The sequence below is a fragment of the Nymphaea colorata genome, chromosome 10 (assembly GCF_008831285.2).
Source record: "Nymphaea colorata isolate Beijing-Zhang1983 chromosome 10, ASM883128v2, whole genome shotgun sequence".
NCBI classification, from domain to species: domain Eukaryota; kingdom Viridiplantae; phylum Streptophyta; class Magnoliopsida; order Nymphaeales; family Nymphaeaceae; genus Nymphaea; species Nymphaea colorata.
The window spans coordinates 23646074-23786224 of NC_045147.1; the positions used below are offsets into that span (position 1 = coordinate 23646074).

General features: G+C 41.1%; 14 protein-coding genes and 1 long non-coding RNA gene across 24 annotated transcripts in view; 6 read left to right on the forward strand and 9 right to left on the reverse strand.

Moving 5' to 3' along the window:
- Positions 1-8296: 8296 nt before the first annotated feature.
- On the reverse strand, positions 8297-9442 carry LOC116263043 (ethylene-responsive transcription factor ERF110-like). Its single transcript, XM_031642622.1, has 2 exons — positions 9236-9442; positions 8297-9101 (listed from the first exon to the last, which is right to left on the reverse strand). The coding sequence occupies exons 1-2, from the start codon at positions 9438-9440 to the stop codon at positions 8509-8511; spliced, it is 798 nt and encodes a 265-aa protein (XP_031498482.1). The 5' UTR covers positions 9441-9442; the 3' UTR covers positions 8297-8508.
- Positions 9443-17649: 8207 nt separating this feature from the next.
- LOC116262424 (uncharacterized) lies at positions 17650-20975 on the forward strand. Of its 3 annotated transcripts, XM_031641777.2 has the most exons (4): positions 17680-17750; positions 19354-19430; positions 20393-20510; positions 20591-20975. In XM_031641777.2, the coding sequence occupies exons 3-4, from the start codon at positions 20417-20419 to the stop codon at positions 20737-20739; spliced, it is 243 nt and encodes an 80-aa protein (XP_031497637.1). In that variant the 5' UTR covers positions 17680-17750; positions 19354-19430; positions 20393-20416; the 3' UTR covers positions 20740-20975. The 3 variants fall into 3 exon arrangements, with proteins under 3 accessions (XP_031497636.1, XP_031497637.1, XP_031497638.1); XM_031641776.2 differs by lacking the exon at positions 19354-19430 and having other exon boundaries at positions 17650-17750; XM_031641778.2 differs by lacking the exons at positions 17680-17750; positions 19354-19430 and adding an exon at positions 17762-17868.
- Positions 20976-21116: 141 nt separating this feature from the next.
- Positions 21117-25572, reverse strand: LOC116262423 (F-box/LRR-repeat protein 3-like). 4 transcript variants are annotated; one of them, XM_031641772.2, is made up of 6 exons: positions 24188-25571; positions 23953-24078; positions 23670-23771; positions 22674-23200; positions 22276-22570; positions 21117-22062 (listed from the first exon to the last, which is right to left on the reverse strand). In XM_031641772.2, exons 1-6 carry the CDS (start codon positions 24806-24808, stop codon positions 21799-21801), a joined length of 1935 nt encoding a protein of 644 aa, XP_031497632.1. In that variant the 5' UTR covers positions 24809-25571; the 3' UTR covers positions 21117-21798. The 4 variants fall into 4 exon arrangements, with proteins under 4 accessions (XP_031497632.1, XP_031497631.1, XP_031497633.1 ...); XM_031641771.2 differs by having other exon boundaries at positions 23670-23774; positions 24188-25570; XM_031641774.2 differs by having other exon boundaries at positions 21878-22042; positions 23670-23774; positions 24188-25572.
- Positions 25573-32473: 6901 nt separating this feature from the next.
- LOC116262590 (multiple organellar RNA editing factor 3, mitochondrial) lies at positions 32474-34226 on the reverse strand. The gene is made up of 4 exons (XM_031642079.2): positions 33730-34226; positions 33523-33620; positions 33132-33197; positions 32474-33042 (listed from the first exon to the last, which is right to left on the reverse strand). Exons 1-4 carry the CDS (start codon positions 34095-34097, stop codon positions 32738-32740), a joined length of 837 nt encoding a protein of 278 aa, XP_031497939.1. The 5' UTR covers positions 34098-34226; the 3' UTR covers positions 32474-32737.
- A 1376-nt stretch (positions 34227-35602) lies between these two features.
- Positions 35603-60657, reverse strand: LOC116262924 (probable acyl-CoA dehydrogenase IBR3). Its single transcript, XM_031642461.2, has 18 exons — positions 60444-60657; positions 60162-60300; positions 58525-58659; positions 56074-56211; positions 55852-55983; positions 54947-55132; positions 53977-54054; positions 47988-48101; positions 47779-47877; positions 47506-47623; positions 40938-41206; positions 40635-40817; positions 39157-39299; positions 37346-37430; positions 36738-36947; positions 36516-36668; positions 36245-36349; positions 35603-36182 (listed from the first exon to the last, which is right to left on the reverse strand). Exons 2-18 carry the CDS (start codon positions 60294-60296, stop codon positions 35991-35993), a joined length of 2475 nt encoding a protein of 824 aa, XP_031498321.1. The 5' UTR covers positions 60297-60300; positions 60444-60657; the 3' UTR covers positions 35603-35990.
- A 1602-nt stretch (positions 60658-62259) lies between these two features.
- LOC116263220 (sucrose synthase 2-like) lies at positions 62260-71315 on the reverse strand. Of its 3 annotated transcripts, none has more exons than XR_007574548.1 (15): positions 71061-71315; positions 69925-70057; positions 69647-69798; positions 69234-69426; positions 68416-68534; positions 68047-68263; positions 67720-67815; positions 67354-67527; positions 67119-67235; positions 66873-67039; positions 64967-65191; positions 64308-64629; positions 63986-64115; positions 63552-63690; positions 62260-62595 (listed from the first exon to the last, which is right to left on the reverse strand). XR_007574548.1 is itself a non-coding variant. In XM_031642871.2 (15 exons), exons 1-15 carry the CDS (start codon positions 71174-71176, stop codon positions 62563-62565), a joined length of 2448 nt encoding a protein of 815 aa, XP_031498731.1. In that variant the 5' UTR covers positions 71177-71312; the 3' UTR covers positions 62263-62562. The 3 variants fall into 3 exon arrangements, 2 of the variants coding, with proteins under 2 accessions (XP_031498731.1, XP_031498732.1); XM_031642871.2 differs by having other exon boundaries at positions 62263-62595; positions 63986-64230; positions 71061-71312; XM_031642872.2 differs by lacking the exons at positions 62260-62595; positions 63552-63690 and having other exon boundaries at positions 64086-64240.
- Positions 71316-75276: 3961 nt separating this feature from the next.
- On the forward strand, positions 75277-78645 carry LOC126410473 (auxin transporter-like protein 1). Its single transcript, XM_050080244.1, has 6 exons — positions 75277-75483; positions 75585-75800; positions 75910-76095; positions 76932-77044; positions 77141-77320; positions 77440-78645. The coding sequence occupies exons 2-5, from the start codon at positions 75744-75746 to the stop codon at positions 77151-77153; spliced, it is 369 nt and encodes a 122-aa protein (XP_049936201.1). The 5' UTR covers positions 75277-75483; positions 75585-75743; the 3' UTR covers positions 77154-77320; positions 77440-78645.
- Positions 77725-78596, forward strand: LOC126410459 (auxin transporter-like protein 4). The gene is made up of 3 exons (XM_050080177.1): positions 77725-77925; positions 78016-78129; positions 78405-78596. The coding sequence occupies exons 1-3, from the start codon at positions 77725-77727 to the stop codon at positions 78594-78596; spliced, it is 507 nt and encodes a 168-aa protein (XP_049936134.1).
- Positions 78646-78975: 330 nt separating the features above from the next.
- On the reverse strand, positions 78976-84202 carry LOC116261856 (pectinesterase 2-like). 3 transcript variants are annotated; one of them, XM_031640759.2, is made up of 3 exons: positions 82048-84202; positions 79635-79705; positions 78976-79490 (listed from the first exon to the last, which is right to left on the reverse strand). In XM_031640759.2, the coding sequence occupies exon 1, from the start codon at positions 83025-83027 to the stop codon at positions 82206-82208; it is 822 nt and encodes a 273-aa protein (XP_031496619.1). In that variant the 5' UTR covers positions 83028-84202; the 3' UTR covers positions 78976-79490; positions 79635-79705; positions 82048-82205. The 3 variants fall into 3 exon arrangements, with proteins under 3 accessions (XP_031496619.1, XP_031496618.1, XP_031496617.1); XM_031640758.2 differs by adding an exon at positions 81061-81147 and having other exon boundaries at positions 78976-79705; XM_031640757.2 differs by having other exon boundaries at positions 78976-79705.
- Positions 84203-85994: 1792 nt separating this feature from the next.
- Positions 85995-90604, reverse strand: LOC116262421 (pectinesterase-like). The gene is made up of 2 exons (XM_031641770.2): positions 89486-90604; positions 85995-86940 (listed from the first exon to the last, which is right to left on the reverse strand). Exons 1-2 carry the CDS (start codon positions 90465-90467, stop codon positions 86243-86245), a joined length of 1680 nt encoding a protein of 559 aa, XP_031497630.1. The 5' UTR covers positions 90468-90604; the 3' UTR covers positions 85995-86242.
- A 5376-nt stretch (positions 90605-95980) lies between these two features.
- On the reverse strand, positions 95981-100625 carry LOC116262147 (pectinesterase-like). Its single transcript, XM_031641261.2, has 2 exons — positions 99610-100625; positions 95981-96959 (listed from the first exon to the last, which is right to left on the reverse strand). Exons 1-2 carry the CDS (start codon positions 100526-100528, stop codon positions 96271-96273), a joined length of 1608 nt encoding a protein of 535 aa, XP_031497121.1. The 5' UTR covers positions 100529-100625; the 3' UTR covers positions 95981-96270.
- A 15644-nt stretch (positions 100626-116269) lies between these two features.
- Positions 116270-118560, forward strand: LOC116261864 (pectinesterase-like). The gene is made up of 2 exons (XM_031640773.2): positions 116270-117193; positions 117717-118560. The coding sequence occupies exons 1-2, from the start codon at positions 116305-116307 to the stop codon at positions 118412-118414; spliced, it is 1587 nt and encodes a 528-aa protein (XP_031496633.1). The 5' UTR covers positions 116270-116304; the 3' UTR covers positions 118415-118560.
- Positions 118561-124225: 5665 nt separating this feature from the next.
- LOC116263441 (endoglucanase 17-like) lies at positions 124226-126777 on the forward strand. The gene is made up of 7 exons (XM_031643212.2): positions 124226-124582; positions 124673-124879; positions 124970-125263; positions 125371-125532; positions 125696-125807; positions 125914-126077; positions 126172-126777. The coding sequence occupies exons 1-7, from the start codon at positions 124334-124336 to the stop codon at positions 126502-126504; spliced, it is 1521 nt and encodes a 506-aa protein (XP_031499072.1). The 5' UTR covers positions 124226-124333; the 3' UTR covers positions 126505-126777.
- Positions 126778-134887: 8110 nt separating this feature from the next.
- LOC116262698 (pectinesterase-like) lies at positions 134888-137195 on the reverse strand. The gene is made up of 2 exons (XM_031642179.1): positions 136223-137195; positions 134888-135582 (listed from the first exon to the last, which is right to left on the reverse strand). The coding sequence occupies exons 1-2, from the start codon at positions 137193-137195 to the stop codon at positions 134888-134890; spliced, it is 1668 nt and encodes a 555-aa protein (XP_031498039.1).
- Positions 137196-138888: 1693 nt separating this feature from the next.
- The window catches only part of LOC116263236 (uncharacterized), a 3845-nt gene continuing 2582 nt past the window's right edge, over positions 138889-140151 (forward strand). Inside the window, exon 1 of the long non-coding RNA XR_004174615.2 lies at positions 138889-139281. This is a non-coding gene — a long non-coding RNA (uncharacterized LOC116263236). The remainder of the gene's footprint in view (positions 139282-140151) is intronic.

A 140151-nucleotide genomic window follows, 5' to 3' on the forward strand; every position in this document is an offset into this window, starting at 1 on the left:
CGGCAGTATTATATTATTATAGAAATGTTGATACCTTATCGTGCGTTTTGGCCACGATCTGCCTCCCATCTTCAAGGTCCACAACTAAGGACAAGTGGGTCATTTTTCTCGTCCAACGAGAACATAGATTCTCGAACAAATTTGTGGATCAAAAACATGTTGACTTGCCCTGTTAGACCCGTCAGTCCTGACATTTTCAAGTTTGACAAACACAATTATAAGGCAAAAAAGTCTAGAAATGATACCCGGAAGGCGGGGAGGCAATTTGCATCCTCCTTCTTAGGACCAAGTTCCCAAGACCCAAATTTCCCTTCATGTTTGCTGTAATGCTCAATTATAGCAGGAACAAAGAAGGATTAGATGTATTGAACGAGAGAAGGAGATGAGGTGAATGTGGAGTTGTGAAGGTGAATTAAATAAGGGCAAGTGGGGTTGGGAGGGGGAATATAAATAACGAAAAGGAAAAGCACGTCCATTGAAGGTGGTCAAGCAGGACGGCCATTGAAGGTCGGGTCAAGCGGGAGCCTGTTCCACCGTCAGCACGGATTTTAATGCATGCAAGGGGTCCGCTTTTCCCCAAAGACGCCAAGTAAGCCGACCTCGTTCGGTCAAACTCATTTTTTCTGCGGGTGCGGGTTCAAGGACAGTCGCCGTGTGGAGGCCAGGCGCCTTCCTGTTATTTTATTTGGTTTGACTCGCCATACCTACCAATTTCCGGCGACTTTTTCTTTCTATTTTTTCAGGTTCGTCCCTCATATATTGGCACTTTTATCTTTAGAAGTTTTAACTATGGCCTAGCAGCAGGTTGGTACATCTACAAAATAATAATAATAATAAAAAAACTTGGTGTGCATAAGGGCCATGGCGTATCTGGTTGGGTTATACAGAGCTGTCCGCTGGTACATTTTTTAAACACACTTCATGCAGTTCTCTTCTCTTTCATCTTCGGTTGTTTGTTCACTGTTCGAAATTGTGGGATGCATTCACCGACAAATATGACCAAAGGTTTGGGTGTGAGGGGTTCCTGATTGATTTCGACGTCTGACCGAATCCAGAAGCTGTTCACTTAATTTGTTTTGTTTTGAGAAGTCGTCAACCGTAGCTCTGCAGCCATCGCATAATTTTTTTAACAATGCAAGCTGGAAAAGCAGTTGTCCTTCTTTCTACATCTTGCCCTCCTTCTCTTTACGTTAATGTACTAGTTTTAAATTCATTTGCTTCTTTTCTACTTCTTCTCACACCACAGCTCTTGTTATTTATCCTCTCCATTTCTTGGTACGATAATCGGCTTTCACACGGTAAAAACCAGAGTTGAAAAAGAAAAGCTGATTACTGATCTACCAAAATATTAATGTGAAGATCCACGCCTTCGGCTTTAGGGATTCACAGCCACCATAGCTGTTAAAGTCAAACTTCATCAGTCATTCTAGTACCGGGAAATGTATGGGATCCACGGGCAGCTGTCAGTGATGATGAAGGAACGGTAGGGCGGTGCGCCGACATGGTTCGGAATATCAAATCGATCCATGTTCAATGCACAACAATAATTAAATGCAACAGTTAGGAACCATATTGAGATATGTACAACCCTGCGGGGAGATGCGGCGCTTAGGCTTCAGATTAGAACACCTACATATATGCGTGATAAATCTTCCAAAAACTGCAGTTTGTCATTGGCGGCAATCTGAAAGTTTATGAACTTAATTTGAAATGCATGTTGCAAACAGTGGCTGATGCAGTAGGCGAAGATTTTTTATATCATTTGCTTTTGATTAGGATTTGCTACATACCTACTTAATTAACACGTATCCGGTTAATTTTCATCTCAAGAAATATCTAGCAGTGCACAGCATGAACAATTATAAATAAAATGCTATGCGCATTTGTATGTAGCAATTAGCATAAGAGTAGACAAACAAGTTGGGAATATTAGCGTTATCTGCAGCAGTTCTCGTCCCACAGATCACAGTCAGTGTTTGATTCCTGTTGTTAGTGTTCCAATGAATGGCAAGAGGTTGTTTGCAGGGATTTTGCTGCATCACGATCATGTTTTCTTGTACATAGTGTTCCTTTGCAATAAAGGCGGGGAGTCTATCTCCCAGTACTCCTTCATTAGAAGGTGGGAATATTAGTGGTCAACGTTTTGTTGGAATATGGCTCGGTCTTGTCCTACTCTACTACTACATACTTGCGTTGTACACCACCATCTCGTTGTTATCATTATCATCATGAGCCATATCTAGCCGTTCGATCGAGATCATGAACCATATCCAGCCGTTCGTCGTCGATCTCGTCGATAAGAATTTGTGGAGTTCATGCCGGTAAGTTGTGCAATTTTTTTTTTGTAGTGAGTTAAGGTTGGCCTGACTTACCTTTGACTCGTTTCATAACTCGACTTGACATGTGCTTGACTTTGGCACTAACTTGGCTCGGCTTGCTCTATTTAGGTTATTTTAAAACTCGATCAAAATGACAAGTCAACTCATTGAATCGACAAGTCAAATCGCTGATCGATAACTCGGTCATATGCCGACTAGAATCCAAGTCACAAGTTTGCCAACCACGGTATCTACTGTCTCGACTACTTACCGTTCCATCTTGACGATGAATGGCATCCGAAGCTCCATTAATCTCATCCTCTGCATATGGTGGGCTTAAGTATATCCAAGAGTCAACCGAACATAACCACAGTTGAGTGGGTCAAGTTGGTTCCACCTATTTCACAAAATAGGTTTGACTAACCGAGGTTCTTCCGGACAAATTAAGCACCAAACAGCTCCATCTAGTTCTTCTCGTTCTTGAGACATTTTAATTCTGAAATTATATGCAAAATCTTTCTTTCTTTCAAAATATTTGGAATAGATAATGTTTATTGAAAGACAAGAAACACGTGATATATATCTAAAAATTACTTGAAGATAAACGGATTTGAATTTTGGGAAACGCGTTAAGGCATAGTTGTCATGGTTTTGTCCCTTGTTGGCAGTACCATATATGAACTCTTCATGAAACATGCGAGGAAACGTAACTTGTCATAAAAGAATCCTCGAAAGTCAAATTATTAAAAAAATTGGATCCGTAATTTAAAATTCATTCGCCCAACTGTGCACCTTCAAATAAGCATATATACATACGGTATTAAGATATTTTAGCATTATCTTTGCGTCTAATTAAGTATCAATACTTTTCCCATTTTCAAGTCAGACTTGTGGCATGAGTTCATATAGATATATATATATATAAAAGTTAAAAAACCGAAGCCATTAATCAAGCTACCAACGACAATTTGGTTGATGGCTGATTAATTTATAAATTTTAAGGCCAACTTGTCAATTTTCAAGTCAGATAGGTAAGCCTGCACTTCTGAGGTAGGAAACAATGCCCCATCGTCAACCATAAGCTTTTGAGTAATGACACTTTTGAACAATGACATGTAGAAGCTTCGACTTCCATCTGTGGTTAGCTAACCATACATGCTTAGTTGCGTGCTATATGTCGGAAAGTTAACCATAGTTAGCAACAGAACACAGCCCAAATGAATACAAAAAGAAAATCAACACACGGAGATGCATGATCAGAGATATGGAAAAGGTCCGCTCAACAATCAGAATACATTTCCTTTTAGCGAAATATTTCACGCCATTATTGTGATCTCAAAAGCTCTGTATAACTCATTAATCGGCTAATGGTATCCAAGATCTTAAGTAAGAAGGCATTTGTTCTTTCTTCCAAACAATTCTTCTCAACCATCTATCACAGTGGATAGGATGATTTTTATGGGTGAGTTGAGCGACTCTCGATAACCAGAATCACCATTTACTCGTTATATATGCATATGAGGTCCTTGTTAGATGGAGAAATCCTTCAGAATCTCACAATATTATGCAATGCAAATCATTAGACTGCCATGATTGAACTCTCTCTCTCTCTCTCTCTCTCTCTCTATATATATATATATATATATATATATATATATATAGAGAGAGAGAGAGAGAGAGAGAGAGAGAGAGAGAGAGAGAGAGAGAGAGAGAATAAATGTTGACAGCTCACTCATGAGAGTATGTCTATCCATTGAAGGAAAAATAAAGCAAAAGACCGTGTGAACTATTATTATATGAGGAAATTGCTCATCACTTTTTTTAATATGATAAAGCAAAATAATAGTCAAAACCATAGCAAAAAGACAAGCTGTAATCATCAAATCGAATGCACATGATCTTGGTAAAGATTCGGATTTGGTAAGACCCAGATGGCCTTGAACACGCCAGTTTGAGTTTGTAGGTTCGAGTGCAACTCTCCTGGGAGAGGGGCTCCATTTGGGTAGAAATCAAAACTCATGTCAATTTTCACTGCCCGCAGCTTGCGAGAGGACACCTTTTCCTCCAAGCTTTTTTCTGCTTTATAGTTGGTAATTTCCGTGTCTGACGGCGAAAGCTTTAAACGTTTAGTAGTCTATTGAGCATCTTTTTTTAGTATAATAAATTAAGTCACCTCGTTCTTGAAGAAAAGCGTAGAACATTTCGAATGAGCACTTCTTTCGCCAGCAAATTGCAAGCTCGCGCATTAAAATGACCACGAAGAAAAAAAAAAAACGAAAGATCTTCCGTAGTTGTTTGATTGAAAAATTGCTCGCTGCAGTAAAGAAATTCGTTCTTTTAACTTATTCGTGCATTTGACGACATCACAATCTGGTTATGTTTTATTATTTGATTTAATACAAATTAGTCTTTTTTGTTATTATTTTTCTTGTTATTCTTATTAATTATTATTGGCAGTGGTGGATGCAATGGCCATACAAAGCTTTCTGCTTGAGAGAGAGAATTAGGGTTTTAACACTGTGGTCGTGAAGAGTTTCTTGTTGGCGTATTCACACCTGCTGTTCATGAATAATTAAACTAACCGACATAATAATTCATCGTTGCTGTTGGGCATCTCAGTGGGGATTTTAGGTTCCAAGACTCGAAAGAAATCATGGCTTTGGTGGGTTTTGCTTGGAATTGAGCTATCATGCCTACAGAAGGAAAATTAAATAGCACGATTGTTTCTTTGACCGCTTTTTATTGAAGTAGATGTTTTTAATTGCATTGAGATATTATAATATTTGTTTGTGGGTGTTCATCATGCAGAAACGCTTTATATTTGGGCCGCCTTACTGGACTTTTGCGTTGGATGATCTAGCCCTCATCCATGGCCAGATCCGGGGTCACGATGCACCAATTAGGAAAATCTAACTTAAGAGTTCCAAAGTGGTTGCGATTGGACCCTGGGGTTGCATTGGCAACAACTTTTGTAAACTATGTTTTGATATCTCGCATTGAAAATCTACCTTTAGCAAAGCCCAAAAAGCACTTGCAACTTGAAGTGGTGTGCAAAGCTCTAGCTTAGATTTGATGAGTGTTTTGCTTATGACGTACAAAGCACTCGCAAAGCGTAAGGTAAGTTCATGACTTCGAAAAGCGAGTGCGTTGAGAAAAAAAACGCACTTGCAAAGTGCAGTGATTGCATAAAGAAGTCGCAAAGCTTGCTTTACTTTGATAAGAAAAGTGATGCTATTAAGAAGTGAAAAGATATTATATATATATATATATATAAAGAGAGAGAGATATTCGCTCAGTCATTTGCTGTCATTTTCATGCAGCAATCCCAAAGCAAATTTAAAGGAAGTTGGCTGCAAATCGGAACCATTTGGGATCCTTTATCTGCTACTAAACGGTCATGATGTAATCTGCTGTGACAAAGAATGTGCTGTGATCTGTCAATTCTATGTGCTGCACTAATGAAGTTATAGCGCCGGAAATGGAACATTTCTTGAGCCAAGTTGATCCGGCATGGAAGGAAACGCAAGAGATGATGGCTAACAACCAAATCCAAGGCGTTCTTCTGGGTCTGCAAAGGCGCCACCATCTTTTATTCACAACGGAAGAGCCAGATCGAATCTGTTGCCTGGTTCTATTTGGATAAAGTAGGTTCCTAATGCAGGCAACACGAACAAGAATGAAATAGAAAAAAATAAGTCAGATTGATCATTGACTGTGTATTATAGGCCGTCTAAAGAAATCAAACCAAAGAGCAAGAATATCGAGATCAGTTTTCAGATGGTCATTGACTAGGAACCACCTCGTCTTTGCAATTCAGGATCTCTAGCGAATGGTGGATTTTTCATCTGAATTCCTGTCGTTCATCAGATGGTAGCGCCTACGAGAGAATCAAACAAGGGATGCAACCCCTATACCCCTTTTCATGAGAGAAAGATTATTATAGCCATGAGTATTAGCTGTGCCTTTTGGTAACAGAAATTGAGAGCTTGTTATAGCCATGAATACTTGTTGTGGCTTTCATGACCTCCGTTCCATTTCCCTGACAGAAGAAGGCACTACTTCTTCATGGTCTACAAAAATGAAAAAGAAAGAGCTCTACTCTACATTGGTGGCTTCCCTTTTGGATGCGAAGACGAGGAAGGATTTGTTACCAGCTACTTTTTTCCGGGTGCAGCGGTACTCGGGTTTGACAACTTGAGCGGAGTTAACTACTGCACCGAAGCAGAGAGAAACAGTGAAGCATCCGTCCTAAAAGTAATAAGTTCGCGACAGTAACTAAAGCAAACAATTAATCAGCTACGCGTATACTGGTGCGGCAGACTGACAATGCAACAAGACCACAGGATTGAATCCCTTCACCGACTCTGACAAGTGACAACCGACTGTAGATTAAAAACATGTACACTCATGCATCATCTTCAATCTTCTTCACCGTCAGGCACAGCCTGAACGCGCAGATGATCATGGCCTTTACCACGGCGGGTTTGGGACCTGTGCATAACCTTACAAAGATTTTTTTCACTTTCACACACAGGTTTTCACGAATGAGCAAACCAGAACCAGGCAGTTGATAGAAAAGCCATTAGTAGATCTATGGCAGATCAACTATGCAAGCTTCTAGTTGTCTCCTCATATAATCTGATCATGTCGCGAACTTACCGACGATAAAATATCTCAGCTACAAGTTACATAGTTCAAAGCTTCGGATGGATCAGATTTTCAAAAATTTTAAGGACCAATCAAATTGTAAGCCTAAGAACTGATTGAAATATCATAAAACCTATTTTCATGTTGGGAAAAGAAAAATCATTGAAGTGTCCACTTCTATGGTTTCTACCTTTTGAAAGACAATCTATACAGTCGGCTTTACTGAAAGACGCATGCTTCCAAAAATAACTCCCACGAGAAATAAAAAATCAGACCTAAGAGACTCGGGGACAGGATTTGAGAGAAATAGCTATTGTACTAGATTTCCAAAAAATTACAGGAATTTCTTAAATTTCAGCATATGTATATCTGGACATGTTCCGAAAAATATCAAAGCCAAGATATATATATATACAGGAAACTGCCACACGGAATATGAAAGCGATTGAACAGAAACCAAGTGGCAGTTCATTGTTTCTCTATCTGACACACTAATTGTGATGGGCACACTAATTGTCGCGAAACGAAGGATAATTCGGGCCATTAATTAGTGCAACCTTAGGCTAAATTAGAAAGGGGAAACGTTAGATTCATTATTTACTGGAGATTTTATGATAAAACGTTGGGAATGGGCGCTGCCTCTCTCCTAGGTAGTCGATGCAAAATATTTTGACCAAAGAATGTATTATAATCTGTTCGATCTTTGAACTTGACAATATATCGCTCCATGTATTTTTAAAATTTTCAGACGCAGCTCTCAAGGAGTGAGTTTACATCCGTTTCTATCCCATCCTCATAAACCTTGAAGTTCATCCTACAAGGTGTATTTTGATCATCATCCAATAAGATTCTCAAATTCCAATATTCAATGAAAGAGATCCTGAAGTCTAGAATTTTGGTGTTATCCACACACGCCTTATAGAGATGGGCCTTCATGAATCGCACAAAGAGCAAGGCTTACCTGGGAGCGCCATAAACGGCTTCTTCCTTTCCCACAATGATGTTGGCATCAGCGCCGGTGGTGATGTAGCTAACCATTGATTGAATAGGCCGATAAACCCGTAAATAGCTTTGATCCATAGCAACAATATGTACTAGATTTGTACTGCCGCTTGATAATGGTGATGGTCATCATCGTTATCCCAATTTTTCTTTTGATAGATTACATCTCTCGAACGCCCTGAGAATTAATAACATCACAAGTCCCCTTATCGAATTGGCATCTTTACAACACATCTACAACCTACTGAACGGTAGGATGAGGAATTTCGATCTTATAAATGAGAAGATAAAATAACTGCGTTTAATTGTAAAGCTCTATGCAAGGGGAAAAGGGAAGAAATAATTAACTACATATGTCCATATGAAGGGAGAGAGCGTTATACAAGTAAGAAGGGAGCAGGGAGGAAAAAATTGTATATGTACGTGGTATGATTAAACGGAAAAGGAAAAAAGAAGTCGATCAGAAAGCAAAGAATCCGAGACGGGGGGACAGTGAAGGATGAGGATGAAGCAAAAGGGAGACTTGACTGAGGGGGGGTCATCAGTCGAAGCACCAGAGAGGATCGTTCATCATCAATCCGTCGTCTCCCTCCTCCTTGACCGCACTGGATGCTTCCCAACTCTGCCCCGGATCTCCCCAGCCGTACAAGAACGCTAGCTCCATCTCCTCCGGCAACGCGTCCCCCATCATCCCGGTCGACGCGGCGGCCGATGTGCCCTCTGACTCAGACGACGCCGTCTCCTCCTTCACCGCCGCGGCCTCTCCCTGAGACGCCTCGACCTCCGTCTTCTTCCGCGTCGCAGACGATACCTTCCCCGCCTTGGCTGGCGTTTCTCTCGACTTGGCAAGCCGGCGGAGGACGGACTCCCCCTTCCTCGCGGGCATGACGACCCCGGGGAAGTTCACCTTCGCCTTGCTGCCGCGGATCTCCCTGGCGGCCTCGTCGTAGGCCATGGCTGCCTCCTCCGCGGTGTCGTACGTGCCGAGCCATACTCGCGCGCCCTTCCTCGGGTCGCGGATCTCGGCAGCCCATTTCCCCCATGGCCTCTGCCGGATCCCTCTGTACGCGTTTTTCCTCACCCTCCGGCCTCCTCCGGCCGATGTCACTGCCTTTCCGATCGCCCTCCGATCGCCTAACAAAATGGCAAACCGCGATCAGCTAAACCAAACAACTTTGGAACAGGAAATTTCGAAAACTTAATAGCTAGATTTTGGACAAACAGATTGTCGTCTAGACAGAGAGAGAGAGAGAGAGAGAGAGACTCACCGTTTGCTACAGAGATGTGCGAGGGAAGCAGCTGGGCAGGGGGGCCGAAGTCGAAGTCGATCCCTTCACAGCTGCTGGTGTCGTAAAGCATGAACCCTGAGGTCGACTCGTTCTCGGAAAAGAGGAGGAACTCCTCCGCGGAAGTCATATTCCGGCAAGCGTACTCTTCTTTCACGTAGTCGGTGACGACAGGCCCTTCCCGCATTCTCCGTCTCACCCTCCCCCTGCAACCTCACTGGAACATCATTTGTAGGCGAAGGCTTTACAACGATGGTCCTCGTCCTGTCGCTATTTTTCAGATTCCCGGTAACTTTTTCAACCTTCTCAGAATCATCATCCCTGTTCACTTTTCCATACACAAAATCCATGTTTGATGGTTAAATTTGAAGAACAAAAATTCTCGAATTTTACACCACTTCATCTATTAGGACATAGGTCAGTTAAGAGTGGAAATGCCTGGATACAGTTAGGGGTGTTAATAAACGATAATCAAAATAAAATATGTTTAAAAGAAACTATTTCGCTCCGTTTGTCACGTTAACTTTCAGGTTATCATTAGTAATAAATGTGTGCAAAACTTAGGTCCTCTTTTAGCAATACAAGAAGCGTTCGGAGCCTTTTTTTCCTTCATTTTCAGATAAAAAGGAGGAGGGGGAGGTTTGGGGCCCGCAGTGAGTGGAAGGAACTTGAGCCTGTCCACGTCATTGCTGACGGATGCCCAGTAAGCCCTCCGGACACGTGGAGCGAAAAGGCAGCGTCGGGGCGTGTGGACTTGGCAAGCTCAAAAACTCGTAAGTAATTAATAGGGGTACAATTTTCGCGGTCTCTTTTGCCCCTCCACCGTCCCAAAATTGACCCCCCCGCGCCTCTTCCATCCCCATGTTTTTGTGGGACAAAATGTCCCGTTCCGCATCCAATGACACATGCCGGGATCATTGGAGCGAGCGGAAGTAATGCAGGTTTTGCGTCCGGAGCAAGTGAATTCGAGATAGTTAGTCTTCCCAAGTGAAATTGGAAAAAAAAAAAAACTCGTTTCGTTGGTGGCATAGTCACAAGTAACACCCACCAAGTTGGCTTGCTTCTTCAACATCGTTATGTGATTATAGAAATGTTGGTAACTTATCGTTTTGGTCACGGTAAAAGCAAATCTGTCTCCCATTTTCAAGGTTCACAGTTGACGACAACAACCAACTTGGTCATTTTTTCTTTCAACAACAAGTGAGTGTCTCTTGAATTTGCTTAAATTAAAGTAGATTTATGAAACAATAATCTTGAAGATTCTTTAGAACATAGTGAAGTAACCGTTAAGTGTCCCTACTCCCAAAAGAATCCCTTAAGAGGTACCGATATATGTAAAACAACAAGAAAAGTTTATAGAGTTGGTGTAAGCAACTGTTTCCACGAGCCCACATATAGCTCAGCTCCACTAACAAGTGGACCTGCCTCTGCCTCTTTGATATTTTTTTTAGGTCGCTTGCCTTTTTAGGACCAAATTTTCGCTTATGTTTACTACAATGTCCAATTATACAAGAACAAAGAAGGACTAGGAAGAGAGAGATGAGGTGAGTTAAATAAAGGCAAGTGGGGAATATAATAACAAGGGAAAGCACGTCCATTGATTGAAGAGAAGGAAGGTGGAAAGAGGGTGCTGAATTCCGGCGACCATGTAGGTGTCGCTTTGCTTACAAAACAGGCGGGGCCCGGATTCGTCGTCGTCAGCGCTGATTTTACTTATTAAGGGAAGGCATGTGGCCGGCACGAGGGAAGGGTCCCGCACCGCAAAAAACGCCAAGCAGCCGATCATCTCTCGGTCAAACGGAAACTCATTTCTTCTGCCGGTTCAGTTCAACGATGGTGGGCGTGTGGAAGGCACGCGCCTCCCCATTATTTTATTTGGCTTGATGTGGCCCGTGCCCTCCACGCGACTTTCCGCACCTACCGATGCCACCCTTCAATCGATGCTGCAGACTTTTTTTTCCTACTTTTTTCAGATTCGCCCACGATGTTTTTGGCAATTTCATCTACATTTTGCTTCGTAAGCAGCTCCGGAATGCTTGCCCTATCACTCAAAAATGAAAGTACGATTGCATGTATTAATGTTTATTTTATTAGGGACATTGTTCTTATTCTTTTCTAAGGATCAGTTTTGGCAATGTTAGTTTAAGTTGAGTTTGGACGAGAGAACTTAGGGAGAGGCTTTTTTTTTTTTTGTCTTTGGAGTTCAGAACTATTTCAAAAGGAATTGAAACACCCATCAACTACAATGTCGTGCCTCTATTGTTTGTAATCTTAAAAAACAATCGCTAGACAATTAAAATGACAATTAGATTTCCATCGATCCACTTGTACCACAAACTACACTACACCCTTGGAAACTGTGCCTTTTGGTATTAAACCCAACTTGTGGGCTGATATCCGGAATGGGACACGAGGTGACTGAGATTTTTTGTCATTGGGGAAGATAGCAAGCACCTACCTTTAAATGGATCGTATTATCTTTTTGTTCACTCCCTTTTGCTTTGCCCACCACCGACTAATATGACGGAGGCGCCTTTTGATTCCGACGTCTGACCAAATCCCGAAGAAACTGTTCACTTTTTGTTGTCACTCAGACACTCACAGGTTGAGAAGTCGAACAGAAAGTAGGAAGCTCTGCAGTGCAGCTGTCATCCTTGAGCGCTTTACGACTAATCAGTCATTAGGCCACGCATTTACTTTAATTGTCACAAATTGGAAGCGTAGTTACCAGGAAACTCACTTAAGTTCTAGAACTTACGTTGATGTAATATTTTTTGAGACCATTTGCTTCCCATCTATGTCTTCACATACCACCACTCTTGTTATATATCCTTTTCATTAATGGTAAAGTATTATTCTATTCACTTGGTAAAAGCAAATGTTTAAAAGGAAAGAACTGATACCAAAATATTGTGAAGACCCACATCTTCGACTTTGGTGATTCACAGCTACCATATCCCATAGTTGTTACAAGGCATATATTATAGTGAGAAAAGTATGGGATCCATAGGACTATGTCAATGATATAGGGATGGTAGAGGCCCCGTCGGCCGACATGATTTGGCACATAGCTTGGTCCATGCTCAATTCAACAAAAATAACTAAATACAAAAGTTAGGACCCATATCGATTACAGCTACATATAACATACATACTAAATCTTTCAAAAACAGCAGTTCGTAGTTAGTAGGAATGTTCAAGTCCATGATTTGACATTTTTCAAACAGTCTCCGATGCAGTAGGCGAAGATTTTTATATCATTTGCAGTCGACTGAGAATTGCTTCACAACAAATCAAGCGCTCTATATATATATATACAAAAACATATGGCAGTAGACAGCATTGACAATTCTAAAGCAAATGCTAAGCATATGCATAAACGGAGGCAAACATGCGAAGTTTGGTGCTGAAATCATGGAGGGCCATTTCGCTGCCTTCAATTGATAAACATGACCTATTTTCAGTTCACGATTTCAATTATTAAAGGATTCGGATTAACTATATATTCAGTTCATGACACAGTGGGTTTTCCTCTGTTCTACGAAGAACAAAGGTGTGTGTGTATATATATATATATATATATATTATATGAACTCGTCTAAGAGCATATACTTGAGTTGTACAGCACTATCTTCTTCTTTTTATTGTTGTTGTTATCGTTAACCATCCGGGATATCCTTTATCTTGAAGACGAAGGGCATCCAGAGCAAACATCAATTGCTACATTATGGAAACAAATCGCAGCTGTTCATCTTTGATACTGCCGATATACATGTTATTATGGAGTACTTCATGAAGGTAATTTATGTGATTTCCTATGTCGCTAGACCAATGACTGTTCATCTTAAGGATTATCCAAATTGCAAAGGTTTGGATCTCGTTCTGAATCATTTGATTGGTCGGTCAAATGTAGCCAACAGTCAACCGGCATTGGACCTACCCCGATTGAGTAGGTCAAGTTGGTTCCATCTATTTTACAGAGTTTAGTTTTCTTGGACAAGCACGAAACTTGGTGAAACTTAATCTAATTAGTCTCCTGCTTGAGACATTCTTGGCCATTATGGATAAAATGTTTGTTCCTTCGGCGGAAATCTTATTTAGAGAAAAAAAAAAATGTAATAAAGGTATACAAAAAATTATTTGAAGGTAAAAACATTTGAATTTGGAGAAACGCGTTATGCCATAATTATGAGGACTTTGTCCATCCCTTGGTACCACCTCGCGAATAACACCATATTTGAACCCTTCAAAATATCATGAAACGAGTGAGGAAATGTAGCCTTTCATAAAAGAATTGTTCAAAGTCAAACTATTAAGAAATTGAATGCGAATTTAAAATGATTCTCCGATCACTGTGTCCGGGCAGTAAGTTATTTTTTTTAGCATTATCATTGCGTCTAAGAACCACTACTTTTCCAGTCTTCAACTCAGACTTATCACATCATGATTGAATAAACAAACAAACAAATAAATAGACACACACACACACATATATACATGCATATGTAATATAGTGAAGTTCAATTAATAGAATCCAAGCCATTAATCAACCTACTAATTAATTAGTGACATCGTCAAATTTATAAGTTTTTAGGCCAAAAGCATAAGTACGACTAGACTTGTTCAGGACGGGCGATTGACAGGCCGGCGAAACCAATCGGATCTAAGCGTTTGAAATTGCAGGAACTAAATTTTAATAAAATAGGAAAAGAGTTCTAGAATATCAAATTGTCAAGGGGAGAGGTGAGCTTGCATTGCTTAGGTAGGAAGGAGATCATCACCAGGGTCAACTACGATTGTTTGAATAAATACATATAAAAGCTTCAACTTTCCATCTGCAGTAAAACCATTCCCATTGTTATGGTTGCATCCTTTTAAGTCTGCAGCCAGTTAACATCAGAACCCTTACCCAAAAGAATAGAGGAAAAGAAAATTAAGTCTTGGAGATGCAGGGAAACGAGTTCAACAATCTTCATGCATTTCCTTTTAGTGCACAACTTGACGCCATTATTGTGATCCCCAAAGCTCTGTCTAACTACATCGTGAACGGCTTATTGTTAAAGGTTAACTCTCAGGATGTTAAGGGTAAACATATATATTTGAACAATTTCTTTTCTAAACTATGAATTTTCAAAAAAGCGACTTTAACTAAGCATATTTAATTCCTTTATTTAGAAAAAAAAAAAAGATTTAGTTGCAGCTGGGAAATAAAATATGAGAGGGAGAGAGAAGAGAAGAAAGAGGTAGTCCTATTTTATACTGGAGAAATCGACTAAAGTATTCGGATTATTCGGATTTTCGATTCGCATCCCGATCTCCCTTCCTTTTTCAATTCACGCGAAAAGATGAACTTTCACCCTTCTTATGATGTCCATCATGTGCAGTAGCCAATTATCAAGTGTTCTGTTTTCATCTAAGGAAACCATTGAATCCTTCTACTATTATGTGTCTACATACAGCGCTACGTGTATGCGCGTGCGTGCACACACACACACACATATATATATATATATATATATACACACACACTTTCTCTCTCTCTCTCCATATATATATGTATATATGGAGAGAGAGAGAGAGAGAGAGGTTTGATTATATATGCCATTAGGATGTCAACTATAAGTATATATATAAAAAATATGTACAAATAGGATGCTGCAGAAAAAGTATTAATAACCTGTTCATGATCGCAAGATGTGAAAATCCCGAGCAACATTCTCAAGCTTGAATCGCCTACTTTCTGCATCCTAAATTTTTAACTTTAGACACGTTCTAAAAATTATATACATATAACGACTTTAATCTATCCCTACCAAATAAGATCATGGCAATTCCATGACTTTATGTGCGTTTTCTCCCTCTATTAAATGTGATTTATATGTATTTAGTGGATGTCAGGTAGAAAGATGAACAAGGAAGTGAGATTGATTAGAATTGCTTTGTGCAACACTTATACTCATGCACTCACACAAAGCTTATTTTTTCATAATGATATAAATTTTTATTCAACCAACTTTGTTTATAGGAACTGTAATTTAAGTTTAGTGCACATATGAATCTAAAATGGTGTTCAACGCATGTTTAGGTTAAGGTTGAATTAGGTATGCGAAAAACTGAGTTTGAGAAAAATGTGTAGTGAATCAATCACGTTTCCCCAATTAGTTGTTTGCATAAACAGTGCTTTTTGTCTTGTTGACCAAACACACAAACAAATACAAGGTATGACTTGAAAAGTCATGCTTCTATTTTCAAATGACATGATTTAGAATCTCATTTCGATCATGTTTAAGAGTGCCATCCAAACACAGTGTCTAGCATATTGGAACGACTAATTCTTTAAATACGTCGCATCGCATTCTCATTTTGATATCAAGATCAAGACAATGGTTTTTTTTCTTTTGTCTCACTCTCCTATTTAGCTCCCGCCGGGAAGTTGCAAGAACCAATGAGAGATTTGGAAGCGCAAATTCATAACGTAAAAGTCATTCACATGCTTAGACGAAACGACCAAAACCTTGCAATTAAATACTCAAAACGGGAAACTTTCTCCAAGCAATTGAAGTAAAATCTTGCGCTTAGAAAGCGATCGAGTGAGTTCTTCTACCTTTTGTTTCAATCTTTTATATTTTGTCCTTTGAATGGGAGGTCCGACCGGGCTCACTAGCTATTGGCAATACAGAACAAAAAATACAAGGTATGAGGAAAGCCCACAATTTCATTCATTCAAAGTGAGCTTCCAACGTCCATATTTCCCGTTGCTGGGTAGTTGGACGGCGAGGTTTGAGCATCGGCCTGGGCCCTTGGTCTGGCCCCTTAATTAATGTGATGGGTCAGGTCAGGTCAGGTCAGGCCGCCCGAGTCTTGCTTGCCCTTCTAGAAGAACATACTGTCCAATGCATTGCATCGGGTTTATTTAAATTGAATCAAGCTCGAGAATATTTTTGTTTGCCCAGCACTAACTTATGGCAGGGCTGAGAAGGACATTTTTTTTTTATTTGCATTTTTAAAATATTACTCTTAAATAAGAAAAATGGAGAATTTCTGTCGAAACATGTAGTCTAGGAAACAGTAGCCACGACAGAGCGACCATACTGCTCGCTCGGTGGTGCCTCTTCATCCTGTTGCACCGTATTCAAATGATCAAGGGAAGCAAACTCATGTTCAGACGCTTTCATTTCTCAAATAAACAACCGTTTCTTGTACGATTCAATTTGAAATATATTTCGGCAAGCAATCGTGTGATCACGCTTTTTAGCTTTGTATTCATAAAGACATGACCTAACTTGTTAGGTATATGCATTAAAGAATGAACAAAATTTCCAGATATTTCTAGACACATACTTGAGTGAACCAAATCCATATCTGTCTTATGTAGTACAAGCCAATCCAAGAGTGCTCGCGTTTTACACTATCAGTTTCAGATCACTGATCTGGTAGCGGAGCGAAATTAATCTATTTTGGGCCACCTATTGAGTAATTTATAGAGAACAAGCTGATTCTGTGGTTTGGTGAAACGGATACGGACCAAATCCAAATAGGAGGACACTCTGATCGCCTACATGATCCAAATCTCGATTTAATCTGGTAAAGCAACACAGCAGTGAAAGCCAATATAAGAACAAAAGCTGGTACTTATTATAAAATCCGGTTCTTATCAATTCTGGACTTGGTAGGATGCAGACCACGCGACTACTGCGTGTACTTTAATTTGTAGGCTTCGGTCCAGTAGAAATCAAGAGTGCAAAGTTTCTTCTACCCGGTTTTGGTTTTCGAGACGATTCTTTTTCTCCTCAGCGTTTTCTGTTTTAAAACATTTGTTATTTCAATGTCAACAACGACAGCTTTAAATTTTTTATTGTCGATTTAGGCATCAATATTTTTTTTTATACAATAATTAGGTCACCTCATTCATGAAAATAAGCGTAGAACATGTCAACGATGCGCTTCTTTCCCCCACTAAATTGCCGCCGTGCTTAGAAGTAGCAATGAAACACAAAAATATTTGGTAATTGAGGAGCTAGAAATTTTTTTTTTTTTTTTATCGAAGGGTTTGAATATATTTTTCATGGGAGTCGAACAATATTTTTTCTATGTTAACTGGGCCTAAATTAAAATTTTTTCAAAAAATTATACAGTAAATTTTTGTTTTTTCAAAAATAAGAAGGAATCCATGGCACCTCCCCTCAGCTCTGCCTCTGATTAACAGCTTCTTTGAAATGGGCACAACATTTTTTAAAATGATTCTCAAAAACTAAAGTTTTCACCAAAAAGAACATTTTCTATTCTCTTCGTTAAACGTAAGCTTTTTAAGAGCTAAATGAGAAATAATGAGGCGTGAATAATATATTATAGAAAACAGTTTAATTTTAATTTCCATCTAAAGAAATGAGAAGTGATTCGAAGCTTTTAGAACCTACAAAGTTCGTGTGGCTCTAACTCACACGCACACACTCCCACTCTCGCTCTCTGTCTCCCCCTTCTTGTGAAGAACCCTCAGGTAAGCGAAACTCCTTGCTCCTTCTTCCTTGTTTCTTTATTATTTCTTCTTTAGCGCGAATTTTTTATTATTGTTTCTGCGCGCTAAGATTTCCGACTCAGACTCAGAGCTGCGTGAGGTTTGCTCATTCCTCTCTCTCTCTCTCTCTCTCTCCGAGCCCTAATATCTCGGATGGTTCACACGCTTTCTCATCAGAAACGCTCACCCACCAACCATGCCCACGGGGCCCTTTCTGGCTTCCACTATTCTCCCCGTCTCTCTCTCTGGGAAGAGTGTCCTAGACGTTTGCTTGATTAGAGATCTGTGACCGAACAAGGCTTAGTATTGACGTCGGCTTGCTGGATGGTTAAGTTAATTGTCTGCATCTTCTCTGTTCTGAGTTTGTTCTTGCAAAAGTTTCTGCTCGAGAGAGAAAATTGGGGTCTTCCGTAGAGGATTCATAAGCATAAGAAGCAGACTGGGACTTTTTAACACTATGGTCGTGAAGGGTTCTTGTTGGCGTATACATACCTACGGTTCATTATTAAGTTAACCGACATGCAGTTCGTCTCCTGTCTTGGGCAGCCTTTAGCGGGATTTTTAGGTGTAAACACTCGAAAGTGAGATAATGGATTGGTCGGTTTCTTATGAATTGAGCCATTATGCCTAGAACGGAAAATTAAATTGCAAGTTTGTTTCTTTGATCGCTTTTCGTCGTAGCAGATGTTTTTAATTATATTAAGATGTTACGTATTTGCTTGTGGGTATTTATTATGCAGAATTGCTTCAGATTTGGGCCCCCTTACTGGACCATATCAGCACCCTGCTGGATGGATGGCCAGACGGGGGCGATGTAACGTAAAAACATCTGTTAATTGCACCGCATCTGCGCTCATTTGTTTGTTTACGGGTCCACCTTGTCAGTATTCTATATTCACCTTCCTTGATCAGTCTTATGGAGATATCGATCTCCTAAAGTTTAATAAGTTTTATCAAATCTGGTTGAGCCATTTTACGAATATGTCGTACTCTCTTCAAAATTGTCCGAATCTATAGAATCTATACTTCCATAGGTTTCTTTACACTACCATGATCGCGGATTAACTTTGATTAAACTCTTAGATAATCTTTTAATGATGGTATATTACTATGTTGCCTCCAGTTTAAGTGCGCCGAATGAATTTCTACCATCATGGTATGTGGATATCTGCAGCCTCTTCTCAATGATTATCAGAAGTCCGGATGAGGCTAAACGAATTTGCCAATACGACCCATAAGTCAGGAACCTTTTTTGGAAAAAACCTCTTGCATAGTTCCTGATGCGGTGTACGTTGAACGTTCTCCCTATGCGGGGACTATCTCAATTCTTAAGAACTATTGTAATTTCAGCCGAATGATTTTATAATATGCCTTGTATGAAGGTAGATGCTGTTGAACCAATTATCACAAGCATCTGAAGTATGCTTGGATGTTTGCTTATTTGAAATGGCTATTCTCCTTCAGGCAACGTCCCATGGATATTGTGAACACGAACTGCAGTTGCTTTTCTGACTTTTTATATAAGTTCTGAAAAAAAGGGATATGGTAAGCCATAAATGGAGTATCCCTGTTTTGTGGGCTTCAGGTTGGCTGACAATTCTAAAGGATGTCAAACTTCTTCAACATTTACGTATACTCCTTGCCAAGTGCAATATATCTAAGGTTGTTACTTTATCAGTTTATCTTCAATGGATGTGAGCTTTGAATGTCCTTGATGTGTTCATGTGGTGCAATAACTGAATAGAACTTGCTTCTGGCTGTAGCAGTGTGTCTTGTGGAATTTAATGGTGTATGCTCGCTTGTACAATATTGAAAAGCATTGAAGATATAGCTACTTATTTTGCTCATACGCAGGATTATACAACTGTTATCTTCTTCCCTTGCCAATAGTTTTGTTCATTTTCCTATTGTGACAAATTATACTTGGAATGTAACGTCCTACAGAGTAAATGCTACTGATCAATATCTGCTACAGCATCTAGCGTGTCCTAGTACAATGTTTAGAATGTGTTGCTTGTATCCAATTTTGGATAAAAGATGCTTCTCTGGGTCGTCTTGTCTACCTTTTAATCCTGCTGAACTTTGATGGAAGTTGAGATATGTGTCGCTTGATGCTACTGTTGCATTTATGATTTGCTAATTGTATTCAACTTTGAACAAAAGCAATACATCTCTGGGTCGACTTCTTTACTTGATAATCCTTTTGAACTGTGATGGATGTTGAGGTATGCGGGGCCTGACTTCAGTAGTCCCTTTTTTCCCCATCTGTCAGAATCTGATCCACTTCATAATTCTTGTTTTAACTGGAAAACTAGGAGAGTCCCGACCTTTGTGTGCGAGCATCAAAGAAGTCTTCTAAATTGGCTGTTTATGTGCTTAGGGTCTTAATCTTCCTGACAATTGCTGGCTTATGCAAAGGCACAAGCCTTGGAGTAGTCTAGATGTTATTTTACTCGTCATTCAGGAAGTAAAGGTGTTCGAGTGTATTATTATCTTCATGAATATGTTTTGGCAATGTCTGCCTGATGTGAAAACCATGCAAGATGACCGACAAATGTGCCAAAGACTCCTACTTTTACTTTTTTATTTCTTTGTCTAAACACTTTTGTCTCTCTGATTTACAGGATACCAGTTCTTGCAGTTTGGACATGTCTACCAAACATATGGTGGGAGCTCTTGTGGCGACTGGTGTGGTTGCCTATGCGTTTGATACTTTGGTTTCGGACAAGAAAATATTTGGAGGTGAGCTTGTTTTTCAGTTACCCTTGTGACGGCTTTATGCTTTTCTTGTGGTTTGATACTCCGAGTGTACGTCCAATCAGGGACCACTCCAACAACTGTGAGGGATAAAGAATGGTGGGAGGAGACAGACAAGAAATTTCAGGCATGGCCACGCACAGCTGGTCCTCCGGTGGTCATGAACCCTATCAGCCGACAAAATTTCATTGTGAAGACAAAGGTTGATGACTGAAGGTTACAATGTTTGTCTGTGGATATGGATATCTGGTTTAGTTGGAAAGCCTGGTAACAAAAACTGAACTTTCCTAAGTCCCTTTAACGAACTTGATCATCTGTCTCTTTTCGTGTAAATCTTGGATGATGGTATTCACTGGAAGAATGCTACTTCTGTATGCACGGATGTTATGAGTTTGAAGGCTAGCAAGTCGTTGTTAAATGCTGATAAACTAGGAAACGATCTTCTTCTTCCCTTCTTTCAAATTATGTATGTGCAAACACTTTTCATCGTTTGACTTGAAATCTTTAGTCTAAAAACGTAGCCTGACGTATGGGGCTCTTATTGGCAGCGCAGCCCACCCACATCAACTTCAGCTAGGGAACCCTCAGCTTGTTCTTTGGTCTTCAAGGCATCTTTTTTCCTTTAAATGCGTCTGATATAGTTGTCTGGTTTGGTGGGTGCTTGTTAGGGGAAATCAAAACCACTTGCATGAGTAATTTAATCAGGACTTGTAACAGTGCTGCCATGGAAAAAAATTTTCTTGTGAAGGGTATCTCCTTCTCGCTTGAGTTGATGACTCCAACCCACAAGGAGGAAAGCTACTTTTTAGTTCATTGATTGGGCTTTGGCGATTAAGCAGTCAGTGTTTAAATCCCATGCCCGTCAGGATGTAACATGCAAGAAGATGGAGGGGACGAAAAGTGAGCTAACTTTGACCATAGCAGGACCACCATATGTAGAGGCTGAATAACCACGTCGGCGAGCGATAGTATCCTCTCTTAACAACTCCGCATTCGCAGAGCAAAGTTGGACGGCTGTGAGTTTAAATGGCAAGATGCACGGGCATGATTCTAAGAGAAGATAGGCACCACTGTGAAGACACAAACAGTAAATTTACATAAGCTTTAAAAAGTTTTGACTCCCTTATGACATCAAATACGTGGATTGTCTTTTCAGACTTAAAACCGTCCATCATCCATCATCTTTAGACTACTATGTATTTGTTTTTACACAATTGTCAGGCATTTTCAGTCGATATATCAAAGATACAACAGGAAAAGAGAGGAAGATATCTTAGAACAGTACAAGAGGCTTGTTCAACCAGCGGATTTTGCATCCCCGTGATTGAAGCTTGTGGATGAGGTCCAGAGGGAGCAAGTACTTCAAACCTTCCAACAACTTAACCTTCTGCACACTGTCAGAGGCTCGTAATGCAAGTCTAAAGCCGTCTAGAGAAACATGGGTCAGGTGCACCATCTTCACATCTTGTAAGCATTTGAGTCTACTAAATAGTGCATACAGCGCGCCATCCGATATTCTACAGTAGGATATATTTATCTGAATTAGCAGAGAAACAGACACGGATCAGAAACTACTATTGTCATATATAGATAGCAGCTGCATTGCTTCAGGCAATGTAAACATTAAAACACCACTGCAATTAGATAATAACGTGAAATATTGCACTTGAGAAGTTCTTCGTCCTAGTTCAGTCTAAGTGCTCAAGTGTACGTGGAGCTTTAACAGAAAGGAAATGAACTCTAAGCAGACCTGTCTGAGGTTTAGAGAGTTCTGAACTAAGGCCCAGATGGCCCGATCAGTGATGGCATAGCATCGCTTTATATCCAACTGGGCAAGGCTGGTGAACCCATGCGCCATTTCGGTCATACCCAAGCACGTTACTCTTATCAGTCCCCTCATTTCAAGCTCCGATAGTTTGCTTAAATTGGCGATGTGCTTCAATCCTATGTCGGTAATCTCAATACAATAGCAGATGTTGATTCTCTCGAGTTTCTTGCACCCTGTGGCTAATGCTGCTAGACCATCATCGCTAATTCCCACACATCTGACAAAAATCCGAAGATGACAACCACCATGAGGTTTCTAATATCCACCATATATGGGGCAAATGACATATAACAAAATGCATATTTTCGTTGAAGATTTACCTGTAGAGATCGAGTTCTTGTAGGTGCTTGCAGCTTGAAGCAATAGAGGCAATTCCTTTATCAGATATATCGATGCAGAGACCTAATTTTAGAATCTGCAACTCTCGGCACTTAGAGATATGCTTGAGACTAACATCATCTATGCTGCAGTCCGTCAGGTCAAGTTCATGGAGGAAGGAGCGATCTGCTCCAATTTTCTCAAGACCCTTCTCTGTGAACAAACCGCAGGATTCCATCTTGAGGCACCTGAGGTTCTTACAGGAGCGGGCGATGGCAGCAAGAGCAGCATCAGTGAGTTCATGGCAGCAAGTGATGTCCAGCACTCTCAAGTCCTTACAGTGTTCTGTAAGATTGTTGATCCCCTCATCTGTTACACCAGCACATTTGCTCAACCCTATTTCACTCAGACACTGGCAGTTCCTGCTGATGTTTCCCAAGAATTCTGGGTATAATTCACAGGCGTCCAATCTGATTGCCGTCAGGTACTTGAGATCAGTCATCTTTGACAACAGTTGACATGTGAAATCCTGCACCATACATTAGTCACGATCCTTAATAATTTCCTTCCTTTCGGATGCTTCAAACATCAATTCTGCATGCACAGTTGCCTACTGAAGACATACTTGAACACTAATGAATTACTAGACTCTGAGCAACGAGAAAGGAGTATATCCACATCTCCCTCTGTTAAGGTAGATCTCCCCACACATTTCACATACGGAAATTTACCTGAGCAGTTTTTACAAACGAATTATTACATCGATATAAAGTTCCCACTTTCAACTAGAGACAAGGGAAAAGCACATTCTTCTGTAACACCTAAGAACGCAGTTTTGTTCGGTTCAAGACTTCAAGGAATATGGATTTCCTTTCCTTCAAGGAGCATGCTATATACTTGAACTTAGGGACATGTTATACAAGCAAGGTTACTCGGATCGCTTATGCAGAGCAGATATGGCCAACAAAATAAGGTTTAATCTGGCAGAAAATCCTTACGTTTAGACAATATCCAGCACCAAGTTCCTGAACTCTCTTATTCCCTTTCAGAAAAGAAATCACGCCTAAAGTACTGATGTTTCTGCACCTCGATACGTCAATCTTCTGGTTGGCATAAAAGTAAAAAAAAATGAATACATTAACCAAAAACATTCTCCTAAACTTTCCATCTTCAACAAGGGAACAACGCAATCAAATTTTATATACACAAACACTACCATGTTACATATAAACGTACCATCGTAGAACATTGACGAGATCATCCTTTTTATTGGTTATTTACCTGAAGAGAAGAACCGCGGTTCCTTAGGCAGTTTAGGCCATTGTCGTCCACCATCATACAACCTACCATGGTTAACACCTCTAACTTGTTCGCGCATGCAATCGAACGAAGACACTTGTTCGTTACCTTCGTACCACCAAGAGATCAAAATCAATTATTATTGGTCTCCTGGTCAAACTGATGAAGTGATTCGATTAAACGGCATTGCTAGAAGGAAACCGAGATGGGTACCCACCGAAAGATAGGAAATGTCGAGGAATGTGAGATCCTTGCACTTAGTGACTACGAATTCAACACCCAGATCAGTGATCAACCTGCACCATTTCAGATTCAGCAAGCACAATTTGCTGCATCCTACTGCAATTCTGACCAGTCCGATGTCCGTAATCTTTAGGCATTTCACCAGAGTCACGCGTCTGAGATTGGGGGCAAAAGAGAGGGCAGCTGCCTCCGAATCACTAAATCTGCAGCAATAAGAGAGATCAATCTCTTCCAAATTCGGGCATCTATTCGCAAGAGCTTCCAGACCCCTGCAATCGATTCTCGTCGCCCTGCTGAGATTGACCGACCTAAGGAGATCGCTGCGAACACGGTAAATGACCTGATTCGTTAGCCGTGGGCAGACAGAGAGATCCAGATGCTCCAAGCCAGAGAAGATCCCGAGAACTCTAGGCAATACCTCTGGCCTTAAGATCTTGATGCTCTTCCTCGACACTGCCTCGATTTTTAGGAAATCCCTGCAGACTAATCTCCATGTTTTTTTGTCTTCGACCTTCTCAAGTATTTTGACGAGAATGTCGTCCAACAAGAAGGAGAGAACCTTAGGTGAGTTGGAAAACTCTGTCTTCTTGATCATCGAAAAGAAGATGATTGCAGAAACCAAACCTTAGAGGGGAGCTAGTTCTGAGATTGGCAACACAGATCAGTCGAGATAAAAGCCCCACAAAACTCCTTGTCAAAAAAGAACCCTGACAGGTACGGACTTTTTCATGAGGAGGGTGGGCACCATTCAAAAGAAGCTGAAACCCCACGTTCGCGAACTGCAGAGAGAAAGCAAGCGTGGTTCTTCAATTCGTCGGAAGACGAAAGAACAAGACAGAGGGAGCTCAGATGTGTGGGATAGGAAGGCAGGAAATCGCGGAGAGTCCCGGGTGAGAGAGAGAGAAGCGAGAAGCAAAAATCAAGATGGATCAAATTTTCTCTTCCAGGGTATTCCTTTCAGGTGGGGACGAACAAGAAGAAGAGAAAAGGCAAAACATCGGGTTCAACACGGTGAGAGACATCAATAAAAAATAATAGCAGCAGCCTGCTCCCTCCGACGACGAATCTCTCGACGCTGACTTTCATCGTGGATTCTCTTTCTCTCTCTCCCTCTTCCTGCCTTTATTCTGTCACTGAAAACCTGTCTCCAGCACGACAACGAAGAAACCGCAACCAAAAATCATTTGCCAAAACCTCGAACTCGCGAAACCACCAAAATATCTCCCATTATGACGCCGGAAACCAAGCTTCACGTCCTCGGAAAGTCGCCTTCCCCGGTCCACCCTCTTTGGAAAGAAAATAGGAAATACAAGATAGATAACGGATTACAAAAACCTTCCCGTCTTCCTCCGTTTTCTCAACCCCCACAATCACCGAAATGACCAGTCTAAAGGACATTACGGTAATTATGAGAAAAAAAAAGATAAAGGTAAACTGAAGTACTACGGGGGAATTGTTAGTTTATCGTTACGAGCGCGTCACCTTCTCTCTAAACCAATAATAGAAAAAAAAAAAAACACACATTTGAAGGCGTACGTTCAAAAGTACGGGTCGTCCCGGAGATGTCCCGCACTCCACCTTTGTTTTCTTCCCCTTGCGTGCCGCCGCCGTCGGCCGTACTAATCCGCCAAGCTGAGCCGACGCTCAAGTGGAGCCGGTTTTTTATGGTGGCGCTGCCGCTCGATGTCGTCCTTTTAACGACTCACTTATAAGATGCAATTGATCCAAATGTCACTACAAAGTTTCAAATCTATGGCCAAAGCAGAGTTTGCCCTTTGGTGCGGAGCCCAACTGCTCACTTCCTGATTCCGCTCTGACCCGACCGCCGGCTGTTGGCATTAACCAGGGTTAGTCATTAAACCCATTTACATCTGTAATGGGCCTACGTGTGGTTGTGGCTCCTTCGAATTTGTAATCTGCATATATCATCCCTCTATTTTCACGCTCACCTTTAATGATGGTGGGTTTGATGATCAACGACTTTCATCCATTGAAGGAAGATGTTATCCACGTGATTTTGTCTCAACTGGATGCGACGAGCTGCCCTCTTTAATTTAGATTATTTTTCCATATGAAACAAAGCTTAACGGAGCTCGGCCCAGCCCGGTACCTAACGGGTCGGGCCCAGACTTGAGTATGTGATCATCAAAGGCCCGACGAGAAGCCCGACAGAACATTAATTTTTTTTAAAAAAAAAATTTAACTTAGGTTAGGGTGAAACTGAAACCTAAGTTACTTTCATTCTCATTTCATTTCTTCCTATCGTTCTCCTCTACTCTGCGGCTCTACGAGAGCAGCAAGACTAGTTTCCTTCGATAGTTCGACTGCCTCCTCCGGTCCTCCCCTTCACCCATCGGTTCGTCCTCTCTGTTGCCCATCGGCTCGTCCTGCCATAATGTGCATTTTGTTTTTCTTGGTGTTCTTCTCTGCTTCCTCGATGCATGTTAATGGTGAAGAGGGATTGAGTTCATAAAGAAGACTTGCAACCAAACACTTGACTACAACTTCTGTTTGAGCATGCTGCAAGCAAACAACAGAAGCTGCCATGCAAATCTCACCAGTTTGGACGCCATTGCCTTGGAAATGAGCATAAAGAATGCAACGTCTACGTTGTCATACATCTCTAAACTGCTCAAGCAGAAGACTGATCCTTGCACCAAAGCTCGCCTGAAAGCGTATAATGAGTTGTACTCGAGCACCATCGATTCGTTTAAGTCCAGCATCGAGAATTTGGGGGCTAAGCGGTATGACGACGTGAACGTGGTGATTCGGCCCGGTTAGTTAATTGACTTACATTTGGGTATTTTTTTGGGCTGGGCCGGTCCTAGTCTGGATGGTCTCGATATGATGTTAATGCTTTGCGCATTTTGTGACATACACAATATTCTTCTCTGTCATTGGTTCATCTTATTATATTATCTTTTTTTATCTTTGTCGTCTCGTTTGTATTCAGAAGGAATACAAAATAAACAATGAAAGGCTTCTTTATTTAATAATAGCTGTTACAGAATCGTTCTGCTATTTGCGATTGTAATATTATTATTTGAATTGTCGGGAGATGATCAAAGTAATTTATTAAAAGCAGAAGTTACGGAAGAAAAGATTTGGATATATATAAACAGAAACTAGCTAGACCTTCTAAATTTTTGTAAGAAAATATATTTTAAAATATAAATACGAATTCAACATAGAATATGTTTTAGTTAAAGTTGTTTTTAAAGAAACCATTAGTTTTTACACTATTAAAAAAATTGAAGTCATAAGAGCCGTTCGGCCGCCATCGGCCATACTAATCCGCCGAGTTGAGCCGACGCTCAAGCGGAGCCGGTTCCTAATGGTGGCGCTGCCGCTCGATGTCGTCCTTTTAACGGCTCTACTTATAAAATGCAATTGATCCAAATGATGTAGATGTCACATTTTCAAATCTATGCGCAAAGCAGAGTTTGCCCTTGGTGCCAAACCGAGCTGCTTACTTCCTGCTTCCGCAATGATCCGACTGCCGACTGTTGGCATTAACTAGGGTTAGTCGTTAAACCCATTCTCAGGGTCAAGGTGTCCTGATGACCGGGACATACCAGCCGGAATGGAAAGTCTGGTGATGTAGTCCGGATAACCTGACGTCTTGTCATCTACTCTTTCCTTTTTCTTTTTTTTTAGAGAGATTCTTTCTTCTGTGGTTTATCGATTACTTAGCTTAATTTTCATGAGTATGCAATGTCTACCAGTCGCCATCGGAATACCAACCATTTGATACTGCATCTTTCCATGCACTAAATCAATAGAGTGCTGCTGATTGGTGAGGAATTGAAATTAAATCATATTGCAGATGTATGTAAACCGTCCAAATTGCGGACAATTAAGCAACGTTTTATGTATAGCAATAGTTATGGTATTTTTAACCATGGTTTACAGTATTTTTAGTAACAGGTTCTAAATATCTAATCTTTCTGCAACATCCCACAGTTGACTGGTTTCAAATTTCATTCAATATTCTGATCAATTTTTTTTAAGAGAAGCTGCCTCACTTTTAGTTATGTAACATAAGATATGTAACATAAGATAGAAGATGTAAATAATGACTTTTACTGCAGAAGTAAAACGTGAATGAATCAATCATATGCTACGTACAACCTCCTCGCTCAATCATTGATCAATAATAGGAGGTTTTTTTTTTTTTTTTTGTGAAAAGAAGCCCCCTCTAAGAGTTGCTATATATATATATATATATATAAAGTTGCTATGAGAATTGCTAACAACTAGCGAATAGAAAAACATTTATAGAGAAGGTTGACAATGGCATCATCAGACATCTGACTCCTAATTAGCTTCCAATAGAGATAGTTCCATGTGAACCCATTATTCAACTTTTATTAGCACTGGAATTGCCCGTTTCTCGCTATCAACTGTACCGTATCCTTTAATATTTGTGAAGTCCCTTTGATCGGATCCGTTTGTGAAGTCCACGAATCCCTGCATCTCTGGTCATTGACGTGCACAAAAAGAATTGACATGACACAGCACATAAAGGAGTGCGAGGAAATGCAAGCGTGACAGGTTCTCATAAAGAAAAAAATGTGAAATCACATCTTAAAACAAGAAAGAGATGACGAGAGACCAGAGGCACTATACAAAAAACTTAGGTAGTTTTAATTCTCTTATATATATTTATATATATTTAGTGGTGTGTTTAATCATATCTGTCCGATGGATTGCATTATATGGTTATAGTTAGATCAAACTCGATGATTAGATTAAGATTTGATTGACAACAATAGAAGGTTTGATTAGATTAGATTAGATTAAGATTAGATTAAATCACTTGATCTTGTTTCTACTCGATGTGATTTGCCGTCCTCTTTAATTTACATTCAGATTCTTTTTCCACCTACGCACATGCATGTCCTGCCATTTTAATATGCACTTTATTGGGCATACTTTAAGATCATTTATGAGGACTTCGTTCTTAAAATTTAAACTATTAGACCGAACTCAATAAATTAAAATGATCCAACCGCTGCCATAAATCTTTCCCAGAGGCCACGGCAGTAGCATGTGATGTTTCATTCATCTAACGTTGCTCAAGAACAGGTTTGAAGAGTACGTCGTGATTGTTTCTGTTTTTTTTTTCTTGCCGGCAATTTAAGACAGATAAAGGGGAGATGCCCTGCTGAAGGCCGAATTTAACCATCTGCAACGGACGCCTTAGGCATGCATATGAACACGCGCTGCTTGAAAATGACCAGGTAACTAAGTCTTCTCGCATCCTCCAAGCTAAAGAGGCCAAGAGTTCAATATCTATGATCTGCACCATTTATCTTGAAGAATTAGCCAAAATTTCAGGAGAGGCAACGGAGTAATACGTAGTTACAGGTTGTATACTGAAATGCTCGATACTAGGAGAGCGTGGTAGACATGCATATTTCAGATCAACAAATTCTGTAAGTCCACCGCATCAATGAATTCCAGCATCCTTGTGAGATTGTTTCCGGAAGTGAAGTATTGTCATGGAGAAAGTTCATTTCTAACTTAAAGCAGCCCAGGCTGTAGCAGGCCAGGAAAGCTTTCGAAACAATTTGAAGCACTTAAATTGAATGGGCCTATACCAACCAAGCACGCCGGGAAAAAAAAGCATTTGTGACATGCGTGGGCCAGGTTTGCCCAGAGGTTGGTAGGAGCTAACTGTAACTGGATCCTAAAATAGAAACCACTATCTGTCTAGTGGCCCCTCCTGTGTGAGAGCCAGAATAGGCATGTCCACTGTCCAGAACAGGAACAAACTATTACTGCTGCCAAATTACCTCTAAGGGCCATAGTGTCAACGTTAATACAGGTCAAGATGGGTCCACATGTATTAAACGATAAAAAATACTTTAACCATCAAGTCTTGTTCCACTGCACAGCATGAAGGGATCGACTTGATCAGGAGAGAGCAGCAGCAAGTAGAATTCTGGTTCTTGGTTTCAGGAATGTCAATGTACTCACCCTGGATGGAGAGGCGTGGCCCACGAAAATATGCATATGGCTAAGCATGTTGACGGAGTAGAAACTCTGATTCGATTGCACCAACAAGATCTGCATTTGAACTAAGTCCTAAGATATTCCCATGATTATCATGTCAAAAGAAATAGACCAGGTTTCTTTGAATGCATAGATTCGAGAATCCAACACACATCATTGCTCTGTTCCTCCTAGGCTATCTTCTTCAACCATCCAACAGCAACATACGGTGTTTCCAAGACTGTAACTACATTTCTTCTCTGTTAATGCAGGCCGGCTACTCCCATCCTTCGCCTCTTGATGGTTATTACCCATTGGAGTCCGCCCAATGCTTAACGCAAATCTTACTTCGGCTTAATGAAACCGATTTTGCCTCAAAAGAGGTAATAATGCACAACTGCTGTTGATGCAAATTTGCAAGTCATGTTTTCACCTGGTTAGTGCACCCGTATGGTTTATATCTATGACTGGAAGTGGTGGGGAGGTCGTTGGGGGCATGCATGGAGACTCGTAAGCACTCTGTCAAATTGAAGATGAAGACGTGGACATCACAAACAAATCATCACCATCGCCATTGAAGGGAGAACAACACATGGAGATGATCGGAAAATTAATCATGACCATATAAAAATCCCTACCTCGTCCGGTCATCCGCTAATATCTTCTAAATTACTTCCAAGTTCCAAGCGCTTCCTTGCCGTTGCAACGTGTGGCGTGAGATCCTCCACAAAGGTACATCATAATGCTCATAACTGTGATCATTCATATAAATGAATGAAAGATGGAGATCTTTCTCCCCCTTCTTCTTGTAACAGTTCTCAAAACTAAACGTTTGCGTATGATAAAGTTTTCCACCATCTCTGCGCCATAATTGGTGGCAGTGGTCTTTGATCCCCTCTAAAATACATTCAAGATTGTCCGCAATTTCAATTTTACTGGATGTCTCCGAAGAGAGAACATATTCAGATTATGTAATTTCACATCACCGGATAGCGAAATCACTCAAATTTCTCATATGTATACGAATCCGCCTCATATATGGCTGACGGATTTTGGTGTTCGGCACAAGTTATGGAATTTCAAAACCGTTGCAATCAATAGTTACGGTAAGACTTGTAATCATGGTAAAAACAACACATCACAAAGTCACGTGTCATCATCCTCGGAAAACTTGCTCCTACATTTATAAAAGGAAAATCTAGGAAAGCCTACTAAATCATTATTTGCGCGGAAAAAGGACAACAGGAAAACATACTCGTCCGGGGAGAACTGATCAACTCACAGCCATTTAAAATTGACAATTGTTAGACCCTTTTAATTTGCTTGACAAACAAGATCTCAAGTTCTCGTGAACTCAGACGAATTGCATGTCTAATGTATTCAGAATGGTGGGCAATAATAAATGGAAAGGCGTTGTCCCAGCAGATTAAACCGTTGGATCGAGGAAGAATGTATTCATGGTAGTGAGACTTCAGTAGGACGAAGAGAACGTGCAAAATATTTAAATTAGCAATGGCTCACAAGACAGACGAGAGACAGAGAGAGAGAGAGGTCGGGGAGTAACAAGACCAACTGTAAGCTGCAGAAACTGAAGATAGATATTCAGAGAATGCAATGTATCCAATTTAGTGTGAACGAATCCTCCTTTTCCTTTTACGGTGACAAATCAAGTAGCCGGCATCTCAACTAGCAGACGCCACAGCGAATTAAGATTAACGATACCAAGATGGGCAAAGTAACTAAGAAAGAGGCTATTTACTATAAGTTTCCTTCGCGCAACAAAAATTGTCATGGTAATAAATGATCGTAATAGTTACGGCGACGATGACTATAAGAAACAAAGTACAACAAAAAAAAGTTACTTTTTCCATTTGGACGAAAAACAATAGCGGGTAAACCCAGGTTTACAGACTTCTCCATGATTCAACTGTAAATAAGAAGAAGAATGACCGACCATAAGTGAAGTTAAATACTGATTGTGACACGCCCAACGATAGACAAGAAGTTGAAAAGACTGTTTATGATGCAACTATGTAGTTCAAAGTAAAATGCTTCCCCAGTGCCAGAGCTAGATGCCGACAGTAACGTCTAAACTGGAATAAATTACAGGTTACGAAAAGACAAAACTTCTTAGTGACTGTGGTTTTAGAAGCTCTGTTCCAAGTAAAGCATGCCAAAACTCCAAGACTCGTTAAATCTGGATGAACGGATGAAACGTTACATGCGTACCCAACAAAATCGAAGAATTCCATGCAATTCAACGAGACTTCAACCACAATTGGTAAGACCGATGGAGTATGTATCAAGATGAACAATATGATCTATAACAGGTCAAACAAGCTTATTGTGGACACCTATTTGGATGACATTTTCTAATGCCTCTTCACCAAGTGGATGCAGTTCTTAAATACAAAATGCACTTACAGACTTACAGTTACAGGGAGGGACCTACTCCAATGATGATGAGCAAAATTGACTCTGCTGGAACCGCTACAGGAAAACCAACTCATTATGCAACAGATTAGGCTCAAGACCCCCTTCCTAACACAGGATTCTGATCTCCTTGCGCAACGTTACCCGTACCCTCTGCGCTTGTCTGTCCATGGGTCTGAGGTGCAGATTCTCCATGTTGCCCCTCCAATGGGCTTCTTCCGTCCGTTGGCATCGGATTAGGTGGTGGTGCCCAATCCCTTCTTATCGTCTCCCTTCTGTCGACTTGCATAGTTTCTCTTCTCCTGTCATATCTGGGGCGGGGTCGAGTTCTAGTCTGCTGTCTCTCGTTGTATCTGTATTGTGGTCTATGGATGACCTTCCCATCAATGAAGAGGTCCCCTGAAGTAAATTTAATAAATAAAACAATCAAGTTTTCCATTTTATCAGGTAAACCGTTAAACACAACAATTATGCGCATAGAGAGAAACCTCCATAGTCTTTGTTGGGAACATCGAGATAAGAGTCAGGCAGCACCCAAAGAACTCCAGGTAATCCTGAACAAGTTCATGAAAACTCAAACAGTTATGAAAAAGTTTAAACTCGTGAAAAGGGTATCTTAGAGTTCAAACTAAAACCCAAGATAGAGGAGAAAACGATAAGCATGGTACCATAACACCATGGAAAATATTAACAACCATGAACGACGCACCGATAGATCACAATGTCGGTATCTACCAAATAGAGAATTTATGAAAGAAGTCCCAATTCTAAAACATGGATTTCGAAGAATTCAATCAAATGAATGGACAGTATAGAGGAAGGAACCCGTAGCTAGCTGAATTTCAAGGACAATGAAACGAAAGAGAGAGGGAACCACACCTTTTACTTTGTAGGAAAGCTCCTCCGAAATCAACGCGCCGAACCCGGTATACGTCGTCGTACAGACTGAGTATATCTTCTTCTTCGCCTCTTCCTCGCTGTTTAATACACGGATAAAATCAAATTCCTTCTTTATAATCAAGCGGCCCAAGAAACCCCAGGGAAGAGAAAATGGGAAAGGCAAGAAAGCCCGTGAATTAGTAGTACCTTCCCACGACGGTTGCTAGGGTTTTCACGTAGGCAGCGATCATCTCGTCCTCGGAGGGTTTAGGGTTCTCCGGGAACTCCATGACAATAAGCCAGTGCTCATAATCGCACCCATCGAGGAGGATGGTCTCCTTGGGCGGCCTGTTGCTCCAATTTGGGGAGGGATCGTTCAATGGAGAGTACCCACCAGACGAGGACGTCGTTTTGGGCCTGGAGAAGAAATGGATGACTGGATCTTGGCGACGACATTGATGAACGGAGGAGAGAAGGAAGGGTCGGAAGCGAGAGATGGAAGGTGAAGAGGCAGAAGGAGAAGAGGACGAAGGGAGGGCCTTGAGGAGGAAGGAGGCGAGGGCACGCCTGGCCATTGAAGAAGGTCGAGAAGACGAGGAAGGAAGGAGCCGCAGAAGACGGGTAGCGGGTAATAGTGTGGGTTTAGGGTTTAAGTCGCTCTAAGAGACCAGCGAGGGCCTTCGACTGTGAACCGGGCGGGACGAACCTAAGGCGCTACAGGACAAGCATAAATCGTTCTCTTAAACCTTCGGAAAAGAGGTTCAGATATCCATAGACAAATAAATGATTAGGACAATGATACAGAGAAATTACATAAGCTGATATGCTTTTGTTAGTCTAACTTCATGTCAAAATTCATTGAGTATGAAACACAGATCAAGTCCATCATCACTTTTTCGTTTAAAATTTGTTACTTTTGTGCCATAAAAGTCAATGGTTCTTATTACGCTAAAAATTTGACGGGTAAAAAATAAAAATGTATTAAATTGTTAAGATCCACAACACTGCCTTTGTTACCGTGACGGATGAATCAGAACACGTTTACTTTTAAACAAATGATGATGTACAGGTCTGTACATTTAGGTTAAGTCGAAAATGTCTTTCAGTAACCAAATGTTAGTAAAAACTGAGTTTATTAACTGAATTGGTGTGCATCAGAAGTAACCAAAACAATGTTTACATGCTAATGAGCACTGTTATTCAATTAGAGAGACTCTTCCGATTTATTCAAAGACAAAATCACGTGGCCGCTTCTACTTGTGCAGTGTTGACCCTTATAAAGCTTGAGCCTTGACTGCCTAACAATTGAGGCCGAACATGGCCGCGGCAAATCCCTTGAGGCCAATTGGAAAGAACCTCTATGTAGAGATTTAAGATAACCCTACGCAAACCACTGAATCACGCTGAAGGTCAATCTGTCTCATAATTATAGGATGCCAATTGCCAAACAATTGCGAAATCGAGTGTCAAACTACGGCTGAAATTTGTTGCACTCTTGCGACTGTAACAGAGCAGAGAGGGCATCTGGGACGAGCTGAAATTTCTAAAATTGGCTTCTCTCAACCTGAAGGCGTTAAGCCAACCTTCCAGCTAGCTGTACAAAATTTTTTGTGGTACTTCAATAATGTCTCTTTCGTTCTTGTTTGACAGAAGAGAATGAAACATAAATTAAACCATAAAGAGAAATTGAGACATGTAAAATAGTTGCGGTTACCGGGTAATGAGTTCAATTGGGTTTATCACGCATAGCATATGTGACTTGTAAGAAGAGAAACTGATTTGTGATTTAATCTCGTATGGCCTACCAAACGCAAGCCTGGGTGTCATCATATTAGTTCTACCTCCAAAGATTCCAAAGAACTCTGTTATCGATCCCAAGTAGATAGGCAACTTTAAGTTAAGGCCCTATTTTGACACGATCCTGGAATGCTGAAGTATGCTCACTCGCTTTTATTTCAAATCTTGGCGTTATGATATGTCGGGAAGTTTTTAGATTTTCTTTCGCAAGGAACGGATAACCATTCTTGTACACGAATCGGATATTTTTCAGAAGGTCCAGACGCACATTGGATTGAGCTCGTGCAAGAGATGAACTTTCCAAGGGATTTCATTAGCGTGGAGAACTGACGGCTTTGCCAAATCCGATGCATCTCGGCCGACAATTAATTACTATGTACTTTCTGGTAGAAAACCGTTCTTTTCAAACATTAACCATTCTTTCTGCCCAACACTAAAGTCTGGATTTGGAGCAACCATGATCGCACCCTATCTCGGACCCCTCCGAAACCATCTCGCCTATTATTAGCCTATCATGGCTGTGTATGACGTTAATAACAGATGCTTCTTTGCTACAAAATCATATACATTTATTGCTAGCCAGACGCATGCCCTGATAATTAACACGCCCTCTTGACCATCACGTTCAAGAGCAACAGCACCAAGGGACAGTTAAATTAGGAGCAAACAGCCTATAGCTTTGCTCTCTGCACCTCCAACTTGGCTATTGTCCCAAGATGTACCTCATCTGGACCATCCGCAATCCTTAAGGTTCGAGCAGAAGCCCACAGATGTGCCAGGACAGTATCGGACGACACTCCAGCACCACCATGAACTTGAATTGCCATGTCAAGAATTTGCAATGCGGTTCTTGGAGCGGCAACCTGTGCAGTGTAAGAATCAGCTTTCAAGCCATGAAAAGCATAAACTTAAACTTGCTCTTTACCTTGGCCATCGCCAGGAACCCCCTGGCTTTCTTGTTCCCATGAAGATCGAGCTGATTAGCTGCTTCAAGCACCAAAAGTCTCGTCATCTCCAGCTCAGTTCGGCACTGTCAATTTCAAAAGAGATAGCTTACATGCAATCCCATGTAACCTACATGACCTTTCCTTCCAACCATTTTCATTAGAAGTTAAAGGTTCGACGAGCTCATCTGAAGTTCCGCTACCCAGAACAAGCTTAGGCCAAAAAGATCACAATTTTGCACAGTTACACACCTTTGCAAGGTCAGTCAGAAAAGAACCTTGCTCAGCAATCAATTTTCCAAACACTTTCCTGCCGAGGGCTCTTTCCACCATAATCTGCATCCCACGTTCTGCAGCACCAATCAATCTCATGCAATGGTGCAATCGTCCAGGGCCCAGCCTACCCTGAAAAAATGGATGGGTGAGATTCGGTGAGTTTAATAATTCAAGACCAAGATCGTTTGAATACCGTACCTGGGCAATCTCAAAACCACGGCCTTCTCCAAGTAATATATTTGAAACCGGTACCCGCACATCTTTTAAGATAACTTCTGCATGTCCATGAGGTGCATCATCAAAACCAAAAACTGTTAACGGCCTCTTTATGCACACACCAGGGGTTTTTACATCCACTAAGATCATTGATTGCTGTTTATGTTGTGGAGCAGTTACATTTGTCTTGCCCTGCAAGATAAGATTTACTCAACAATCAACATGTAAATGTAAATAGAAGGTACTGCATTCCTTTTATATCTAAAAGGTTGGCTCACGCATGTGACACCTAAATGAAGTGAATATTTTCTTCTCTTTTTTTTTTTTTTTGTCTAGGTCATCTTTTTCAAGGGGAAGTTTGATTCCCTTTATCATTTCTGCTTTTTGTCTAACATATTTATTGTACATTCACATTTTTTTCCTCCACTTCTTCTTCCTTTAAAGGAAGCTTTTATTCCCTTTTTTTTTTTTAAAGCATATATGCTATTGATTCACATATACAGATACAAACCTAAGTGCTTGCCAATAACAGTACATAAACTAAGAGCTCAAACTATTTCTCAGAAGGCCATTAGCGCAGAGCTGCTCACCATGACAATAAAAATGCTGCATCTAGGATCCATTGCCCCACTTGTCCACCACTTCCTGCCATTGACAATGTAATAATCCCCTTGCCTGCACCAGATTTCGATCACATAAGCCTCATTTTAGATCTAAAGGATACACATTGCTGAACAGATGACGGAAAGCTTCTACCCCATTCTTTTGAAGCTTACTTTTGGCCTAGACGACAAGAAAAACCACGAACCTTTTTGAGTTTGAACCATAGTCACTTAAAGCGTTCTCGCGTTTTAAATGGCGAGAATTTTTTGGGTATAATACGGAAATTTTGGTAATTTTTAATTTGTTCAAAAATCCTAAAAATTAGGAAAAATAAAATAAGTGAGAAACTAATAACACAAACAACAAAAAATAAGTAAATAAACAACAATTAAAAATTAAAAAATGAAAACAAGTAGTTTGGCATTAAATAACGTGAAAAACACACTTTAAATGAAAAAACAGGAAACAAACGCAAAACAAACAAGTTTCTTGTTTCAAAAAGGCAGTATAAGTTTTAAATGGTTGGCTTATTTCTAGCATTTTATACTTGTTTTTTGTCACTATTGAAGTTGAACTACTAACTCCAGAAGGGTACCTTTACAATGCCCTAATCTATCTGGCCAACTGTAGACCCACCAGAAAGGTCCACTTTATACTAGCAGAAGAGATGCACACCGTAATTATTGCACTCTGGATTACTAGACCTCATTCAGCTTGGCAGCGTTAAGCTGATCCACCAAGCAAGGTGCTTGTGTATTTTGTGCGTAAATTTTTGTTATTTGAAATAGCTACCTGTGAAAGGCATGAACTTGAGACACTGCGATATTTATAACCAATTTTAGGAACTTAGATATACTTTGATTTTGCGTTTGTCCATGTGTAGGACTGTTCAACGAATCGAGCTCGCTCAATAAACTTGACTCGAACTAGACTCGTTTATTAACCGAGTCGAGTTCGAGTAAAGAAATGAACTCAACAATCTAAACGAGTCGAGCTTGAGTTAAGTGCGCTCGGCTCGGTTAAACTCGGTTAAGCTCGAGAAAGAAAATATATAAAATGCATCTCATAAAATTATCAAAAAAAGTAGACTGCTCAAATGGGTACACATGTGACTGGTATGTGGGAGGTTCCATGTTCAAGTCTATATGCTGTCTCTTCCTTTAAAAAAATAATTTTTTAAATAAAATGTTTGGCTCTGCTCAAGCCAATCTTCGGCTCGAGCTTAATCGAGCCGAATCAAGTTTTAAGAACTCGAGCTCAAGCTAATGAAATCAAACTCGAGTCAAGCTCGAGCTGAGGTCGAGTTTCTTTCAAGACACGTGAGCCGAGTTCGAGCTGGCTCAACTCGGTTCGAACTCGCTCATGACCAGCCCTATCCATGTGTATGTCCGCATGCATGTGTATTAAAAATAATTTCATAAAATTATATAAGGCCCCCGATATGCTTTTGGAATCACTATCACCAACCAAAGGATCACCACTGCTTCCAAGTGAACCTATTAGCAACAATGAGTTGTCTCAGGCCTCAGAGACATATGACCAAGCCTCAAAAAATTATTCTTGGGGAAGAAGAGAAGCCAAATTCTGAGGGAAAGGAAGCAACAACACTAGGTGGACACCAGTTTCTGTTTGGTCTTGGCCTTCCCAGCAAACAAATGATTGCCATTTGGAAACTAATTTTTTCATTCTATTGAAAGCATTGCAAGTCATAACAGCTATGACATTACATTTCATAATGAATTATGGGGTGAATGTGCATGCTAGTGCCCGCATGCTATGCCTTAGCTTCAATGCATACCTTGTAATTGAACATTCAATGTTAGTTGCATCTGAAGATGCAACTTCCGGTTCAGTCATAGCAAATGCAGAGCGGATTTTTCCATGTAGCAAAGGAACAAGCCACTGTTTTTGCTGTTCTAAACTTCCATATCGCAGCAGAACCTGTAATACAAAATCAGTATTAGGTTAACTTCAAATCACGGTGCAAAACACCAAGAAGTCAGAAGGAAGCTTTTGCAATATGCCAATCAGGAAATGCATCGTCATTTACATTTTTTTTCACTTTCAAAAAGTTCAATACTTCAATAGTTTTTTAGCCTCAAGAGACGCATAAAAATGGATAAAAGGCAAGACAAACTCTTATAGTTTATGAAGATAACCACAAAGACTTCCTGGTGATAACAAACAATAGTTATGACCATTTAAATAATTCATTTATTAAAAAGTCAAGAATCAGTATTTCCTGGTGAAATTTATCATACCATTTGTCAGTAGTTGGATCAAATAAAATCTAAGACCTAAATCATCACGTAATGCGCAATCACAAATTTCACTGATTTTTCAGCAACAGGAAGTCCCTGGATATTTTGAAGATCTTGTCTGGTATCAGAAAAATCTGGAAAAAGTTTCTAAAATATTACATGTAAATATATACAATTATATATATATATATATATATATATATATATATAACAAGATCATATGAAGTACATAATACATACTTAAGATGAGTATCGAGAAAAATGCAAAAAAGAAGAACCATATTGCTCATTCAAGTAAATGTATCAAAGCTTGATCTTCACTTGAGAGGTCCCGATTTCTCCTCTCTTTCAACCATCATCTGAATTTTCCTCAAAAGTGAGTAATGTGCATTGCCACATAAGATTCACCTTTCAAGGTTGTGAATATTATTTTACCCAAAAGCATAGATTGACATTTGAACATTCGCCATTCCAACTTATCATATTATCATCACTTAAAATGTTAATAATAACTACGTGGTGTTTCAAAATCTTGTGATATTAGCTAACAATTATGGTTTTTGAATTTATCAAAAAAAAGATTACACGGTTTCAAGATCCTGGCATACTAGTTACTGATCTCAACAAGCAAATGACAGAGCTAGTGAAAATTAAACCACTGTTAATGCTCAATCTGAAAGTTTATCACTTCCTATAATATTCATGTTTCATACGAGTTTATTCATTGACATGCCTGCCCATGCAATAGCCATGCAAAAAGGTCAAAGTTCTTACTTGAGTTCAGAATAGATTTAACATGGCATAGGCTGTAAATCCACATTGCCTACGTTTGGAATACAGTTGCAACGAGAACATGACTAGTCTGATCCAATCAGCCCTAGGTCAGGATGAGATTGAAAACATGGCTAGATTTGGGTCAAAATCAGGGTCTAATCCAGTTGGTTTTCTTCTGTACATAAAGATTAACACCACAGAAAAATTTTAACTAGATCTGGTACCACAAAGACCAACTTACCTCCATGTTTCCAGTATCAGGTGCATTGCAATTAAAAATTTGCGGAGCCCACATAGAGCGTCCCATAATTTCACAAAGATAACCATATTCAAGGTTTGAAAGTCCTGCACCCAACAGCAGGTCAGAAGAATCAGGAGATTTTACATCAGAGAGTAGCTCTCTTGCCTTCTCAGCACTATCTACCTGCATGTTTGCACAAATGAAGCAACTGTTATGTGGCTAATAAAGAAATAGTTTGTATAAGAAAAGCACTTTCCAGGTAAACAAAAACAACTAGTGGAGTGAAGAAGTCGAAATGCTTACAGGAATCCACAAGTTCCATAAGCCTATGCTTTTTGCAAGTTCTTTTAGTCTCTCTTCCTCTGGATGTATTGTCCAGCGGTCATTAGATTGAGCTTGCCTTTGGAATTCAGACTCCATGGGGTATATGTAAGTTTCCATAAACTTAACCAACCTGTCTCGTAATGCTTTAACCCTTTCACTTGGAACAAATCCCCTGGTTTCTCTCTTAAAATTATGTGATCTCATTTCCATTTCCTTAAACAGCGAATCAGCAGCTGGAGATCCATATCCTGAAATGTTAACGATTGACTGTTAGAGCACAAACATAACAAATTGCACACATTTGGGTGCCAAGGTAATGTCACAAATATCGTTCTTGTGTTTTTATCGGCAAGCTATGTCACATGGGTGCTTCTAAATGGCTGTTGCACCCATGTCGCACTAGTGTCAACGCTGGTGCTGGTGCTTATCCGACACAGGACATCTGGTTCGGTCAGCCAAACCAGGTGCAAACTGACTACTTTAAATGTGCATATAACTAAACTATCTCTAATACAAAAAGTTTATATGTGAATATGGATAAATAAGGCTACTAAACAGTTAAATAACTATGTAACAAAGGATTCATATACATAAATACACACACATATATATACATCCTCCCTGCACCCACTCAATTTTTTTAACACACCAGAACCCTGTACCCATGTGACATAGTCGACGAGGTTTTCACTGGACATTTTTCGGCAAAGTTGTTTTATCGAGAAAATCTCATAGATCTTTAAAAAAACAAAAAAAATCAAAATCTTAAGTAAAAAGAAAATAAATGAGAAACTAATAAGAAGACGAAAAATATAGAGTGAAAATGATAAAATTAATACAGTTAATATGACATCTAGGACATCATTTCTGGCTCCAATGGAATTCATAGGTATAGGAAGAAGCCCCATCAAATAGAGATTTTCTCTTTCAACCATATTTCAATTGTTAATACGATATGCCATCAAATCCCAGGGCTCAACCCTGGACAGGTGGTGGAAACCACCCAACTGGAGTGCGCATCGATAGTTAGCAAGTATGATGGTTCTCATGATGATCCTGCACACAATGTTATCACTGTCGTATCGTATCGTGTATCGGTCGGGCCGACCTATACGCCGTATTGTAGCGTATAGTAAATGTATCGTAACGTATCCTAAAATTAATTTTTTAATTTGTAAAAATATTAAAAAATTATAAAAAATAGAAAAAAATCAGAAAAATTCTAAAAAAAAACCAAAAAAACTAGTAAAAATCAGAAAAATTCAACAAAAATGTATTTAAAGGAACATTCATCATTCATGTATATGAAGCATGAACTATGAAGTATGCATATGAACAACACATTCCAAAATAAGAAATCAAACATTCAAAAATCAAAATAACATACTCAGCAGCCTAAGAGTATTCAATTACATCACAATTCATAAGTTCATAAGTCAAAACTCAAAACATATTGACATAGTTTTCAAAACTCAAAACAAAAAGCCTCATCAATCGTCATCTGCATCATCATCTTCATTCTTCATCATCATCTTCATTTTCTTCATTAAGTGCTTCTTCTATCCCCTCTGTTGCAAATGGAATGTCACCAACATTCCATTGCTCCCCCCCAGCATCTCCTTCTTCAATAATCTTTGTTGTTCCTTCAACGTTCAAAAAATCAAGATCGTCCTCATCAAGTATTGCAGATGGTTCTTCTTCAACCCAAGAATCTAATATATCAAAATGGTCAATGAAGATAGGATCATATTGAGTGTGATGCTTCCTCGTAGATGTTGTTTCTAGTTGCCTAGCAAGAGAAAAATTTAACAAATTGTTAGAAATTAAAATATATATTAGAATTTGCTATTTTGTATAACAAAATACAAATGTTTACCTTTGTCTCAACTTCATATTATAACGAACATAAACAAGGTCATTCAACCTTTTATGTTCTAGCCTATTCCTCTTCTTACTATGGATGTGTTGAAATACACTCCAATTTCTTTCACATCCAGTTGCACTACATGTTTGGCTGAGGATTCTAATTGCAAGCTTCCTTAATTCTGGGCAATCAGGCCCAAACCTTTCTCACCACAAATCTAATAACAGATGGAAAGTAAAAATGAGATAGAATAAATATATGAGAAGGTAGAATAGAAACTAAACAACAAAAAGTATAAAAGTCTCTTTTTCTAATACCTAGACGCATAGTTGTCCTGCATCAAACTGCTGTGTCTCTCGCCATGGTACCAGAAGTCATATCATATTTGTTGGTCGACATATGGATAACATCTTGTTCTTTACTATCACTTACTAATACGTCAATACAATCCAACATGCCATACTCGACCTCTTTGTCCTTCTTAAAAAGTGGGAAGATATCTAATAGTAGGATTTAGGTAGTAGGCTATTGCATGAAGTGAGCGATGAAGTTGTCCAGACCACCTTTCATCTATAATCTTCCATATAGGCATGTACAACTTATTTTTTCCTTTCATATTATCTCTAATGGCCTCCTTGGCTCTGTCCATAGACTCATATAAATATCCAATAGAAGGTTTATCTTCACTATCAACTAATCTGAGGACTTTCACTAGGGGGCCGTTTGATGGCCAGAAAAAAATTTCTGGAAAAAAATTTCTGGAAATATATTTCTGGAATTAAAGAATGGAAAATACTTTTCCCTTTTACCAAAACCAACTTATGTTTGTTATAAAGGAAATATTTTTCTGGAAAAAAAAATTCTTAGTTTGGTGAAAATGGTGAGGAAGAACGAGGAAGAAGGGAAGAAGGAGGGAGGAAGAAGAAGGGAGCGAGGGAGGAAGGGAAGGGAAGGGAAGGGAGGAGGAGGAGAAGGGAAGGAAAGGGAGGGAGGAGGAGGAAGGGAAGGAAGGAGGAGGAAGAAGGGAAGGAAAGAGAGGAGGAGGAGGAGGAGGAGGAAGAAACCGTCTGTTGAAACCTTCACCCAAACCGTCTTCCCCTCTTTTCCTTCCCTCCTCACCGTGCCCTCTTCCCTCTTCTCCTTCCCTCCTCGCCGTGCCCTCTTCTCCTTCCCTTCTTCCCTTCTCCTTCCTCGCCGTGCCCTCTTCCCCTCTTCTCCTTCCCTCCTCGCCGTGCCCTCTTCTCCTTCCCTCCTCGTCGTGCCCTCTTCCCCTCTTCTCCTTCCCTTCTTCTTCCTCCCCGTCCATTCTTCCTCCTCCCTCCTTCCCTTCTTCCTCCTCCCTCCTTCCCTTCTTCTTTCCTCCCTCTTCCTCCCTCCTTCCCTTCTTCCTCCTCCCTCCTCCCTTCTTCCTCCTCCCTCCTCCCTTCCTTCCCCTCCATTCTTCCTCCAACGGTCTAAAAAAAAATTCCGAAAAAATTTTTCCACCCCTCTGGCTGGAAAAATTTTTTCGGAAATATATTTCCGGAATCACCTCCAACGGTCCAAAATTTTTTTCCATGTTTGATGAATTGGAAAATTTTTTAAAAATTTGAAATAAATTCCCTCTGCTACAGTAGATTTTCTGCCCATCAAACGGGCCTTAGAGGTACACAAATCTTCAATAACTGCACACATGATTCCCAAAAGTCAGCATCGAAGATGGTATCCACAACTGTCGTAGCCTTTCTTTTATAGGTATGTGGATATGCAGCCCAATCATCTCATGAAAACATCTGTTTGAGAGAAGTTCTTTGCTTGACTATACCCTGCAGTCTGCACAGTCAAAACATTTGTAGCAAACCGTGTTTGTGTAGGTCGAATCAATTCAACCCCATATGTGAATTTCCTCATCAAATTCAAGACATAAGCATGATTATAAATAAACTTCGTGACTTCTTGGCATCTATGAACTGTCAACTTCATATCATCTCTTTCACCTAGATCCTGAAGCATAAGATTTACACAATGAGCAACACATGGATCCAATAAAATGTCCCATATCGTGTTGCTAGCATTTCACCTACAGCTTTATAATTTGCTACATTATCATTGATAAATTGCACAACATTTTCAGGCCCAACTTCTTGTATAACTTTATCAAAAAGCCCAAACAAAACATCAAGCAGTCTTAGGAGTATCAAACAAATCAACAGATTTTAAGAACATCGTACCAAGGGAGCAATATACAAGAAAGTTTACCAATGTTTTGTTCTTGATGTCTGTCCACCCATCTGCCATTACACTGCATCCTGTAGCTTTCTAGCTCAATTTTAGTTCATCATAATATGTCTTGACATATTTAACTACATTGTTGAGAATTTTACCTCGCAATTTATGAAAATAGAGCATTTTATACCCTCGGCCTACACTAGCAATCGCATCTCTGCTATTAAGGGTGGGCATCAAACCGGCCCGGTAAGGGCGGCCCGATCCGGGCCGTCGGGCAGGTGAGCCTGGCCCGGGCCCGGCCCAATAGCCCGGGTCTCGGCCCGGCCCGACCCATTTGAAATTAAAAATTAATTTTTTAATTATAAAATAATTTTTTAAAATATAAAATGTATTTAATAATACTAAATATATATTTTTAAAACAAAAAAAATAAAAAATAAATTTTTAATGTAAACGGGCCGGGAAATTCCCGGCCCAAGCCCGGGCCCAATCGGGCCGGGCCAGGCCGGCCCGGCCCATTGCCCAGGCCTATCAGCTATTTACTGAAAATGATAAGAGTTTGCTGCATTGAAGGGAATTGATGCATCATAGAACCACCTTCCTATGGTTTCATTTGCTGCTTCAACAATATCTTTTGATTGCATGGCTACACGAATCTCAGGCTGAGCACCAGCAGCAGTATAATTGGGAAAAAAATTCTTGATCGAACCAGACATATTACTCGACCTCATAGTAGGTACTCTACCACCACCAATACGACCATGACTCCTGCCACGTCCTCGTGAAACTGAACTTGCACTTGCACCTCTTCTTTTTCTGGTTGCAGTTGCAGAAGAACCACCTCCATGCATGATGTCTTTCCCTTTATCTGTTCCTAAACTGATACCAACATCTTCTTCTTCAAGGTCAACATCTTCACCTTCACTTTCTTCCTCTTCATGTGGGTCCCCATATCCTTCCTCTGCATCTTGCATTTCCTTTCCAATCTTATTTGCTTTCACTGCATTAAGAAGCTCCATACACTGGTGCTTTACATACGCTGGCAATGGGTTCTTTTGGGAACCAGTGCAAGCAGTCACATCGTTGTGTGTACCAGCTATATGGTTTTTAAAGCGAGAGATCCCTCCTGATATGATTTGCTTACAATAATTGCACTTAACTCTTAACCTATCTTTGGGATTCACCCTTGTACACCACTGCCATGCAGGATCCGACATTATATCTTCACAAAACAAGTAAAAACATACAAATAAATGTAGGAAATAAGAGAAATGAATGATTCAATGGAAAAAATGAGTTATTTCTTACCTTCTTGGTGTTAGAAACCAAAAAACCCTCTTCCTCCAAGCTTCCCACCGTCCCGAGGCTTCCCACAACGAGAAATAAAGCTTCTTCACCGGCAAATCTTGATGCAACTCTACCTCCCACGTCTCTTGCAATGTTTAGAAAGAAAAGAAGAGAGAGAGGAGTGTCGGTTTTAAAAAAAATACGCAAAGAAGGGGCCGTCGGGCCCCTTTTTAGTTTTGATCCCGTATCGCACGATACGGGCGATACGCACGCGTATTGCAAATTTATGGAGTAACGTATCATTCATCTTGATACAGACGATACGTATCGTACGATACGCGTCCGTATCGTACGATACAGATAACATTGCCTGCACATATTTCGTGTGCATAAAGCTAAAGCAACAGTAGTATTTATATCATCCGTGGGTGTAGCTAACTCTCCATGAGGTAACTGTATGATTCTCCAAGGTAAAGGAGCACCTGACCAGTTAGAAACAAAAATAAATAGGAACAGATTTCCAATAAAAGGAACCCAATGACCATATTCTTCTTCTTCAATTTGAGGTTGGCTCACGTCTTCAAGAAGGCAGTGGGGATTCGACTTCCTCTGGGGGTAGTAGGGTACGACGAAAGAAAAGTAGAAGAAAATGAAAACAAAAATGAAAAAAAATATAAATGAAAAGATCAGGATAAAATCACGTTGAAAAGGCAATAATTGAATTTTAGCGTTTTCTTTTTTCAAAATATCGCTTATTCCCCACCCCCCCTTTTTTTTTCCTTTTTCCAATAATGTCGCTGTGATATTTTTGAAAATATCACGATATTTGTAGCTATATCATAAACGTATTTAGGACGATAGCTAAAACTGAAGGTTTTAGGAAATTTAACCATATTAGATATTAATTAGACATTTACAAGTCATTATGGAATTTCTTCGAATAAAGAGAAATTTCAGATGAAATTTCTGCTAATTTCATCAAGATTTCATAGCCATTGTGTGCATCTCTCTCTGAGTATCTAGAAAGAAAATATGAAAACTTAAAGGCTCATGATTCATAACTTGGTAGTTCACAATATAATATTACAAATTTTAAATGAAAATATGTGCAACTGTAACTCGATAAATCACAGCATTACAGTATTACACGGCAAAGTTTTTAAATCAGCAGCAAACGCTTGCTGTTACCTATTGGTGGCTGTGTAGGAAGAACTGATGGTTGATTGATGTACAACCAAGCTGTATCTATCAGAATATTCCCCACCTTGCCTGCATGTTGGGCGCGCTTACCTCCCGAAGCATTGCCCTGTGGTTAAGGTTTTTGAATAATTTATTTCTTCCATGAACCACAAAAAAGTTGAAAAGGACATAGATTGATAGAAATAAATACCCTTGAAAAAACAGACCTATCAAGAAAGGAGGAGCAAGAAAAAAGAAAACCACACTAGTTCCAAAGCTCACCATGATCCAGCGATCGAAAACTCCTGCAAAAATAGATGCACCACGAAACAAGGACAATGCAACATAAAACTTCCAATTCTCAGCAGGCCATGGCTTTCCCTGATGTTTACCAAAGACAGCATATCAGCACATTCTCCTGAAGACATCATCATGGTTGAAAGCCTCAAAAATCAAAATGTATTCACAAAGACATCACATATCATCCTTACAGCTTCAATGCAATATTCTCTAAGGTATTCAGCTAATGATGGAATCCCTTCTGAAATGTGGCCATGTTGAAATCCCTTTATTGCATCCTCTAATTTAACGTCAATAATGTAGGGCTGCAAGGAATAACCAAATACCATGCGCTCTTGCATCAAGGAATAACCAAATACCATGCGCTCTTGCATCACGACACACACCATTATAGTCAACAAGGATCAACTAAATCTTCAGAACCACTAGGCACTAGCTGACACAAAAACTGTGAACTATATTACCTTTAGTAAACAATAAAAAAAAACAACAAATATTTGAATAATAGATTGACAAATGACTAATATGACTAAAACCGGAGGATCAGGGAGCAAATATTCAAAGCCAGTTCATCTTCTTCTGGTAATGAACAATAAGAACAGTAAAAGAGAACAGTGCCACTCAAATTCATTGTGCATCTCTGCAGGGGCACAGTTGAATATTTACAACACAATTTAACAGCATGTTTAAAGAGGTCATCAAAAGCTTAAAACAGAACCTTAGCAAACCATAGCAACTCCATAAACAGGTCTAGGGGAGGAGTTTAATTATGCGTATATGGTTGTGTATATATACCACATATGCACAATATTCCAGTGATACAATCTGCCTTCAAACTCAGGGCGTTTTAAAAAGTTCTCATCCTTATGGAGTTCTGACCTAAATAACGAACCCAAAAACAAGTCATACCACAATGATGTTATGTGTGCAGTACAGGGGAAAAAAATCCTTCAGGTTTTCTCCTCACTGTTTACTGACCTTGGAAATTGGTCCTTTCATCTTTTGCAAGAGTTTTAAATCTAATTTCTTGAAGTTCCAACATCCTATCTCAAGGCACCTTTTGGGAAAAAGGAAAAATCCCAAGCAAAAGTATAAACAAGAATGAATTTCTGACTACAGATTGAAACTTGAAAGCAAGTGCATTTGCAAGTTATGAGACCTCCGTATGAGAAAATCACCATTGCCACTTAGCTAACTTAGCCAAAAGAGAAAATATTGCTTTACATGATATTAATTACAGTAGAAGTGTGACATTAAGGGAAAAAAAACAACTTGAAGGACAAAGACGAAGGCAATTTATATTTTATAAGATATGTGTAGAAACACGAACAAGAAGAGGAAGAGAAACAACGATCACGATGTAACGTGGAAAAACCCTCAACAAGAGGAAAAAAACCACGAATGAGGAGGAGCCGGTGCCCACTAGCCGCCAGACTCTCTCTCTCCTTTGTCTTTCATTCACACAATAAGGATTAGGGTTACACAACTTAAATAATGCCCAACAAGGGCTACAAGTTGGATCGGATACGGATCCGGACCCGGTCCCGAGACCCATCTAACATACTTCAACACTCCCCCTCAAGTTGGGCATACATATCAAACATGCCCAACTTGGATACATTTCTCTCAAATGAGGTCGAAGATAAAGCCTTCGTCAGAACATCAGCCGTTTGGTCTTCAGATCTCATGTAAGGAAGTATAAGTTCTTTAGCATCAATTCTCTCTCGAATGAAATGTCGGTCAATCTCAACATGCTTTGTTCTGTCATGAAGCACAGGGTTGTTGGCCAAGTTAATTGCAGACTTGTTATCGCAATACATCTTCATTGGTTCTTCAACTTTTATACCAATATCAGTCAACAATACTTTCAGCCACAAAAGCTCAGAAACTCCCATAGCAACAGCTCTGTATTCTGCTTCAGCACTGGAACGCGAACAAACATCTTGCCTTTTACTTCTCCACACTATGAGATTCCCTCCCAAATAAATACAATAGCCAGAGGTGGACCTCCTAGTGTCAATACAGCCTGCCCAGTCTGCATCTGAATAACCTTCAATCCCAAGAGTGTCTTGCTTGACATATAAGAGACCTTTGTCAGGATTCCTCTTCAAGTAGCACAAGATCCTGTCAACAGCCTTCAAGTGGGCATCCGTGGGAACATGCATGAACTGGCTCATCACATTCACAGCAAAGGTAATATCAGGTCTAGTGAGAGTAAGGTAAATTAACTTCCCTACAAGACATTGATATCTTCTTTTTGCCTCTTCACAGAGTGGCTCCCCGTCTCTCAGACTTAGCTTATGGCCAGCATCTAGAGGAGTAGAAGCTGGTCTACACCCTAGTTTCCCAGTCTCCTTTAACAAATCTAGAGTGTACTTTCGTTGATTTAGCACAAGGCTAGTCCCAGACCTAGCAATTTCTATGCCAAGGAAGTATTTCAACTTACCAAGGTCCTTAAGATCAAACTCGATCGCCAACAGTTTCTTTAACTTCATTATTTCATCTTCATCATCACCTGTGACAATCATATCATCAACATATACCAACAGAATAGTAACCTTTTGCTTATTTCTCTTCACAAAAAGTGTATGATCTCCATTCCCTTGATGGTATCCACATTGTCTCATGACAAGTCTGAGTCGTTCAAACCATGCTCGAGGAGATTGCTTGAGCCCATATAAAGCCTTCCTTAGCTTGCAACATTTTCCAGGTTCCTCATATCCTGGAGGCATACACATATATACTTCCTCTTCAAGGTCTCCATTGAGAAATGCGTTCTTGACATCAAGTTGGTACATCTTCCACTCCTTCATCACAGCTAAAGAGATAATGACTCTGACCGTCTTCATCTTCGCAACAGGAGCAAAGGTCTCCAAATAATCAATCCCATATTTCTGACTAAACCCCTTGGCCACAAGACGAGCTTTGTATCTTTCAACACTCCCATCTGGTTTGTACTTGATGGTGTAGACCCACTTAGATCCAACCAAGTGAGCCGCCTCAGGAATCTTTACAACTTCCCATGTCATGTTTCTTCGCAAGGCTTCCATCTCTTCTTGCATAGCATAGGTCCACTTAGGATCACTCTGAGCCTCAGCAACATTCCTGGGAATCATAGTCAAAGAAAGAGAAGATACAAAGCATTTGTAGTCCTTGCTCAGTCTAGAATATGAAACAAAGTTACCAATAGGATGTTGAGTACATGACCTGACACCCTTTCGCAGGGCGATGGGAAGCTCTTCACTAGCAGCAACAGTCTGAATCTCTTCTTCAACAGGTTGCTTCTGCGCACGACTTGGGTCATCCAGGGAAGGACTAATTGGATTGGGAGTAGAATTCTCACCACCTGTCACCTCATCTGTACAAACTCTTCGCCTAGAGTAAACTTGCCCAAATAAACGATTGCACTTCTCTTCTGCCTCAGTGGAACACTCTCCATTTTTCTCCTGTTCATGCACCTCACTAGATGGACCATTTTTCTCTTGTTCATGCACCTCACTAGATGGACCAACGGAGTCACGCCTGTAGTCCAAAAAATCTGTAAACTGAATTTCCTGACTCGGAGAATACTCTTCCCGTGACATAGAGTACTCCCCCTGAAGAGGATTCTCACCAAAATAGGAAACATGTTCAAGGAAAGTGACATCTTTGGTAACATAGGCCCGACCAGTGGAAGGGTCTCGACACTTGTACCCTTTTTGAGTGGGAGAATACCCTAAAAAAATGCCCTTAATAGATCTTGGATCAAGCTTTTTAATGTGAGGACTATGGTTGTGAATAAAGCAAACACAACCAAAAACTCTGAGTGGAAGAGAGAAAGGTTCACGAGTCCCCGGTAACAGAGAGTGAGGCGTCTTCCCATTCAACACGCGACTAGGCAACCGGTTTATAAGATACGCACTGGTCAACACAGCGTCCCCCCAATACTTTTTTGGAACATGACGTTGAAAAAGAAGAGCCCGAGTCATATTCAATAACTGACGATTTTTTCGTTCAGCAACTCCATTTTGAGGAGGGGTATAACTACAGGAAGTCTCATGAACAATTCCCTTTTTTCGAAAGAAGCTATCAACAGACTGGCACATATACTCTCGAGCATTGTCAGATCGAAATGTCTTAACAGATGCTCCATATTGAGTTTTCACATAGGCAATGAAAGTCTCTATGACAGTAGGAACTTCACTACGGTCTTTTAGCAAGTAGACAATAGTGTTACGAGAATAATCATCTATAAAGGTGATAAAATATTGAAAACCATGACAAGAAGGAATCCCTGCAGGCCCCCACACATCAGAATGAATCATGGCAAATACCTCATTAGACCGATGGCTAGACAATGGGTACGAAGCCCTAACATGTTTGGCCAGGTGACAGACATCACAAGACACCATAGTCATATCTAACCTGGAACATATATCAGGAAACAACTGTCTAAGAAGGCCAAAAGGCAAGTGTCCAAGGCGCTCATGCCACCGTAGAAGCAACTGAAGGGAGTCCTCTCTATTCTTCGTGGCTTGGCTGACTGCCGTCATGAGAGCCTGAGCAGCACGCATAGGTAAACGATAGAGCCCGTCAGAAGCTAGGCCAATCCCAATCCTCTTCCCTGTCACCAAGTCCTGCATAACACAGCGATCAGCGGAAAATATAAGTTCGCAATTTAACTCCTTCGTGATCTTGCTAACCGACAAGAGATTCAAGGGAATATGAGGAACATGTAGAGCATTGTGGACTAAGAACTTGTTCAAAAGTGGGAGACTCCCTTTTCCAGCCACAGAGATAGATGAACCATCGGCAAGGGAAACACGATCCTTTCCTGATGAAAGCTTATACCCATGAAAGACCTTAGGATCGCCGGTCATGTGGTGAGTAGCGCCACTATCAATGATCCACTCTCCCATACGGCAATCCGTCATAACGTCTATAGATGAAGAAGCTGCCATAATCACAGATAGTCCAACAGGAGGCAACAAGAGAGGCACCGATGACAACAGAGAGCACCAACGGGCAGTAATATCCGGATTCCCAATCAGCCCCAAGAGTGAACAGAATGTCGATTGGGGGAAACGATCGTCGGAGCGCCGGCAGACGTTGAGGCAATCCTCAAGTTACGCTCCTCTCCTCCTTTACGTCCTCTACCAAGTCACGGACCAGCCACCTCTTCTTGCACGGTGGGCGCCAAACAAAAAACAAGAAGATGGAATCAAAGATCAACAAAGCAATATATTGCAGGTAAGAGGCGGATGCACTTCACCGGATTTGCAAAAGACCCCTAGGAAGTGACATGAATAGGGGGAGGCAAGCTTAGGAAGCGCCTAAGCACGCATATCTTCTATCTTCTTCGGGAAGCAAGACTACGGCGCAAAAGGCAGTGGCGCAAGGGACAACGGTGACGGCGACGGTCAACAACACAAGAGCGACGGCGCAAGAGCGACGCTGCAAGAGTGGCTGCGATGGCGATGGCGCAAAGAGTGACACCGGCGGCGGCGGAAACAGCGACAGTGGTATTGGGTACACCGGCGGCGGTGGCTGCTGCAGCAACGGTGGTGGCAGCGGCGGTGGCTGCTGCAGCAACGGCGGCGGCGGCAGCGGCGGTGGCGGCGGCGGCAGCGGCAGCGGCGGTGGCGGCGGCGGCAGCGGCGGCGGCAGCGGCGGCAGCGGCGGCGGCGGCGGCAGTGGCAGCGGCGGCGGCGGCGGCGGCAGTGGCAGCGGCGGCGGCGGCGGCGGCGGTAGTGGCAGCGGCAGCGGCGGCGGTGACTGCAGTGGTGGCGATGGTAGCGGTGAGAGATATTAGGGTTGGAACTTCACAAACCCTAAAAATTTCCCAAACTCGTCGGCTCTGATACCATGTAGAAACACGAACAAGAAGAGGAAGAGAAACAACGATCACGATGTAACGTGGAAAAACCCTCAACAAGAGGAAAAAAACCACGAATGAGGAGGAGCCGGTGCCCACTAGCCGCCAGACTCTCTCTCTCCTTTGTCTTTCATTCACACAATAAGGATTAGGGTTACACAACTTAAATAATGCCCAACAAGGGCTACAAGTTGGATCGGATACGGATCCGGACCCGGTCCCGAGACCCATCTAACATACTTCAACAATATGAAATCAAGGATATGAGATCAAGGCTATGAATAGATTTCCAGGATGATAGCATGTAACATGGGTATGTAAAGTACCAGGCAGATTGTTGCAACATCACACATCTGGTTACCAAGGGTTGACAGTTCCCAATCCAGAATGCCAATTACTTGATCCTGCATAGCACAAAGATTGGTATCCAAATTAACACAAATTAGAGGGGTAAAAAAGAGATACATTCTGTTGCACATAATCTGCTGCAGGTAAAATCACTATATGCAAGCCCACATGTACATATGCAGTACAAGCTATAAAGTATAACTATGTTGTCAAGGCATTGACCCTTTTGAAAAGTACTGGGAATTCACGCTGGAGATTAAAAATTTTAGCCTCTGAAAAATGTGAATAAGTCTTTACAAGTTTATCCCACAAAGAAACAAAATGAACATAATAATTTGTTAGATAAGAACTAAATAGTTTATTTAGCAAGCAGCTATATAGTTTATTTAGCAAGATGTTTTGTAGTGCATCATTTGATGATGTAAAAAAAGACAGAGAGCAAAAAAAGAAAAAGTTAAACAGCTCAATGCATCAAAAATCATTGTTGTGGCATTCTGCATTTAAGTCTTTAAGACAGAATCTACCAACGTTTTTACAATAAAGCAAATTAATTCCTCATGGTCATAAATGAAAATCTTTAGTTGAAAAGAGTGTAAGGCCATAAACTAACAATACGTTACAAACTTTTCAATCTTCCAAAGAAAAGAACACCTTCAACACTCTCTACAAGAGGCTCTTTTATATAACACATTGAGAGGCCGCACTTCCTTAATAGTAAAGCATAACAAATTATGTGGAGTCTGGACGCGCTTTCATGTAACACATTGGGGGCCATCATTTATTATAAGCAAAGGAAAACAGACAAAAATTAATATTCTGCAGTCACAAGAATGTAATATGGAATTCTTGTAAGTTGTAACCATATCAGGGGGATTGATCTTCCCAAAGCCATGTTTTAGATGTTTAATTCCTCAACCACCAAAAGAAATAAACAATTATAAGTTTTACCTCAACAGGATGGAAAACTAGATTATCAATCCGAAAATCACCATGAACAAGACCAGAGGCAGAAGCCTTAGAATCTTCATCAGGAATATGCTGCCTTAGCCAGTTAATCAGATCTATCATCTTAGGGTTCCGCTCAGGCTTACCATCTCCAGTTGAAGCAAGATACTGCTTTCCCCATCTTTCAACCTACAAGCAGAAAGTAATGGCCAACACGTTATTTGTCTATTCCAGATATGGGCAATTGCAACTATTGTACTGTTCTATTCCAAACCAGATTGTGCATTGTTTCAACCTTGGTTTCCTTGACTGTTTTCAATAAAGGGCCAGGACCAACATAAATGGTTCTGGTGCTTACATTAAGAAGGATGACTTTTAAGATATGCAGGTATTTGACAATATTCCAACAAATATATGCTCATGGAAATACATTTCCAGACACTGTTTTTTAGCAACAGCTAACATGTCAACACAACCAACTAGCTCAATTGGAGAAGACCCATGCTAGTTTTAAATGCAATGAAATAAATTTGGAATTAACTTATCAATGGCATATCTTATTTGTTCAGTAAATAATTCTAAATCTTACAGAACATTAAAATTCCCTTTCCTGTTTACAGATCTAAGATGACTTAATTTAGTGCACAGTAATGGTTGTTCTCCAACACAGACTGGGCAAAAGATTTAGCTGGAATCCATGAAACACATATGACATGAAGTCAAGCTCAACAAGCTGATCAGCTGTTGAAATCTTAATGATTAATTAAAGTTGCAGACTAACATGCCGCATGCAATAATTAATTTTGCATCCATAGGTATCCAACCCAATAGACATATGACATGAGGTCAAACTTTACAAGCTGATCGGCTGTTGGAATCTTAATAATTAAAAAGGTTAACAGACTCACTTGCCGCATGCAATAATTAGTTTTGCGTCCATAGGTATCCAACCCAATCGCAGTAACATCAACTCCATGTAAAGAAGCTAATGCTTTTGCAGTTGCACTATATATTGATCTCCTCCTGCCTGGACTGATTCCCTGTTTAGAATAAGGAGAAAAGAATTAAGTGAAACCGCTGACACAAAGAAGAAATGCCAGAGTGATACACATAAGAGTATCATACTGCACCGGGAGCTTGGGATCCATAAACATGCGTCCTTCCAGATATTCCATAATGTAGAAAGCAGTTCCGATAATGTTCACATCAGTACACAAGCAGAAAACTTTGGGAACTGGAACACGAGTGCTACCTAGAGACTTCAGAACCTGGAAATGAAGATACACAATTTTCATGTTATAAAGATGCATTTCTTGAGGAACACATCCATGACCTACAAGACAGGGATAGTAGAAGAATAAAGCTCTCACTGTCTCACATAAGTGAGACATGGGTACTGACAAGTGCAAACATGCTTAGCACAACATGACAATTTTAGAAATATGCTAATTGCTAAGAGGACATGGTTGCATGCCATATACAAATGTAAACTACACATGCATGCAGAAATCTAAAGAAAGCATGACTATCACTTTACGTGCAAGTCCTAACCTAGCAATAAATCCAAGCTGAGAACTGAAATGCAGTAATGAGTAAGGAAATGCAGTGTAGAAGAAATGATAATATCTAAGAAAAATTTAAGAACATAGGAAATGGATCAAATACGATGGCATGATGCTCTGATGTCTATCCAATATTTTCACTCAACCACAAAGGGTACTGGCCTGTCTGGTGCTCCCATGACATGCCCTGTTGTGTTACCGATGCAAAGCAGACAGTGCCAATGATGTAGCAAAACTGACTTGAAAAGAAGTTTTAGTGGAACAAGGAGCACCAAGTTGACATGAACAAATTATATCTAGGAGAAAAACCAGCTAGGAATATGATTACAACAACAATGCAATAACAGCAATAATATTATAAAGCAATGCATTGAAAGCATAGAAGAACCTTCACGCCCATAGTTTTCAAATTGAATTATAATGAACAAGAAAGAATTGTCATATCTTGATTTCTGGAGAGATCCAACAGTTTGCCCTATTACATGTGTACACACACACATGTGTGTGTGTGTGTGTGTATATATATGTATATATATATATATAAGTGTTGAGGAAAGATTATCATCATGTCAACAAGTAGACTCGGTGGCTCATATGGTTCAGGTGATAGATTTTTATAGGTGTAATTTTACTACAAAATGATGAAAAAATTCAACGTATTACACACCTATGAACGAACAAGCAACTATCAAGCAAATAGCAAATACAATATAACTATGGTTTATGAACACAACTACAAGATAATAACTAATAAACAACAATCTCAGATTAATTTACTTCTAACAAACAACTATAGTATATTATGACATTGGGTAATAGTTAGAAATGGTGCTGAATGAAACAACCTAGAATCGAGCAATTGCAAGCTGAATATGGGTTATAGTCATAAACCAACCCATAACTGGTTGCATTTAGGTCAGTACTTGACTCATGGCCCAGTCCCTTGGCAAACCGAGTCAACTCAGGTGATTCTATAGTTGGCTTGCCATGTTTGCCAACTATGGTTTCTACCTCAACTCTCAAACACTAACTTAACATAATTAGTATCAACGAACTAGATTTTCTTTAAACAGTTTTCATTTAAAAATTTTTAAGAATGTTTCATTTAATGTCATTTGACAGTTTTGAGTAACCTTTTCTTTTTGGCAAGAAAGCTTATGATACTCATAGAATGGCACAAATTCTCTCTAGGCATGGATCATTAACTTCAACATCAAAAGAATAAGTCTTATTGCAATATCAACCAGGTTTGATCTAGTTGAGCCCAAGCTAGTTTGGTCTGGGGTCATTAACTTGTTCCAGCCTAAGGCCGTTCACCAAATGCCCTTATCAACGTCTTAGGAATCCATCCTCCAAAAGTTGATAGAATGAATTACAGAAAAGACACTGGTCTTTCCTATCAGCAAGTGAAGTTTCATTTTCCTTTCGAATTTGACCTTTACCTCCGATCATTACTTATATCAATTTGTGGTCGGTCTTTATAGCACCTGGCCCCCTGGGATATGCTGGGTCAAGGCCAAGCTAGGTGGCCTGAACAGACCTGTGTGAACCAATTCAAAGTCCAACAGGCATAATCCAAGCTACATGGATGTTGGATGGGTTGTAAATTTTCTGAGAATGCAAATAAACTCCTTAAGTACAGCACAACATGTAAGTACAGGACAAAGAACACCTTCCTATTCACAATTTATCTTCATTCATACTTTTTCAAGCAAAAGAATTTAGAGATTATCACAACCACAACCTTCACTCATGTAGAAGAAACCCAACAAATTGGATTGAACAACAATTATTGGTTTATACTGTGACTAAGTAACTTGTATATATATGGGGCCATGATGCAGGAGCCAGAATGGAGAACCCATGTGACACAATTTTCTGGTATTACAATAACAAGGGACAATAAAAACAAACTATTTTAAAAAGACGTTACAAGAATAGAAAATTCCCGAAATCAACATATTACTAATAATAAAAAAATCTTCATTTAGAAGTGAACAGAATACGAATTTATCCTACCTGAAATTCCCTCTCCACTGCATGAGCAGATTCTAGTAATTTTCCTGAAGGCTTTTTCCTTAAGACATAGCATTTGGTAGAGATATGAGAAGAAACTTCCAGGAGATACGTGGGATTGGATTGACCATGACCAAACTGCAAGAAATAACAACCCAACATTAATTACAACAAAAGAAAAGGACATCAAGCAAAAACTGAAAACTATGAATTGGACATTGGATTTTGATTTGTCTAATGAGAGAGAAAGAGACCGGTTCATTGGAGTCAATTATGAATTCATCATTTTCTTGGTATTGGAAATCCAATTAAAGATCATTGGTTTAGCACTTTAGCTTAATTGTTCAGGGATTCAAGCAGCATTTCACTCATTCCATTCATGATTCATTGCCACAAATGTTCAGACTGTTTTAGCAAACTTTTTGTTTATTTGTTTTTATTATAAAAAATGATAAAAAAAATTATTCATAGCTAGATTTGGGAGACAAACTGGATACGTGTTAGATCTACATATGTGGCCACGGCTAACACAAAAATAGGAGAATGAAAGAGCAATTACAGATTCATCATATTGGAGTCTTTCTCTGCACATATCTGATATAATGATAGCTAAACTGACAAAATGATTTAGAAGTATATGGGAGAAGCCGACAGCCTTAATCATGACCCAAGAACTTACGATTGCAGTCCTTTGCACATAGTTCACCTGTAAGTGTTAGAAACTACAATAGTAATTCCCAAATTCACCGATACAAAGACAACATACATCTACAGATACCGAAGGTTGAAGGATGTATCTTTGTTGAACCAATTCCAATAACCAACCTCAAATATGACCGCCAAGCCATGTGCAATCAGAGAGCTTTCAAAATATATGCACTACTATGTAACAGGGAAAAAAGTCCAGCAGTTGGCCATCCAACAAACGCTCTTTCTTATAACTCTTGTTTGACGAGCATCGATCATATTGTTTGACCTTGGAAGCGTTTAGTGTCCGTATAAGCATGCAGTTAAAGGTGGCAGAGGAATATGGCCAATTGGTTTTCACTTAAGATAGTATTATTCCACTAGCTTTGTATCTCTTTGCAGCTATAGCCTTTAAAAAGGGTCAACAACCATTCAAGGAATCCTGGCAGCTCTGGTTGGAAACTTGGAATGCAGCTGAGGTTGTTCGATACCAATGACTTTAGTATACGGATCATTGGAATAGCCTTGGAAAAGAATACAGTCACATACCAACCATCGGATCCAAAGCACCAGTCAGGGAAGCCCTCTGCAAACCACCCCGCCAAATGCGTTGTTCTCTGGAAAAATAAAGAAAGAAAAGGAATAGCACGCACGACGAGAAGAAGGAACCCTCGGATAAAGATCAACTCATATCCCTAAAAAAACCGTCCTCGTCCCAACAACGAAACAAAACCACGCGGCCCCAAGCAAGGACCCTTAGTGAATCCATTATAAGAAATGAAGCTGCACTCCTATAGGATACCGGGAACTTGACGGCAAAGAATCGGATTAAATGTCAAATTTTCCTTCTGTCATCCTCAATCGCAAAGCAAACACGAAAAACCCCAGAACATCGACCGACACAATAGAACAGAAATCAAACAGAAGATGAAGGGGAAGAAGAAGAAACTCGCCTGCGACACCGTTAAGTTGGCGGGGGCAGGAGGGAAACCAGGGACGTGAAGTCGAGTGTATCGGAGAAGCGCGTCCTCGTCGAACTTATGAGCGGCCTGAACACTGCATAACAGATCTGACGTCCTAGTCGCCATTCCTCTGAGAGCATCGGCCCGTCACGTCAGTTCGGAAGGCAAAACCACAAGTCGAATTGCACAAGCAAAAGAGTCTCGGGATAAAGGGATGAATCGAAGCAAGAACAATATAGAATGAAGAAGAAGGAGAAATAGAAGACACTCCACCTGTCAATTGACCAAGAAATGAAGCACGCTCTCCAAGCTCGGAATTATCCTTCCGTGGGAGACAAAGAGGATGAGGCCAGAGAGAGGGAGAGAGAGATCGAAGAGAGGATGACGAGGGAGAGCCAGCAAAAGAGGATGAGGACTGACGTGCCTGCCTTCCGTAGTACCGTGACAACGGTCTCGTTCCCGGGAAAGTAGAGACGGAGGAGCAACGAATAACGCTTAACGGCCCCAGCCGATTGACTCTCTCACGGTCCATTTGGATCTCCAATTATACTTTGGGTCAGATACAGATCCACTAAACTTGGACTCAATTCAGGTCGGCAAACCTAAGTTAATATTCAACCACCAATTGATCCGCCTCAGTTTACCTGGGTCTAATAAGATCTGGATCCATTGATGGAATTTCACGTTTGGGTTCGAATCTTCCATGATCTGGGCCGATTGCAGTCTGGTTGTAGCATCTTTGTCTGGGTTTCAGGATCCGTGAATTTTTCTGGGTTTCAGGATCTGTGAATTTTTCTGGGTTTCAGGATCTTAATTGTGAACTTTGAGAGGATCCAGGGAAGGTTTTTTGTACAAGATCTGAGGCTACTTTTGATAACCATGGAGTTAGGCTGGATGGGTCCAACCCTACAATAAATCCAGGGTTTAGCAAACCTTGGATTTTAAAACCATGGATGTGAAATTTTTTTGGTTCCGTATTGGGGGCGGACTGGAAAGGGGGGATCCGGCGGGAAGAAGCAATGCTGGCCGGATTGCATGTAATGTTTGAAAAACCAATGGTGGAAAAAATGCAATAATTTAAAAAACCCTTCCGATATACCTCGCCATTTAATAAGAGTGACAATGGGCCCAGTCCTTGATGGGTAGTTGGATATTTGACCCGTGATGGCTGAGCGCTTTTGACTCTTGAGTCGGTCCAATTAAAAAATTCACCTGCCTGAGCTGACCCGAATCAAGTATTGGGGTTCGACTAGACTAAACACACACATATATATACATATATATATATATGTGTTCATTGGCATATGACACCATGAATCGGCTTATTTAAGAACTGTTTGCGCATCTCTGATAGCTCCCTTAGATACTTTTCATGTGTCGCCATGACACCTTTAGAAACTCTTCATATGTCATAGTTGACACTCTTAAAAACTCTAGCTTGTCGCTAAAGGATATTAAAATGTAAAATATTAAAGATTTCAAACATGTGAACCAAATACTCGATAGTATAAAATTGACAGTTGAGCTTAACCCGATAACTAACTAAGTGGGCGGGGCTTGAGCTGCTGACAAAAGTTTTGAATCAACCCTAGCCTGACTTTGTTGAGCTTAGGCCGAACAAGCTCCACTCGATGCCCTGCTTTACCAATTAAGCAAATTAATTGCCGGATTTTCGTCGTTTATTTGATTATTCGGAACAAGGTCCGACCCAAAGCCTCTTGAGGCTTCTAGATTGGGCCGCATATGATCATTTATCATGAAGATTGAGGTAGAATCTTACAGAAGGACAAACTAGGAAACCTGTATGCAATGCACAAATATCCAAATCCGTCCACTATTAAACTACTTTTCTGTTTACATTAGCGTTATGGTTGATGAGAACCTTATAAGAATCGCAAAATTTAGACAAGGTTTCTTCGAATTTCAAAGTTAGTAGTTGTAAACGCCAAATTGGTGCGAATTTGAAAAGTTGCTTTTACACAATATAAAAAAAATAACAGTCAACCGTGCAGATCACGTTTGTCCAATTTGTTCATATGCACGGGAACTACCATATTCGTGTAACAGAAAAAGAGCTATTACCGACAAGAGAAGAAGCTGCGAGTAGCAGCAGTCTTTTAACACCATGGCAGTCAATATTTCCAAAGGAGCTTGTAGAGAGGCGACACCACACGTAACTTTTACCGGAACTTAACAGTATCATAAATTCCAATATCACACATAATACTGACGAGTTTACACATCCCAACAACCTAGATTGACATTGTTGCTGTCAACAAGAAGTTGCTACCAACTCCTCTGATGGATGAACAGGATCAGTGCCGATTCCTTGACAGCAAAATGTGACGCAGAACATAGGCAACATCGACATCCCATTGGGCAGTGTGCATGCTCATACATCAGTTGCAAGTGGAACTGTATTCACCTGACAAATTAAACCTGATTAAGCTCAGCCGTCCTAAGTTATATTAGAGGGGATCATTAGTGTATTCCAGAAGATATCGGCACAGTCGTAGACAACAGAACAAGTAATTGAGCATCTAGAAAATTCATCTCAGCGATCCATTACCAAAAGAAGCAGTTCGTTGACTCAGGGACAGAGTTCCTATCACCAGGCAAGTACTTCGTTTTCTACAGTAAGGATAATTTGAAACCAATGTCATGATCTAAAATATAATAAATCCATGTCGTAAAAAACTGTCTTGGCACGGCCATGTTTGGCCCATCAATACAGCATATCAGCTGACATGTATCGTTATGTATTGGACCATATTGCCCTACTTTTCATTTTACAATTTAAAAGAAAATAAAAAATTAATTTGATTTAAAAATGGAAAATTGAAAAAACTGCATCCGTGTTCTATATATATATTTGGCCGATATACTCCAATATGGAGCAATATTGATAACATTGGTCCAACTTGCTTCATGCTGAATGCCTTTTTGAGAATAATCAGGAAATTAATACATAAATGTTCATGTCTGTGACTCTGTAGATATAATCATGTCTGCAGCATTCATTTCAACTAAAATTTTTCATTAGTATGTATTGAAGTATGCAGTACATACCAAATGTCCAAGGCATGGCCAGATCATATAAGAAAAAAAAATCTAAAAGGAGATTCCAGGACCAAACTCTGTCAAACATGATTTAATCAAAGGAGTTCATTTATCTTTCCACGATATACAGTCACTATACATAATTCCCGATATCCATGAGAAAGAAGCAAACACAAAGGAAATACCATATTGAATAACAGACAAATGCATGTTCATTAAAGGAGAGATTTGCTTTTATATCATACTAAAAAGGTTGGAAGCAGGAGAAAGGCACAAATTTGTTTTACATCAAATGATAAGAGATGGAGATAATAGACTTACAAGCTCTCTAAACTTAAGGATGTAAAACATCTCAAGGTACCGCCGAGTCTCACGCCTTTCAAGATTGGAAACATGCTTCCAAAATCCATAGACTCCAGCCAACGTCAGCAATCTCTGGGAGTAATTCTTCCACGTAAACCTGAAAATTATATTGTCAAAGATATACATAATTGAAAGGGAATCACACAAATTTTCAAAAGGAAAAGTGAAAATGAAACATTATACATGTTTACATCAACAATTCTGTCATGCACACATTTTAAACTGAACGTTCAGTAAAGCATCTCCCTTGTTGAGAACATACAAAACAAAAGAGCACAATAGAGGAAATAATGATGATAACCTTTAAGGAGCCAATCACAAGTAGAAGTTACTGAACTCAAACATCAGTGCAGGAAAATGAATTGAAAGAAAAGTAGGGGTAAATGGAAAACCTTTCATAGATGCGTTGTAATGCACCAGCAGAGATTTTCTCCCAATATCCAGGATTGGTCTTGCATTCCTCAAAGAAACTGACCATGATTTCAGTAGCAGCATCAGGATGATAGGGATCCACATGAAAACCTGATATCCCATGTTCTATAGTCTCAGCAGGTCCTCCATGACAAGTAGCAAAAGTTGGCAGGCCAGATGTCATGGCCTCTACCACAGTAAGCCCAAATCCTTCATAAAAGGCAGGCTGAGGGATACTACAGGAAGGTTAAAATGCATTACAAATGCAATGCCTCTAAAAGCTTCAGGTATCCAAATAATTACCTGTACAAAAGCACCCCTTGTATCAGCTATATAACGATATAGTTCACCATTCCGTGCCCTGTTCAGTTGAGAGGATATCCAGCACATCTGCCCATTCAATTTATACTTTTCTATAAGCCAATGCATCTTCGCAATCTCTTCCATTTCTTCCTTGTCATTGAACTTCTGTGCAGCTTGAAAACCAGCTACTACGACAAGGTTAACGAGCTCTCTTAATTTAGTACTCTTGCCATACCATTCTACTAGACCTGTAATGTTCTTTACTCTGTCAAGCCTTGCCATGGAAAAGATTATTGGTTTTGACTGATCGATCAACCACCCACTGTGCCAGAGAAAACAAAGGTATAAATGGAAAAGTTATCAATAAATTGGTAACCAATCAATAGGGCTTCTGAAGGTGTTTGACACAACATCATTGAAGTAGTCATCAGCTCACAGATTCCTGACGATGATAAAATGTGGAAGACATAAAAGATATATTATTCAGATAAATTTCATCTTTCGTTGTACAGTGGCATCCATGTTTCTTGAAAAGGGGGCTAAGCACTTTGGGCAAGCTTGAGGGTTTGAAATGCATCAACTACAAGAATTTTTTTTCTTTAGTTATGTGAATAAGAAACCAAAAAACAACTAGGCCAAAAGCGTTGCAGAGGACTCACATAGATTCATCATCTTGCTCTGGACTAAATAACATCTTTTGGATTGATGGATGAAGCGAAGTTAACCGTTTATGTGTTTCTGTATATGGAAAATAAATGCTTGCATCACAACCAGGGGATACAATATTGAACTTAGGATCAAAAACATCAATCCCATTGACAACTCTGTATAAGCCAGGAAGAGTGAAGGCAGAGTGGCTCTCGTACTGTCCAATGGATTCTTTGCTGAAAAAGATAAATTGATTCATCAAAAGCCTATACATACCAAGCTTCAAGTTCAACATTCCCAAATCTCAGATGTTGAATCAATATTACATATACTGTGAAATTTAATCAATGAAAATCATACAATTAAATTAATTTAACTGCCATATCAAACACAAAGCATTTGCGTGTAAAATCAAAAAGTTCGAAACATACACACTACAGAGTTCTCACGAAAGAACATGTAGAAACATGCATCATATAACTGTCAGTATTTTGAAGATGTACAACAAGAAACCACAATTCATTAATGCATAAGGTATTGATAACATTGGTTGAACAGATTCTTAGATGATAAATACATGTTTTATATATAATTTAGTGTTCTTACTCATAATTTTGTTGGTTTGTGTTAAGAGAAGTTCCACAATGGTTAATTTCAAGTTGGAGCAACGAGAAACCATTTAGAATTATTTGGAGCAAAATTAGGTTGAACCCATAAGCCGATCCAATTCCAAATCCATATATCAATTAGATCCAAACCCAACACACAACAGGTGGAGAAATCCAAAAAGAACCCCCAGTGGGGGTGCACCTTGGAATTCAAGGTGTTATTTGTAAATAGCATTAGTTTTTGAAGGTTTGGAAAGAGAAAATCGTGGGTTTCATTTTGGAATTATGCTTCATGGTTAAACCCCGAAATTTCTTACAAATTTCTACCTAAACTCACATTCTAAGGCTGATCATCCTCGTTCCAAGCTACAGCTCCTTCTCTTCTTCTTCCCTCTTACTCAAGCCCCTCCATTGTAGTTGTTTCCTGCCTCTTTCTTCTTCTTCTTCTTGCTTTGTCCTCATTTTCTTGTTTCCTTCTTCTTGAACATGGTGGGCAAGCTGGTGGCAAAGGCAGCATGCTCCAACAAGGAGGTTTCCGCTTCCTCTTCCCAATCAAAGGTCGGAAGTCACCAAGGTGAGTTCCTTTCCCTTCCTTATAACTAGAATTGCATGCAGCTAGGTTTCTACTCTCATGCATTTAAGGCAGATTTGGTTGCTGGAAATAGCCCCCATTTGAGAAATTTATCTTATTTCAGTCTTTGTTCTCAGTCTAAATTAGGTTTGCATAAGTAGGTCCAGGAATTCTTGAGCCTAAGAGTCAAACGTAGGTGAAGAGCTTTAGTATGGACAGGCCAGTGAGGCTATAGTAGTCGGCTAGTTCAAGCCTTCAAGATTATCCTCTTGTCTACTCAATTTTATAAAATCGGAATAATATATACATTGATAAACTATTGAGTCATTGACATTCAGGTAAACATTTCACAAGAAAAATATCAAATAAAATCTACAGAAACCTCTTCACAAGTACCAACTTTAACCTTTTTTCTCTATGGACTTAGGGACGATCCAAGGTCTTCATTGTCAGGAAGGAAATTCTAAATCATCATAAGTAATTCCTTGAACACATTGTCAAGTCATAAGCTTAGCATTTAGCAGACTCGTCAGAAAGACACATTGCAGAACTTCTCATGAACATTGGCATTTGGTTATATTGCCTTGGGTGAAAGGTAGATGAAATAAGTGTCATTGATGCTCTTCCCAAGAATAAAAAAACTAGAATAGAACAAAATAGAGGTGCCCATTTGAAACGAGCTACTAGATCACAGAACGAGCAGAAAAGCAGAAATGCATAAAAATGGATGGAAAGTACCTTCCTGCAATCTCCTGATATGTGCTGGTTATAATAAAGTCTGCGTGGTTCATAGCAATTAGATCAGCAGTAAATTGACATGAAAAATGGTATTTTTCTTCATACTTTCTCCAATATATGTCTGAATCTGGATATTTTGTTTTTTCCAATGCATGTGCAATATTGCACTGCAAAAGAAATATAGAACAGGAACCTCAATATTTCCATGTTTGTAGAAAGAAAAAAAAGGTAGGCCATCTAGAATACCTGTGTAACTCCAAGTTCATATGCTAACAGAGATGCAACAAGATTTCCATCACTATAGTTGCCAATAATAAAATCTGGTTTACGTTGTAATTCAGCAGAAATTTCACTGGCAGCATCCTAGATCACAATTAATCAGTCTAAATCTGCAAGTACATTCGTGCAAAGCTCACCCAAGAAGCATTTACTATGTCAAAACTTGGAAACATGTAAATTTCTTAACATTAAAATAATTTACCACTGCAAATTGCTCCAAATAAGGCCATATCTCAAACCTTGAGATCCATTTATGAAGGATCCCGTTCTCTGTCCTGAAAGGTACTCGCAGAATATGTGAATGTTGGGTCCCACTTATTCTTTCCAGACGTTGACTACATGTTGTCCGTTTGGAATCAGGTATCAACCGCGTCACCTGGTATAGGAAATGAAATGATCCCCATCGAATCTCAAGAAAGAAAAATCATCAGACTAAAATTATGCAGATGTCTTCTTGAAGAAAACAACAATTTTTTTCATTTTAGATTCTTCCCTTTACAAAAAACCACCACCAAAAGGTTTGAGATAAAACTTCCAATTAGAGAATAATTACAATAGATAAGCTTACCACAAGGATACGAGGACTAATATTCAGACCTTGCTTTTGTATTCGAAGAAGCATCTCATTCTCTAAAGCACGAACTTGATCCAGTATATAAACAACCTGCAAATAGAGTGAACAAGCACCAGCGAAACTGTGATGGCAGATAATGGTGGTTCCATCACAAAGAACTAACATCTATAAGAAAATTTTGAAAAATTCTCCAGGTCAACCATGATAGCTGATTGAAACAGTTGAATAACACGAAAAAATATCCCAAAAAAGAACTTTATGTCTGCACTTTGGATACGCTTAAAGTCAAGGATCAAACAATGGAATCTCTGATAACAATACCTGTCCACCTGTGTCTGGTAAGCCTAGAACATTCACTTGACCGAAGTATCCATGTGGTGAAAGGATCACAACATTAAACACCATCGGAATCCTTCCCAAGAATGTCTCCAGCGTAGAAGGATCAGGTGCCTGTAGGATATCTAAGAGTAATCGAACCATCTCCAGGACATTCTGAGTTTGATCACCCCAACCCCTCTCAAGTCCCATTTCTTGAAATCTATTCGCCATATCGAAAGCAATATATCATCAAACTCAATTTTCTTTACATAACTTTGAAAATAAGAGCATTTTATTGGGCCAACAAAGACATTATACAACCCTTGCTTCATTATTGCTGAAAGACGGAAATGAACTTGCGAAGTTTCTTACTTGTACTCAAACTCAGAATATGGTACATCAGATGGGAGCTTAGATAGGTAGTCCTCTGCCTTGGACAGTGCAGTTTGAAGCGAGGACAAACTCCTTATTCTCTCATTAATCATAATGACCTACAAAAAATTTTGGAAATTCATAGTTGCCTATACAGAGTATCAAGTATGGAGCAACTCCGAATTTTGAGTCCACATAGGAAGCATTTTTCTAATGCACTTATTGAGTCTTAAAGGTTGTGCAAGAGAACACAAAGAACTTGGTAAATAGTAATATTTATTGGCCACACCAGTTCTGCATTTGCTACAAAGTACCAGGCTTTCATGCTGAAAGAATAATTATGACAAGGTATTCATCAGATCCAAATTCTTCATATTGGCATGTTGACCATCTTTAATGCATGATACAAGGGATGGAAAAACAGATGAGGAAAATGTGAGAGATATAGTCTCGTCCAACTTGAGAGGTTAATGGACTGCCACAACTGAGAGACTGCCGTTGCCATATGATGCACATGCAGAAATAAAAAATAACAAGGGGACAGCAATGAACATAATGGGAAACAATTTTAAATCCAAATATCACAGATTATACACCTTATTTATCCACCTGTTTCCATTTCTTTATCTAGTAATCTAGGTAAAAGAAATACTCATGTTGCTGCATATACGCTAACTTAAACTTGTAACACAAGGCAGCAAAAAAAAAACAGTAAAAATGAAAATGAAGAGAGAGGCTTACAACCCCTAAATGTTTGTTTTTGCTACTTAAGTATTAAAGGAAAACCAACTTGCTTTGTGATAAGAAACATAACGTACATGTCCCTTGTACTCATGAGATCGAAGGAATTCGAGGAGAGGCTCGAGACTTCCTGAATCACGGAACATTCTTGATGAAAGATGACGATTAAGAAATTGCACACCATTCCCTATCCATGATGAGTGATTCGGACGAGGAAATGAAGCAGCAAATGGTCCAAAGTCCAGCTCAAGAACAAAACGATTACTGATTCTGTCCAAATGAAGGAATGGAGGTAAAAGCTTAGAATACATGCATAGAGCGGGAAAAGAAGATAGGGGAAGGGGGGGCTGGGTTGCAAGGCATATACGGCAGATGTATAAACTATAAACACGGGAACAGCTTAAAACTGAACAGAAACTGAGCTGCAAAGACAGAAGGCCTGAAGGGAAGAACCCAAGCTGGTCTCTGTTTGATGTTCAAGAGATATTACCGCTCATCCACAAGCCTTTCTCTCGACTTCAAATATTCAGTTACATTCAACTGCTCCACAGTAAGCTCATAAACATTTACGGAGACAAATTCCCAAACTCCAGGCCTTGGCCTCACCGCCATTGTTACATAGGGGGGTAAAACTATTGCTTCCTGTAAAACGGCTTAAATTTAAGGAAACAATCAGTAGCAGTGAACTTGTAGGTATAGCATTATTCTCAATAGGATCTAAATCAGTAGAAAAAAATCATGAAAAAAGATAACCACTTTCATGTCCACCTGTGTGAGATTCAATACATCTCGGAAAGGTCCATCCTTAAGGCGACCTAAGCTATCATCCTCAGAAATCATCTTATTAAGCTCATCTACCAGGTGATGACTCTGCAGCATACACTTTCCCTGATCGACATACCTGTGGTGGCAACAGAATAAGAATCATAAATGACAGGCTATAAATGATTCTAAATTCACAAGAGCTTCACTCAAGAGATTACTCCATGTATATATATATATATATATATATATATATATATATATATATATATATATATATATATATTGTATTCCCATGGCAACAGAATAAGAATCATATATTACAGGCTATAAACGATTCTAAATTCGCAAGAGCTTCACTCAAGAGATTACTTCATATATATATATATATATATATATATATATATATATATATATATATATATATATATATATATATATATATATATATATATATTCTTATGCCCACAATTTTCCTTTAGTTATTCACTACAGTAATCATGATATGGAAGCCTATCCGGCGCAAGTGTTGGGATCTACGGACCGTTTTTTTGTAAATCGCAAAAAACGACTTTTATGCCCATCCTAGTCTACTCGTATAGTCGTATTTCGATGTATGAGTGCTATGAAGAGTCTACTTGTATGCTACGTTACATACAAGACACACACACAGATGGTCGTGTAACCCGAATACTGCTTTCTCATGAACAGATAAATAAATCCTAATTAACTCTCCGAAACAGTTTCCAGTGGACACGTAGGAAACGTTCTCAAGCGGCCATTAGGCTTCGTAACTGTTTCCAGAACTAATATACGCAGACCTTTTATCTTCGATTGACCGAGGCAAATTCCAAACGAAGAATGACAGACGTATCTCCCAAAATGTCCAAGAATGCCGCCGCAATTCTATCATTAAGCAGGATCATAAACCAAATAAAGAACCGCGGCCATCTTCATGTCGAATCCCACGGATCCCATTGACAGCCTCCACAGGAAATCAACTTCAACAGCAATATAAAAAGTACCCGAAAAGAAAAAAAAAAAGAACGAGCAAAAGGCAGGGAGAACTCCACGGAGCATCACAAAGCTACTACTGTTACGAAGACAAGAAGAAACGTGAATGGAGGAGATGGGGAAGAGACCTAGAAAGGAGGCAAGCCAACTCGTTCCTGTAGGCGAAGAGGGAATCCTCGACCTGCTCCTTCGTGCTTAACGAGCGCGTCAATCCCCGTTCCGCCATCACCGCTTTCTTGCTCATCAACTGAAAAGGCCAGGGGGGAGAACACCTTTTCTTCCGCAGCAATGAAAGAGGCTGATTCGAAGATTGCTTCCCGCATGGACCTAGACTCTCTCCCTCCCTCTCTAGCTCACAGAGACGTTTGCGTCGTGAAGCGCCACGTTCAAAAGTGATATTCGCGGGTAGCCAACACGAGGAAGGGCTTTCCTCTTCACTCATCCGCGCGTTCCTCTACACTTAGTGCGTCATTATTAAAATAACGTTAGGTTGACAGAACAGCGATATTTTGCTCAGGTACTGGAGTGACCGCGAGACGTAGTGGATCAAAATGGCTTGTTAACGTAAAATTGTTTTGAACGAAAAGAAAGTCGCTTTAGTTTGTTGATATGGCGCTTCGGTTAGCCTGGTTTCATCTTGTGCGGGTCAATAATTATTTAGCTATGCTTCTCATATTTTTCACCTTCTCATATATATTCAAGCTGAATATAGCTTTTACAAAACTGATTAAGGGACGGCATCTCGTGTTTGAAAGGCTAGCTAATAGCTATAATCAATATAATAAAAATATATATCAACTTTTTTGAATATATATAAATAGGACTTTAAATGAAATTTCTATCTCCACAAATACCCGTTTTACGTTAAGGACGATTCTTCAATTGGGAACAAGAAGTCACGTCCATAGTTATTTCAAGGAAAATGTATTTCTAGCTAGATGAAACATTTAGCTAAAACACATATCCCTGAACAAGAAAAAAATCACTATTTGTCTATTTAGTGCATCAACTTTTACTCAAAATTGGTTACTTATTTGTTCTGACGCCAACCCTTCGTGAAGAGCCCTTCGGGTGAAAACTGCCATCTATAAGTACCGCAGATAGCATGGCATGGCTTGTCCAGTTGATCCAAGCTGACGTTGCACTCTCCTTGGCATCTTTTGTTCTATTTGTCCAGTTGATCCATGCTTGGCATGGCTTACTTGCTTCACGTCTAGCTAGCCAGTTAAGTGTAGGTGACTTTTTCTTCAAACTTGCGAGAAATGAAGTTATTTTTTCTACAAAAGTATTGTGCTGGTCAAGCCTAATGGAACGGTTTTTATTCGCATAAATAATTCGGAATAAGTGGAGGCAGCTGCGGTAATACATTCCAAGACAAAACGAATCCAACACAAAATACAAATGGATAAAGCAGCACGGAAAGGAAAGGGAAAGAAAAAAGAAATTGGGTGTAATCCTTTTTTATACCGTGTGTTTGTGTGTCCAACTCTTTATTCTTCATTTCCGCTTTGCAGAAACAGGAACCAATTAAAGCGGACGGATGATTAATTCCTCGAGCCAGTTTGTTGGTAAATAATTGGTCGATGTTGGAAACAAAAGGACATAACATAACCAGTCGAACATGTAAACAGTACATTGTTAACTTAATTTATGTGGGTGCTATTGTTTTTGAACTGCAAATGATAGCACCAGATGTCTCCAAATAACCCGAGGTAAGGGAGGATTCAGCTTTGGGTATCCCACAAACAACAGTCCGGGCAAGATTGATGTGATGTCATGTGAGCTTGCACTGCAGTCGGTGCTGAATTTTTTGATTGCCCTACTGCCACTATTATCTGTCGACCGCTTTCTTTGTTTAATATTCACCGGGTTTGAATAATTAACATGGATTGGAAGCCTCTTAGGAGCGCAGTAAATTAAGCTGTTTTTATGTGAACGTTCCTCTTTGCAAGATCTCCAGTTATATATGCTCCCACAACTTTGGCTTGCATTAGAGGTGATGTTTCTGGTAATCAACTGTCATTACATGCATGACAGTCGTAGCACTTACGACCTCATTAAACCAACTCCTTTGAGTTTTGTAGGAGTGTTTTGAACCATGCAAGAGAAACCCTCACTTGTATCAGATGATAAGTCGGATTTAAGGCTGCAAACTCGGAACTAGAAAATCAAAACTTAAGATTGATAGAAAAACTTCTCTTGTAGGCAACAGGTTGAGTTTAATTTGTATGGGGGAACAACTTAGAACATGACGTGGGACCAAAAATTCCAGCACTTACAAAGTCCTTGAAGTTTCGTTCACAACAGAAAAGGGGGAGGAGAAAAAGCAAAATTCCTGCATAACTACGAATCCATTTACAATTCTAATTCCAACTTCCATTAACTACATGCAACTAAGTACTTCTCACCGATGCTTCACTCGTACGCACTCTTCAGCAACCTCTCTTATAGTTAGTAACAGGAGAGCCACGAAATCTCAAAGCAGCCTCTGGTGCACCGGTGGCCGGCCAATGAGGAGATGACTGTTTCACGCTGATGCTTTGCTGAAGTGCCGGTACCAGGCTGAAAACCGATGGTCCTGGCTCCGGCTTCCTACCCGTTGCTGGATCATGTACAATTGGCTTGAATAGTCGGTCCACTTTGGGCACCCGCTCAGCTGCCCCTCCCTGAGCCCACACGGGCTGTGCGGAGTTCCTCCCTTCTTGAGGCACAGTATGCATTTTCTTGAGCTAGCTGGAAGACGTTACAACCTCTGACAAGGGGTGAAAGAAGAAAGGAAATAATTAAATGGTTCCCCTTCTGGATCCCCGTCGCCGAGGAGGATAGGCAAATTTGGCTCATTTATAGAGCGGGTAAGCTGCACTCACTGTTGGGTATTCAAGTGATCAAGGCCGTCCATTTTGAGAAACCAATGGACTGGATCAAAAGCAAGTTATTCTTCAAGTTGATGGACGAATTATATATTGGTGGGTGCTAAAGGATATGGCACTCTATTATCCATAATATTCTTTACTGGTGTCAGTATTTTAGGAGATGCCTTCTTGATTGCTTCGCAGCCAATTTGATGATCTGTTCTCTGGAATATTGTGGAAATCAATCGATACTTAATTTCGTCTGAAGAGAGCGAAGTGGAGGGCGAAGGTGTGGATGATCATGAGGTCTCTTCATGGTTTCGATTTGGATTGAATATCCCACTCAATATAATTCCACTTTCTCAGATTTGCCATGGCAGATATTCTTCCCAATGACGACGAAATCTGGGTTTCAGCCTTGTATTTTTTTTTATCATATCCGAGGGTGAAATTTGGAATCCGGGTTAAAATATCTGGCCCGCTTATGTTTTGGCCAATGTTCATGAGGTGGTGAAAAGCTGAAAATGGAAGTTCAAAGGGTTGGTTTTGACCTTGACCTGGCAACTGGACTCAAATATTGTCTTGAGTTTGTTCTTGACGGAGCTGCCATTGAGAACTCCCTGGACCTGACTAATTGAGTCGGTTTAAGCTCTCTACTCTCTAGTTGAAGAAATAAAGTCTATAGTACTTCAATAGTTGATAAAACCCAATTAGTAGATCATATGAGCAGGTTTAGGACTAAGTGTAATATTTTATGAACGATAATGTTTTAGTATATAAAAAATACTCTGCAGGTGCCCATTATTTTTTCGGCTTAGAGAAGACCAGTATTTTGAATTTTTTTCCGAAAAAAAAAAATTCAAGGCCCTTTTGGAGGACATCTTAAAACTAGCATTTTACAAGATTCAGAAACGTAGAAACTTGATTTTTCGATTGAATTAATAGTCAAAAAATAAAAATCAAGTTTTGGTTGCGTGAAATGGCAATGATTTTCACTTCATACAACATAGTTTTATTTTAATGACAATAACTAGTTCCCCTAGCTAGGAATTTCATAAACTTCATGTGCCAGAGGAAACACTTTATTTGAAACTCTATATGTTCTTCGTTCTGAAAACTCGAGTTTTCATCATAGAAATGGTGGGGCGAGCAGCTTTTTCATTTCCATTTAGAAACTTCCAAATCAAGTTTACGAAATACTCAATTTGGGTTTTCAAATGCCCTCTACCCTGTGTGCTTTTGGTTACTGATCACCATTTATCATCTTAACGGGCCCGCATATTTTAAAAATGTATGAAAAAAGTGTATCAAGATATCCGCATGCCAACATCTTCCCTCGAATCTGTCGACAGCTTTCCATAAGATGCACTGAAGCAACGTTGGAATAAAACAAAAGTGATAAAAGTTCAATCTGGAGGCAGTAGACAGGGCCGAGTCGGCTACTGATGCATTACCTGTACTTTCTTCTTCCTGGTCTGTTTCACCAGATGGACGTCACTCTTTCTGTCTCTCTCGTCCATTTTGACTCGCTCTTGATTGACACCATTTTTCTTCTCGCCGAAGAGCACAATTCATGCTATAAGAGCGAAAACAGAGGGAGAAACGAGGGAGAAAGGTGGTGGTTTTCTTTGGATGCCCGCCAGTTCAGGTAACAGCCATTTTCACCATGTCATACCCGGTCCTCCGCCTCTTCTTATAGGTAATGGCGCCTCTTTTGAACTTCGATGGTGGTCAGTTTCTTCCCCTTTGAATGCTTTAGGAAGAATCTGAGGTTGGTATTCGAGGAGCCTTTGTTTCTAGGTATCCATGGACGATAGGAGGGAAATAAATCGCTCTGCCCGCGATGGAGAAATAGATGATATGGGCGGTTGTGAAGTGGTGGGAATAAGGATGGAGCAACAACCGGATTGCGAAACACCTGCAGTTGGAAGGAGTTAATTCACGTCTTGGTGGAATGCTATGGTTTGGCATGGTGGTTCTGTCTATGATGCTTGGCTTAATGCTGTTGCTGCTCAGGCAAACTTTTCTTCTTCCATGCTTCTGTTTTTTCTTTTTCTGCTTTGTTGTTTGCTTTTTCTAATTTCTGTTCCTTCTGAGCTCTGAGTGGTCGTTTAATGTCGATTAGGTTGGGTCCTTGGTTCTTACACTTCCATACACGTTCTCCCAAATGGGTTATGTATATGGAGTAGCGTCTCACTTTCTTTATGGAGCTTTTGGATGCTGGGCTGTGTACCTTCTTGGCCTCTTCCATGCTGAGGCTTCTAGGAGAACGTGGGACATTGGAATCATCCATAAAAGGCACATTCTAGAGGTATTTCGCATGTTCTCTCTCTCTCTCTTTCCTCCCCTGCTTTCTTTCGTGGCTTTTCCTTTTCTGGTGGTCCATTTAGTTTCATTTTCCTGTTTCAACTTTTTTTTTCCCTATGGTTCTCACAGTTTGGTAATTATGGATGACTGCAGTCAATTATGCTCGTGTTGCGCTTATTCCTCTGCTTCCATAGTTTGTTGCCCTGTTCGGCGTTTTCGTTCTTGCTATTCTTCGGTAAATACAGATGCTGCTCTTTGTTGATGAGAAAGACAGTAAGACTTGTAAAATACCACCAAGTTGACTGGACATGACAAGTTTAAAACCCATGAGAGCATTCTTTTGGCACATGGGGTGAAAATGGACGAATTTTCCGTGTTAAGGGCTGTTCCCTTGGTCTACCACCACGACTCTGTGGAATGCTTCTAAAACTTTTATGCACTTCTACTGTTTTAAGTCGTTAGAGCAGTTCCTCAATCCTCCCAAATGCTTGGTCTTCTGTTTACAATGTCTAATGACTCTAATTCTAATTGGTTCTCTTTGCTTCCGGGAACCGGATGTGACTAAATACGTTGGATTTTTCTCCATGTATAGAATCTCATTTTACTTCTTCATGCTTCAGACAAATCAGAACTCTCTTCACTTGCTTGAGCAGTTCATATCATATGAAAAAAGTGATGTACGTACGTGTTTCCTTGTGCCAAAGGTTTTGCATTTAGACTTAAGTGATATACAAAACCCCAGATTTGCATGTGATATTGTCTATTTTATTGCTAAACTGTATGGTTATATGGTACAAAGGGTTCAACTCATCAGGCTCTGCGATATATATTTGGATGCAGTACCATGAGGTCATTGAAGTAGTTTCTGGGAAGTGGCTGGGTGGCTCTGTTCTGTTCTTCAACATGGCTGCTCTTACTTTTGCATGCATAAATCAACTGATCGCATGTTCCAGGTAAATCATATCGGTTCTCACAACTTAATAGAACTTGATGCATTGCTGAAGTTATGAATTCAAGTGCTGATATTTAGGTGGAATAATTTTGTGCAGTGAGGTTACATGAATTCAAACTGGAACAAGAGGCAGTGGCTTTATTTTTTTGGCACATTAGCCATTCCCATTGTGCTCATTCCCTCTGTTCATAATTTTCGTATTGTTTCAATCCTTGGAATAGCAACTACAAGCCTCACTTCAGCATACATGACAGTTGCTTCTGTCTAGCACGGTCAGGTAAAGGTTGAACGATGCATGAGTTCTTCATTTTTTTGCAAGTGTGTGTTTCTGTTGCGCTTTCTTGTAGTCAATTCTATTAGTTGGGGCTAACTGACAGAAAAGGCATTTAATTGTAGGTTGAGAATGTTCACCATCAGGGACCAAAGAACATGGTCGACTTCTTTACTGGGGCCACAAACATTTTTTTCTCTTTTGGGAGTCATGGACTCTGCATGTCAGTTGCATTCAATTATCTGCTAATGTTCATCAGTTAACGTTATCCTTGCGTAATGCTTCCTTTTCAAGAGCCCAAACTCATCATGGCGTCACTGCATGAGTTTGAACTTTCTCCTTCTGGTATTCAGGTGGATATATAGCATGTGTCTGTTCAATGATTGAGTCATGCTTTCTGCAGCGAGTTGATGGAAGCAATGTGGAGACCCAAGAAATACAAATATGCTTACGCCTGTGCCGTGCTTTATACCTATTTGTTAACTATTCCCGACTCTGTTGCTGTCTACTGGGCATACGGCGACATTCTTCTTCATAGATCCAATGCCTTTGGGGTGCTTCCTCCATCAAAAATGAAAAATGCTTGCATTATTTCTATGATTTTGCACCAGGTGAGCTCCTTTCTTGCTTAGATTTTTCTGGAGGTGTTCTGTTCCAGCAGATATGCAACTGATTTTTCATCGTTTCATTGTCTTCTGAAGTATGTTGCATTCCTATTGAATGTGAACCCTTTATTTCTAGCATGGGAAAAGCTAACCGGTGTTCACTTGAAGAAGTTTGCATTGAGAGCACTGGTGAGGGTGCCCGTCGTGCTGGTAATCGGGTTCCTGGCTTTGGCTATTCCATTTTTTGGACCCTTAAACTCGGTGATGGGAGCCTTTCTCATTTCCTTTTCTGTTTACATCATTCCTAGTTTTGCGTTTATGAAGTCCTATAAGCAAAGACAATTCATAATGGTAATTTCTTTCTCTGCCACTTTCACTACAGAGCTTGAATTAGAATTCCTTTTCTTTTTCTTCTTCTAACGCCAAGACACTCGTCTGTCCATATTTCTGCTATTTATGCTATTGCCATATAATTGAAATTGCAGATACAATCAGAAACGGAACAAGCCTGCAGGCGTGTGATGTTCTTCCTGAGCGCATTCATAGCAGTTTGGGTTTTCATTTTTGGATTTGGTTTTGGTGGTTGGGCGAGCATGACCAAATTTGTGCAGCAGATTCAGTCATTTGGTTTCTTTGACAAATGTTACCAATGTCCCACAAAGCATTATGTGACATAGGGTTTTCTTACTACTTGGTACTACTTTATGACTGTGCTGGCATATGCTTGTGAACACTCTTAATACAAATCGTTGCATGGGCCATTTAGAATGGCTTGTTCAGTTCTTCATCTGTCACAACTTCTTGCATTGCTCGGCGTCATTGATAAAAATTTCTCTCTCTTGCATAACCATTCAACATGCCAAAAAGATTGCTCAATGGTCTTTTGACATGGTCATTGTTGAGTGAACTTTCCATTTGGACTACAAGAACATTCTATGAGAGAGAGAGAGAGAGAGAGAGAGAGAGAGAGAGAGATAGATGAAAATAACATTAACATAAGTTCAAGAAAAAGTTGAACTTTAAAAAAGATTACATCTACAAAACAGCTTTTAATTCTTGTATGATATTGAAGGCATCAGTATTTCTCAATAAGTTACGAGAAATTAACCAGATATCATATAAAATGGAGGAAGCCTGTGTTCAACTGAGACCGCTTCGTTTCTATAAATAATATCATTTTTGAAGTTGTAAATGACCCATCAAAACGTAAACAGCCAAATTCTCCAAATGGTGTGCCATTTGTTTTTGTTTCAATTAAGCAATGCAAAAATGTAGTAAGGGTTCTAAGTGGCAGGCAGCCGGTCATCCGACGAGGACTTCCTTGTCTATCTTCCTGAGCTCTCGCAGTTTAGCGATGGCTGTAGTGTTGGAGCAGGAGACATCCACGTCCTTGGCGATCTCCTTGACGAGGCGCTCCATGATCTTAGGGGTGGACATGGAGGCGAGGCCGTCGAAGGAGGCGTGCGTGGAGACGCACAGCTCATGGTGCGGCGTTCCTTCACAAGCGGACTTGGCCACCTCGTAGTGCACATCGCTGCCGGATGATGCCATGGAAGAAGGAAGAAGAAGGGCTGAGAATAAGAGGAGCACAAGAGCTAGCTGAGACGCCATTTTTTCCCCCGTGCAGAAGCTTCACGCCTCCACTCTCATGTAGGAGGAAAGAAGGTGTGATTAATGCCATAACGATATAGAGAAAGGCAGAAAGAGATACAAACTTGATAGCGCTGAGTCTGCAACGTCTACGGCCAGATTGGACCCCAGCAAAAGGTGGCAATGCTTTTCCCGTCTGCAAGCAAGCAGCTATCAGCAGAGACAACAACGTGCATTCACATTATAGAACTTAGAAGTGTCTTCGAGAAGCTTTCGTTTTCTAAAATTTTAGCTCCATCTTCCTTTCAAACTTGCGGATCTATGTTCTGGAGCGTTTTTCATTTGAATGTATAAATGAGAATTTATAAGATTTTTTTTTAAAAAAAGTTACCTAGAGACATGTACAATTTACTCTGCTACCTATGTCAATCCGGAGTGTTCTATTGTACATTTTTAATTTTCAACATCCATTTCATTTGGGTAAAATTTTGAAAAAGTTACCTGGTTTTCAAAGCCTAACCCTCTGGTATCCAGAGGTGGTAGTAGTTGTCGGCACAGGTGAGAGATAACTCGCAAGGGGGGCCAACCCTCATTGTTGGCATGCTTTTTTCAAGTTTTAATGGGCGGAGCAGAGGATAAAGTAGACTGGGTACGAATGATCCTTTTGCAGCAAAATTTCCAGTTACATTGGGCCAAACAAAATATTACTCTTTCTCCAGTTATGTTTTATAAACCTTGAATATCCTGATATTTTGGTGAAGTGTTCTTTAAAGGCCTTAGAAAGGCACCCAAACTTGGAGCCTCGTCGGAGCACTTTGTAGCGGCTCACTTCAAGAGGTGCAGGCCGCTAATTAATTTATAAAACTTTGTCTTATGTTTGATATACATGAACAAGCGATCAACTGCGACTTATGGGTGGAGATCCTTTTGATCTTTATATATTCGCTCTTTTCCATTACACCACGTCTCCCTCATCCTTACGTAACGAGCATCAGATAGCAATTACACTGGTGGGATGGAGGCGGGATGAGGTAAGTCCAAGGAGCAGCCGAACGAAGGAAAGTCCATTCTAAGCGAAAGATTCGAACGCAATTGGCCAAACAAATATACCCACAAACTCCGAACTTGGAATATCCTGATATTTGGATGCTGAATATCACGATATAGTTTGATAGGGGCTGGCAGGTTGTTGAAAGCCATAGCAGAAGCGTGGTCCTAACCCACTTTCAAGAGGTCCACATAACCTAGCTTTATTTAGTTAAGGCCAATGAATAGTTCAGATTGACTGTGTGGTAACAGTACCATTAATCCACGGATCGCTGTCGAAAGAGATGTCACATTTTTGCTGCGGTCCTTCCCTCCACCGACACTAGACGTATCGGATCTTCCTACTTCCCCCGTCGACAGGGGGTCACGTACCGGATTTTGCTAGTTTTTCAGACTTTCTCACAATTGCATGTGGTTGAGCATCCACATGAACATAATTGCTTCATTTTACTTTTTAATGCTGGATTAAGAAGTCCACTACGATGGAGAGAAGAAGACATATACCACTTCAATAGGAGTGTCACAGTGTTCTGGTTCGGGTCCGTCCTCCCTTGCGCTGTAAGCACCTTCTTCTGTTGGGGATTGGGTCTCCTGGCATAGAGGTTACAGTTTTGGAAGCCGGCAGCGGCGTTGCCAACGAAGAAGTCCACCGTGCCGTAGATATCGCATTTTGATGTGCATTAAATCGCAAGAGTTAGTGTTGTGACTAAGGACATGGGGTTCTACGTTAACCATTTTTATGAATTCGGAGCTGATCTAGCAAAGTAAGATGGAGATCCAGTCTGAATAGTCATACATGTATAGGAAGAAATATACATGTTCAAAAAAAAAAAAAAACACAAGGGACACAAACTTGAAAGACATAATTACCTTTGTTACATACATTTATATAGATTCTTAACTTGTACACTACTCTCACCCTTGAAGAACATTTCTCTAGGATTTTCGCACCGATAACTCGTGATATTATCTCTTACTATATGTGGTATTTAGAGGGCGTGAGGTTCTTATGACTGATGTGAACAGATCTCAGTAAACAAACGGTATGCCCGTCACTTTTATTTAAAATGCAGACTGAATAAATATAAGAATTACGCCGACTTACTTATGGATTTTGTGATTAGCTAAATTGGTGGCACAGAACAAGATTAATGTATGGAGTTAACTTTTTCCAATTAATACAAAAGTAATAGTCGTAATATTTTTTTTTAAGAAAAAATTCCATATTCCATGAACTCGGAGAATGTGCCTGGCTAGCTAACTCTTTTACCATTCTATTTCTAATATTAAAAAAAGAAAAAGAAGAAACTAACATCGTATTAGTGTGCATGTATATTTAATATCCTAAAGTTAGATTGACCGTTCGATGTTTAGGTGTATGAGTGCGCCCCCGGTTGTGCGTTTGTGAGAGAGAGAGAGAGAGAGAGAGAGAGAGAGAGAAGAGGAGGCAGAGCAGGGGATTTAGGCGAGGAGGGGAAGGATGCTACTGACCGACAGTGGCGGAGCGGAAGGTAGTCCAGCCGTCCCGAACGCTCCGATTGGCCTTCACCACCATCTTCCACATTCCTTCTCCGATGAACATTAGGTTCGGCCTGTAGCTAGGCACCTCCACATTCTCGAAGTAGCCCCCGGCCTTGTAGATCACGAACCTAGTCGTGCTCTTGTTCGGCGCCGCCGACACCGCCCTCCGATATGGTGGTGAAGTGGCCGTTCCCGTCCTTCGCCACCACCAAGTCCGCCACGGCGCGGCTGACGTTGGCCTGCAGGAGCCTTCGGTCGTCGGCGGACACCCACCTGTGGAAGCCGTGCTTCATGCCGCCGTACTTCGGGAACGCCTCGCCGGATTCGACCGCTCTCCTCTCCTTCGTGGGATCGATCTTCTTGGCGATCGCAAACGAGTTGCTGACCAACCTGGAGATGTTGTAGAAGCCCTTCTCTATGCGCGACCTCACCCAGCCGTCGCAGTGTGAGAAGCCGTCGAGGCACGTGTACTGGTTGGTGGTGGCGGCGCTCAACAACGTGTTCACGTCGGCCGCCTTCGAACTCACCACGTTGGTGTTATGCAGGTCCTCGAGCGTGGCGTCCAGCTCCTGCAGCGTCCGGTGGAAGAGCTGCCGGCAATCCTCGAGCGCCATCAGCTCGCAGGGGCTGCTCGTCTTCCTGGACAGCCAGGACGCCCGAGAGGAAGACTTCTCCACCCTCTCCCGGACGTGCTTTATGGTGCGGGCTACGATCTCGGGGATGGTCTTCCGCCTGAGGTCCTCCAGGAAGGAAGTGAGCGTGTCGACGCAGACGTCCCGGTACAGAGTCTCCGAGCACGTCGATCGCGCTACCAGGAAGTTGGTTTGTTGGTCGACAACCGGCGACTTCTGGTCATAATCCTCCGAAGCTTTGCCAACGGTGGCTGTTGCAGGGGACAGAAGGGCGAGAAGCAGTAGCGGAAAGGAAGTGGAGGATAGCATTAACGCCATCGTTATCTTGGTCGTGGCCACGGTTTCTGTTACTCGCGTCGGCAACTTGCCCCAAGCAAGCTGCGAAGCACCAATTCCGCCCTTCACATAAGCTGGCGGGACCCACGGCTCTTGGCACACATGAGTGCGTCTGCAAAAGGAGAAGGCAGATCAGTTGAGTGCCGTCACCAACAATCCATGTCCGATACTCAACTGCCTTGGTGAAACACATCCTCCTTCCGATTTATTAAATTACATTTAATGAAATATAAAGAAGGATAGACTGAAAAATTGGAATTGTCAGATTTTTTTTTTGGTCAAAGTGTAGAGCTTGGACATGTATTCCGATATTCTGCTATTTTTTGTGAAAATTTAAACCAGAATGGTAGACATAATTTGTTTCGAGAAAAAAAAATGGGCGGTGACGTAGAAGTGGATCTTTCAAGTGGTTCAAAGCATTAAGACGTAATCTCGTAAATTTTAATACTTTCAATTATGGAGCTCGATGCAGTGTTTAAAGATTAGCGAAGCACGACCTACGTGTTGAAACTGAACTGTCGGCCATGACTTGAGGGACGTCCACCCATCGACGACTGCCTTGATATGTTGCTTCTGCAAGCCAATACTGCATCAATGGAGGTGGGCTTCACGCAAGAGCAACTGTTCAACAACCTTCCCCAGCTCCACTTGATCCTGTAGTGCTGGACGTCGAAGCAAGCAGCTTATCAGTTAAGTCAGTTCTGCTCATGCAATTTTCATGTCAGCTCGGTTCATTCGTTCAAGTTAAATTAGTTCTGCTCACTCAAACTATTGGCCGAGCGCGAACAGGTTGAGTTCTGTGACTATCTAATGATCTGCTTACGTAGTTAGCTTCTACATTCATGAATCATCTCGTTTAAGTCGTATTTACATTTATTTTTTAATTAGAGCACGTCACGCAGAGCAAACCAAAACGAGTCTGAGTTGATGACTTTCAAATTTCAGTTAGTCATCACATATCATTTTCCTATCCCAAGTATGACTTCGTCCAGCGCGAGATCAAATGATCCCATGTAAAAGCAATATGGCTCCTTAGTGTCTGTTTTCAAAATAAATTGATTCTGACTCGAGCGCTAAAATGTATTTCGAATCTACATTCCATTAGTAATGGAGTCCTATACATACCACCCATTAATGAATTTTGATATACGTGTTTCTAGAAGCTTACGCATTAAATTGTGTGCAGAAATATGTCATTTTGATGACTTCTGAAGGAGTACGTATACAGCCACTGGAACACATGGCCGTATTTCATAAGGCGAAGTCTACAAGTGTAGAACTTCGTCTCCGTCCATGATGCAGATTTTGGAGGAGGGAGGATGTACAAGTAGAGAAGAGAACAATAGTACATTGCCATGCGAGTGCCTTTCAGTGTACAACGAGTTTTACAAACCTCATCATGTGCATGCTTTGGAATCTCTCGGGATGAGATGTACATGTAGCAAAATACCTTTTAACTTTTACAACCGAAAAATAGGAGGTCCCTGCAGAGCCTCATGTGCTGAAGGCCGTCCTTAGAATCTCTTGGAAAGACCAATATAAAACGAATACTATATGTGCATGTCCTATATACAACTTTTTCCAATAGCAAGGACAATGGAGTGCACAACGACTGCTTTGGTGTTTTCTGAGTTTGGATTTCTAGAGATGCCATTCGGTGCCGCGTTCACCGGAAAGAGTCCTTCATGAAATGACGCGCACTTGGCAATATTTTGGTGGTGTTTGGTTACTGAAACATTGTTTTCTTTGGAACACAGTGTTCCTAAATGGCTTGGTTGGCAAAGAAAACAACTTGTAATTGTCTTATGGTCAATCTGTCTAAAGATTTGAGAAGATTCATAGAACACTAAACAAGTGTTCCCTGCCCCCAATTTGTTTGGATATATTCATGATTAAAGTGATTCAAAAATTTGCCTCAATTTGTTTAGGTGTTTTTCATGAAATAGTTGCAAGATACACCCCCTTTGATTCAGATGAACGGCTTTCCACACGTTGAAAACCTCAAAGGCCAATACGAGGCATCCCAATCCTAAACCTTTTGCACCCATTGCCAAGTGGGTTAAGCGTTAACCTCACCGCTAACTTAAGCCGTTGACATAGTTTTCCCTGTTCACTTTTTGCGGTTTTCTCTTTGAATTTCTTATGCTAACTTAAATCAGTCATCCAATGTAAGGAAATCTTGGGAAGAAAAAAAATAAAAAATTGAAGCTGCTAGGAACCTTCTTTGCTCTTCGTTAATTAATTTCAGAGAAGCGTTTCAACATTTGAGGTGATTTAGTTGGTAAAAGAGGAACTCAGCAGAAGAACTGCATTTTTTCATTTTTCCACGATGTCAAAGTCAACCAAAATTATCAAACAAAAAATGTACTCTTTACCCTCTTGTTTCTTATGTCAATAGTAAATGCGTGTCAGCCGTATGTTTGAGTAAAAGAAAAAAAAAACAACTTTCTTCAATAATACATTTACGAGGAACTCTGTCCCGGAAGTCAACAGCAGTTTTTAAATAACAAAAAACTTTCTTTTCCACCGATAAATCTAAAGAAATAAACATGTTTTGTCATTTTCCATCCTACTAACAGCTAAGACGGCTGGAATGGAATCATCAGGCGGTACTAATTCAGCCATTTTCTCGTGAAAAAAAAAAAAGGAAGCCCTGCCCTGTCAAGTTGATACAAGATGTGTAAGAGCAGAACAAGTTTAATGGGAATTAAGTTGAGAAATTTGCTCCTCAAAACCAAATTCAGAAAGCAAAACCTTTCCTGGTTAATTCCTTTCTTATTAAACTTGGTTATGATAAACACCAATTTCACGGTACCTTTTCTATCAAACAAGCACAAAATGTTACATGTGTCCCCAATAACTCCATCACTACGTATTGAAGGGCAGAAGCACAGACACACACACATGGAGAGAGGCTGAGGCTGAGAGATATGAATAAGAATACACCGATGAAAAGTGTGAAAGAAAACATTCTTATTATATATCTAGACTTGCTAATATATATTAAGAGGCACCGATGAAAAGTGTGAAAGAAAACATTCTTATTATATATATCTAGACTTGCTAATATATATTAAGAGGCACTTGAAAAGAAGAACACAGGAAACCATTGCCAAAATAAATATGCAGTCACTGTGATGTCGTTTGCAATTCAACATCCACAGCTGTGGAATGGCAGCAGGGGAAATCCTGCTCCACTATAAAGCTAAGCCAGTGGCGAACGGAAACCCACTTTGGGGCAACCAATCGGTACCCTGGATGAAGTTCTGAACAGTAAACTGACTGGCCTCCGTAGCATTGACGATCACTCTGTACCCAGGCCAGGTCACCCTATTCCCGGTGCCGGCGCCGGGGCCCCGATTCATATACTCCCCGTAATACAAAGTGTCGAGTCCAAAGGTTCCATTCCACTCAAGCCAACCGGCCGGTGCTATCAAATCTTCAAGGTACGACTCCATGAAAACGGTCCGGGAGTATTCCTTCCACGGACGGCCAAGATACGTCGAGAAATTGGACTTGACCGGGATGAGGTCGGAGGCAGCCGCTACCTTGCAATTCTGGACGGAGATTCCAGTGTTCTGGTTCGGGTCCGTTCTGCCCTGTGCCGTGAATATGTTTTGTTGATTGGGATTAGGTCTCCGAGCGTAGAGTTTGCAGTTTTGAAAGACGGCAGCTGCATTGCCAAAGATGAAGTCCACCGTGCCATAGACGTCGCATTCCCGGTAGAACTGCCTGAGCGAATGCACGTAAAGAGTGTCCTGGTAGGCCGCAAAGCTGCACCGGTAGAGCGCGGATCGATCGGACCCACTTCGGAAGGCGACCGCTTGGTGCTTGCTCGGACCGGCCGAGTTCTCGAAGGTCATGTCCCTTGCCATAAACCCATCGGCGGACACACCTGCATTTCGGAAAATTAACTAGGATGAAAAAAAAAGTAACTGTACTTAACAGGAATATTTTAGATCATTTCTGTGGTTGGGAAATTTTAAGTAGCTTTGGCTTATGAACAATATAATAGTCATTTTCATTTTTTAAATATAAAAACTTAGCAACATGACAGAATTTGCCAAAAAACAGCACACAGTGTTGTCGCGGTAAAGAACAAAAGCTAAGTTCCACACAGGTGGGCCAGGCGGTGTGAAAATATTCTTTCTAGTGTGTTAGCTGAGGAGTCGGAGCATGATAGTGCGCACCCGTGATACGTATTACAAGGACGGGATGGGAATGGGATATGACAAAAGGAAATGATATAAAACCTTGAAAGAACAAAGGTCAGAGACGAAAAGTCAAAGATAAAAATGTAGTTTTAATATGAAAATCCAAGGGACCGACATGAAAAATTCAAAGATAAAGTGCCACTAGATAAAATACGCCAAAAGACTTTATCCCCAATAATTAATTTCCAACTTATTCAAATTAGATGTGAAATGAAAGCCCCAACTATAAAGGTCTCGATCTCTTGGTACGTTTCACATTTTTACCTTGATAAAAGAATGCTGCTCAAAATGCTGGCAGCTGACTTAAATTAAGGCGATACAAATATAACAAGGAGAAATCACCTCGTTTAGTGAACAGATTGAAATGACCTACGTCTTTTGCCTTCATTTCTAAAGCTAAACTTCCTCATGATTTCTAAAGCTAAACTTCCTCTATTATATTAGTTTCCTTTCCGTCACGTAGTTCCTTTTAGGAACTCGCTGGTGCGGGTCCTTTCTCACCCAGGACGATCCACCACAGACGGTGGTGTGAGTTGAGCAACAAAATCGTAGTCAACCCTGTTGACTCTCATTCTGTAGAATGAAAGAGCCGTGTCCATGGGGAGACGGAGAGAGGGGGTCGAGTGTTCTGACGGGATCACATGCAAAGTTAGTGTAGTAAATGCGCCCCACCACAGAGGGAAGGCATTTCTGCCTTCTTTTTGCGCTGCAAAATTGGGTGAGTGACAGCTAATCTGCTCCCTACACCCATCAAAATTCTTTATAGATTTCTTTCTTTCACAGGACCTCCATTCCTGCCGGCAGCAGCAGCAGCAGCAGCAGCAGAGAGATAGAGAGAGGCCATTATTGGCCCGACGCGGAAGGTCACGGACTCCCTCCCAACAATTAATTATGCATACCATATCTGGTGCCGATTCTCAGCCCTTCTTTTTATAAATGGTGTGCGGAAAAAGATTCTCATATGATGGCTCTCTCTGTCTCCTCACTATATAGTCTACAAAAGTATCCTAAGTTTTCCAAAACACTAATAAAACCTTCTCCACCCACTTCCCCTGTAAACAAATTTTTTTTCCCTTAACAACTTAGGATTGAGGATAATCAGGGCTTAGAATCACGGAATGTGATCATGCGAGGGGGTTCTGGTTCTGTTCTGCAGAACTTGTGTCTCTGATAGAACCGAGAAAATGACCGTTGGGGAGTCCTTGATGTCTGCCGTCGGGTGCAGGTCATCCCAACGGCTAGGTTGAATAGGAAGCCGACACTGACAGCAGCAGCGCCAAGGCTAGCAGCCATTGTGGCTTGGGCTTCATTATGAAGATGCATGGAGCCCAGCCCCAGCTAAGTTGAAGAAATGGCACCATATTCCAGGGCCCATCCCAGGCTGTCAAAATTCGAGTGCTTATTGAATGAATGAATGAATAAGGCTCTTTCCAGAAGGGGGATAAGCTTAGCCATCCGCGACATCTTGCATTAATTGCCCATCCATGTTTGCGCAAACAGTTGGCAAAGAAAGAAACACATGGCATGGGAGTGGGGCAGCTGGCCTGGTGAAAGTTGTAGACTAAGTGGGTACAAGGCGGAGTCTCACATGGACATTTCACTTTAGCACGGAACCCAATGCTACATCCAGCACTCAATCCCTTGTGATCTTTACACTAACTCCCATACACATGCTCCATGTATGTATGTAGGACCCCTAACTAAATCATCCAATTAAACATGCTCCTTTTTCCATTCAAGGTAAATTAAATTAGCGCATCTACAAAGAAAGCTAAACATGAGCAAAGGCTAACATTTGCCGCCCTTAGAACTATGAAGGGTGTCGGTGTCAACTACCCAGGAACGAGCATGCTTGAACACAAGTACAGCCTAGTTCTGCACATTAGGACGGATCACGACCTAATTAAGCTTAAACCAGGCAACCCGACAGGCACAAACTCGAAGAGTTTTTTTATCCTTTTTAACTCGTTAAATTTGTTAAGAACGCCCACATCAAGGGGCCCGTTCGTAGGACAGCAAAATCAGGTTAGCGACCTGATATTACTTAACGAAAGAGTTTTAACGTTAAAATCAGGTTCGTAAAATTGATTTAACGTCGTCAGTCGTGGTCATAACCCAAGGCCAGCCTCGGTTGAACCCAGGCGTTCGCTCGGGGCAGACACCTCCACCATTCTAACGTGAGGAAAAGGAAGAGGAAAACGGGGAGGGCGGAAATAGTCGGCTCACCAACGGTAGCGGAACGGTACGTGGTCCAGCCGTCGATGACGTTCCGGCTGGCCTTCACCACCGTCTTCCACATCCCATCTCCGACGAACATCAGGTTGGTCTTGGAGCTCGGCACGTCCACGTTCTCGAAGTAACCCCCCGCCTTGATGTAAATGATGAATCTGGTGTCGCTCTTGTTCGGCGCCGCGGCCACCGCGTCGGAGATGGTGGTGAAATTCCCGCTCCCGTCCTTCGCCACCACCAGATCCGCCTTCAACGAACTGACGTTCGCCTGCAGGAGCCTTCGGTCGCCGGCCGACACCCAGCTGGGGAACCCGTGCCTCATGCCGCCGTACTCCGGGAACGCGTCGCCGGATTCCTGGGCCCTCCTCGTCTTCCTGGGACGGATCTTCTTGGCGATGGCAAGAGAGTTGCTCACCAGCTTCGATATGTTGTAGAGTCCGTCCTCTATGCGGTCCCGCACCGTGCCACCGCAGTGGGAGAAGCCGTCGAGGCAAGTGTACTGGTTGGTCATGGCCGCACTCAGCAGCGTCTTCACGTCGTACGTCTTGGTCGACACGGAGCTCGAGTTCAGGTCCTTCATGGTGGCGCCCAGCTCGTCCATGGTTCCGGTGAAGAGCAGCCGGCAATCCTCGAGGGCCATCAGCTCGCAGGGGTCGCTCGTCTTGCGGGCGATGGAGGAGCAGCGGGTAGCGGACTTCTGGACTCTCTTCCTGACGTGGTCCACGGTGAGGTAGATGATCTGGGGGATGGTCTTCTGTGTGAGGTCGTCCTGGAAGGAGGTGAGCGTGTCGACGCAGAGGTCCGGGTACAGAGTGTCCGAGCATGTCGATCTCGCAACCTGAAAGTGCGTTTCTTCGAGAAGCAACCTTCTTGGAGCTTCTGGAGTCCTCAAATGGGGAAAGGAAATGTACATAATGGCGAGAAGCAGGAGGAGGAGAATGGGGAGGGACGCCATTGTCGCCCTTCTCACCGTCTGCATTTTTTTATGCACGGCTGAGACGACGATGTTCTGCTCTGCCCTGCACACTACCGAGCCTGTGGCGAAGCAACTTTCTCTCCTGAGGTAGTGGCTAAATACACGAAAGTCGGTGTTGTCCTTACTGGATTCGGAGATGGATCGTTTTAATAAAAAGCTGCAGAGAAAGGACCCTATAGCTCCTAGATGGACACGTTTTATTTTTCCCTCAATTCGGAACTGTAATAAGTAAAAAAGAATTTTTCCCCCTCATGTATTCGTCTTTCAATAAACTTTTAAAGTTTCTGATTCATCTTCTTGTTTTTCAGCTGAATCAGCAAATAAAAACCTCAAAACTGAAAAGTAGAACCTAAGTTTGAAGTTTTCACGAAATTCCATCTAAACGATATAGAAATAGTATTAAAGACAGTCGTATGTAACTCTTCATATTCTATTTTTGGCATCACCTTTATGTGTCTGTTTTATGTCCAAACTAGTCCTTAAATCAAGGGGAAAAACAACTTAATGGCGTTTACGTAGACATCCTTGTCCAAATTAAGAAAAATGAAGAATGGAACGAATCTAGAAAGACTGATCATTAAGGTGGTTGGGACAATCATAAAAGAAAACGATCTAATTAAACAGGATTACTATTTCTTGGCAAACAGAATGGTACATTGCCTGCATAATTCACCATTACTGTCAATTACCAATAAGCAAAAACGAATACCCTTTTGTTTATGTAAATCTTTCATACTGTCCAGTACATTTTGGCCTACGAGACTAGCAAATATGAATCAGAATGTGACATTTTCCATGATGTTGAGAAGGGACCATTTCAGATTGCTTCTCGTTATGTTTTGTCATCAATAGATGTGATATATTTACCCCAATTCGTAGGTAAAAAAAGAAGGATCAGATTACCGACGTTGCTAGATGTGGTAGGAAAGTTAGCAGGAAACTGGCTGTTTTTAACTGGCTTCTTTCGTGGTTGCCTTCCCATCTCAGAGGCATTTCTTCATTTTCGCGGTTACTTTTCCAGACATTCGCTTCCGCTTCACGTCTTGCTTTCTTGACGTAGCTTTTTTTTTTTGAATTTATTGGGCGTTGTTGCTGGTAATAAATTAAATACCTTTTATAAATCTAACTGCAATAAAGGGCTGCTTTCCCGTTCTTGGGTGGGGGGAGAGCGTTGGCATTGTACACTCCTTGTTGACTGGTGGGTGCCGGAAAAGCGGTGCTCGATGGTTTCACCCACTCGCTCATTAAATTTCCATATTTAAATCACAAAATGTTTTTTTTTTTTATATTTCTTTTTTCATTTGATATAAACGTTTTTCAAAATGCGAACCAAAATACGACTTTAGGATCGATAATCCATAAACGGTAACAACTAATTTTGTGTTTCTGAAGGGAACCTATTTAAAAATTCCTTCTCAATTATTCTCCGTTAGCTACGGTGGTTTTGGCTTCTTTTCTTATCCGAGAATGGAGGATTGCAATTGCTTAATTATTGATAACATCTTCATTTCATGTTAGTTTAAATATAATTCTTATTTCAATCAGGTTAGAAAATGGTTGCCATGATTTTATTTCATATTGTTTAGCCTACTCTTTGAGTCTCTTAAAAAACTGGTTCAATTAAAAAATACCCATCCGAAAAAAAAAAAAAAAGTGGTTTGGTGTCCTGCAATGAAAAGCCATAAACGCGCCATGTTGTTGCAGGTGATTGTTCGTTGGATTAGTACAAAGAAACCCGTAATGTTATTGCACAAGGATCTTCTTTGTTTATACAAAGAAAGCAATTTGAAGAATACAGATCCAAAGGGTGGGGGTGCCCCCATCCAATTCTACTCAAAAGCAGAGGACTTCATGTCTCTTCTTTGGTGGCAGCAGATTGTTAACCTTCTACTCACCCGAAAGAAAGCATACCATACATGGTAATAGAGACTGCCGAGGGCGTTGAAAGAAGACGTGGTTCAATTCTCGACCCTGTAATTCTTCTGTTTGGGCTCTAATTCCTTCTAAGCTCCGGCAGTTCAAGTTCCCCAAAATTAATCAGATCGAAACCGAAATCAGATCCAGACCCAGATATGTTTTCTCTGAAACCAAACTAGGGACCACTACGCCTAAATCCCATTTTCACATGCAAATTCGGTGGGTCTGGATCGGATTGTCGGACTTGCATGCTAAACAGCATACATACCCAGATCCAATTAGTGCCTGGGTCAACGTCTTCTCAAACAGCTTGTCTAAAGTTTTTTAACAAAAACAAACAACCAAACATCTGGAGCAAGCAAACGGGGAAGAAAAACAAAGAGAGAACTTGAAGGCGAAGCTAAAGCTAAACCTCAAGGTGGCAGTCTAGCAGATGCATTTAAATGGCACAAAAGGCTTTGTTTGTTCCGATGGCCTACACTACAGTTCCCCGTAGCTGTAAGTGGCATATATTTTTGCTCCAACATTGGAACGATTTGGGAAAACAAGGACAGACGAACTTGTGCTGGAACAGCCCTGTGCGAGAGGAACGGGACAAAGATTCAAATCAATACTTGAGAATGCCTTCTGCAACTGCTGGATTCAGTCAATTTGTGGGGAGAATAATTTTTCGAATCTTTAGTACAACCCGCGCTGATACTCTTTTTCCCCCTTAGATGGAGGACCAGATGTGTCGGCAGGGCTGCGGAAACTACGTGGAAGTCCTCGGTTAACAGAGCGAGAGCAAGGATCCAATGGGTAGAGTACTTCTTTTCTTTCATTGGCATGTGGATCCAAATGAATTGAACGACGGTATTATGATGCACACCTGCTGCGGGATGGCCCTCTAAAAGTTGTCGACCAAAAGAATACAAAATAAACGGCGTCGAATGAAACTCAGAACCGGTAAATGCCAGCAAAATTACCCCAAAAACGCGGGTACTTGCCGGTGCATGATCGAAAAGAAAGTTTTCCGACCAACTTTGTGCCGTCGTTTCCATTCATACGGACAGATTCTTCACGGTTTATTTATAGCTACGAGTAGCGATCAAATCATTGGAATTTCAGCAACTTCCAAGTTTTGCACTTTCGATCATACGAATTTTTTAGCAGAAACATGCAAGCATTTTGTACTTTAAAGCATATGATTAACAGTAATATGGGAAGAACATATTATTTCGTAAATGCTACACTGGCAGAGCAGGTGTGGTAGTTTATTTAAATATTATCGTTCTCACATAATTCAGCTTGCTACATATTAGTGTCCTTCAAATTTAGAATCTTCTAAAAAAAATGTAAAATTGGGTCACTTTATGTAATCGCCTATTAGCGAAAAGTTTCTGGTACGCTACTGCCGTATGGTTTGTTTTGTTTAAAACAACGTGTATAGACGATCTATAAAATGGTAATGATTTAGTCAGAAAATTGAGGATATAATATGGTAACTCCATTCTCTTTCTCCTGCAGGGTTGACTGAATTCGAGTATAACTCATATCAACTCCAACCCAGCGGACGTTTACCTAATTACAGTTAAGAGTCGGATTCAAATCCAGATTTATATGGTACAGGACCAAACTCCCATTTGTAAAGAGGCCCATCAGATGGTGCCAAGCGTCAATGAGTGGTGGAGATCTTAGATGGCAATATTCTAATTTAATTTGATTTTTCAAACGCAAAAATAATTAAAAAGCAGACTTCTAGATCCGGCCTGCACATTCCACAAGCTTATAAGTTCCGCAAGAATGTCAAGACTGTACAATGAGACCATGCACCTGTAATCAACGCAGCTCGAGCTACATATTTTGCAGCAGAAACAAGCGTCAATGGACCAGACACAGCTAATTGTGAAGATTATACACCAGTAATTGCGGGAAGTTGAGGAATGAAAAGTTGGAAAAGATCAATGCCCAAGTGGGTGCTGAACTGTACAACGCGATTTTTGGTATGCAATCACATAAAAAACGCGCTTTGAATGCTCAAAAATTGTGGACATTAAAGATGCAGGTTAGTCGAGTCGAGCCCCAATTGCTCCTCGCAGCGTCCACCAACTCCGGTCAAAAGATGCGGAGAATTAGAACTAAAATATGAGCTCCAGATCCTTGTCTTATGGGGAGTCGAAGGGATTTTACATCTTAGTTTGGAGACCTTGTTTTGTGCTACGCGAATTCAACCACTCGGTTTCTCGTTCATGCTCCATTAAAGAAAACCCGACATCTCACGTGCTTTGTTTCCACCGTTCCCTTGCATTTAAAGTGAATGAAATAGAAGTTTTTGAAGTGGAAGTCTGCGTTGGCTGCCCGTCGAATTCGGAGAGCCCCATCCGGCATCATCGGATCTTGAACGCTGGGCAGAGAAACGTGAAATGGTGGTTGCCGCACTTACTTTGGTTGCTTATGTTGAGTGGTTTTTCCTGTACCGTCTTTGTAATTACATGCTCCCAAAAGCGAGCCCTCCCTCTATTACTTCAATATCTTCTGTAGCCTGTCTAAACCGGATAGCTTCGTATCTCAAAAGTTTTGTCGTGACGATAAGTGCCACGGAAGGTAAAATTGAAGGAAAATGTCTGATCATTTTCAGGATATATTTTTGAGATAAGGCAGTGCCATAACAGTATAGATCCAGACACTTCATCCACCTCGTCAGACAAGCAGTAAATATCGAACTCTTGGCCCACAACCCTCTATCTAGCTAGGAAGAGTCCAATAGGCTCTCGGTTCCCTTGTAAAGGATTTGGTTCGCCAGAATGTAGGCGTGTTCAAGTTAGATAAATGAAACACGAGTTCTAATTAAATTTTCAAAGAATGGAACATTACCCCAACATGAAAATTTTGATGAAAGCAATAATATTGTCATTGTCGTAGCCCGTAGGTGTGTTTTCTGAATGTTCCGCCACCAGCTTCAATGCTATGCTTCATCAATTAGACACATAAGGAAATTAAGCAAAAGGAAATTAAGCAACGTGTACATGGGGAATTGGTATGGTTAATGAAGAGGTAAAACCTTAAAAATATGTGCAATGGACTATGTTTGTTGATCCATACTGGACACTCATATGCACTACTGCGGATATAATTTTCTTATTGTTTCGAACAATGGAAATCTTTGTCTTCTTTCTTATTGTTTCTATCCCCCTCTTGAAAATATGAGAAGAGAGCTTTGTGTGGTTCTTAACATGTCTATGATCCAATCCGTCCTTCACCATCATCAGCCTTGGCCGGCCTAAGTTCAAATTTTGAGTTCCCACGACTTAAACAAGAAAACTTGACAGGAAAAAACTTGCCAATGGCTGAAGATTTTAGTGTATATGGATGACCTGCTTCAAGTGCACATCAGTCCCTGCCCACCTCCTCCTTAGGCAAGAAGAAGAAAATCAACCTATTAAGAACATGGCTGGCGGTGGATGAAGGTAATTTTTCACACTTGATGTACAACATCACACATGCTTGTTTTGCATATCTTTTAAACTAGAATGAGAGATGTGGTCGAGATATATTTCGCATCATTAGGGTGGTGAAATGGAGCGACACCATAGCTACATGCAGGACAGGGTGGTCAAATATGAAATAGCCACAATACAGTTACTCTGCAATAATAAGGTAGTACACCATAGACGCGTGTTGCGCCCCTATGTTTGGCAGCAGAAGAGAATATAGAGAAAGGCGAAGAGGGGCTGGGTTTCATTTAAATTCAGACATTAGTAAAACAAACAGGCGGAAACGACGATGGGGAAAGCACCACAGAAGTAGTAAAATTTCTTACGCCGGCCGGTGCAGAAAAGAGGAGGAGCAGCCAGCTGACGGTGACGAACTACTGCACTGACAACTCGAAAGAGATTACACGCGGCAGCGATCACATGCCGGCCGAGAATGGAACGCCGGTGGCAGGGAGCCAGTTACTCCCGCCAATAAAGTTGTCGACGGTGAATTGGCTGGCCGCAGAGGCGGAAAGCACCCTGTAGCCGGGCCATTTAACCCTGCTCGAGGTGCCGGCGCCGGCACCCCGGTTCAGGTACTCCCCATAGAACAGGGTGCTGAGCGCGAAGTTGCCGGACCACTCAAGCCATCCGGCAGGGTCCACCACATCATCGATCTGAGATTGCATGACCACGGTCCGAGAGTACTGCTTCCACGGCCTCCCCAGGTAGGTCTTGAAGCTCGACTTGACGGCTGCGAGGTCGGACGAGGCCGAGAGCTTGCAGTTCTGGATCGAGATGCCGGTGTTCTGGTTCGGGTCCTCCCTCCCCTGTGCGGTGTAGATGTTCTTCTGCCCTGCGTCGGGTCGACGGGCATAGAGGTTGCAGCTCTGAAAGACGACGGCTGCATTGCCGAAGATGAAGTCGACGGTGCCGTAGATGTCACACTCCCTGTAAAACTGCCGGAGGGAGTGGACGTACAGAGTATCCTGGTACCCGACAAAGCTGCAGCGGTAAAAGGCCGAGAGGTCGGAACCCACCCGGAGAGCCACGGCCTGGTGCTTGCTCGCTCCCGCCGTGTTCTGGAAAGTGATGTCCCTGGCAATGAACCCGTTCCCCACCACAGCTGCATCGTGCCATGTAGGCGTGTTAACAAAAATCCACCATAACCCAACATTACACAATGTTCGAACCGGAAACAAGGTGAGTTCCACAGTTTCCAATGCAGCTAATCATTTTCCAGCAGAAAAAAATATTGAAATTAAGAAGTTATAACATGCTCATTCTTCATAGGGGGACGTAATTAAAACTTTGCAAAGAACAGTGGAGAAAGGGGGAAAAAACTATGAACTGATAGTCTAATGTACATATTGGAATAAATTTATATAGAATGCTCATAGGCGTACTTTTATTAACAGAAGGAAACACGGTATGAGCTGAGAGACGAGAACCATGACAAGAACATAAAAATTTGGTAAAATTTTCATGGAACAATCCGCTTAAAGATATTCCCCTTTATCACTGGGGGGAGGTGGTTTAGTTCATTTCTGGTGCAAATCCTTGTGCATGTGAAAGGAAAATTTGGCATTGTCCTGTTTCAATGAAGTAAAAATCTAAGATGTGACATGATGTGATATCCCAACGAATAAAGATAACGGGAAAGGGACACCAAATCTTCTGTCTCTGCCTGCTAATTGTGGATGCCACCCTTGTAATTACTACTTTTCTAAGTGAGATCCAACTAACGGTACTCTTGGACCTCCCAAGAGATAGACATAAATTTAATTGGCATCCATCTTCGTCCCCGGTGATTTAATGGGCAGCTAATAAATCTGGACCACGCCATCTCCTTTACAATAAGAGGGAGACAAGCGCGAAACTAAAGACTTTTTTTCTTTGTTATTTTTTGAAGGGAGAAAGAGACTTCAGAACGTGCTGTTACGTACTAGAACAACAAGAATCGACGATAGACCTCGGGAAACTTATCATTTAAGAAAGTGAGGCACCATCAGAGCCAACTGGCTCCAAAAGAAATTATCAAGTAAGATCATTCGTTTCTATCTTGTGGGTAAAATTCTGCGTTGAACACGGTGTGGACTGTGGAATAAGTTTTACACTCTGGTCCACATGAATTTCTCAAGCCAATGCACGGCGGTGCCCATATCAGGCCCGAGATCATCTCTCCCCGACTAGTCGGCCTAAAAATAAGCCGCGCATTATGCAGATCAGACACTGCCCACAAGTTTTGACCAAAACATAGACAGGTCGATAGCGAGAAAAAGGAGTTGCAATCATCTAAAAAACCCTTTAAACTCTTCCTGCATCTAACCTTTTAGCTGGTCATTCTTATTCCTTAATTATAGGTGAAGCAAGCAAAATATTCCACCTTAGTAAGCTTAGTTTGAAAGTTTCTTCACGTGGAAGCGTCACACGTTTTACATTGAAGACTATCTTTTCTCTGAGTCTCTCTCTCACTCCTAGCTATTCCCATCTTTCTATTTTCTAGCCCTTTTTCAAAACTAGCAGGTAAGCATGCATAGAGAATCAAAATGAAGCCAATATAAAACGGGAGAAATGGAAGCATAAAGGTTAAAAGGTAAACAGCTAGAGCATCCTACACAAAATTATAACCGAGGCAGTACGTGCATTGGTAATAATGGCAAACTGTCAGTTCTGGCGTGGATGTATGCTGTCCTAAGATGATATCTGTGCGGGGATTGGAGGGTGCGGGGAAGCCCCGCCAAACAAGTTCAGTAGACTAGGAAAGATCCAAACACACCTCCCAAGCAATAAATCCTTTCCTTCCCTGGACCGCATTGCATACACTTCATTTCATCATGTTATTATTCCATAATTTTTTTTCCTCTGCTTCCTGAATGAGGGAAAACCACATGGTTTGCCCTGTGACCTGAATTTTTCGTAACATAATATATAACACGTTTTTCTACATAATTAATTTTCTGGATTTGGACACCCGTTTAAAATATCAAAGGGCAAAATGGCAGGGAAAAATGAAAACTTTTTATTGTGCTTTAGCACAATCACTAGTTAACAATTCCCCCACTACCCAATATCGAGCTCCAACTTAGGCTATTTCCCAATGCCTCGCGCCCACAGTGTAGCCACATGGTTGCAACAGAAAGAAACCAACCCCTTCCAGAGAAAACGTAACCATGGAATATGAAAATGATATTCCTCGATCAATGCGCTGGTCTGTTTCTGTCAGCACAGAATACACCAAAAGGACATTGCAGATGTAGCCTTATAGGTGTGCAGAAGGATGCTGCCTTGCCCGATTCAACAGTTTCGGAACTTGCATAATTGCATTCTCATCCCTTGGCACGACGAGGGTGCAATTTCCCAGTTTAAGAAGATCTGGATAAGCGCCAAAAGATCTCCCCTAAAAAACACGAACTTGTACAACTTTTGAACCACCCCATAGTTAAAGACTACGACCGGGACTCAGGCGGTAACCAACTTCTGAAATCTTCGCCGCAGAAGTGAATAAAGCCGACACTGTCGAGAAAATGCGCGGGACACCCAAAACTAATATTAACTTGCATTAAGTAGCATACTAACCCACACTTCTAATCTATCAAGACTATTGCATATAGTTTTTTATATGCGTACCAATTAAAATTCGCAGAACCGATACCAATAAAAATTCGCATATTTTTTCTGTGGTAACTAAAAACTTGAACATCATTTTCTTTTTCTAGCAAATCAGAGAGATCATTTTCTTTTTCTAGCAAATCAGAGAGACAGGGAGAGCTTACCGACGGTGGCGGACCGGAAGGTGGTCCATCCGTCCTTGACGTTGCGGTTTCCCGTGATCACAGTCTTTCCGATGCCATCCCCAATGAACATGAGGTTGGTCTTGCCCTTGGGCACGTCCACCACCTCATTGTAGGTGCCGGCCTTGATGTATATGACGTACCTACTCTTGCTGCTGCTAGGGGCCGCCGCGACAGCCGCCGACACCGTCGTGTACTTGCCGCTTCCGTCCTTGGCCACCACCACGTCGGCCTTTATGCCGCTGGCGGTCGTCTGCAGCAGACGCCGGTCGCCGGCCGACATCCACTTGGGGAACCCGTCCTTCCCCTGCTCGTAGACCTCCGCGGACTTGGTCTTGTTGGGCGTGATCTTGTGCGCCAAGGCGAGGGAGTTGCTCAAGAGCTTGGAGATGTTATAGAGCCCGCCCTCTATGAAATGCCGGATAGAGTGATTGCTGTAGGCGAACCCATCCAAGCAAGTGTACTGGTTGGTCATGGCCGCGCTCAAGAGGGTCAGAGCCTCGTCAGAGCGGTTGGAGTTGATGACGGACCTGAGGTCCTTGACGGTGATGTTGAGCTCCGCGAGAGTGTCCGAGAAGAGCTCCTTGCAGTCGGCGAGGGCAACCCTCTGCCGGAAGTCGAGCTTCCGCTTCCTGTAGATGGAGTTGCAGCTAGAGGATGACTGCTCGACATCCTTCTCGACGGTCTCCACGGTGTGGCAGATCATGTCGGGGAGGCTCTTCTTGGCGAGGTTGGGGAGGGTGGAGAGGGTTGAGACACAGAGCTCAGGGTACAGGGTGCCATCGCAGGCGGAGTTAGCCACCTTGAAGTTCTGCTCTTCGATCAGCGATCGAGAGAAGCAGAGGGGGAGGAAGAGCAGGGCGGCCATGGCCAAGCAGAGGAAGTTGGTGAATCTGCCCATTGTTCCTCTTCTTCTCGGGGAGGCCGGGGAGAAGAGAGGAAAAAGAGTGGGGGATTCCCGACACTCTGGTGGCGTCGTCGTGCGTGAGGATTGGGAGAGGGGAACTGGTTAAATAGGGAACGGGAAGGGGATGAAGGCTGGCGGTTTTTTCATTTTTTACTTTTTCTTTTTTCTCTTTACGTTGGTCATTAGATAGGCTTTCCTGGTTGATTTTCGAAAATTTGTATTTTTGTTTTAACTCGTTTTTTTTTTTTTGGTAAGATTGGTTACTTGGACTTCGTAATGCGAAGATATGGGTCATGTTAAGGTTGGGAAGAAAAGAAAAATTAATGGAGGCCGCTTGCATTCCTCTTGGAAATGCTAGATCTTTTTGTTTCAGCAAGCGGGGCAATTCCATGAACAAAGAGTTTAAAAAAGCAAAAAGATCAAAATAGTATTTTTTTGTGCATTTGCTCTCAATAAGTTTTTGTGTTCTTGTCACTACTTACATGTCATCGCTGGGCTCACAACAAAAAGGTGCATATCGAACTAGCATTGAAGCATAACCAATAATGCTGGATTATGGCAACCGACAACATCCCAATTTAATTAAGGGGGAAGGCAGGTGGTCTCCACTGTATTAAACCTTCATTTAGTGTTGAAACTTGGGTAAACTTAGATTCAGTTATATGGGACAGTTAGATGAAAAATTAGAGGCGAATATACTTGAAAGAAAATCGATGTATATGAGCGAAAATGAATTGATGTTTAGAAAGAAGGTTTTCATTCGTTCGTACTTGTTAAACCGCTTGCATGCCTTGGGAATAAAAAGAAAACTAAGAAATCATTGTAAACGTATTTTAACGACAACGTCAAAAGTTGGACAAAGCTTGTGAACATTTAGAAATCAATTATCCGAGATAGTTTGAGAACCTGTGCCTGTGGTCGGAGGTGGACCATGCTAAAGTGTAATTGCCCCAGTTGAACTGCTCAATGGTTTGAACCATAAGCTCCACAAGAATGCGATTCTTCGGATGAAGCTTCGAAGTTAAATATATGAACAATAGCTGATGACAAGCTTAAGTCTAGTGTCGGACTTAAGCTCCGCCCAGTGAAGGAACTCATCAGAAGTTCCCCAAGAGGGGCTTGATACAGTTCGATATTGAGCCAAGGCTCGGCGTGGGCTCAGCCATAAGAACCCAGTCAACACCACCCTTGGCCCTAAGGGGGTCTTTATGAGGCAGCCCTCGAAGTAGGGAAAGGAGGTCAGTCCCTGTGGGTACCACTCCACATGGCGGTGGATAGGGCCAAAGATTTCAAAAAATCTGTGTCACCGACAGGATGGGGTGGGGTTGGAGTTAGCAGCTGGGTGGTCCATTGGTCCCGTTTGGATACCGCTCCAAGGGGCCAATACTGTAAGTTCAGAACGCTCTCCCGTCCATTATGGCTGCTGCCTTGCCTTCGTCAGACTATTCGCCGCCGGCGCCGCCCATTATTGGATTGGTTGGCTTCATCCTCCCTCATGGGAGCGCCTGCGTTTCGCAGATTTTTGTTACCATTTACTTTTTCTCTTTCATTTTGTCGTTTCCTTCTTTTCATAGAACCTTAAACAAGTGGCTCCGGTTGTACTTTCCAAAAGAAATTACTTTTTGGAAATCAGATTTTGTGTTTTAGAATATTCGGTTTCCATTAAAACCGGGTTTCAGAAAAACATGGTTTTAGCAACCTATGGTTTTGTAAAAGAAATTTAAAACATGATCTCCTTTCTTTATTCACCAAAAAAAAAAAAAAAAAAAACTGGGTTTTGAATGTATCCCCCAACTCAGGAACTATTCTCTAAAGGCAAAATGGTTGGTAGCGTGTTAATCATTCTATGATTTGTCAAGAAGCCTAATGCAATCAGGATGGAGGATTATAGGAGGCCCCAATGTCCTTATGCAATTCTCTGTACAAGGTAATCGCTAAAATCTTGGTCCTCGAAACGAGGGGCATCTTCATGAAGCTTGTTCTTAAGAACTTCAAGCGGCTTTTTTCAAAGGCAGGCATATTCATGATAACATTTTGTGGGCCAAATGAATTGGCGAATTCGAAGGAATTCTGGTTCCAAGGTGGCTGTTTTGTCAAGCTTGATTTTTCTAAAACAGTATGCATGCCATGGTGTTCCATCCCAAATCGACAGAACTGGTCATGAAGTGAGTATCTTCAGTTTCTTATGAAGTGCTAGTGAATGGTCAATTGGAGGATAAATTTGAAGCCAAGAGGGGTCTTAGGTAGGGAGACCATATGTGTCCCCATATCTCTTGATTCTAATAATAGAGATGTTTAACCATAAAATTTAGATAAAGGTTTGGAACAAGAACATCCAAATTCCTAGGGTTCAAGAGATGAGTGCTCTGATGTACGCAGATAATGTGCTGAGACAAGATGAGAAACATGCTTCATACCAGGTGATTAGTGCCCTGCGAAAACATAGTCCGGTAAAAATTGGTTGTTGGCAGAACCAATTTTGACTTTTACTCAAACACACCTTAAACGAAGGCTTTGGAGACAAAATAATGTTTACGTATGGTTTTGGAGACAAAATGATGTTTAAATCTGTCAACCAAATGCATGGCTTGACATTTGCAAATGCTACCTACCCATTGGAGAAGAAGCTCGCTTCCCTCGACTAAAAATTCAGAATAATCGTGGGAAAGCTGAGAAAGACAGACAATGAGTGTAAAACAGGCCGATTAAATAAGACTTGAGAAAACCGTTGGGCGCCATTAAATAAGCATCAATTCAATCGGTCTCTGCTGCAACAGTGGAAGTAAAATCCCTGAACAGTGTCTCAAAGACAAAGTCCTCTCTCGCTCGATTTCATCGGGATCGTTTTGTCGCCACGAGTGAAGCGTTTCACCCGGAAAAAAGTCTCCAAATTCACACCCCCGATTGAAATAGCTGCACAAGTCGTACAAGCAAACAAATTTCGCTGGTACCTATTCTTTATGACGAAAGAAGTGACTGCAGCTCAAAGAAGAAGCGCACAGGGCTCCACTCATTAGTTCTAGGTCACGAATCACGATTTCCACGGCATGCAGCTCCAAAAATCACCGGGCGCGTCAGCTGAAGTTTTTAAGTTCACGCGGGGAGCGATCCTCATAATCAAGTCGGGGAGCCTCAAAATGATGAATATAGTGTGTGATTCGAACTGTCCTTCTCAATCCGAACCGATTAGAATCGACCAACATAAACAAATTTCTTTATCCTTACAATAATTAAATATTATGGACTAAACTTCAGAAGGCAAAAACATCGGCACTGAAGAAACAACGGTCTCCCTTTCTTTATTCTTTGTTGCTGAAAATGCTGTAGCATATGCCTACTTTCTTGTCCAGATGTACAAGTTCAAGCTCATATAATTTTTTCTTTTTTCTCCACCAGAGCCGTAGGACAGTTTAAACTATGTATCCTTTTAAGGGAGCCCTTCCAAACAATGAGTATAACTCCCCCGCTCGCTGCATTGAATGCCTGGAAGCCAAACTGTTTGCAGAACATTAAATTTGCGTGGACATGCAGGCCACAGTCAATCCTTCAGTTTTTCTAAGTAGTCTTTGCATTCTGAGGCAAATATTTTTTACTCTACAGGTACACTGCGGCAATATATTAACTGTTGAGATAGGTAGATGCTAGGTGAACGTGAGAATTAAATGGAAATGGAAACGATTCCCCACTCAATGTTGTCATTTTACTCATTTAATTTCACTAAAAATAATTTCTGTCGATCATCTTTGTTTTTGATGTCATTTGCAATTGAGAAACGTTTTCTCTATGCGGAACTAGATGTGGTGGCAGTTTCCCTTCGATGAATGAATTAACAAGTTTTCGACTCCGGAAGAGAAAACGAAGAACGAGTCGAGAGCGAATCCAACTGAATTAGATAAAAGAGCAGCTGAAAAATTAAGCACTAAACATAAATAAAAAAAATTGCCAAGAACAGCTGGAACCGGCCCCGATCTTGTCCATTTCTGCGGCGGCTCGTCGGATAAAAAAGAAAGCAAACAATTGGAAAAGAAAAAAAGCGAGGGAGTGGGGCCAACGCCAATTTCTAGGCAATATGACCGCAGCAACGTCATGACAGAGGCTTTCTGCAACCGACAGAGAGAGAGACGGAGACGTCAATCAGATTGCTTGCTTCTGGTTTTTTCAAACTACAGTTTCGAATTTCAAACTTTCACAGTTTCAAACTGCAATCCACATAGACCGATTTTAACGCATCCCTCTCGTTTGATTCCTACGTATTTTAGATCTAAGGAGACTTAAATTTTTAGTGTCTTATATCTTACAATTTTTAAAATTCTGATTTTTATAATACAAATCTAATTTTCTTTTCGGTTTGGAAGGCACAATAATATCACGAATTTATAAACCTTAAATATTTTGAAATTCATAGATCTCAAGTGAGTCCCCCTCCCCAGATTGGCATATACATAACTTCGAAATCTGACGGAGACATCAATTCTATAATTTGCTCAAACAATGAATTTAAGCTGGACGTTGTGTTAAATCAATCTTTTAGGTTCAAGATCAGAGCTAATGAAATAACCCCGTTTTGTTTAAGGCATAATTATGGAGTATGAATTCCAACTTTCACGTCTGAAAGAAACAAGCATTGAATTACATTTGAAAACTCGTTAGTCGTTTCGAAGGAAATGTGAAGATTTTAGATTAGAAACTTCACCGTTTGCCCAGAAGGACAAAACACACACACACACACACACATTAAAATCTTATTGAAAGGTGACACATTGATGAAATTTTCAATTTTTTCTTCCTTTTTAAAACTTTAAATCAATATTTAAAAAGTGATTTAATCTTGATTAGTTATAGCCCACAGCCTGTTTCTCTGTGTCCTTTTACAATTGATTCGCTACCATACTGATATTTGGCCACATTAGAAAGTTAGTTAAGATATAATTTTCGAGTTTGTCTTGGAAAACGTATAAGTAGGTGAGAACATCAGAGTTCCCACAACTGCCATCTTAAATTATTCTCGCGTTCGGCCTATTGTGTTTATTTCAAACTATTTGCTGCCTACAAAGGGAGGGCATTTCCTTCGAGCTCATCATTTTCCTGTCATTGCATCTTGAAACAAACGCGACGTTGTGGGCTTTGCGCCAAAGGCTAGCCTGGAAAAGCAGGCAGCCGTTCAGTCAAGCCAATAAGAAAGAAACTAATCAGCATAATCTACCTAAACTCCTATCCTTGAATTCAATTGGCATACTTTAGATGACGTTCAAAGATCAACGTTTAAAATCTATGCTTCATGGGTCTAAATGTCTTAAGTAAAACACGAGATCTATCTTCTATAATCGAGATCCACATTTTTGCCCCTTTGCATATCGAAAGGTCCAGTGTGAACTCAAAGGTGAGAGGGTCTTATCCTAGATTCCGCATAGTGATTTAAGATGTGACCATATAAGAGATAATAAAATGACCTCTTGATGAATTACCCAACAAGGACAAATTCCAAATCAGGAACTCTGGAACTTGTCAGCTTAAAGATTAGAAGTTTGAAAATTCTGTCCCAGTGGACTGGACGTTTGTTCTAGGACGACATCTTGTCTATACATAACCAATTAAAATAGTAATCTATCATGCACTAAGCATATTGTAGTAGACTCACAATCCGCACCAACCAACGGGCTCAAAATCTACCTATTCGAGCTTCGATTTCCTGTGCAACCTCACTAATTGTCCTATCAATGCTTTTGTGCTCGCTGTTCCAAGATCATGAAGGCGACAGCTGCTCCCCCGTCGACGTCCCGATTCCTGAAAAGTGAAAAAGCATGCATGCAATAATGCGAGCCCCTTTCTTCCTTTCACCGAAGGATTCTTATGAAATTAATTTGAACAGCTGGTTTTGCTTCATGATTGGGCTCTATAATATTCTTTTTTCCATTTCCCATTTTTCTGCCGGATCTCCTTCTCGAGATAAGTATGTAAAAGAAGAAAAAGTTGTGTAAAGAAGAAAAAGTTGTGGGCACAAAAATCTAAAGCAAGGTTCTGTGAGTTTGATGACTTTCTGCTTTGAATATTTTATCAAGAACTTTGAGGCAATTGGAAATCTAAGATTTTGCATTGGCTTTCAAATTCAAGATAAAAACCTCCAAGGAATCGTTTACTCGTTCTCTTTTCTTAGAGTAAAGCTATCTCCTCGGAGTGGCGGAGTTAGGCATGTGTGAGCAGTTGCCCAGTCAAACCTTCATAATTTATTTTATTTGCATATTGATTCGTCAGCATAATCTAGTTATTACATATTGGTACCCCTCAAATCTAAGGCTGCTTATATTACTGCTCCTCAACCACAAATTTCTAGTTCTTCATTGGAGCCACAAATTTCTACTTCTGTCATTGCAGCAGATGGAACCTCAAATTTATTTTTGTTGGGATCCAACTCCATGGATCCGTTTTTATGATATATAAAGGTGTTCAAAGTCCTCATTTGTAACCAATGTTCAAACTTCTTCTAGCGAGTCCATCACTGCAGCACTTTCTACCATTTTTTTTCTTAATTTCATGTTCATAGAAAATAAAAAATTTTAATTGTGCCTATTTGATAATATATAATTTTTGAATCCACTAATGTTTACTTAGGGAGAGCTATTTTTGGTGTAAAATCCTCAAGATCATATGCTTATGCATCCAAAGGTTGCTCGAACTATCTTAAATAAAAAGAAATGAGAAACTGGATAAATCCAAAAAATAAAAAGAAAGAGAACGCAACACTCAACAGCAAGCCAAAAAAACAGAAAAAAAAGGAGAGGGAGATGTAAAAAACAGAAAAATCAAGTTGTCGTGCACTAGAGAAAAGGTAATGTCCTTAATTCCTCGCCCTCCTGTATAGGTTATTTCTTTTTCTTTGTTTTTATGCTTTTAAATATGTACAGACAAAAGCACTGTACAATGGTATGGAAGCGGCAGACCGATGCTAAAGATGCCGGCTGGAATCCGAGGAACTTTCTTTAAAGGAAAAAAAAATTAATATGCATTTTCTTTGGAAAAAATGCATCCAACTTTATGGCCCACGCAAGTTTATATGTTGGTTTGCCATCGTCTTGATTTGATTCGATTCAAATCAGCCGATTTAGCTGATTCTGCGAAGCCTAACTTCACAAGAAAACATACTGACGTTTTATTTTGCCATACGATTTCAACTAAAACACCTGCTATATAAGTAGGATGAAAAGAATTGAATGGGGAAACTAAACAAATCGACTGAAACTTTTGCTAAATTTTAAAGCAACAAGGCAAAGGCACTCTCGAGGTGCATGACCATTGATCATTCCATCGATTGTATATTTTCGGGTAAAGGAGAGTTTTAAAGCAAAAGAAAGCCGCACAAATTAAAGAAGATATAGGTCAGTTGGAGCTGTCTGTTTCAATGAGGTACATGAAGGTGCAATGGTAAACGACAATGTCTCCGTTGACATCCTTATCTGGTTCTAGAGTTCCGTTTATTCACATCCTTGCAACTTGCCCTTTTATGATAATATAATACTGGTTTTAAAGCTACGCATCGGGTCGGGCCTGACCGGCTCAAGGCTCGACAAAGTTAGGCTCAAGTTGGCCCAAAGCCTTGGGTGGCAGTCCATGCCCTGCCCGCTTAGTTATGAGGTGAGCTCAATTATCAACTTCATACGGTTAAGTACTCCGTTTGATGTCTATCTTATTTGAAACTCTTAATATTTCATTTTTTAATGTTTAAAAAATACATCTATAAATCAAGTGTTTTTAAGAGAGCTGTCGTGACACACATAAAGTTTCTAAGGCAACCATCGGCAATGCATCAAAAGTTTTCATGCCAACATCATCACACACTAACTGGCAAGTTTTTTTTTTTTACGGAACCGGCCTAAATGTCAAATAGCCAACCGAAGCCCGGCTCATCACGGAATGAGTATCCAATTACCCATTGTGGTTCGATGTCCACCCTTAATTGGTTCATAAGGATTTTAGACAATAAAAAGGCTAAAAAGAGCCCTCTTTTTCAATCCCCAAACATTGACTGTTAAATCATTCAGGTCAGGTCTTTATAAAGAAGCTCAAGGAAGAAAAAAACTAAAAGAGCTCCAAGACTTTAGCCTTGCAACGGATACGTTAATTTAGAGAGTATCAAACGCGCTAGATACCAGCAGCTTTGGAGATGCTAAAAGAATTATTCGGAGGACTGAATATTGCCATGGCAGTATCATCACGTGAACAAGTGTTGAGTCAGCCCGATTAGATAACGAGAGAGGTACAGGTGGCTGGTCATGTGCACGAATCGGATACACTCAATTATTGATCGGACTTCCAATAGGAATAGTCGAATTTAGTAAAGAAATTTAGATTCAACTGCAAACCGGCGAGATAGCCAAATCTTAGTCAGAACCCAATAATTCAACTGCGATCAGAAAAAAGATCAGCCCCGATTTACACATACATCTCTGATTTTATTATGCTAGTAAAGTCTGAGTTCAATTTCACGAATAAGCCCTCAGTGTGAGTGAGTCCAAATCGATTAGCGAGAACCCAAATAATTGCCCTTCCCCTGAGGAGAAAGCAGCACTGGTGCTAGGGCAATCCTGATTACATTTTCCTTTTTTTCCGAGATTGAAGAAAGTGTGAATGCTGGTTTTCCATTGTTGCAGCATGAGATGAAAAATTTGATGTGCTACTTGTAAAGTTCTACTGCTAGATGTCTTTAGCGCATCTTAATGAATTTTGCTTACTTCGAGTAGGCAACCGATGAGAGCGGGGTTAATTGAAAGCTTATCTAACTTTTTTGAGATGAATGTTGCGAATGTAAGAACTCCAATCAAAACTGGTCCATGTCTAGTTTGGTGGGCCCTGTAAACGGGTTCAATCCACATCAAAAAAAAAAGAAAAAGAAAAAGATTTGGAACAAAAACAACTCATACTATGTCAAAAATAGATGTATTACTATTGATGATTCTAGAAAGCCTTCAAAAAGAATACGTTTTTTTAGTCTGATAATACACATGGGATGTCTCAATTCAATCTTTGCTTTGCTTCGCTTCGTTAAAGTACATGAGGTTGCGGGTGTGAGACTCCTTCAAATTTAACCACTCCATCTAAAAAGGACTTCATAGCAGGCACTAAAGGGAAAAAAAGAAAAAAATTCTGGTGGTATGATGAATAATGGTTAAAATGTTTGATATAACAGTACTCTCAGGGCCGACAAGACACATAAAAGTATAACATGGTATGATTTTGGTATGACATAATACAGCACCTTATACCTTTCTAGGGGTACATGGTGTAACATGCATGATCATGAACAAACAATTGCCTATGATTATGGTGATTGCCATGCGAACCATGGCGCAAAAGATATCAGTTACTGTGGTTAATAATTTTTTTTTTTTTTTTTTTTTACCAGGCCAGGGGAAGGCTCTTGCCATATGCTGGTGGGATACATGTTAACCAGTGGAATTTCCCACGATTTTCAAATGTGCAGACGTCGATGTTTGATTCCGTTCTGAAATTGTGGGAAACGTGAACGCCCTGGTCTGGCACACAGCCCTCGCCTCCCCAAGTTCTCGGCCGAAATCGCGGAACGTCAAAAATGGCTTCCGATTGATTCTCTGTGTTCCAAATTAAAAAAAAATCGCAAAACTGTCTTTTGGTTGCGCTCTTATATGCTTCTCTTGCCGTAAGTAACAGCTCAAAATCAGCAGCGTAGATGTTTCATACGAGCAGCATATGCAGCAGTAAGAATCGACAGTTCAAAGCCATGATCCCTGTAAGGGTAGCGGTGGACTCGGATGCCAATCATTTTCTTGGACGAACGACATAAAATGAAGCGGACCAAACTTGCTCCCTTTTGGTATATAAAGTCAAGTTGTTTGTTTCAATCGTTGGAGAAAGGTTACTTCTTGGTTCTAGAAAATGTTTGAATGTCAATTGTCAAGCAAGAAAATCATTTGAGTCTCTCTCCCTCTCTCTCTCTCTTTCTTTCTCTTAGCACTGGGGTATGTTGGCGGTGGTGGCTTATTAGTTATTAGAAATATAACTACTTCTCCAAACTCAGTTGGCTATGGGGTAAAGGCTGACGTGCATCTCACACTCCACCTTCGTCAGCGTTTGCGTTCGGGCACAGCCTTGCTTTTCACCTTCTCTCTCGGTCTTCCTGTCCATTTTTCTTTCTCATCTCTGCGCTTTTTCTCTTCGTTTGTTGGCTTCTCTGTATATTTTGTTTTCTTTGTATTTTGCTGACTTTTTGTGTTTCTTGTGACTTCTCATCACTCGATTTTGTTAATGAATTCCAAATTTGTCCGCTCTTTCTTTTTCTCTCTTGTCTGTCCCTAATAAGAGAGAGAGAGAAAAAAACATAAGACACGGTTATAGAACGGTTCGGTGTTTTCAGCACCTAAAGTCCACTCTCTCTCCTTTGCCCTTCTCTTCTCGTTCTTATCATTCGAATGGAGGAGGCTCCCTTGACGACTTTCAGTTACAGCTAAGAGAATGGCGTTGCTCGTTACAAATTTTGAGATCTGATCCAGCCTGCGATGGGCCTGTTTCTCCTTTCATTTTGAGCCTTCATCCCTCGCATGCTTTTGAGATCTCCTCAGTCACCTTTTGCTTTTATGAGATTGCTCTTTTTCATAATCTTCATCTCCGTAAGATTGATTTTCCAGATTGGTTTCTTTGGTAGTCTTGGCTTTACTGCAAAATGAGGAACATTTTAATCCTGATCAATGCCGACTTTAGATACTACAGTATACAGAACTTATACGTGTTTTTGTTACAACCTTCGAAAAGAGAAGTAGACCCTGGACCCTCTTGAGAAAAGCTTTATTGGCATTGCTTCCTTCACAACGATTTCTACACTCCCCTTCAAGTGTTGCCCCGTTACCCTCAAAGAATCAAAACAGAAAAACTCGACATCAGGAAAGATTAACATTAATTTACAGGACACATTACATTATCCAAAAACCTCCCAATAAGAACGCGGCTGTCCCCAATAGGCATCAGCTAGAACTTTGGATGACAATGGGAAGGTGACCAGCCACAATGCTTAATATCCATGAACCTTGTAAGGAAGCAGGAAGAATGGCTAAACACAAAGCAAGCAGGATCAACTTGCACTTTCATTATGCACTAACTTGCTTATGTACAGCGAGTTTGTTACAACAATGGCAAAAGAGGAACAATGCACACTTAATTCTGTTAGGTGTAGTGTTCACACATGCGAACAAATAAAAAAAAAATCAAGGCAAAAAGGAGAAAATATCTACAACAAAGAATTTCTTTTGTAGTCCAGAACAGAGCATTATACTCAAACGACAACATCTCGTGATGAAATTGACTCTTTATATTCAATTCTATTACTTCGACACTGCTCCTTCAAACGGGGGATAAAGATCTAATGCCCAGTTTGTTTCTCATACAGCAGAATTGATCTCTGCGCAGTGACTTAGTCAAAAGATCAGCAACTTGCAAACTTGTAGAAACGTGTTCCACTGTGATCGTTTGGTTTTTAATTAGATCTCAAACTTGGTGAAAATCCAGTTCGATGTGCTTAGTTCTCTCATGCTTCAAAGGGTTGGCTGCCATCAAGAGGGCTGCTTTGTTGTCACTTAACACTTTTACAGGTTGTACGTGAGTCACTTTGAGATCAAACATCAAAATTTTCAGCCACAAGACTTCATAGCACGCATCTACCTTGGCGCGATACTCTGCCTCAGCAGAGGATTTTGAGATAGTTGGCTAGAGTTTAGTTTTCCAAGACACAAGGGAGTAGCCAAAGAAGACACAGCAGCCTGTCACTGATCTTCTGGTGATTTTGCATGCTTCCCGATTAGCATCACACTAAGGAGGAATTTCAGGTAACGCAACACCTTTAGCGCGGTCTCAAGATGAACCGTTGCAGGCTTTTGCATGAATCGACTAAATGTATGAACAGAGAATGTAATGTCAGGACGAGTTATCGTCAACTAAATTAATTTACCCACTAGTCTTCTATACCTTCAAGGATCTTTAATTCTTCTCCATCCTCAGCTTTCAAGTTGAGTTGATATTCCATTGGCATTTCAAGTGGTTTGGCTTCAAGCAAACCTGTTTCATCCAAAATGTCACAAGTATACTTACGCTGTGGGAGAAATATGCCTTGTTCAGTTCTTGACAATTCTAATTCAAGAAAGTAATTGAGCAATCCTAAATCTTTCATCTCGAAGTTGTTGCTGAGGTATCTCTTGAACTCCTTAATTTGCCCCAAGTCATTACGAGCAATTATTAAATCGTCCACAATGAAGATGACATTCTGTTGAAAGGTAAACAGAGAATTATCACATTTGGACTGCACAAAACCATAATTGATCATTGCAGTGGAGAACTTGGAGAACCAATTACGGGGAGATTGACTTAAACCATAAATCGCCTTGTTAGTTTATAAACTCTGGGTTCTCCTGGTTCTCCATATCCAGGCGGATGATACATATATACATATATATCATCTTCCAAATCTCCATTAGGGAAGGAGTTAAACACATCCATTTGGTGAAGGTGTCAATTTCTTTGAGTAGCTACTGCTATTAAGCATCATACAATCATACAATCACAAGTTTAGCCACTAGTGCATATGCTTTACGGAAATCTAGGCATTCCGTTTGTGCCAATCCTTTGGCCACCAATCTAGCCTTAAATCTCCACATCACCGTTAGCTTTGTATTTGGTTTGAAACACCCATCTGCAATGTATTAACTTGTCATTTGTTGGCAACAACATTAGAGTTGATCTTTTATTAGCCTCCAATGCATGTATTTCTAAGCGCATTGCTGTTCTCCAATTGATGTCTTGCTCAACCTCACTGAAGGTGGCTGGTTGAATAATTTTGAAAATGTTTAACAGGTATGCTTTGTGAAGAGGCGAGAATTTGGAGGAGGTCAGAACGTGTGAGAATGGCTACATCGAGGACCTTTTCTTCCATGCCTGGATTGAATGTTGAGTTATCTCTGGAGTGGCCATACCCATACCGTAGTAAAAATCCTTCAACAGAACCGACGGTTTGATTTTGCATAAGGATCGACTCAACTATTCAGGTTGGGAAATGGTGAGCCGATTTTCAATGTTCTTTTCTGTTTTACTGTTTTGGTGTGAGCGGTCAATGGACAATTCATCAATATTTAGTTGAAGAGGCTCAAAGAAATCAGGTTGTACATCATTTTGTTTTTGATTTTTCTGCTGTAGACAAATTTTGAGGAGTATTCAAGGCTCGAACGGGCTCAATGGGACTTATCTATTCACCAGAATAATACTCGTCAATATTTAAAGGAATCTCTGGGCATTTTCTTTATCAGTTTAAAGGGAAATACTTTTTCACTAAAAACGACATCTCCACTGACAATTATTATCTTGTTCTCAAGGCCAAGAATTTTGTAAGCTGTTGACTGGTAGGATAAACCAAAACACAGCTTGAATGGCTCTTTGATCAAACTTGGTTCTGGTTTTCAGATTCGTGACGTAACAAGCATCCAAAGCCTCTAAGGTGATTATAACGAAGTTTTTTTAGTAAAAGTTTTTCAAACGGTGTTTTGTTGCCTATGCTTGAAGTCGGTGTTCTGTTGATGAGTAAGTGGCAGTGAGCACGCATTCATCCCAAAATTCTAGCCGAACATCTGACTGCATTTTTAAAGCACGTGCAACGTTTAGAATGTGCCTGTGTTTCCTCATTGAAAAACTTTAAGACGTTCACTCCGAATTTTCAGGACATGTTTGTCATACCATCTTTCGGCCATGGTGATGAATTTCTTTAACCAAATTGATGTTTCAATTTTGTGTTTCATCAGATAAACCCTAACTGCACGACCATGATCATCCACGATAGATAGATATGGCTTCCGTTTGCTGTACAAGTCAGAAGTTGGGCTTGGGTAGAAGCAAACATGATATTGCGGGAGCAAAAACAGGCCGTGGTTATAGAACAATTGAACTTAGTTTCTTCAAGCTTTTAACTGGAACCCACTAGCCAGGTGGACGAACCTCTTGAATCCGATGCTGCAACAAAATTAAAGTCGATAAGATTGACTGAATTTTCCTCCAGTTCTCCTTCTCTTTGTTTGCATACTTTTCTCCAACTAGAGAGCTGGGATGATCAGAACAATGATGAACCAATTGAAGAATACATTATCTTACAGCAAAGTGCCATAAAATGAGTTGTATCCACTCGGTCAGGGCCCTCTGAAAATGCTTTAAAAGTCCACAGAGAGCACAACCCAAAGGATCAAAAAGTTTCCATGACTTCACAGACAGCTGTAATAATAGCTGTCACGGAATCAGGAATCCAAGTTCAACGTCGCCGTTGGATACAGGGGAGTCAGCTTCCCATGAAGAAGAAGAAAGACATGTACAATATTCACAACCATCGATCTGACCTGTACATCCCTTTTTTGCTTCCCCCCCCGTTTGCTGATTGATGAGGAGGCATGGAGCACAGAGATGAGTAGGCGAGGGCATTCATTATGGGTCGAATGTGAACCATGGGCAGGAGAAAGGAATGAAGTTGAAGAGCCCCTCAACGCTCTCTTTATCATATTTAGTGAAACATAAAGCAAATCATAGAATTTAAATTTCTTCTCGAAAGGGTTCCTGATTCCATCAGAGTGGTTGAAAAGGAGTTGCAGTGGCTGCCCGCTTTATTGGCCAATAGAAGAAACTGTTGACATTTAAAAATTTCACACAGGTGGATGGATCATTGTCACCCAACTAAAATATCCATGGCTTTAGATGCCTTTTTGTATGTCATTTAGAATGGCTGAAAGTTACTGTGGAACGATAAAAATTGGTTGCATATTTTGGAGAATATTGTTTCGTTATAAGGTTATAACAAGCTGCGGTTTCTAAAAGTTCTAAATCCAACGTTCCGAGCCAGGTGAAGGCGCATAAATATTGCACATGTAGTTGAGAATCTTTCATATGTAAGCTTTCCAATTAAATAGAGTTTGTCTAACCAAAAGTAGATTTTGCAAACCATATTCGTTGCTTGCACCAACCACGCGCTTTTTCCTTCCTACTCTCCCTTTTCATAAATCATGCCCGAGCATCACACTGCTGCCTGATGCTGTGCGTGTGACCCACCAACTTGGATATTCATTCCTTATAGCAAGGTGGGATGTGCATTAAACTTGGAGTATAGCAAGTAAACGGCTTTTTACTATGTTATTGTGAAACGCCCACACCAGACGTGATGTAGATGATGTTTCATGTGAATCGTTCTAAGTGATTCGCTTTGTCGGTATTTATGATATGCTATATCGGAGACACGGGGTTGATGCGTTTCCATCGTATCGGTCAGCAAACTGATACGGCACCAATAACAACACCGATAACGTTGGATTTATGGACTGCCAATGAAAGAAGTTCAGGCAGTTAATGCGTAAGAGTACCGAAGGAGATGATAAACAAAGTTTCAGAGGGTACCCTACAGCGACCGAAAACCATGATTTTTCCTGTGCGATCCAAACGCTCTTCAAGGGAAGAGAACCTCACGAGAAAAAAAGGGGGAGTGGAGGAAGGGAGAAAGAACCTTTAAAAGGTGCTTTTGACATGGCAAAACCATGCATGCGGAGAAAGCCAGTAAGAATTTCTCAAGGAATTCATGTGAGGGGTTCTGCACCAACTTGTGCGAGGCTGCACCAAATCTTCAATGAATGGAAAAGCATTTTTAGGTAGCAAGGCACATCTCATTCCTCCACCCATCGTCTATTTACATGTGGCCATGGACTCCAAGGAACAGGGACCAAACGGTGACCGCCATGGCTTGGCCACCACCTTCAAGGTCTCGTCTTCTTCCGTTGGCCCTGCTTCTGTTCATTTCTCTGCCTCAGTACTCATCTGCCGCTCCCAGCTCGGCCGTCGACCCTGCTTCCCGGAACGAATACGACCGCGTCGATGGATCGTTGGCGGTCATCGGCATTGCGATGAACGCGACGATCGGCAAGGTCCATACCGCCATCAACTCCATGTACGGGTTCATGCCATTGTCAGTCGACCAGAGAGAGCAAAATGCAGTGCGGGATTGCATCGAGCTTCTTGACCTCTCCGCTCAAGAGCTCACCTGGTCCTTGTCCAAGCTGAATGAACTGCACTCCAGTTCTTCATCTTCAGACGTGGTTTCATGGCTGAGTGCTGCATTCGGCAACCAAGACACATGTCTAGAAGGATTCGCAGGCACCCGCAGCCAAGTAGGGGACTACATCAAGGTGCACCTGGATCAAATTACGCAGGTAGTGGGCAGCATGCTGGCCATGGTGCGTAACGTACACACTCTACCCATAGAGCCGGAGACCCCCGTTGATATCCCCGGCGACGGCATCGCCGATGCAGACGGCTTTCCGGACTGGTTTCAGGACGACGACAGGCAGATCCTGCACCGGCATCCCAGGCGATTGCGTTTCGATGCCGTGGTTGCCATGGACGACAGTGGGAATCACAGCTCTATCATGGAGGCCATAAATGCTGCTCCCGACCATAGCGCGAGGAAATATGTGATTCATGTGAAGCGTGGGGTGTACAGAGAGTACGTCCAGATAAAGAAGAAGAAGACCAACATTGTCTTGATTGGTGAGGGGGTTGGCGTCACCGTCATCTCAGGTGATCGAAGCTTCGCTCAGGGATTCACCACGTTCCGCACTGCAACCTTTGGTATTCATTCTCCCTCTTTATGTATTAGATTATGCCGGCGTAGTATATTTTTCACGGTCGCACCCTTGTTAGGTCAGGGGTCAGGGGCTGGTAGGAGAATACTAGTTCGTTCAAATCCAAATGGTGCCATCTTAGCCAACGCATTTCAAAGTCTCAATATCTAGAGATAGTTTCCTCTAAGCAAATTTAAAATTTTAAAAAGTGATTCATCATGACTACAACGTGTATTAATCTTTCATTCCATTAATTTTCAAATGTTTGTGTGAAAAAATATATGCAAGTAACCCTAGTAATTGAGCAAATCAAACGTTTATTCTTACGTCTAAACGGTCACTTTGGGGGAAAACGGGATAATCGAAACGTTTATTCATACTTGACGAATCACAATCTGTCTATCTTCTTGTACGTCTACGGATTGTTCTAAATAGGAATCCATACCCATGAACCGGCATAATCGAAAAGACCAGCTAAAGTTCCTCTAATCGATCGGCGACTCCGTTTCTAATTCTAATTTTCTGTGCAGCTGTCTCGGGATTGGGTTTCATAGCCCGAGACATAACGTTTCGGAACACAGCAGGGCCCCAGAATGGTCAGGCCGTGGCTCTGCGGGTCGACTCGGACAGATCGGCCTTTTTCAGGTGCAGCATAGAGGGGTACCAGGACACTCTCTATTCCCACTCCCTCCGTCAATTCTACCGCGATTGCAGCATCTACGGCACTGTGGACTTCATCTTCGGCAACGGCGCGGCAGTCTTTCAGAACTGCAACATCTATGCTCGAAAGCCGCTTCCCAACCAGAAAATCTCCATCACGGCGCAGGGGCGGAAGGATGCGAACCAGAACACCGGCTTCGTCATCCAGAAGTCCGGTCTCTTTCCGACCTCAGACCTGGCCCGGGTCTCCTCGGCCTACCCGGCTTACCTGGGTCGCCCTTGGAAACCCTATGCCCGGACCGTCTTCATGCAGACCTACATGGGGAACCACATCCGCCCCGAAGGTTGGCTTGAGTGGCTTGGGCATCCTTACGATAGCTCCGTCTACTATGCAGAGTATGAGAACAGTGGTCCAGGTTCAAACCTTCGCGGACGAGTTAAGTGGCCTGGTTTTCACGCGATTGGGTCAGAGGTGCAGGCTAGAGCTTTCACCGTCGGCACCTTCCTTGATGGAAGATCGTGGCTACCGCACACCGGCGTGCCGTTCACGGCTGGATTTAACAAATAACTAATATATCATTATCATCGATAAAGCTTGTTTAGCTGTATGCACAATATTTGTGATCGTTGTCGCTCCTTTTGGATTTGTACTGTCCGTTCAAGTAGTTGGCTTATTTTAATGCAAGAGAAAACACCCTATCTGTATTTGGATCATCAGTGGATCCAAGTTAGTCGGTTACGCCCCCGTGACTAGGTCCAATCCGGTGAGGAAATTAAAGGGTATCAATGGTGTACATTCTTTGTCCTTTCTCTCTATCCGACCTCAGCCATGGCGGTGGTGAGTCTTCACGTCCGGCCGGTGTTCCGATGACAACCCGGCCACGGCCTGATGTCCATGGTTCCCAAAATCATAAGATCTTGGTATCAGATCAGATCTGCTCAGTTCCAACCCTAGAGATTCTGTAGCCGATACCAGCAGCACCATCGGCTCAGACGCGCGCCTCCGGTCGCACGGGTCTCCATCCCACCGAGGTCCGCTCTATATCCGAGCCGGTTTTTCACTGTGGAGCCAACTTCTTGGACGATTTATAAAAAGACGTGAACTTTGTCAAGTTCTACAAAAGGGGAAGTTGAGGACCGAATAATGGTTTCCTCTCCTTGACCGTTTCATTACCAAGAAAGGACCAGCAACATGGCGGGTGAGGATGAAGGATGGTACCTCGTTCTCATGCATGGAGCCCCTGACCACTGTCCTCTTTCTTCATCATTTGTCCTTCACTGGATATATATATATTAAAAAAATTAATTAATTTTTGAAAACACTTAGAATATATATCTCCCACCAACCAATTTAGAATGATTAGGGGGGGGCATTAATGGTACGGCATTTGGATCCAAAACAACAAACAGGAGAGTGGATTTTGTGGGAGCCATTGTTGGATAGCAAAAGAAATTTAATGGATCAAGTGTCCTATGCTGTGGAGATCAACATGTTTTGTTCTTATATATCAAAATTTGTAGACGTGCTTGACTCTACCGACATTGTTCAAAACCTGAAAAAACCGTTCTTATGTCGGCTTATTTCAGTACATCAATGTGAATTTATAGGCCTAAAAAAGATAAAAAAAAACAACTCTTTTTTGGCGTTATTTATGGGATAAAATATTGTCTAGACACCCAAATGAGAAAATCGAAAAATGCATGTGTTTTGAGAGTTCTAACCACGTACATCATATGCGATCAGTCAGTTGTTGAATTATATTATATCTCTGGATGGATTGAAGGATGACTTTCAAAGTTCCAGATCGGATTCTAATATGGACTTTTACATTGATAAAATTAGGGTTCTCCAGAAAATCTACATATGCATTGGATTCGGATAAAAAACTGCTGGATTTAGATAAGTCCACTCCATTGATGACATCTCTTGATCATGAGAAACTATTTTAAAACAGAAGAAGTCAATAATTGTCATTTAAAAGAGGTCAGGCTTCTGTTAAGATCTTCCAAATGATTAGGCAAGCCCATTACTTTGGCGCAGACAAAAACCATCTTCCTAATCCATGGAATTGACTTCTCACCAAAAATCAAATAAAAAAAAGGAGGGAAAAGGACTTCCACAATACCAAATAAGATCTGCGTAGATGCGCTTGATACTGTTTATTTTCTGTAAGAACGTGTCGGGTGGAGACTCGAAAATCTTGTCCAAGAGTTGCATGTGAGTCTCATTCTTTTTCTTTGAAATCTGCGTTTATCAACATACCCTGTTCATCCGAATGAGATTTTTGTCATCATGATTGGATCCACATTAGGAGGTATCCGATAACGACGACATCGTCCGTACCTGAAATCAGAACCTTTCATATTTTTTTAATAAGCTCTGAAAATAAAAGAGCATGAATGCAAACTTCAAATAAATAAAGTAAAAAAGTGAAGGCGATCGATGAGTCAGTAATGTCTCGTTGTTGTGAAAGCGAAAAAAGAATCCAGTTGCCTCTCCCAAATCAATGAACGGAAGTTTAAAATTATGTAGACGCTTGCATTTCTAGTTGTTTAATTGGAAGACTTAATGAGTGATTTAAAGTCAAACAAATAGCTCAAAAATGCTTCCTTTTTTTTTTTTAGTAAATATATGCTGCAAAGTGTGAGGATACACGAAGAGAAGATAACGCGATATACCTTGATAAAATAACAAAAAGTTTGAAAATGTGGCCGGAATCCTTGCCGTTCATTGATTAAAAAGCTGTGTCACGGCCTCAAAAAACCTGTGTGAACCAGAAATTGACTACAAAGTTATGAAAAAAGTGTCACGGCTTGACGACCTTGTATTGTGCCGCAATTCTCGCTTCAATTTTTCAAGCTTTTTCCCAGGGATCTGTTAAAAGTGATAACATTGATCCAACTACGTCTTCTTGAGAGAAAAGTCCCCAGATGAGATTGCATGACTCGTGGGTGAAAATTGAAAGATAAAACTTTATAAATTTTCTTCTTCTATAAAAAAAAAAATATGTTGCACGTCAAGACATTTATAAAGAGTCTAATGTTTGCAAACTGCGGTGTGTTTTGTAGAGAGCAAACTCGTTGTCTTAATTAAGAGGAACGTGTTTATCTTTCTACTACTACAAAAACCAATACGTGCACCTTGCTCGTTAATAAAAGGTGAAAAATATAGTATAAATCACAACTACAATGCGATTTAGACATTTTATTTATATTTTCAAGCACCACGATTTTCTCCTCCCAATTTGAAGTTCATGGCAAGAATTTTTTGGGAAGTGAATTCCTGAGGTTTCAGCCTCCGTTCAACTTGGCCGGACTGTCAGTTATAGAGACGCAGATGGTGTGCGCGTGTTGACCCAGTCCGTCTACTGGTCTCGATGGACTCGAGCAAATGAGACCATCTGACCAAGCGATTAGGACGATGGGCCCCGGCATCCGTCCCAAGAAGGTCGGCTTTTCCCCCTGCATCTCGCAGGTCCAACATCGGCTTCGTGCAGTGCCGGCCGGCGACGAGTGGACTGGACGTCGGTGGCCGTGGAAGCCTTCCGAAACGTCACTCAACTTTCATCTCCAGTGGTAGAAGCAGACTGCGAAAGAGTGAAAAGTAAGATCATATCAAACATTGTGGACGATAGTGATAACCCAACTTTTACTTAGCTTGTCACTCAACATTACATTACTTAACATGACAAATTTTGCGTGATTGCAGCATTCATCTATTGCTAGAAAGACAGGCTACTACGTTCTTCTCACCTACCTTTTTCTCCCATTTTTGGCATTGAACGAAATAATTCACACTACACTACTGAAATGAGGGGCTCAAAGTGAGATGATCTAAACAATTTGAAGATCGACTTTGATTAAATTGACTACCCGTCCACATCCTAAACTTGAATCCTATCTCTCTTTCCTTTTTGACTCTTACGGTTCTCAATTGACCTGGAACAGTTTATATTATGGACCGGGTTACTTAGTGGTCCGCTTCCCAATGAACTAGCTGCAGGTAGCTCATCATCTTGAGATGGCTGCATTGTTTTCCTTTCTAGTCAATAGCTTCATTTTTATTCTTCAAAAAACAAGAAGAGAGTGATTAAAATAGAGTGTGGCTGCTCATTGCCTCGTAATTGCCATAAACTCGGTTATTTTAACATCATACAAGTGAATATATCTGTGTTCCTCGCTTTGTCTTTCTCATTTTGGATCCTCGTGAAGGATTTTAAGAGGGGACGGCATGTGGATGGGCGACTCTATACCTCTTGCGGCTGCGTCCAAGTCATAAGGTTTTTTCTTTCGAAAAAATCCACCACAGATTACGGTGAACAAGATGCCCGAATGATTAGGTTGCACAATCTCACGCACCACAACTGTTCTACGTAATTCCCCAAATTTTGCATTTGTTGCGGCGAATGAGATTCCTTGAGAAACTACAACTTTGCATAGCGAAAATTTCATGTAACATCTCACTTAAGTTGTAAATGGAATGTTAGTTTCAAGGCCTTCGTGCTTCAAACCCAGAGGTTTCATCTATTTCCTATCTTTTCAGAGAAGAGAGAAAATTACCTTTTTCATCACCAATTTGGTAAAAAAAAAAAAAACCAAAGGAATGTATTAGGTGGTTGAGAATATCGTAAAAGATTGGTCGTCACTAATAAGGAGTTAACACAATTTTTAAATCAGTCATATTTATTGAAAGTTGCAGCGAACATTTACTTTTCGGTAAAAAAGACATATTTATTGACTTTCTAACTCGTGGTATCTTACCAACTTGGCGGTTTTCATGAGGCATATGCAAGTAATCAATTATAGGTTGACTTCAGTAAATGATAATAATAACATAACCAATAAATTTGGGTGGTCATGTGTAAATCCAGGAAGAAGACCCAAAGTTTACTTTTAAGAGCCTAGTGCGTCTTCAGCCTACTACGGGTCGGATACCGAAACCATTTAGGACCCGGTCCGAGTCTGGGACCTGGACTCTGTAGATAGGTCAGGCAGGGGCAGAGGGGGCGGAAGGAAAATGTTGGGGCTTCCCATGTGCCTGCGTGCAAACTGCCACATGGCTTCCCTTTTTTAAGCTCACATGGCTTCGCTTTTGTAAGCTCAATCCCCCAAAAAGCAAAAAAAGAAAATCGCAGAAAAAATTAAAAATAAACGGTCAAATCTGCCGAGTGCCAAGTGCCGCTGTCAAAAGGAAGAAGACATTTTCCTACCCTTTTGTTTATGATTAACAAAAAAAATTACCCCGTTTTTTTCCTCCGTCAATATTTGCAAAAATTTTAGCTCCCCAGCCTCTCGACTGCCCCAACTTCCTGCTTCGTAGCCAGTGCCGTTGGATCTTCTCGCTTCCTCTTTGACAACCGTCCATCTCCATTCTCTATGACTATTAAATAAATATTTATTGGGGAATAAAGATCACGTGATGGTATGATAGCTAAGTATCCAAACTTGCAAGGACAAATATTCCCTCCAAGAGGGGCGTTTCGGTAATTAGTGCTCAGTCAAGTGGGCTTTGTTGAGATTTGGCTGGTGGGTCGGGGAGGCCAAGGGTTTTGGGGGTTCTCGGGGTCGAAGGTGCGAGTCGGGGCTGCTTTGACTCGGTCTTGCTTCCAAGACAGCCAATAACTAAATCCTTATCGAGTCGGGGCTCGAGGCAACTTGCTCTTGGAACCAACTGGTTTCAGTCCCCACGCACCGCGAGTACATCCTTCGCTCACCGACCCGCGATTCGAAATCAACCCCAAAAGTGTATGTTGCTCGAGCACAGAGAGAGAGAGAGAGAGAGAGAGAGAGCTCATTTGTTTGAACCTTCTTGTTGGTAGTAGTAAAACTCTTTTTTTAAATATGTTGATCCATAGTTTTACAGCTATAATTTCGGATTTCATAAAAAATGATGCTTGTGAAACTTGGCTTCTGGCTGCCGGGATATGTCGCCACTCCTAACTATATTCATTTTTTTTCAAGATAATGACAAACAAACATTACTTTTTTTTTTTTTTTTTTTTAACTCGCTTTCCCTTTCTCGCCTCCTTCTTTTCATTGGTAGTTTTACTGGATGCCGCTGGCAGTGAGTAATGTGTTGGGAGTTCATGATAATATGATACTATGAACATCAAAAGGGAGGGAGAAAAGAACTACTGGCAAATCGAGTCAAGCAGGCGTGGCGGACAATGGATGGACTTTTGACCCCTTTGGAGGAGCTCCAGCAGAGACCGTCGAGGACTTAAAAGACTCACGTTCAGGACTCCCCCCCCCCCCCCTCCTTTCATGATAGAGCTCACTTTTTAACTGCTTAGCAAAGTGCTTAGAAGACGTGTCAGGGCCAGTTTCGGGGAATTATAAAGGGAGGAGGGGAGATTAACTGCTTATAAATACCACCACTGAGTCTTGCAGTTTTCGGAGCACAGGGTTAGTTGGTTTCTGTTGCTCTGGGTACTGAGTTACCTGTGTCTTCCTCTCCTTTTTTTTTTTTTCTCTTTTGGTTTCAGAGATGGCCGCCCTTCCTCTCCAGTTGTTTTCTGTGCTACTCGTTCTTTCTTCCTGCATTCTTGGTAGCTCCTTTCCTTTTATTAGTGACCATTCACACCATGCCCATCGCTCAGCCCCAGCTCATGACTACAGAGATGCACTCTCTAAGTCCATCCTCTTCTTTGAGGGCCAGAGGTCTGGAAGGCTCCCAAGGGACCAGAGGATGTCGTGGAGGAGGAACTCCGCTCTCTCCGATGGCTCTCTTATGCATGTAAAGGCCGTGACCTTATAGTCGTTTTTCTTTGCTTTCTTCTCTTTTCTGTGCATGACCTTTGGATTTTGCAAAATGGGGAAAATGCAGGTGGACTTGGTTGGGGGCTATTATGATGCAGGGGACAATGTGAAGTTTGGCTTCCCAATGGCCTTCACAACCACCATGCTCTCATGGAGTGTGCTGGAGTTTGGGGGCTTAATGGGCCACGAGTTGCAGAATGCAAGGGCTGCCATCAAATGGGCTACCGACTACTTGCTCAAAGCTACTGCTCACCCGGACACCATCTATGTCCAGGCTAGTTTCTTTCTTTTTCTTTTGCGCCCACAAACTGTTCCCGTTTCTTCTCTTCTCTGCCTTTACTGAACTTCGAGTGGCGGCTTTTAGGTGGGTGACCCTAACAAGGACCATGCCTGCTGGGAGAGACCCGAAGACATGGACACGCCCAGAACAGTTTACAAGATCGACAGTCAACACCCTGGTTCGGATGTGGCTGCAGAAACCGCTGCAGCTCTTGCGGCTGCTTCGTTGGTGTTCAGGAAATGTGACCCTTCTTACGCTTCCCTCCTTCGAAGGACTGCCATTAGGGTGTTTGCTTTTGCTGATAGGCACAGGGGCTCTTACAGCAATGTTCTCCAGCAGGCCGTTTGCCCATTCTATTGCTCATATTCTGGATATCAGGTTTCACATTGCCGTTCTTTTTCCTTCCTGTGTTCTGTTGCTTCATACTTTGCTCTTCTCGATTTCATTTATTTCTTAATCCATTTTTTTTCTTTCCCTTGGTTAAGGATGAACTATTGTGGGGAGCAGCCTGGCTGCATAAAGCAACCAGAAACCCTGCATACCTGAAATACATACAAGTGAATGGGCAGACCCTTGGTGCTGACGAAACCGACAACACATTCGGCTGGGACAACAAACACGTTGGAGCCAGGATACTCCTCTCCAAAGTACATCATCATTTCCCCTTCTCCCTTCTCTTTGATGCTCTCTACAGAAGCATTTTTTTTTTGGGGGGGTTTAATCTCGCCCTGTATCTGGTTCTGCTTAATCCCCTGCTTCTATTCTAACATCCTGGTTCTCTCCTTCCATGGTGATTGGCTTCTCTAAAAGTCGTTTTTGGTGCAAAAACTGGCATCTCTCCACGATTACAAAGGCCATGCTGATAATTACATTTGCTCTCTTCTCCCTGGCACATCTTTCTCCCAGACCCAATACACGCCAGGTACCTTCTGCCCCCCTCTCTCGCTCTGTCTGTCTCTCTCTCTCTCTCGGCCGCATTGGGGGTTTAACGGCTAGTTTTCTTGGCTGCTGCCGCGTTCCGAGTACAGGAGGGCTGCTGTACAAAATGAGTGACAGCAACATGCAGTATGTAACGTCCACTTCATTTTTGCTGCTCACCTACGCCAAATACCTTACTGTCGCCGGCACCTCAGTCGACTGCGGTGGGATGAGAGTTACCCCTCAAAAGCTCCGGGCCCTCGCAAGGAAGCAGGTGAAGGAGAAGCCCACGCTGCCCACAGCTTTTGTTTGTTTTTGCTTAAACTGCGTGCTGTAATCTTGAACCCTGAGGATGATGACTTTTGCAGGTCGACTATTTGTTAGGCTCGAACCCACTAAGAATGTCGTACATGGTGGGCTACGGGCCGAGGTTCCCGGAGAGGATTCACCACCGTGGCTCGTCCCTGCCTTCTGTCGCTGCTCACCCTCAGTTCATCCCCTGCGGTGCAGGGTTCAAGGCCATGGACTCGAGCGCATCCAACCCCAACCTCCTCATAGGTGCAGTCGTTGGCGGGCCTGACCTCCATGACCGATTCCCAGATGAGCGGAGAGACTACGAGCAATCGGAGCCGGCTACGTACATAAATGCGCCCTTGGTTGGAGCCTTGGCCTACTTCGCTCATTCGGCTGGCCAGATTTGAGTTGACCCTAGTGCCTTCTTTGTGTGTGTGTGTTGTTGTCCGTGTTTCTGCTTTAGGTTTATTAGATCTGAAACTGGGTCCGCAAATATTGGATCCCAGTACTAGGGTATATTTGATATACTTCATGGATTGCTCTGCTCTGTGTTTGACCAAGTGTGCTTTTTAGTCCTCTAGTTGAAGGTGAAAACAACAAAATAGTGATTCTAGAGAGGGTGTGAGAGAATTGTAAGTTGTAACTAGTCCTTTATTAATACGAATATTTTTCTTCTGCAACTATTCATGGTGAAGTTGTGAGCCCTATCCTATTTGGGAGTATAGGGCCGGTGTAGAATAAGAAATTATCCGTGTTGTGAATGATGAACATATTCCATCTCCTCCACGATGTTGTAAATGTGGGCGACATGGTTTACTTACTTCTTCTTGGGCAAGGCAAGGCAAGATGGCTGGTGAGTAGTTATTATCGGGCGAAACCCTAGATTCAATACTAATAAGGTGAAAGAAACGAAAACTTGAAATCCGGACGAGTGTGAAACGCACCAACAAAAAAGTTCCCGTCACCTCCGCTAAGAGATGAGCGGCGCCTTCCGAATTTCACAGGAAAGCGATCCAAAAAAAAAAAAAAAAGCTCCATAGCATACCATACCATACCAGGAGTCTGTTAATTCCCGTAGGTGGCCTGCTTGAACCCATCCCTCTTCGTTAGAAAAACATAAAAATATCTTTTATCATAAAAAACAAGTAAAAAGCATGTTGGGTTAAGATGATGAAGCCACAACAAAAAGAAATGGCGCCTACCCACAACTATTTTTGGCATACCGAAAACATGGCACGTTTCCTGAGCAAGGCAGATTCCACATGGCCAGTGGGTCCGGTGAGGGTGGCCCCAATGCCTTTGTTCTTTATTTACAACTAATTTGCAAGGGGCTCCGGCAGATGGCCGGTTTCGCTACTCTCTCTAGTGCATGAATCCCAAGTAGGGGAAGTTCGAAGACCATTCAATAATCGATTCATCATGACTCCTTCCCTTCTTCTGTTACGTAGGGCATGGCATGGTAGTCGGGCCTCACTTGCCGTTTCTCTCCCAGCTGGTGGAGCCATTAGTTTGACGTCCTTTTCTAGCTTCGCCGTAATTTGATCTCTAGGAATACAAATCTTCTTTAAATCCATCTCTTTCTTAATTGAGGTACCTTCTTTAAGATGTGTAAGGCAGGCGTCCAATTTGACAATATAATATATAGAAAACCATGATCGTTTGAAGTAGCCCTCGAATGTTGACTACAAATTTCTTGGGTTGTGATAGTCCGTTTACTTTTGACATTATAAATTGGGTGAAGAAAGAAAGATCAAAACCTCAAAATCTTATCCCCAATATATTAGAACATGTTCGTATATGACAGTTTGGGTTATTCATTTCAAAAGTTGCGGCCAGCACTGGCTCCTCCCGTTAAGGGCCTGACATGCCTAAAAGAGGCGGCAGTAGCACAGTCGCATATTCATAGTTGCCCACATCATCTCCAAAATTTGTTTTTACTTTTATATATTTGTTATGTAATTAGATATTTCTTTGTATATGCTGTGCCCTACCTTTGGGTTATTCAACTTTTATTGTGTCGAGCCAAGCAACTGAGCTGGGTGCATTTTATTTTGGCACTTAGGCTTGAGTCAAACCCCGCTTGGGCTTATCATTATGTAATGACCCCATGAATAGATAGATGCAGGTAAATGTCAACATACCTCTAAACTTTCAAATTAGGAGACGAAATCTCTACGCTCTGATTTCCGATCTTCTATTATTAATCCTTAGAGTATTCGGTTTGCATTCATTATGCAACGGAACGCAATCTAAGCTTTTCTTTCCCTCCATAAATTTTCTCGAAAACTTCACCTGCAAAAAGAGTAGGGTACGCAGTTTCTTTCTCTGTTGTCAAAAAGAAGAAACAACAAAGGAGTTATAAAGCAAGCTTAAAAGAAACAAAGCTAATGAAGTTGAATAAGGAGAGTGAAATCGGCCTTCAAAAAAGGCAGCCTGTCTCTCATACACACCGGAGATATGCCTGGGATGCAGCCGGAATCCATTATGATTCACTTTTTTGGGTATGGGGAAGAATGCATTTTCACATGAAATACAGGAAATAATTGCGTCTGGATTGTCGACTCTCGGCGTTGGACGGCATGGATCAGAAAGCTGCACAGTATAGAAATCATTTCACATGCGCTTTCTGACCACTTTGGTGGATTAAAGCGAGGAAACTGCCTTATCTTTTCAGGACATTCTCCCTTTAAATACAGTCATGAGGCCGCATGGCTCCTTCTTTGTCCACCAAAAGGCTGGTCTTACGCTCGCCCCCTCTTCCCTCATGATCAGCCTCACCGAGATTTCAGACCATTGTTTGGAAAAAAGTTCTGTAAATATCAGAACTTTTGTTAAAAGAAATCGTGCCAATATTCAATTATTCTTCCTTCTTCATTCAACCAGTGACTGAAAACGTCCCGTTCAATTTAATTCGTCTCCGTTTCATGGAGATGCATTTATAACAAGAAACGACTATCAGCCGTTGAGATCACGCAAGAAATCAAGGAGAGTACCCGCTTGACACGGTTCCACAAACACTGGTTCTTATCCAATGAAATCAGATTGGTAAGGTAGTTCATCGTCAAGGCTACGGCTTCTGACTTCTGTTGTCTTTTTTCTTTGAAAATCCAACCATTTAATAACTAAAGATGCAGCACCCACGTTATGAAAGCATCAATTAAGGCATATTTCTCCAAAACAATGAAACGGCGCGGATGGATGATGGATAGTGAGCCGAGTCATGTGGGCGAACGACAATACAGACAGACTGCAACATGCAAAGTTGTGCCTGTGAGAAAAACATTGTACCGGGGAGTCAGAAACATTCAGTTCTTCAGCATCGGTTCAGAGAAAGAAATAATTATACTGTGGCCTTTTTTCCTTCCGACCCGGTTTTGTTCCCTCGCTGGAGTCCAATGATGGAACTGAGAGCTTCCCCGCTTGTAGATTGAATAGTTGTCATCTCTCTTTCCAGCAAAGCCGGTGTCAGAGCTTGGCAAATACTATTATCTTGAGTTGCTGAAGAAAGCAACGATTGTTCTGCTATAAAAGAAAAAAAAATTTCAACATCTCAGAAAACAGATTGATATGGGGGTAGGAATTTGTCGAATCTGTTGTCAGTTTTTTCATACGTGACAAATCCATCGATAAAGGGGGATGGAAAAAGCTTGAGCGGCTTTCCTATGATTCCACTTCTAGATTTCCCCTTCACTCCTTCCAAAGGGAAAGGGATGAAAATGCTTGACTCCTACTTGTACAGTGGGGAAGCAAATCGATCAACAGAAGAGCCGGAACAGGGGAGCACTCTTATTTATGAGTTCCCAGAATATAAAGAGGACTACTATTTGTGTTCTTTCAAATGACATACTGCCCACAAAATCAATCCCACCTCATTTAAATTCAACCCTGAAATTTCATACCAATGATTAGTTAAGTTAAAAATGAAGATCATAGATTGAAAGCTTACATGAAGCAAGGTAATTAACTAAGACCAATTCATGGAGGGTTGGAAACATATTGAGCTAATCAGAAAATCAATATAACATTGCAATAATGGAGTACTTCTATGTGGAACATTTAAAGTGATAAAAGTGATAAAGAAGTGAAAATCTGTTGATGATGAGATTAAGCTAAAAATGCTACTCACTGCGACTTTTCCGATTCCTCTTCGCTTCGCTGCACGCAACTGCAGCCTTTAGGTCATGTGACTCATGTCAGTTTTATTAATTTAAACAGAGGAAAGGACAAGGATCCCCTCATCCCTCGTCCTCACGAGTCACGATATCCTAACTTCACGAGATCACATTCAAAAATTCATATTCTTATATTCAACTTGAACTGATTTGGGATCCCATCTAGACATAAATATTTACCGTATCTATAAGTGACAAGAAAAAGAAATATGCCTCCTGTTTCGAAGGAGTAATTTAGAGTTGAAGGCTATAGGAAACCGATATTGGGGAGCCCGTCCATTTCATTAGATTCGCTTGAAAAAACCGCATGGCTGTGAGGTTTGAACATCAACTTGGGTTAAGAGAACAGAGGCCTGGGGGGATTTCATCTCCAAGTTTTCCCACATAAAAGACCAAACGAAGAGGACAAAAGAAACCATTAGCCTTCTAGCTCCATATCAGCTAGGCACATGAAAATTCTTAATAGGAAATTGCGTCCGTTGAAAACAGCTCATTCCGCTAGAGATGCCAAAACCATTTGCAAAAAAATCAGGTGTAAAAGACAGAAGGCTATGGCAATTATTAAAGAGAGACGAGCGAGAGGGCGAAACTATTAAACAGGAAAAAGTTCTCTGAAATTATAAGCATAGCTTTTCGATTGATCAATGTTCCAAAGCTTGAAAGTTCATTATCCAGCACAGGACGTCGGATATAAGTTCTAGGGCTTCTACATGTCCGCCATTAATTCACTGGATCTAGAACGAACAGAGACAGACGGTAGTCCGGTATAAGGCGGAACTCAGAAAACGAAATAGGCACTGCATTCATTGCGGCTACATTAAAAGCCTTGCAGTACTGCCATGGTGATGAGTGAGTAACGGAAACAAGGAAGTCAAACTACAGAATAGGTATTAACTGAAATCAGTAATCCTTCATACAGTTTGGCGGGCATGTGCATGGATAGAAGAAATAATGAATACGATTTCTTTAGAATTCAGAAGTTCTATTTACTGCCCAAGTTGAAACGATGCGGTTCGTCATTAAAATATTCTCAACCTGTAGCCAAGCTGCAGATTAACTGTAATAGATGCAAGTTTCGTCTCTTCTAACGCATACCACTAGTTCCAAGAACTGCAACTGCTAAAGCAGACCAGTAACCACTCCATCGTCTCTCATGTTGCAATTAATTCTTCATTTGCACTCACAAAGGTTTCTATACCGCATAGACGGGTTCCTGGAAAAGGAACCAGTTGATTTCCCCATTCAATGATGGGTGAGCACTTTAAATGCTAAAACATGGGAGCTGGACCAACTTTTCCAGTAACGTTGCGACTTCACAGTTGACGTGAACTACGAAAAGGGATATGGACAAAGCAGACATATCATCAAAATTCTTGCTCCTTGAAGACTTCAAGTCAACTGCTGAGAGGGAAAGGGGCATGCTGCTGGAACTGTGTATGCAAACAACTCATAAGTAGAATTAAAGTTCAGCAGCAAAGATTTGCAACTCAGATTCCGATACACTTTGTTCATAAATAAAAAATCATCTAAAAACATTCTTTTTGCAGAATAGGAATAGGATCCTATCAATAAATTATAAATCAGTTACTTGACAGCATTGCTTCTGGCCCTGAAATCTGGTTTTAAAAGAACGCTACAGTTTAGACAAAATACCATTGTTAGGATTACAGACAGAAAAAAGGAGTGGTTAAGAAGAAAATTTTCCAATTTCATTATGTGACTTTTAATGTGGATATCATTTCAATGTCATAATTACGGACCCGTTCATCTTTTGATGTATTAAAAAAAGAAAAAAGATAGATAAAATCTTACATTGTAGAACTACCAACATGACTCTTGCTCTTAATCTTGCATTTGGGTTTCTCTGTTCTACGCATGAGCCCTTTTGGGAAGCTGCGATTGGCCGACGTTTTGAGATATTCCCTGCTCAATTAGCTGATAAGCAACTAAACGATGATATTCAGACTAAGCGCCAGACGACAGAATTCCGCATTCCAGATTGCTAGATTTGTACTCCGGAGTTTTTTTTTTCTCCAAAATCGAGTCCGATTGTCAACCTCGCTAGAGAATATGTAACCAATTAGTTTGGGCGTAGGCAGTAATGATACGCTTTATGAAGTAGACTTGTTCGTATGTCCGCTCGAGAGTGCTAAGAACAAGAAAGAGAAGAAGGTAAACTCCGATCGAGTAAGACAGAGCAAAATAAAACCAACGCTTACATGGTCTAAAACCAATGCTTACACGGCTCTTTCTTGGCCTGTCCGGACATGTAGATAACGTTTAGCTGCATAAGAACAAAAAGTTCTTGTCCATGTGACAAGTTATAATTATGTGCGGCAATAAATACTCTCTCTCTCTCTCTCTCTATGTGTGTGTGTGTGTGTGTGCATACAAGTTAAAATCTACATATAATGGAACGAAATTCATGGTAAAATATATAAAAATATATGAAACGAATAAAAATACTCCTTTTCTCCCTTTAAACATATGAATGACCTAAAATTCACACGTAACGAAAAAAAAAATTTGATAAAACATGTTACGAAAATATTTCTCTCTCTCTCTCTCTCTCTCTCTCTCTCTCTCTCTCTCTCTCTCTTTGTGCATATATGAAAGACCTAAAATCAATATACAATGAAAAAAATTCCTAATAAAATATGTAAAAAACATACAACCAACAAAAATACTCTCTTGCTCTTTCGTTCCACGTATGCAAGTGAATTACCTAAAAATCAAGATACTAAAGAAAAGCATACCTAATAAAACATGTGAAAAAGTATGAGCCAGCAACAAATATATAGACATGCCATGGATTCTGCATTCTTGCTTTCAGCAAGTATTTTTTGTTTTCTATCAGAATTGAGAAGGGAACAAAAAAACATAAGAAAAAACCCATTGAATCACTGGCTTCCTACAAGGATATTTCTTTTAAGAAACAATGAATTGGTCAGAACAATCAAACATTAAATTCAACTGAAAAGGTCGAGCAACTCAAATTCCATTAAATCTTAATTGGTTGGCAGAAACTCATTCAAAAATATCAAATCCTTGCAATAAAACATAATGCGGAAGCAAAAAATGGAAGCAAGTGCTAGTGGGCATGCCTGCAAGACTTTTAAGACCTTGAAGATGAGATGATCTATTCCACAAGCATGGTCAATGGTCCATTGTTCCACAAGCTAAGACAACAGGGAATATATGGCTCCAAGCTATTGGTGTTAGGTATTTTAACAAACACTTGGAGTGCATCAACATGATAAAGAAGAAACCCCAAACTTCTTTTCAACAATCCCTCGTGTGCACCAACACGATGAAAGAGGCCTACCTCTACTACGACACGAGCCTCCACAAGAGCGGTAGATCGAGAACAACCATTATTGAGAGAGTGCTTCCACAGAGGCAGTAGATCAAGCTGTCATTGTTGAGCTACCTACGTCAACAACGCCAACACCTGAGCTAGACTGCAAGGACAGAGTACCCCTCGAGTGTTCGATCGAGGATTTTGAACGGGGTTTCGAACGAGAATTTAGAAAAAATGTTCCAAGGAACCAAGGGTGGGGCCATTACAAGTAAGAATATATTTTTGTGTTCATCAAGGACACGAACACTTTTATCGTCCACGGTTTTTGTCAACCGTTTGATGAGTATCTCCTCCTTCCAAGGACAGGTGTGTTGGGAACAACTAAGAGTAGTAGCAGCGGAAATTGAGGTAGTGTCCCACTAGCGACGTCTCTGCACCAGCGTTGACAGCACCTGTGGACAAACATAGAGAAGAAAGGGAAGAAGAGAAAAGATATTTGTTTTAGGGTTTGCTTCTAAGAGGAGATTTGTTTTAGGGTTTGCTTTTAAGAGGCGCAGGTTGATTTCTCAACAAGAAAACATTAAGTGTATAGAAGCTGGGTTTTATAGATCGCCTTTCAGGATTTCTCCAATCCCAACTACGGTTATAGGATGGAGATTTATGGTAAAAATTAAAACGAAAACATTAAGATTGGGATTTATTTCCTGTTTTGATTTCATAACTGCAGAATCTCTCTTGCAGTTACAGAGAAAAGGATAAAACTCAAGGCCCACTACCTAACAAGGCCACTACCCAACAAGGTGTACGTTCTTGGAACAACATCTTACATATACCAAACGCTCCTGTAAGGAATGCAATTATGCAAGGAACAAACTCCATTTCGATATGGCAGCCGCTTATAGCTTTAAATTCGTAAATGCATTCCTGAGTTGAGCTGATTAGATAGGCATTATGTGAACAGGAATTGTCTATAAATTTCTCCTCTTTTCTTCTCTTTTCTTCTCGTGATTGAGTTTGAAGGGAAACCCGGACCTTGTCTAAAGGAATATGGTATGTATTGATTTCACTTAAACTCCTACTCTCTTGAAACTAAAGAACATTCTCGTTAAATAGAACTAAGCTAGTTGTTAGACAAGTTTGGATTCTACTACTACAACTCTTGAGCAGTAAGAACCTTAGCCTGGGGAAGAAGCAGGGAGAAGCATGCCTGTAAATACAAGCGGTAGTACTTCCTCTTTGATTTTCTACTGGCCTTCTTCTTCTTCTTCTTCAACTGCATATTTTTCTGTAACTTTTTTTCTCGGCTTGTTCAAAAAATTACAACCCTAATGAGAAGGGCACCTTTGTAGCAGGCAACCACGTACCTCCATCGATAAAACGACCAACAGTAAATTTTCTTGCATCAGCTACGCTCATCAAATGGTAGCCAGGCCACTTCACCCTGTGCCTGGTACTTGCGCCTGCACCCCTGTTCCTGTATTCCCCGTAGTATAAGGTCCTCAGTGCAAAATCACCAGCCCAAGGTGACCAACCAGCAGGGTTTATGAAGCCACCAATGTTAGAGAGCATGACCACTGTCCTCGAATATTCTTTCCACGGCCTACCAAGATAGGACTGCACCTCGCCGCGAGCTGCCGCCACCTCCAGCTCTGGAGTTGCCAAGATGTTGCTATGTATAATGGCAATGCCGGTCTTGTTATGTGGATCTGTTCTGGCCTGAGCCGTAACCATGTTTGCCTGGCCCGGCAATGGCTTCCGAACATAGATGTTACAGCGTTGGAAGACCGCAGCTGCGTCGCCGAATATGAAGTCAACGGTGCCGTAGATGTTGCATTCCCGGTAGAACTGGCTCCGGGAGTGAACGCAGAGAGTGTCTTGGTATCCCTCAAAGCCGCATCGGTAGAAAACGGACTTGTCGCCGCCGTTCAAGACGGCAAGTGCCTGCCCCATGGCAGGTCCGGCTGTATTCCGGATAGTGATGCCTATGGCCATGAAGTTGTCTCCCCATACAGCTGCATGCACAGCGTAAAAGCTACATATTAGGAACAAGAAAGCATGGATAGGATGGCCTTGCAAGGTGAGACGACATTGGAAGTTTCGATAGCAATATATGTGCGTAACCAGCTAGTGAAATCGCGTCACCTTGACAGGCATGAATTGAACAATACAAATGGTCGCATAAAAATAGTTGGTTTACTGTATTAAGCAGATGAGTGGTTGTGGTGGCCTTCAACCGCCATCAATCCAGAAATTTTGGTGGGAGAGCACTAATATGTTAACTTTTAATTAGGAAAAACATTTGTATATAAATATATGTTTGTAAAAATTTACGTGGCTCACATGACAAACGTCTGCCCACCGAAACGCACCCTATACACTTGGACATGCTAATAAAAACGTCTTAAAATTTATTCACTTGCTGGATGTAAATTTTAAAATTCACTTAGATTAGGGGGAAAAATGAAAAAGGATTAAATACGGGATCGATATTGCTTGGCGAGACAGAGAGGGAGAGAGAGAGCACAATTAAAGATGACAAATGGATCCGTTATAAATGGAGAACACTCCGCATTAAGTTGCTGGGATGTGAAACAAATAGATCGAAGAAAAGAAGATGGAAGTGCAAAGTCAGAAGTGAAAAAGAAAGGTCACCAAGTGTGGCAGAGTTGAAGATGTCGAAGCCGCCTGCCGCGCTACGACTCCCCGTGATGATGGTCCTCCGCATTCCATCTCCAACCAACATAATATTTCTATAGCTCTGCCTTATCCGTACATATTCTTCGTAAACACCTGCCTTGATCCTAATCACATGGTAGCCGTTTCTCGGATGCATATCCTCAGGAGCAGCAGCTATGGCCTCGTTGATGGACCGGAAATGTCCGCTCCCATCCTGGGCAACCACCACTTTCCCATGCTTCCGCAACCGGCCGCGAGCAGAAAGCTCCTCCTCCGACCTTCCACTCGAACCAAAACGGAACAACTTATTGTCATTAAGCCAATGGGGCATGCCATCTCGCCTCACCCTCAACTCGTGTAGTAGATCCCCACCCCCTTCACGCTTTCTGGGGCCTTTCAGGTCCCGAGAGCGGGCAAACATGGTGAGGGAGGTTCGATAGAGCTCGGACCCATTGGCGACCAAGTGTTGGAGATCGTCCCCGTGTTGCGACCTGCGTGCTTTCTTAAGCCCATCGTGGCACGTCTCTTGGTTGGTAACGACGGCGCTCAAAAGGGTGTGGACATCGTCGGCCTTGTTGATAGCTAGCCCTGCAGCACCATTAATGGCTTTGAGGGTGGTGAACGTGGAATTCAGGTATTTGGTATTGAGTTGGGAAAGAAGGAGACAGTCCTGGAGGGCCCCTAGCCATGCGCCGGATCCCTGCATGGCTTTTCCAATGAGGCTTCTCTGGATGAGGTCAGAGACCCTTGCCGCGTGGCTGAGGGATTGGCTGAGCAGGTATTGGCTGTAGCCGCCGAGGTCAGACCTTTCTTGAGGTTGGAGAACCCATTTGCAGAAGCTTGGGTTGGTGGTCAACTCGCAGGCCTCATGGGCAGTGAGGTTTAGTGAGAAAGAGGGCACCGTGAGCATCCAGAAGAGAATGGCTGTCCATATGACACAGCGTATCATCTCCCTTCTCCTTCTCCTTCTCCCCCTCCCTCTCTCCTTTTTCGCCTATGCTTCGTCTTTCTCGCTCCAGCTTTTAATATAGAGGGTGAACTCCATTGGACTGAAGAAGAGAGTCCGCCCTTTCATTAGTTCTTACCGTTTCGAAAGTTCGGTCTTTGAGTAATTAAGGGAACTCCATTGGATTGAAGAAGAGAGTCCGCCCTTTCATTAGTTCTTACCGTTTCGAAAGTTCGGTCTTTGAGTAATTAAGGGAACTTACTAGCACTCTCCTATGTAAATGAATGTGGTGAGTTACGGGTGAATAAGTTTAATTAAAATTTTCATTCAAGATGGATGTGATAAGCATAACTTATTGGTATTTTGTAACCTACAGTTTGAGAGGAACCAGAGTTTGGAAAAAAGGTTGGTGCGGGAGGAGAAGCGTGAGAGCCATGGTTTTAGGTCGCATAATAACCAGCTGAGTTGGAAATTTCTATATGCGACGTAAGAAATGATTCTGAACATCTGTTAAGAACACTATTTTGGCCATGATTTTGCTCTTAATTTGCATGGAATGTGCTTCACCATTGTAATTCACATGCATGGTACGCTTTCCCGAAAGGAAAAGTAAATCAATTCGGAATAGCTTTACATAAATAGACAAGCTGTTGAAGAATTATAGAAAGCCAGAGAAGTACACTCACACACACACACAGGCACACCCACACACAGAGAGAGAGAGAGAGAGAGAGAGAGAGAGAGAGAGAGAGAGAGATGCCTAATTGGGCCTGTCAAGCTTTTCTCTACTTGTTAGGGGAGAAATGAGAATAGCATTCGCGTATTTCAGTATAGCCCTTTCAAATGTTTTTGATAATAAAATTAATGTATTTAGAAAAAAATTATTCCCAAAGCACATGTCAAAATTATAATGCGGTGTGCTGGAAAAAAAAAACTGTAATTGTAAACGTTGCCTCTAATCATGACAAGTGTATATATATATATATATCAACGCTGTTTTTATCAGACACTTTTTTTTTTATGAATTCAAAGGTAACTGCTGCCCGCTACTCAGAGTCTTGAGATATTTCGAGCTTACCTAAAACTCCCGAAACATTTTTCATCTTTTAAGATGCTGATCTCTATAAGGATCAAGTGAGCCTTGCATATATATTCGGACTCTTTTTCAAATGATGTTTTGTTTTTTGCACATGGCAACAACCAAATGGAAATATCAAAATTGTTTATTGCAATACTCCTCTAGAAAAGGTGAAATTTTATACTTTCCTATATTGACCTCTTGAATCAGAAAACACAATGCTCTGGAGAACAAATTAAAAAAAAAAAAAAACAGTTTTTTCCTAATTAATTTCACGAAAAGAAAATCTGGGGGCATGATCTAGAGGTCTTCTCCAACAATGAGAACTTGTCTTGAAGTTTATGTCCTACCTCTCGCTAAAAGGAAAAAAGAAAATTAAGAAGAAAAAATGACGTGAAATATAGTGATAACCTTACACTCTATCGAGCCGCCGTATGCGTGGCAAGTAAAACATGTTATTTGTTATATTATTCCACAATCGTATGTGAAATGCGCGTAAAACAAAACGAATAGCATACCGGAAGCTTTGCCACCTGCAGCTCTATCGGCCCCCATAATGAACACTGATCCAGCTCCTCCAGACAAAACCTTTTCCCCTAAAAGTTCACGTTTCCCTGCCCAATGTTGCGCCCAAACATCCACCAAAAACTTGTCCCCGCCCTTAACTTAGAGGTTAATGTGTTTCGGCCCATTGTTGGGCCCAAATATTCACCAGAAAGGGAAAGGGGCAAACTGCGAAGCCGCAAGGCGTGCAGGGGCAATCTGTGCATCTTGGCATGGCGCGTTGGGATTTCACAAGGTCATTGTTTCTTTTTCTCTCTCTTTGACTCCATCCCCCTTTTCTTGTTTTGATTTTGGACTTCTGATGAGCTTGCATTTGATTTGGGGGTTTTTCACATTTGATATCACATTTGTGCGTCTTTTATTCGTGCTGTATTAGGTCATATAGGTTCTTCTCCCAATCTGTGCATCTTGGCATGGTGCTTTGCCCGTTGGGATTTCTTTCACTAGGTCAGCGTTTCTACTCTCTCTCTCTCTGCCTCTCCCCGTTTTCTTGTTTTGATTTTGGACGTTTGATGAGCTTGCATTTGATTGTGGGTTTTCACATTTGTGATTTATGTGTTCTTGCTTCTAGTCAAGCAGCGAGTTATTTATGAGAATTTTTGTTAGATTTTGATGCCATTTCTAAAAAAATGGGCTTATTTTTAGTCGACTCTAGTGGTTGTCCTTCTCAGAGTTGCTAATTACATGCTGAATCTAGTTGAATAGAATGTGGCGGTACAACTCTTGAGCATTTGAAACTTTCCGCAGGTAATAACTTTAGCCTGAATTCTACGTTTTTTTTTTGCAGTTTGCCTATGTATTCAGTGAAAAGAAGAAACTGTACAGGTCCAAGTAAATGCAGAATTAATGAATATTAATTTCATAGATTATTAGGATTAAAAAAAAAACAAGAGAGACATGAATCTTACTAGAATTTGACAGTAATCTTGGAGGGGACAACTTGCTCGGACCCAATCTTGGGATGAACTGGTTTCAGTCCCAACGCACCGCGAGTCCATGGCTGTGACCCTAGACGTCTTTTTTTTTGCAAAATGCTTTCTTTGTTGATCAGGTTTTGGAAATAAGAGAGAAAAGGTAAGGCCGATAAAAGGAAAACCCGAATGGAAAAAACTCAAGGAAGCGATGAGAAACAGGCAGTTGGCGTATGTGCAACCGCTATTAAATCACTTAACAACAACATCACTCCACACGCTTCTTCATTTCGTAGCTTCATCTCAATGGATGGAGCGAAGAAGAAGGACCTGCTGCCCGCCGTCCTCACCCTCCGCCTCAAGCGCCTTCTTAGTCTGCGCGCGTGGAGGAACGCCCTTTCCGTTG

Coding starts and splice junctions, on each gene's coding strand:
- LOC126410473 (XM_050080244.1), top strand. CDS start 75,744: ATGGTTTGGCATGGTGGTTCTGTCTATGATGCTTGGCTTAATGCTGTT. Junction 75,801..75,909: donor TTAATGCTGTTGCTGCTCAG/GCAAACTTTTCT, acceptor AATGTCGATTAG/GTTGGGTCCTTGGTTCTTAC. Junction 76,096..76,931: donor ATAAAAGGCACATTCTAGAG/GTATTTCGCATG, acceptor ATTTGGATGCAG/TACCATGAGGTCATTGAAGT.
- LOC116262423 (XM_031641771.2), bottom strand. CDS start 24,808: ATGATCAAGAAGACAGAGTTTTCCAACTCACCTAAGGTTCTCTCCTTC. Junction 24,079..24,187: donor TCGACATTTCCTATCTTTCG/GTGGGTACCCAT, acceptor GGTGGTACGAAG/GTAACGAACAAGTGTCTTCG. Junction 23,201..23,669: donor GTGCTGGATATTGTCTAAAC/GTAAGGATTTTC, acceptor TGTATGGTGCAG/GATTTCACATGTCAACTGTT.
- LOC116261856 (XM_031640759.2), bottom strand. CDS start 83,027: ATGGCGTTAATGCTATCCTCCACTTCCTTTCCGCTACTGCTTCTCGCC.
- LOC116262147 (XM_031641261.2), bottom strand. CDS start 100,528: ATGGGCAGATTCACCAACTTCCTCTGCTTGGCCATGGCCGCCCTGCTC. Junction 96,960..99,609: donor CTTCCGGTCCGCCACCGTCG/GTAAGCTCTCCC, acceptor GGCACGATGCAG/CTGTGGTGGGGAACGGGTTC.
- LOC116263441 (XM_031643212.2), top strand. CDS start 124,334: ATGGCCGCCCTTCCTCTCCAGTTGTTTTCTGTGCTACTCGTTCTTTCT. Junction 125,264..125,370: donor GCTCATATTCTGGATATCAG/GTTTCACATTGC, acceptor CCCTTGGTTAAG/GATGAACTATTGTGGGGAGC. Junction 126,078..126,171: donor GGGCCCTCGCAAGGAAGCAG/GTGAAGGAGAAG, acceptor TGACTTTTGCAG/GTCGACTATTTGTTAGGCTC.
- LOC126410459 (XM_050080177.1), top strand. CDS start 77,725: ATGGAAGCAATGTGGAGACCCAAGAAATACAAATATGCTTACGCCTGT. Junction 77,926..78,015: donor TTTCTATGATTTTGCACCAG/GTGAGCTCCTTT, acceptor TGTCTTCTGAAG/TATGTTGCATTCCTATTGAA. Junction 78,130..78,404: donor TGAGGGTGCCCGTCGTGCTG/GTAATCGGGTTC, acceptor TTGAAATTGCAG/ATACAATCAGAAACGGAACA.
- LOC116262424 (XM_031641776.2), top strand. CDS start 20,417: ATGTCTACCAAACATATGGTGGGAGCTCTTGTGGCGACTGGTGTGGTT. Junction 20,511..20,590: donor GGACAAGAAAATATTTGGAG/GTGAGCTTGTTT, acceptor ACGTCCAATCAG/GGACCACTCCAACAACTGTG.
- LOC116262924 (XM_031642461.2), bottom strand. CDS start 60,296: ATGGCGACTAGGACGTCAGATCTGTTATGCAGTGTTCAGGCCGCTCAT. Junction 55,984..56,073: donor TTATGGATCCCAAGCTCCCG/GTGCAGTATGAT, acceptor TATTCTAAACAG/GGAATCAGTCCAGGCAGGAG. Junction 36,669..36,737: donor GTGGTTTTGAGATTGCCCAG/GTACGGTATTCA, acceptor CCATTTTTTCAG/GGTAGGCTGGGCCCTGGACG.
- LOC116262698 (XM_031642179.1), bottom strand. CDS start 137,195: ATGATACGCTGTGTCATATGGACAGCCATTCTCTTCTGGATGCTCACG. Junction 135,583..136,222: donor CTTCAACTCTGCCACACTTG/GTGACCTTTCTT, acceptor CTGTGCATGCAG/CTGTATGGGGAGACAACTTC.
- LOC116262590 (XM_031642079.2), bottom strand. CDS start 34,097: ATGGCCAGGCGTGCCCTCGCCTCCTTCCTCCTCAAGGCCCTCCCTTCG. Junction 33,621..33,729: donor CTAGCAACCGTCGTGGGAAG/GTACTACTAATT, acceptor TGTATTAAACAG/CGAGGAAGAGGCGAAGAAGA. Junction 33,043..33,131: donor TCCCAACAAAGACTATGGAG/GTTTCTCTCTAT, acceptor AATTTACTTCAG/GGGACCTCTTCATTGATGGG.
- LOC116263043 (XM_031642622.1), bottom strand. CDS start 9,440: ATGCGGGAAGGGCCTGTCGTCACCGACTACGTGAAAGAAGAGTACGCT. Junction 9,102..9,235: donor GCACATCTCTGTAGCAAACG/GTGAGTCTCTCT, acceptor CCATTTTGTTAG/GCGATCGGAGGGCGATCGGA.
- LOC116262421 (XM_031641770.2), bottom strand. CDS start 90,467: ATGCAGACGGTGAGAAGGGCGACAATGGCGTCCCTCCCCATTCTCCTC. Junction 86,941..89,485: donor GTACCGTTCCGCTACCGTTG/GTGAGCCGACTA, acceptor TCCGAAATGCAG/GTGTGTCCGCCGATGGGTTT.
- LOC116261864 (XM_031640773.2), top strand. CDS start 116,305: ATGGCTTGGCCACCACCTTCAAGGTCTCGTCTTCTTCCGTTGGCCCTG. Junction 117,194..117,716: donor GTTCCGCACTGCAACCTTTG/GTATTCATTCTC, acceptor TTTTCTGTGCAG/CTGTCTCGGGATTGGGTTTC.
- LOC116263220 (XM_031642871.2), bottom strand. CDS start 71,176: ATGAGCAAGAAAGCGGTGATGGCGGAACGGGGATTGACGCGCTCGTTA. Junction 64,231..64,307: donor CAAGGGGTGCTTTTGTACAG/GTAATTATTTGG, acceptor AGTATCCCTCAG/CCTGCCTTTTATGAAGGATT. Junction 63,691..63,985: donor TTACAACGCATCTATGAAAG/GTTTTCCATTTA, acceptor TATAATTTTCAG/GTTTACGTGGAAGAATTACT.